This window comes from Pristiophorus japonicus, chromosome 1, assembly GCF_044704955.1.
Source record: "Pristiophorus japonicus isolate sPriJap1 chromosome 1, sPriJap1.hap1, whole genome shotgun sequence".
Classification (NCBI taxonomy): domain Eukaryota; kingdom Metazoa; phylum Chordata; class Chondrichthyes; family Pristiophoridae; genus Pristiophorus; species Pristiophorus japonicus.
The window spans coordinates 223,546,854-223,691,032 of NC_091977.1; the positions used below are offsets into that span (position 1 = coordinate 223,546,854).

At 44.1% G+C, this 144,179-nt stretch overlaps 1 protein-coding gene across 12 annotated transcripts; it reads right to left on the bottom strand.

Annotated features, from left to right (window-relative positions):
• Positions 1-5,080: 5,080 nt before the first annotated feature.
• znf462 (zinc finger protein 462) lies at positions 5,081-105,518 on the bottom strand. Of its 12 annotated transcripts, none has more exons than XM_070886769.1 (15): positions 104,716-105,518; positions 66,357-66,494; positions 63,384-63,632; positions 55,173-60,850; positions 41,919-42,092; positions 36,580-36,857; positions 30,711-30,829; positions 21,862-22,056; positions 21,406-21,444; positions 20,517-20,778; positions 15,725-15,861; positions 14,924-15,147; positions 9,747-9,873; positions 7,679-7,802; positions 5,081-7,556 (listed from the first exon to the last, which is right to left on the bottom strand). In XM_070886769.1, exons 3-15 carry the CDS (start codon positions 63,601-63,603, stop codon positions 7,319-7,321), a joined length of 7,815 nt encoding a protein of 2,604 aa, XP_070742870.1. In that variant the 5' UTR covers positions 63,604-63,632; positions 66,357-66,494; positions 104,716-105,518; the 3' UTR covers positions 5,081-7,318. The 12 variants fall into 12 exon arrangements, with proteins under 12 accessions (XP_070742870.1, XP_070742862.1, XP_070742853.1 ...); XM_070886761.1 differs by lacking the exon at positions 66,357-66,494 and adding an exon at positions 71,495-71,546; XM_070886752.1 differs by lacking the exon at positions 66,357-66,494.
• Between the last annotated feature and the right edge of the window lie 38,661 nt (positions 105,519-144,179).

Genomic DNA, 144,179 nt, shown 5'->3' on the forward strand with positions numbered 1-144,179 from the left:
TCGGCTTCGTGGTCAACCATGATGTCAGTTGCCACTTGTGTGTGTGTTGGAGGGTCAAAGTTGGAGGTGGCTTCTTCGGGTTGTTCATGCTATTGGTGAACCGCAATTTGATTTGGTCCAAATGTTTTCTGCACATTAGTCCATTGGCCAATTTGACCTGAAACACCCTACTCCCCTCTTTGGCTATGACCGTGCCAGCGAGCCATTTGGGACCATGTCCATATCCATAATTGAGTAAAAAACAGGTTCATTGACCTCAATATCACGTGACAAATTTGCGCGGTCATGGTACACACTTTGTTGATACCGCCTGCCCTCCACGTGATCATGGAGTTCAGGGTGGACAAGAGAGAGCCTTGTTTTGAGCGCCCTTTTCATGAGCAGCTCAGCTGGGGGACCTCCGGTGAGTGAGTAGGGTCTGGTGCAGTAGCTGAGCAGCACACGGGATAGTTGGGTCTGCAGGGAGCCTTCCGACAGGTGTTTCAGGCTTTGCTTGATGGTTTGAACTGCCCGTTCTGTCTGGCCGTTGGATGCGGGCTTGACTGGGGCAGATGTGACGTGCTTAATCCCATTGCGGGTCGTGACTTCCTTGAATTCAGCACTGGTGAAACATGGCCCATTGTCGCTGACTAAGACATCAGGCAGGCCGTGCGTGGCAAACATGGCTCGTAGGCTGTCAATAGTGGCCGTGGACGTGCTTACAGACATTATTGCACATTCAATCCATTTTGAGTAAGCGTCCACGACAACCAAAAACATTTTGCCTAGAAATGGGCCCGCATAGTCCATGTCGATCCTCGACCACGGTTTGAAGGGCCACGACCACAAACTTAATGGCGCCTCTCTGGGTGCATTGCTCAGCTGAGAGCAAGTGTTGCGCTGGAGCACGCATGACTAAATCTGAGTCGATGCCGGGCCACCACATCTGGGATCTGGCTATGGCTTTCATCATTACAATGCCTGGATGGGTGGTGTGCAGTTCACAAGTGAACCTATTGCTGCCTTTCTTGGGCAAGACCATGTGATTGCCCCACAACAGTCTACCTGCAGGGACATTTCATCTTTGCGCCTGTGGAATGGCTTAATTGCCTCCTGCATCTCCGCTGGGACGCTGGACCAGCTCCCATGGAGGACAGCTTTTTTTTTTACTAAGGACAGTAAATGATCCTGGCTGGTCTAGATCCTGATCTGGCGGGCCGTAACAGGGGAATTTTCGTTTTCGAATGCATCCATTACCATGAGCAAGTCCGCTGGCTGTGCCATTTCTACCCCGGTGGTGGGCAATGGCAGCTAACTGAGAGCATCTGCGCAGTTCTCTGTGCTCGGTCTATGGTGGATTACATAGCTGTATGCCGACAGCGTGAGCGCCCATCTTTGGATGTGGGCAGAGGTATTGATGTTAATCCCTTTGCTCTCAGAGGACAGCGATACGAGTGACTTGTGGTCAGTTTCAAGCTCAAACTTGAGGCCAAATAAGTACTGGTGTATTTTCTTTACCCCATAAACACACGCCAGAGCCTCTTTTTCAATCATGCTGTAGGCCCTTTCGGCCTTGGACAAATTCCTGGATGCATAAGCGACCGGTTGCAAAATCCCCGATTCGTTAGCCTATTGTAACACACAACCGACCCCGTATGACGCATCGCAAGCTAGCACTAATCATTTATAAGGGTCATATAGGACAAGCAGTTTGTTTGAACACAACAGATTTCTGGCTTTCTTAAAGGCAGCTTCTTGTGAATTCCCCCATACCCAGTCGTCTCCCTTGCACAGTAGCGCATGTAGGGGTTCTAGCAGAATGCTTAACCCAGGTAGGAAATTACCAAAATTGTTAAGGAGTCCAAGGAACGACTGCAGCTCCGTCACGTTCTGTGGTCTCGCCTGTTCTTGATGGCCTCCGTCTTGGCGTCGGTGGGTCTGATGCCATCTGCTGCGATTCTTCTTCCCAAGAACTCTACCTCCTGCTCCAGGAAAACACACTTTGAGGGTTTCAACCTGAGCCCCACGCGATCCAACCGACTAAGAACCTCTTCCAGATTCTTCAAGTGCTCAATGGTGTCCCGACCTATAACCAGTATGTCGTCCTGGAAAACCATGGTGCGAGGAACCAGCTTTAGCAGGCTCTCCATGTTCCATTGGAAGATTGCCACGGCCGACCGAATCCCGAGCGGGCATCTGTTATAGATGAACAGACCTTTGTGTGCGTTGATGCAGGTGAGGCATTTCGAAGACTCCTCCAGCTCGAGGTCGGGTCCAGCTTGATGAACGTCTTCCCTCCAGCCAGGGTCGCAAATGGGTCATCTGCCTTGGGTAGCGGGTACTGGTCCTGTAGCGAAAAACGGTTAATCGTTACTTTATAGTCCCCACAAATTCTGACCGCGCCGTCCTCTGATTACCAGGACAATCTGACTAGCCCAGTTGTTGAATTTAACCGGCGCGATGATGCCTTCTCGCTGCAGCCTGTCAAGCTCAATTTTCACTTTCTCACGCATCATATATGGTACCGCCCGTGCCTTGTGGTGGATGGATCGTGTACCGGGAGCCAAATGGATCTGCACTTTCACCCCAGAGAAGCTTCCAATGCCTGGCTCAAACAATGATGGAAACCTGCTCATAACCTGGGCACGAGGCATCGTCGACAGATGAAAGCGCTCAGATGTCTTCCCAGTTCCAGCAGATTTTTCCCAGCCAGCTTCTGCCAAACAATGTGGGGCCATCCCCTGGCACAATCCACAGCGGGAGTTTGTGTACTGCTCCATCATAGGAGACTTTGACTTCTGCACTGCCAATTACAGGGATTAGTTAATTGGTGTAAGTTCTTAGTTTGGAGTGAATGGGGCTGAGCTTGGGCCTGTGTGCCTTTTTGACCCCCAGCCTGTCGAAGGCATTTTTACTCATTATGGACTGACTCGCACCCATGTCCAGATCCATAGATAGTGGAATTCCATTCAGTTCATCGTTGTGAATGTGTGTACCCCATACACTTCTGCCTCCTCGGTACGAGTCTCCAATTCAGCCTAATCCACAGTGGATCGATCTTCCTCTGCAACATGTGGTTTGCAGGGTTTGCAGCTCGCCTGCACATTTGTTGAAGGTGTCCCATTGTTCTGCAACCGTTGCATGCATAGTGCTTGAAGCGGCATTGATGAGGCCGATGATCACCTCCACAGCGCCAACAGGGTGTTAACTGCCTCGCATTAACAATTGATGGCGGACTCTGGGTTATCTGAGGTCGGGCCACAGCAGCTGGCGTGTATGTTCTGCCATGTATATTCCTGCTCGAAAACGACGTTACTTTGTGCACAGTACTGGCCAAAACTTCTTTACTCTTCGAAATCTGTTTGGTGTTGTTGCTGGTGGATATAAATGCCTGGGCTATCGTTATGGCTTTACTTAGATTCAGTTTCAACAGTCAAGTTTGCGAAGGATTACCTCATGGCCAATGCCCAGTACAAAAAAAGTCTCTAAGCATTTGTTCGAGGAATCCCTCAAATTCACAATGTCCTGCGAGGCGCCTTAGTTCGGCGACATAGCTCGCCACTTCCTGGCCCTCCAACCGTCGACACGTGTAGAACCGATATCTCACCACCAAAACGCTTTCCTTAGGACTTAGGTGCTCAGCATACACAATTCTTCATAGGATTTAGCTGTTGGTTTTGCCTGAGCTAGGAGATTCTTCATGAGGCTATAGATGGTTACCCCACTTAGGGTCGCCCTTCGTTTGGCAGCTTTCTCGTCCCCTTCCAGCTCGTTGGCCATGAAGTATTGGTCGAGTCACTCCACGAAGGCCTCCCAATCGTCCCCTTCTGAGAACTTCTCCAGGATACCAACTGTTCTTTGCATTTTCACGTGGTTGTTCGTTACCTCATTGCCAATTGATACGTTCATAATAAAAGGATGAAACGGAGTATTGCGTACAATGAGCAAGTGTAACCTTAGCTCCTTTAATAAGACTCGAGAGAGTGCAGGCAACTCGTGGGTGGCCTGCTTATATACTGTGCTCCCAAGGGATGCTGGGACTCCATCAGGTAGGCCCCCTAGTGGTAGTGCAATACAGGTTACAAGGGGTTAAATACATATCAGAAGGGACTTGACATAGATGCAGAGAGCATGTTTCCCCTCGTGGGGGAATCTAGAACTAGGGGGCATAGTTTCAGAATAAGGGGTCGCCCATTTAGAACTGAGATGAGGAATTTCTTCTCACAGAGGGTCATGAATCTTTGGAATTCTCTACCTCAGAGAGCTGTGGAGGTTGGAAGGTGGAAATATAGACAGATTTTTGAGTCAAGGGTTAAGGTAATCAGGCAGGGAACAGGAGTTGAGGCCAAGATCAGATCAGCCATGACCTTATTGAATGGCTCAAGCAGCCAATGGCCTACTCCTGCTCCTATTTCTTATGTCAAACGCAGATTTGGTGACCGCTTTGTGGGACACTTCCATTCAGTCCACAAGCGTGACCGAGCTTCTGGTTGCATCACTTTAGTCTCCACCCCACTCTGACCTCGGCCTCCTGTACTGTTCTAATGAAGCACAACAGGAATAGCAGCTAATCCTTCGATTCGATACTTACAACCTTCTGAACTCGGCATTGAGCTCAGTTTCAGATCATAATCTCTACCCCCATTTTTTCAGATAGCAGCTGTTGATGATTCTGCCATTCCCATTTACACCTCTTCTCGACCCATCTTTTGTTTATTTGTCCCATTACCATCTCCTTATGTCTTGCAGTATCATCCCTTTTGTCATTTACTCTCTCCTTCCTTCTACCCTATCACAGACCGTTCCCTTTTGTTGATTCCTCCCCTCCCACCTTTCCCTGCCCCTACACTTGCTTAAAACCGGTCTAAATTTTTCTAGTTCTGACGAAAGGTCATTGACCTGAAACATTAACTCTGTTTTTCTCTCTCCACAGATGCTGCCTGACCTGCTGAGTGTTTCCAGCATTTTATTTTTATTTCAGATTTCCAGCATTTGCAGTATTCTGCTTTTGTGCTGAAGTACTACAATTAGTTGGTTGGCTCGTTAGTTTAAAACTTAATAATAGGAAAAACAAATCTCCCAAGAAAGTTACAAAATTAAAAAGGAGTCATCACTTTTTATTTATCAAGTCAGCAAAACAAAATACCAGGAAGTACAGTATTTACAGATCATTCTAGAAACTACAGCAGCATCATTTAGAAGCCGCACTATCAAAATACAGAGGAAGGCCAATCAATTTTGGTAATGTTTACAGATTTCATTTCCCCAACCCTTACAGTTGGTTTAGAATTACAACAGACTTCCAACGCATGTCCTAAACAGTCAACTTTAAAAGTATTTTAGATAACAAAAATATTTAAAAGGAGCATCCTAAACTACAATGTAGACAAAAGAAAGAACACAATATACATGGTAATCTGCAGTATCCCTGTCTCTTTCACAGAAACTGCTCCCATTTTGCCCCCTGTTTTCAACATGAAAATAGGTGATGTTAATGAATTGCTTCAAGGAACAGGTATTTGTTGCTGTTCTTTGAAAGCATCATTTCAAAAATACCTTGATCACAATAATATTTCATTTGATAATGCAAACATCTGGATCCAAACTGAGACCTAACAAGTGTGCTAAATAAAAAGTCATTTAACGAGCAACGGATTTTGACAACCCATATAGTGATTTAATTAAAGTGTTTATATAAAACAAGAGTACAATAAACTGTAAACTTGGCAAACAAAACCTAATCTATGGAATTTTTTATTCGTGTAAAGTAGTCTCACTACAACATTGTAACGCACATCTCAATACAGATGTGCAAGGGAAAAAAAAGGAAATCTACACAGTTTTTGAACAGGTATGACTGGTACAGAATGAACATTCAGTAAAGATTAATGCTGAGGTACTGCAAATTATGATCACCTTTTGCACCATCTTATCCTACATTAACAGTAATCGTTAGGACCATATCTGCTATACAAACAAGTTTTTTTTAAATAATAGATGATAAAAACCATTTTACCAGATGCATTAGTGCAAGAAAACAAAGTACTCTCTTTAGTATGGTAAGCTTTGTTCAGTACTGTATTACACACAAAAAAAAACAATCAACGTTGGTGCTACAAGTGACCTGGGCTCAATGTCTGCCAATTATAGCAACTGGGTCCAATCTGGTCCTTCATTTAAGATTCAGAAATGCTTCTAACAGACACCTGCAGATCTGTTCCTATTTTTTTTTTTTAGGTGAACGGAAAGAGTAGACTATACAGGTGATGTTTCCACTTCCTTTAACTCCTCCGGAAGTACATGTTATAAACTATAACTGGGTGGGTGGGAGGGGCCTTGAGCAGTTACAGCCTGCAACATAGAACCAATCGAGAGTTAAACTAACCGGTTAAAAATGGTGCTTTGGGTGTAAACCAACCAAGTGCCTTGAACCCAACCAGTTGTAGGCTACAATATAGCAGCTTGCAAAAAATGTCCCATCATAACATAACATTCACTGAATCAGAGGTGCCTGATCGATTCCCAGGATCCATTGGATATGCATCAATGGATTGACAGCTGGATCAAAGTAAAAATTTGGGGTTTTTTTGGTTTTCAATGTACATGTTCAATATTTTGTTTTATTTAATAGAAAAGAGCAATATGAAACATTACTTCAATGAATGTCACAATCGCTACAGTGAAGTAATGACATTCCCACAAGACCATACTAAGTTTAAAAAAAAACACAACTCACTAGATTAATGAGGCAGTCCCCAGTATTCTTACACAATTCATTTGAACACAGGAAACAATAGAGGGGGAGAGAATGGAGGGGTAGGAGAGAAAAGTGGGGAAAAGAGAGGAGACGAGGACGGCAAGAGGGCAGGGAGCGGGGAGAAGAGTGGGGCGAGGAGAGGGAGAGAAAGAGGGGTGGTGGGAAAGAGAGAGCAAAGTAGAGGGGAGAGGAGAGTGGGGACAGGGCTCCCCAGATGGCTCAGTAGGTAAACACACCACATGGTACATGACCCAGAGCTACACAGCCCAGAAGTGTCCAAAAGGTTTAATCCCTTCTGAGTTAGCTGATCTCACCTAGGTGGCAGTAGGAGGTTCTACTATTAGCCTCAGACCAGGGAGAGGTAAAAATTGGCATAGATTCCGGCTCTCGATCACGTTCCAGTGCCCTTGCATGTGGAGATATTGATGACAGGTCTGGGCTCAGCTGTCTGTCCAATACTTACCGCTCAGCCTCACACATGAAGAACAGACACTTGGATGAGGTACTGAAGGGTTAGACAAGGAGTGGAGAACATGGGGGGGTTGGGAGGGGAGAAGGAACTTGTACAATGCTTCAAGTATACTAACATAGCTCAGACTCTTTATTTTTGGTCTCAGTATCTAGATCCTGGGAGTTTTCCTTTATTAATGCTACAGGGATTGGACATGATGGCATGTCATGGTAAGAGACTTCTGTCTCCAAGTTGTCAGCATAATCTAGTTGCTCTCCCACTCTTGAAGGTGTAGTGTTATTCTCTTCACTGACATTTCCTGTTGTTGGACTGTTTTCACATTTTTGATGGTTGCTCTCACTTAGAGCCCTGTTTTAAAAAAATTTTTTAAAAAACACCGTGAAACATTACAGGAAAAGTCGATGACTGTTCAATGTTTGTGTGTATTTAAACCAATCATTCCGCGAGTATTTTGTTAAAAACGTTCTTACATGCCATGCCTCTGAATGTGACGTTCCCAATCAAAACCACGGGCAAATGTGCGGCCACAGAACTCGCAAGGGAATCTTTTCTCGTTGTAAATACGAGTCCCGCTTCCTGGGCACGCTTCGATACCTGCAATATAGTTTGTTTCAAAACTAATAACTCAATCTGGTTTAAAAAGAATTGGAATGTTACACATATAGCACTGAGATGGTAACACGGTTAAAGCGAGGAGTTATATACTGGAGACAAAACAATGTTAATAAAGAAGCTGGACCGGTTTCTGGCTGGGCTGGACACCACCTCTTTCAAAAGGAAGGTACTTCAGGGAATTCAGGGCTTGTGATCTCCTGGACTAGTTTCAATCGCCTTGATGGGTCGGAGAGGAATTTCCCAGATTTTTCCTCCCTCCCCCAACCTCCAAATTGGCCTGGGTTTTAGCCTTTCCCAGGGGATTACATGGTTTTTGGGGTGGGGTGGGGTGGGGTGGGGTGGGGAGTGTATATATTTTGATACACAAGGTATCACAATTGTGGGACAGGCTGGATGTACCAGAGGGCCTTTACCTGTCCGTCATTGTTCGGATGTTCGTATTGTTTGCACATAACCCATTTGTTTTTTTGTTTACGGCCAAAGACAGATTAACAAATCTTTCTCAAACCATAAAATATACTTTGTTGCTACTGACTGGGATGTGGGTTTGAAGCTCTGCTCAGTTCTTGATCCAAGTCATGTTCCACAAGATAATGTTAACAAAAGTACAAGGAAAGAAAGTAAAAATGAGAGAGAGAGAGAGAGAGAGAGAGTGCGAGAGAGAAAAAAAATGAAAGACAGAAAGAGAAAATAATAAAGAAAGACGCATTTATTTAGCGCATTTTACAACCTCAAGGCATCCTAAAGCCCTTTACAGCCAATGACGTACTTTTTGAAGTGTTGTAATGTAGAAAATTCAGCAGCCAATTTGCGCACAGATAATCTGTTTTCTTGATGTTGGTTGAGCGATAAATACTGGCCAGGACATGGGAAGAACTCCCCTGCTCTTCTTCAAAATAGTGGCCATTGGATCTTTTAACGTCCACCCGAGAGAGCAGACGACACCTCGATTTAACATCTCATCTTAAAGAGTGTCAGCCTGGATTATGTGGTTTAGTCCCTGGAGTGGGACTTGAACCCAAGACTTTCTGACTCACAGGCAAGACTGCTACCCACTGAACCATAGCTGACACTTAAAGAACTCGCTTGCTAAGATAGGGCCTGCTGTTATGTGCTCCCTAGCAATTTGATAAAAGAGCTAGCATTAACCTGATCTGATATCAAACCTGTACCCTTCAATACTCTCAGGGGAAAAAATACATGAAAACTGGTTATCGAATGCTCATTCAGAAATTAAACCATGCCCCAATATTTCAAAATTAGTAATTGAAAGTTTGTAGCAAGATCCACTTACATTTTGCAGCTTTGGGAGTGAAAAATGCAATTAGCTACACAGATTAATGTACAATTTAGTTTAGAATTTCTGTCAACCCGAGCAAAAATTCCAAATTGTAACCAAAACAGTCCAGCTCTCATATCCAATATGGTGGTGCACAGACTTTTGAACAGTGCTGAACTTTGAGCGCACAAACAGAATCTTATTCACCACAATCTGGCTACATACAGTGACGCCACAAATCCTGGGCAGAATGGAGATGATTGGCTAACTCCCTCGTCAATCGCTGCTGGAAGTGACTGGGGCTTACTTTACGCACACGAGTTGTGTTTGAAGCAGTTCATAGAGATTCTGTAAATAGACTTTGTTCGCTTTGCTTTCTTTGCCGAGTAATTATACTGTCTGCTGCGAGACCTGCCACAAGTCCCACCCCCTCTCCAACTCATTGGCTGACAGTGGTGTCAATAGACACTCCGCCCAAAAACACACACCTTCTATTGATAGTCTAAGAAATGTCCAAATCTCCTATGCATTTACAACCCCTCTTGAGGCAATGTGTTTAAAAAAAAAATGAACAAAACACAAGACAAGAATAAAGGAATAATAATTTTTTTTAAAAAAGGAAACACATTTTTCAAAATACGAACCTCTTTGCTCAACAATATTGCCCTTTTCTTCCTCTCTGGCCTCCTCTTCACTGCTGAACCATTCTTTGTCTTTAGAGTCCAACTGGTCCAAGTTGACACGACCAACCAATTCAAAATTGCGAACCACCTGAAATTGAAGGTGGGTGATGGGAAAAGAGGAGAGAATTTTGAACATTCAATTAATTACATAGAATTTACACCACAAAAATAGACCATTTGGCTCAACTGGTCCATGCTGGTGTTTGTGCTCCACACGAGCCTCCTCCCACTCTACTTCATTTCACCCTATCTGGCAAACTATTTAAGCTTTTTAAAACTCAAACTTTCTTCAACAATCAGTAGTCATCAGAATTACAGATACAAGAATGAAATCACTTGCATTTATACAGCGCCTATCACGACCTCGATGTCCCAAAGCCCTTTACAGCCAATGAAGTAATTTTGAAATGTAGTCACTGTTGTAATATAGGAAACGCGGCAGCCAATTTGCGCACAGCAAGCTCCCACAGCAGCAATGTGATATTGACCAGGTCATTTGTTTTAGTAATGTTGGTTGAGGGATAAATATTGGCCAGCACACCGGGAAGAACTCCCCTGCTCTTCTTCGAAATAATGAACATGGGATCTATTACATCAGTGGCTCTGGTGGAACCACAGCTGGAGTATTGTGTACAGTTTTGGTCTCTTGACTCAAGGAAGGATATACTTACCATAGAGGGAGTGCAATGAAGGTTCACCAGACTGATTTCTGGGATGGGGGGGAATTGTCCCATGAGGAGAGATTAAGTAGAATAAGCCTATAATCTTTAGAGTTTAGAAGAATGAGAGGTGATCTCATTGAAACATACAAAATTCTTGCAGGGCTCGACAGGGTAGATGCAGGGAGGATGCTTCTCTTGGCTGGGGTGTCTAGAACCATGGGTCAGAGGGCTCAGAATAAGGGGTCGGCATTTAGGACTGAGATGAGGAGCAATTTCTTCACTCAGAGGGCAGTGAATCTTTAGAATTCTCGATTCCACAGGGCTGTGAAGGCTCAGTGGTTAAGTATATTCAAGACAGAGATTTTTGGATATTAAGGGAATCAAGGGATATGGGGATAGTGCAGGAAAGTGGAGTTGAGGTACAAGATCAGCCATGATCTTACTGAATGGCGGAGCAGGATTGAGGGACCAAATAGCCTACTTCTGCTCCTATTTCTTATGTTCTTATTCAAGTGAGTGTTTTCTTGAAGGTTTGAATTTAGAGAATCCTTAATATTTTGTTTCAAATAGAAATATTGGCAACATAAAATAAACAAAAAATATTGTCTCTGTATTCATTCATCAAAATAAATATAACAAAATGAAACTACATATGCAAGGAAGTTATGCTAAACCTTTATAAATTACTAGTTAGGCCCTAGCTGGAGTATTGTGTCCAATTCTAGGCCCCACACTTTAGGAAGGATGTCAAGGCCATGGAGAGGGTGCAGAGAAGATTTACTGGAATGGTATCAGTGATGAGGGTCTTAAATTATGTGGAGAGATTGGAGAATGCTGGGGTTGTTGGAGCAGAGAAGGTAAAGATAAGATTTAATATAATTGTTCAAAACAATGAAAGGTTTTGATCGAGTAAATCCGGAGAAACGGTTTCCAGTGGCAGGAGGGTCGGTAACCAGAGGACACAGATTTAAGGTAATTGACAAAAGAACCAGAGGAGACACAGAGAATAATTTTTTTACACAGCGAGTTGTTGGGAGCTGGAATGCACTGTCTGAAAGGGTGGTGGAAACAGATTAAATAACTTTCAAAAGGGAATTGGATATATACTTGAAAAGGAAATATTCGCAGGCCTTAAGGGTGATCTAATTGAAGTGTTTAAAGAATTATAGTTAAAGAATGAGAAAGACTGCAGCTCTGCCAGATCATCGAATAGATCTTCCTATTTCAATTAGCCTTCATCATAGAATTATACATCACAGAAGGAGGCCACTCGGCCCATCATGTCTGTGCAGCCTCTTTGGAAGAGCTCATCAATTAGTCCCACTCCCCCTGGTCTTTCCCATAGCCTTGCAATTATTTTCCTTTTCAAGTATTTATACAATTCCCTTTGAAAGTGACTATTGAATCGGCTTTCGCCATTCGGACAGTGCATCCCAGATTCAAACAACTTGCTGCGTAAAAAAAAATCTAATTTCCCCTCTGGTTCTTTACATTTTTGAAATCTTTTAATGGTTCATGTATAATTGAATTCTACCAATGTACTGTGATCAGGCAGAAATCTCTGACTCAAGATCGAGCCTAGCAGTGCCAAAATGCTCATCATCCTGAGCCACTGAATCAAGAGTACGCTGTTTTGTAAAGGTAGGCAAATTAGACCCCATGGCTGTGGATATTAGATCATGTTATGGCAACAGCGTGAGCAGTATGAGCTTCAACCTGTCCTGCTGGGCTTTGACCCCAGGTGCATGATACACATTCCACTACCCATTTTGCTGAAGGCTGCTTAACAATGGAATTTCCAAGATTTAGTTATCAGACAAAATAAAACAGATGCCGAGGTCAGTGAATGATCTTGATTTGATTTACACAGAACAGATTTAAAATAATTGGCAAAAGAACCAGAGGGGGAGATGAGGAGAAATTTACAGAGTGAGTTGTGATGATCGGGAAAGCACTGCCTGAAAGGCTGGTGGAAGCAGATTCAATAGTAGCTTCAAGAGGGAATTGGATACATATTTGAAAAGGAGAAATATGCAGGGCTCTATGTCAATATGCACAGAAGCTGGGATTGTTCTCCTTCAAGCAGAGCAGTTTATGGGAGGATTTAACAGAGGTGTTGAAAATGTTCTTTTGCCAATTATTTTAAATCTGTTCTGTGTTTTGATAGAATTAGTAGGGAGGAGGGTCGGTAACCAAAGGACACAGATTTAAGGTAATTGGTAAAAAATAATCCAGGGCGGAAATAGAGAATTATTTTTTATGCAACACGCGGTTGTGATCTGAAATCCACTACCTGAAAGTATAGTGGAAGCAGTTTCAATAGTAACTTTCAAAAGGGAATATTTGAAAGGGAGAAATTTGCAGAGCTATAGGGAAAAGACAAGGGAGTGGGACTAATTGGATAGCTCCTTCAAACAGCCAGCACAGGCTAGACGAGCCGATTGGCCAACTTCTGTGCTGTAAGACTCTACGACACCAAAGACTGAGCAACAAAATTATGCTTCTCTTCTCAAGAAAAAGCATGGAGCAGCAGCTAAAATGTTGTCCCTATTTACCTGGTGTATATTTTAGCTGAAGTCTTCTGACTTCACTACCTGATCATCAGAGCATGGAACGCACTAAACTCTTGAACTGGTTCTAAGCTGCTGTGGCCATTCACAAGGTCTTTGTAGTTGCTTGTAAATTTTAGGCTCCAGGGGAACGATTGGCATTGTATCCCCCCAAAAAATGTTTTGCATCATTAATGCAGTCCATCGGACGGACACTACTAGACAGGCAGTTAGCTACATCTAAACCTGATCTTTACCCTGAAACTATTAACTTTGGATCACTTATGGGCAAGTTATGTCTTTATCTGTAAATTGTCAGTTTGATTTTTTTTTAAAGCCCCAAGTCCCTCTACATCGAGTCATTATGGCACAGAAGGAGGCCACTTGGCCCATCGAATCCATGCCGGCTCTCTGTAGAGCAATCCAGTCAGTCCCATTTCCCCTCTCTATCCCCGTAGCCTGCAAGTTTATTTCCCTCAAGTGCCTATCCAATTTCCTTTTGAAATCATTGATTGTCTCCGCTTCCACCACTCTCGTTGTCAGCGAGTTCCAGGTTATTACCACTCTCTGCATAAAAAAAGTTTTTCCTCACATCCCCCTGTATCTCTTGCCCGAAACCTTAAATCTGTGTCCCCGTGTCCTTGTACCATCAGCTAATGGGAACATCCTTTCTCTGTCTACCTTATCCAAATGCGTCATAATCTTGTACACCTCTATTAAATCTCCCCTCAACCTCCTTTGCTCCAAGGAGAACAACCCCAGCTTCTCCAACCTAACCTTGTAGCTAAAATTCCTCATCCCAGGAACCATTCTGGTAAATCCCCTTTGCACCCTCTCAAGGATTTCAGACATCCTTCCTAAGTGTGGTGACCAGAACGGGACGCAATACTCCAGTTGTGGCTAAACCAGAGCATAACTTCCTTGCTTTTGTACTGAATACCTCTATTTATGAAGCCCAAGGTCCCATATGCTTTGCTAACCACTCTCTCAAAGAGCATATAAAAAACACACACAAAAAGGTATAACTTGTTCACAATAACTACGTCATCATGGCATAGTTTGAATGAAAAAGCTGTTAAAAGTTACATGTGATTAATGTTCCTTAAGCCGTGCAGTCATCTGCAAGATCCCATACAGGCCGCTCAACAGCTTTTGCACTGTAGGTACTGCACATGCGCAAAGGTTTGGATGGGCTGCGAATTGGGGGAGGAAGCTGCGCAGGAAGCAGTGCGTCTTATGGGGCACAGTGCACATGATGTTTCTATAAAAGGCCCTATAAGTTTAGGGGCCATAAATAAAAGATTGTCAGTAATAAATCCAATAGGGAATTCAGGAGAAACTTTTTTAACCCAGAGAGTGGTTAGAATGTGGAACTGGCTACCACAGGGAGTGGCTGAGGCAAATAGCACAGATGCATTTAAGGGGAAGCTAGATAAGTACATGAGGGAGAAAGGAATAGAAGGATGTGCTGATAGGGTGAGATGAAGAAGGGTAGGAGAAGGTTCGTGTGGAGCATAAACACTGGCATAGACCAGTTTCTGTGCTGTATAATCTATGTAATTCTAAGTAAAGTTGGATGGTCATCATTCACCGGCTAATTTACATCTACCCAATGAATTGCGTCAACAATTAACCTGAATTAATCTGTGCATAAATGGCTGCCACTTTTCCCACATTACAAAAGTGACTACACTCCAAAATAATTTCATTGGCTGTAAAGCGCTTTGAGACGTCCGATGGTTGTGAAAGGCACTATATAAATGCAAGTCTTTCTTTCTTTGAATTAGTAGGGTGGAGACAGAATGAAGAGCCCAATACTATGCTTAATGGTAGAAATACACTTAATGTTAGAGCATTGATGGCATGGTTTATTCACTAAATTACACGCCAGGAGGAAGATATATTCCAGAATAATCATCAAAATTACTTTGTGCTCTTCCTGAAGGTGGTTCTCCAAATCATCTTTTATTCTGCTCTCATAATAACATAGTTGGCACTTGTACGGTTTCAATTCTTTGTGTTTTTCCATGTGTTGCTGCAGAGTCTCATCGCTGGAGCAGGTAAAGGTGCACTTATCACAACGAAACACGATTCCTTGCAAGTGTCTGGAGAGCTTCGAGCGACGGACTTCAATGGGGACAACTCTCTCTTCTGTGGAAGGAAAGATTAAAGAATGTTTGTCATTATAGACCCCCCCACCAATGGCCATCTTTAAACTCACACGAGTGAAATGCTGCTCATAAATGGATACAGAAGCAGCCATTAATATTTCAATAAGATTAGGGTTATTATGCTCTGGAGCCAAGCACTTAATGAAGATTGAGATCTGCAATTAATTTGAGGGCAGCGATTGGACACACTTATTGAAATCAATGGAATGAGAATCGGGCGGACAATCCGCCTCTCAGTTTACCCAAATCGAGAATCTACCTCCATATTTTAATGTCACAGGATGTACGCTCTGGTGTGACCAGCTGTGATGTGTCTGTTGCTGATATAGACCCACCGTTTTAATGAAAGACTTAACATTATCTGACTTTACAACCACAAAGCTACGGCAAGAATGACGCAGAGAGCACCAGTCTGAAAATATTTAAAGGGTTCAAGAAAGAAAGAAAAGGTTGTTACAGATGCTCGGGAAACACCAGCACACAATGGCCCACTCCAGTATACGTCTTCGATTGACTACTTTCAAGTCCCAAGTGCCCTTGCACAAAATGAACCTCACCTCTGTGAAGGACGATATGGTCAATCATGCTGCTTTTGTATTTGGTGTGGTACAGGCAGAGAGGACAACGCAGGTCCTTAGGACCCTCGATAGGAGGAGCTGTGTGGCTCCCCTCAACATGCATAGAAAATGTCGACCTGCAATATAAACATACAAAATATCACCGCTGACTAAAAACCTTCAAATAGGAGAGACACACCTCGATTTCACACTTAGAATCTTATTAACATAGAATCATACAACACAAAAGGAGGCCAGTCAGCCCATTGTCCCTGTGCTGGCTCTAGCCCTGCACTTTTTTTTTCTTTTTCAAGTATATACCCAATTTCCTCTGAAAGTTACTATTGAATCTGCTTCCACCACCCTTTCAGGCAGTACATTCCAGATCACAACTCACTGCGAAAAAATAATTTCTCATCTCACCTCGGGTCTACACAAGAACATAATAGGAGCAGGAGTAGATCATAAGGGCTTCAATACCATGGCTGATCTTCTGCCTCAACTCGGATTCCTGTCCGATCCCAATATTGTTTTTTTTCACCAATTCTTAAATCTGTGTCCTCTGGTTACTGAGCCACCTACCAGTGGAAACAGTTTCTCCCCATCTTCACTATTAAAACCTTTCATAACTGTGAACACCTCTATTAAATCTCCCCTTAAACTTCCTCGCTCTTTAAGGCATTGCCTCTTGCTGGGGAGATATGGTCCCACAGGCACCTTTCACCCTCCAGAGCCTCCTAATAGTTGAATGATATTGCTCGAGTGTGTGTCACGTTGGTTGATAACACAACACATTTAGAAAATTGGCACAGAAGTATTCAATGATCAGCAGTGAAGGTACCCAACTCGAGTCTACAAATATAAAACAGTATCGTCTCAATGGCTTGGAACAGAAAGGACAGATTTGGATGCTGGACGAGACAAAACTGGCTTTAGTATGAATAAATGTAGGTAGAGTTACAACTGGGTCCAGCATCCTGGATATCTTGAGATGTTCGAATTCAATTAGATGGTCAAAATAAATGTGTGTGTGTCTGAAGGATGCACCCATTTTCTATGTTTTTCCATCCTTCTCCCCAATAGGACGATGTGATTTTGGATAACATTGCTACATAGAAAACTCTCTGAGCTCTTATGAAAATCTCCAGAAACTAGAGTCTGTCAGCTTTTTCAGCAACATCTTAGGAAGATTAAGAGAGAGATGAGTAAAAGTGGAGGGCAGAGAAACCAAGGCAAAAAACAAAAAGGGCAACTGAATATAAAGGGGCTGCAGGAGGGGTCAAAACTAAAAATCATGGTTTAAAAACTAGGATTAAAACACTCTACCTAAATGCACGCAGCATTCGAAATAAAGTAAATGAGTTGACGGCACAAATCATTACAAATGGGTATGATTTGGTGGCCATTACAGAAACGTGGTTGCAGGGTGGCCAAGACTGGGAATTAAACATACAGGGGTATCTGACGATTCGGAAAGATAGACAAGAAGGGAAAGGAGGTGGGGTAGCTCTGTTAATAAAGGATGATATCAGGGCAGTTGTGAGAGACGATATTGGCTCTAATGAACAAAATGTTGAATCATTGTGGGTGGAGATTAGAGATAGTAAGATGAAAAAGTCACTGGTGGGCGTAGTTTATAGGCCCCCAAATAATAACTTCACGGTGGGGCGGGCAATAATCAAGGGAATAATGGAAGCATGTGAAAAAGGAACGGCAGTAGTCATGGGGGATTTTAACCTACATATCGATTGGTCAACTCAAATCGCACGGGGTAGCCTGGAGGAGGAATTCATAGAATGCATATGGAATTGTTTCTTAGAACAGTATGTTACAGAACCTACAAGGGAGAAAGCTATCTTAGATCTGATCCTGTGTAATGAGACAGGAAAAATAAACGATCTCCTAGTAAAAGATCCTCTCGGAATGAGTGATCACAGTATGGTTGAATTTGTAATACAAATTGAGGGTGAGGAAGTAGTGTCAGAAACGAGCGTACTATGCTTAAACAAAGGGCACAACAGTGAGATGAGGGCAAAGTTGGCTAAAGTAGACTGGGAACACAGACTAAACGGTGGCACAATTGAGGAACAGTGGAGGACTTTTAAGGAGCTCTTTCATAGTGCTCAACAAAAATATATTCCAGTGAAAAAGAAGGGTGGTAAGAGAAGGGATAACCAGCCGTGGATAACCAAGGAAATAAAGGAGAGTATCAAATCAAAGACCAATGCATATAAGGTGGCCAAGGTTAGTGGGAAACTAGAAGATTGGGAAAATTTTAAACAACAGCAAAGAATGACTAAAATAGCAATAAAGAAAGGAAAGATAGATTTCGAAGGTAAACTTGCGCAAAACATAAAAACAGATAGTAAAAGCTTTTACCGATATATAAAATGGAAAAGATTGACTAAAATAAATGTTGGTCCCTTAGAAGATGAGAAGGGGGATTTAATAATGGAAAATGTGGAAATGGCTGAGATCTTAAACAATTATTTTGCTTCGGTCTTCACAGTGGAAGACACAAAAACCATACCAAAAATTGCTGGTCACGGGAATGTGGGAAGGGAGGACCTTGAGACAATCACTATCACTCGGGGGTAGTGCTGGACAGGCTAATGGGACTCAAGGTAGACAAGTCCCCTGGTCCTGATGAAATGCATCCCAGGGTATCAAAAGAGATGGCAGAAGTTATAGCAGATGCATTCGTTATAATCTACCAAAATTCTCTCGACTCTGGGGAGGTACCAGCGGATTGGAAAGCAGCTAATGTAACGCCTCTGTTTAAATAAGGGGGCAGACAAAAGGCAGGTAACTATAGGCTGGTTAGTTTAACATCTGTAGTGGGGAAGATGCTTGAAACTATCATTAAGGAAGAAATAGCGGGACATCTAGATAGGAATAGTGCAATCAAGCAGACGCAGCATGGATTCATGAAGGGGAAATCATGTTGAACTAATTTACTGGAATTCTTTGAGGATATAACGAGCATGGTGGATAGAGGTGTACCGATGGATGTGGTGTATTTAGATTTCCAAAAGGCATTCGATAAGGTGCCACACAAAAGGTTGCTGCAGAAGATAGAGGTACGCGGAGTCAGAGGAAATGTATTAGCATGGATAGAGAATTGGGTGGCGAACAGAAAGCAGAGAGTCGTGATAAATGGGTCCTTTTCGGGGTGGAAATCAATGGTTAGTGGTGTGCCACAGGGATCGGTGCTGGGACCACAACTGTTTACAATATACATAGATGACCTGGAAGAGGGGACAGAGTGTAGTGTAACAAAATTTGCAGATGACACTAAGATTAGTGGAAAGCGGATTGTGTAGAGGACACAGAGAGGCTGCAAAGAGATTTGGATAGGTTAAGCGAATGGGCGAAGGTTTGGCAGATGGAATACAATGTCGGAAAGTGTGAGGTCATCCACCTTGGGGGAAAAAAAATAGTAAAAGGGAATATTATTTGAATGGGGAGAAATTACAACATGCTGAGATGCAGAGGGACCTGGGAGTCCTTGTGCATGAAACTCTTTTTGGATCCTTGTGCATGAATCCCAAAAGGTTAGTTTGCAGGTGCAGCAGGTAATCAGGAAGGCAAATGGAATGTTGGCCTTCATTGCGAGAGGGATGGAGTACAAAAGCAGGGAGGTCCTGCTGCAACTGTATAGGGTATTGGTAAGGTCGCACCTGGAGTACTGCGTGCAGTTTTGGTCACCTTACTTAAGGAAGGATATACTGGCTTTGGAGGGGATACAGGGACGATTCACTAGGCTGATTCCAGAGATGAGGGGGTTACCTTATGATGATAGATTGAGTAGACTGGGTCTTCACTCGTTGGAGTTCAGAAGGATGACGGGTGATCTTATAGAAACATTTAAAATCATGAAAGGGATAGACAAGATAGAGGCAGAGAGGTTGTTTCCACTGGTCAGGGAGACTAGAACTAGGGGGCACAACCTCAAAATACGGGGGAGCCAATTTAAAACCCAGTTGAGAAGGAATTTCTTCTCCCAGAGGGTTGTGAATCTGTGGAATTCTCTGCCCAAGGAAGCAGTTGAGGCTAGCTCATTGAATGTATTCAAATCACAGATAGATAGATTTTTAATCAATAAGGGAATTAAGGGAATTAAGGGTTACGGGGAGAGGGCAGGTAAGTGGAGCTGAGTCCACGGCCAGATCAGCCATGATCTTTATTGAATGGCGGAGCAGGCTCGAGGGGCTAGATGGCCTACTCCTGTTCCTAATTCTTATGTTTTTATGTTATCACTGCACTGGAAATACAGAGCTGGTAAAACAGATCTTTTGTTTCAGGGTTTTTATTACATGGGGTTTGCACCGGTGCGTTAGGGGATCGCATTCCATAATTCCGTCTGTAAGTGGGATAATCAGCGGATAATATGAAGGAACAGCCCGCCCTATTATGTCACAACCAATGGCTCAACAACGAGAATATAAGCTTCTGAGGCCCAACTTTCTCAAATCCCATTTCAATGGCACTTGGAACGATTTAGATGCATCTCCCGAGGGTTTTAATTTCCCCCCCTTTCACGTCGAATCTGTCCAGCCAGGCTAGCAACACCACTTCCAAGACAGCAGCCAGAACTTGCTGATCATGTTTGTTGTGTAAGGGCATTAAAGGTTATGGAACCAGGACAGGTAAATGGAGTTGAGGTACAGATCAGCCATAATCTCATTGAATGGTGGGACAGGCTCGAGAAGCCTCCTCCTGGTTCTACATCATCGCTCAAAGTTTAACATTTGCATTGACCTTTTTTGCTACGCTCCATTTTTGTTCTTACCTGAACCCCGTGAAGAATGGGCAATCCTTACATTTGTAGAGTTTCTTCCCGCAATGCCGGTCTCGATAGTGGCGCCTCATGCTTTGAATATATTCAGAGTTAAACTGGCAGAACTCACAGCTGAAATATCCCTTGGTTAATTGCTCAGTGGAAGCAGTTGGCGATGGTACTGGGATGGGGCTGGATCGGTTTCTCGCCATTGCAGCTGTCTGGTAATGGTTAAGCTGCTGCTGAACATCTGGTGGTTCAGAGTATGAAGAATCTGTACGTGAAGAGTTGTTGAACACAAACTGTATGAAATCCAAGGCTTTTCTTCATTAATTCCCACCCCTCCCACCGCCTTCAGATTGTAAAACAACTTTGCAAAAAGCTCGAGATACACCAAACAAGACCCCAAATTTCCCCATTATAAAAACCATCACGGACCAGTTCGAAACCCATGCGACAGAAAGCCTTGGGAAAGCAAGTACAGCATCTGAAACCCCTTGGAAATTGCAGGAGAAGCAAGGGAGAGCAAGAAAGCGGTTTAAAATTAAAATGGGAAGAATTTCTCCGGCTCTATGACTCAGCATCAGATGTCGGGGAAATTCCAGCCATTACTCAGGTGAACAGTGTTCAAGATGGAAGTACCTTTTGCCTAGTGTCAGGTAACAAGCCAATTCTTGGGGAGGGTTACCAAATTAAACCTGAAATCGCTTACAGGACATTGTAGTGCATCCAGCTATTTTGGTAATCAGTTAAGGTTGTAGAAGGAATTTGGAAGAGCAGTTTCTACTTTCATTATTTTATTAATAAATAATAATGAATGTTGTGTGCTATTGTACATGGCCAATCAGTACAGTGTTCACGGATAAAGAAAGTGCGAAACAGAACGTTGACCATCTCCTACCTTTGTTTCTGACGAAGGGGAATTTTAAGAAGGTGGGGTCTGGAATAAGGACAGAGTAACAACTGGGTCTTATAAAATTTCCGAGTATGCTCTTACAAAAAATGAGCTATTAACAATTCTTAACAAAAAAGAAATAAACAAAAAAAAAACATTTAGGCTCAATGCATCGACAGCAGTAATTGCTTTCCCCATCAGTCTCAAATCATACAGATTTCATTGACAGTGCCCTACTTTTTTTTCAGTAAGTTAATTTTTTTTAAACCAAGACAGCTACATTATTTTTTTTGGTGATCATCGCAGAATTTGAACACAAATTCATGCATTAGTTATATTATATAAACTGGATTAAAAAAAAACTATAAATGCATCTTGTCTCGATTAATTAACAGTTTGAAGGCATTTAAAATAACTTCAAGTAAGACTTGCATACATCAGAGATAGCCATGAGCAGCTTACCATCTGATTCTGCTACTCCCTCAGCCTGGGACTGTGTCAGCGGTGGGCTGTCGGCAGAAGTGAAGGCTGCTGGAAGGTCAGTGTGGAGTTTGGACACTGTCAGAACATGCCCATGCACTTTCAGAGCATGTTGTTTCAGCTGGCTTACCATCAGTGTGGAAAAGGAGCAGTAGGAACAGCTGTAGGTGCACTCCACTGGCAAGACACAACACAACGCTTTTTTTGAGAGAAGAAATGCTGCTTAGGGTTCCCACAACCATTCAAATTTTTTTTTAAGAATTGTGAGCAAATTGTGTGTAAAATTGCTAGTTGGCTCTCGATTGGTACAATACAGCCCAGGTCACTTTAAATGCCTTCATGTCATAAGAAATTCATCGCCTAATTAGATTTTAGAATATAATAGCGATACCTATAAACACACACGCACACAAAGATATACAATGTATTTTAATCTAATTAATTAGAATGGGCTCTCTGCACCCAGAACACATTTTCAGTTAAACAATTCACTCAGGAAAGCAAAATTGCCCATGCCAAGAGCAAACAGTTACAGCAGTTATTGAATACTTGTGTCAACTGGTTAAGCTCCTTTACCTTCCACTTTGCATCCTGCATTAATAGTTTAACTGTTATGGGAGATGTCTCCCCATATACATAGTGTAATATACTGCTTTTTATGCATTAGATAACTGCCTGATGAGCTCATCCAAAACTCTGCTGCCTGTGTCCTAACTCACCCCTGTGCTCGCTGATCTACATTGGCTCCCGGATGAGCAATGTCTCGATTTCAAAATTCTCATTGTTGTTCTTAAATCCTTCCATGGCCTTGTCCCTCCCTATCTCTGAAACCTCCTTCAGCCACATACCACCCCACCCCCCCCCCCTCCCGCGGAGATCTCTGTGCTGCTCCAATTCTGGCCTCTTGCACATCCCCAATTTTCATTGCTCCACCGTTGGTGACCATGTCTTCTGCTGCCGAGGCCGCAAGCTCTGGAATTCCCTCCCTAAACCCCTCTGTCTCTCTCTTCTCCTTGAAGACGCTCCTCAAAACTTACCTCTTTCCTGTTCCAATATCACCATATGTGGTTCAGTATCAAATTTTGTTTGATAATTGCTCCTGTGAAGTGCCTTGGGATGTTTTACTCTGTTAAAGGCGCTATATAAATGCAAGTTTATGTTGATTACTAATATGATATAGCACCAGTCTCTCACAAGAGACTACAGGTGGAAGAAAGAAAAACTAAATGTTAAAGGTCTATAGAAAAATGCATAACTCCATCGAAGATATCACTACTTTATCTTTATTCATTGATCATTTCAAGATTCACAAATACATTGAAATAATGCTCCAATTTGTATCTGAATCCAAAGTGATGAGTGGAGGTTAGTTAGTATGTTGTACTTCGTCTTACATAAAAGTCACACAAATAGCATTCCTTCAATTACATAGACTTTACAGCACAGAAACAGGCCATTTGGCCCAACTTATATATGCAGGTGCTTATGCTCCATATGAGCCTCCTCCCACCACTCTTCATCTCACCCCATCAACATATCTTTCTATTCCTTTCTCCCTTAAATGCATCTATGCTCTTTGTCTCAACTAATCCTTGTAGTAACGAGTTCCACACTATGACCACTCTCTGGGTTTCTCCTGAATTCCTTATTGGATTTATTAGTGGATTACCTTATATTTATGGCCCCTAGTTCTGGTCTCCCCCGCAAATGGAAACATCTTCTCCTTGTCTATCCTATCGAACCCCTTCATAATTTAAAATAACTCTTCGGATACCCCTCAGTCTTTTCTTTTCCAGAGGGAATAGCCCCAGCCTGCTCAGTATTTCTTGATAGTTATAATCTCTCAGTTCTAGTATCATTCTTAAGTCATAGAATCGTGGTATGATACAGCATAGTAGGGGCGATTCGTTGGCAGAACTATCCAAGTCGTCCCACTTCCCTGCTCTTTCCTCATAGCCCTGTAATTTTTTTCCCTTCCAAGTATGTATCCAATTCCCTTTTGAATTGGATATATTCAAGAGGGAGTTAGATATGGCCCTGACGGCTAAAGGGATCATAGGATATGGAGAGAAAGCAGGAAAGGGGTACGGAGGTGAATGATCAGCCATGATCTTATTGAATGGTGATGCAGGCTCGAAGGGCAGAATGGCCTACTCCTGCATCTATTTTCTATGTTTCTATGAAAGTTACTATTGAATTTGCCCCCACCAGCCTTTCAGGCAGTGCACTCCAGATCACAACAACCATCCGTGCAACTTTTATTTCTCCCCCTCATCTCTCGTCTTATTCTTTAGTCAATTACCTTAAATCCGTGTCCTCCGGTTACTGACCTTCTGCCAGTGTAAACAGTTTCTCCTTATTTACTCTATCAAAACCATTCATGATTTTGAACCCCTCTATTAAATCTCCCTTTATCTTCTCTGCTCTACGGAGAACAATCTCAGCTTCTCCAGTCTCTCTGGCCCAACATTTCTATTCTCTAGCTGGACTTTTTAAAAAGGTGAAATAATTCACAATGGAGTGGGTTAATGCAAGTCACGAGCTTCTGATTGAATCGGAGATTGCGGATGTGGTTTTAATTAATTAGGACAAGTTTCTGATGTGCTACAATGAAAATTGATTGTTAGGACTGAGAATGAACATTAGTGGTTTGAGAACGAGGTAAAACCATTGACTGGGATGTGGTGGTCTAAATGTGGCTGAACAAAATTACTATTTATATGCAATAGTGTAGACCTATTTATTACTGGTTTGTATGCTTTGAATCAAAAGAGAACCGTAACTGGTTAACTAATCTATTTACACTAACAGAGGCACTGGAGAAGGTGCCGAAAAAGATTGTCAAGATTGTCAATATAAACAAAATGGTACAATTTTAAAGGGGGTGCAGGAACAGAGAGATGTATGTACGCAAACATTTGAAGGTGAGAAATGCTGTTAAAAAAGCATGTAGGTTCCTTGGAGTTATTAATAGAGACAGTGTGTACAAAAGCAAGGAAGTTATGCTAAATCTTTATAAATCACTGGTTAGGCCTCAGCTAGGAGGAGGTCAAGGCCTTAGAGAGGGTACAGAAGTGTCAGCCTAGATTTTGTGCTCATGTCTCTGGAGTGGGACTTCAACCCACAACCTTCTGACACAGAGGCGAGAGTGCTACCCACTGAGCCACGGCTGACACTGTGTAAAGAGCGAAGAACAGTTGAATTCCAATTAGCATCCAAATTTTAAGTGAAATAGAAAATATGTAACTAGTCTTAATTTTGCCAAGTCATCCTGCACAATTCTCCCACCTCCAATCTTGCACTAATTGAAGCAGCTGAAAATGTTCCTGCTCTATATATTATATCGCACACGCGATGGGAAAATGAAATTCACAGCAAAAATCATCACAAAGTGCTTGACTGGACTCCTTTGGCTTCATTTTGGTGCAATTGGTTGTTAAATTTGAACTAGTTTTCCAGCTCTTGGTGAAATGGCCCTTTGACACCTCTGCTCTTACATCATGCTTCCTATTCAAACAGTGCAGAATCATGCTAAACTTGGGCAAATCATACATTCCTTTTGTGCAGTGACCAGACAGAACACCAAACTGATCTGATCTGCCTCAACCGTTAATCACAAACCCTGACCCAGTTGGAAGATTAATGCAGTAAATGGCAGTTGTGAACTTTGTTCTCCAATATCATGCACCTAAAAACATGGCTGCTGTCTCAAGCTCTGGAATTCTCTCCTAAACCTTTCCATCTCTCGCTCCCCTCCTTTAAGAACATAAGAAATAGGTGCAGGAGTAGGCCATACAGCCCCTCGAACCTGCACTGTCATTCAATATTATAGCTGAACTTCTACATCACCTCCATTTTCCCAACCTATCCCCATATCCCTCGATTCCCTTAGTGTCCAAACGTCTATTGATCGCAGCCTTGAATATTCACAACGACTGAGCATCCACAGCACTCTGGGGTACAGAATTACAAAGATCCACTACCAACGTTCCCCGCAAGGTGCGCATCGGTCGGGAGATCCCGTGCAGGCTGCTCACCAGCTGTGACCGCTGGAAAAGATACTGCAAATTTAAAGGGACCGTGCACGAAAAAAAATATTAGAGGAAACATTGTTCACAACCCTCAGTGAAGAAATTTCTTTTCATCGCAGTCTTAAATCACCAACGCCTAATTCTGAGACTATGACCCCTAGTTCTAGACTCCGTAAAACCTACCTCTTTGACCAAGCTTTGGACCACCTGTCCAAATTTCGCTTTATGAGGCTCAGTGTGAAATGTTGTCTGATAATGCTCCTGTGAAGTACCTTGGGTTGTTTTATGACATTAAAGGCGCTATATAAATGCAAGTTGTCGCTGTACCCCTAACCGACGCCCCCCCACCCCACCCTTTCTGTGCAGTGCTGGTCTCTTCCTTTGTCCTCACAAGCAGGAAAACTGACATCAGATTCAGATGCGAATTCAGACTGAATACATACTACACAGCAACGGAGGGATGTCTCAGTCATTCAACCTGATTAAAGAGCCACTAGTTTCTTTTCTTTTTAAACTAATAATTGGTGTCTGTGCATCGCAATGTTAGGTGGGCAGATCTTTCATAATCATCATCGGTATATCGAAAATACCCATTTAAAAAAAAGAACTGTATTGTAATGGTTCAGCTTAGAACTTCAAGGCGAAGTTATATGCACCACAGACTGGGTGATAATAAAAACTTTGAAGTAATGAAAGATCATTTCTTTTTTTTAAGTTTTAAAATTAAGCGAACTTTTAGGGTACACATTTCAGTCTCAGTACATGATGATTTATATCACTGGTGAAAATGTGCATAATTTAAAACCAGTGGTTAATAGATTCACGCAAGTATATGTCAAGCACGTCTAGATAAATACAAAGGAATAATCAAGGACCAAGGTGTACAACTGTGCAAGGTATACACGCTGTGATCATACGTAGATCTAAAAAAAATTTACCCCCAAAAGCTCACCACAAGTATTCAATGGAGAAGGAATTGCAGGGAATCAACATGATGAAATATGAAATAAATCGCAAAGCCTTGCATATTAGTGTTTGTGCTATCTGCTAAGAATTAGTTGGGTAAAGAGGTGATAAAATGATGGGTTTAATGGGCATTATATTCCTCTCTAATGTAGTTCTATTACAGCTGGAGACGGAGTGAGCTCATTAATCCACCGTAGTGTGATGCCCATCTGGAATGTCCATTGTCCGAACAAAAAAAAATTGTTCGAAGAGAAGGTTTAAAAAAAACTTTGCAGCATTTAAAAATGTGGTGTAATCGCTCAGCAATGGGAAATACTAATGGAAATTACCACTCATGCTACAGAATATTACCTGCAAATGTGCTAACATTTTTAGTGAGACGGAGACAATGATCCTCAGCCGCTGCCAAGCAAATTAGACACTCCGCTTTTCGTTTTATTGCTAAACGGAGTCCAATTTCAAAATAAATCACCCAGTTCTAGAATTCCATGAGATATTAGTCTCTAATTTTACTTTAAACTAGCCAGTCAGGATAAATCTGCTTTTTAAACCCTCATTTTGTAGCTACTGAGCCAACTGTACAGTTATGGAAATGTCATTTTCCTTCTCCACTCTCCAAACTCCCCAACACAATCACATCTCCTAATTTGAGATTTACAGTGCCCTGTGTTTATAGCAGGTGGGTTCGTGTGAAAACGATTTGCCCGTTATTTGCGATGGCCGGTATAACTGAACCAGGTTAGTCCCGATTACTATACTGAGGCTTAAGTACAGCAGTATTATTTAATTCTGTGCATGTAGATTCAATTGTTCCGAGGTTTCCTAATGATCTACTCCTGATGGCAGTAAGTGTTAGTGATTATTCACCCACTGCGAGACTTTACTGGATGCACTGCACAAACGTAGTAAAGCAACAGACTGCCCAGAGTGCAATGAAAGGGTGAGCGTGAATAAGCAGCGCTCACTTAATCCCTGGTTATCTTATGAGTAATTGTTAGATTCCACAATTTGAAAGCGCATGATAAGCCAGCTAGATCTCAATTTTTAAGCAAGTAGTTTAACACTGAGCCGGAAGGTGTCCAGCTCATTGAGCCAGTCAGAAAGACTTGCTGCAGTGACAGGAGTTCCATGGGCCACGGAGAGTTCGGAATTAATGTCAGGTAATCGCAAGGTGCGAACAGCTGTTTAAACTGCTCAAAATAAATTGGCGCACTTAATACAGTCAGAGTGGAGCCATTGTAATTGACAACAAACTTGCATTTATATAGCGTCTTTAACACAGTAAAACATTCCAAGGCGCCCCATGGGAGCGTTAAGCAGACAAAATTTGACACCGAGCCTCTTAAGGAGATATTGAGGTAGGTTTTAAGGAGCATCTTAAAAGGAGGAAAGAGAGGTAAAGAGGCAGAGAGGTTAGGGCCCAGGGAATTGAAGGCACGGCTGCTAATGATGGAGTGATGGAAATTGGGGCTATGGTGATGGGGGAAAAGGCCAGTGCCCGATGTAGGTGGCATCCGGCATAAGCGGGAACGGTACAAGTGGTGGGGGCCGTTATCACCAAAAGAATAGATGTCATTGTCATCACATCATTAAACTTAACAACTTTGGTGTCACGAGTGGTTTAGTTACGAGTGGATTCATTTAAGGAAGGTCAATCTGGTGGGGGTCACCTCATTCAGAAGCAGAAGCTGACATTAAGAAAATGTCTGAACAAATAGAAAATTAAAGGTAATTGACAGAAGAACCAGGGGGCTGATGAGATTTTTTGTGTTTTAAAATGCAGTTGAGTTGTTGTGATCTGGAAAGTGCTGCCTGAAAGGGTGGCAGAAGCAGATTCAATAGTAACTTTCAAAAAGGGAACTGGATAAATACTTGAAAAAGGAAAATTTGCAGGGCGATGGGGAAAGAGCAGGGGAATGGGACTAATTGGATAGCTCTTTCAAAGAATCTGCACCATGATTCTTTGAAAAAGAAAACCTTCATCAAAATCACTTTTCAGTCATGAAACAAAAAATGTGTGGCTGTCAACATAAATTAAACTTTTGCTTAAATCCAAAAAAGTGTCTTGATTTCCGTTGTTACAAGTATTTCTAAGCATGCATCTATGTGTACATTTGAAAATGCAGTGCCCCAGGTATATTGGAATTGGGAGTTCCCACAACAGAGCAACAGGATACAAGATCCTGCTGTCTGAAATGTTTTACAGGCAGGCCATCACATCAATAGGGCTAGATCTTGTTGATCCAGAACCAGGGGTCACAGTCTAAGGATGTGGGGTAAGCCATTTAGGACTGAGATGAGGAGAAACTTCTTCACCCAGAGAGTTGTTAACCTGTCGAATTCCCTACCGCAGAGAGTTGTTGGTGATGATCAGCCATGATCTTATTGGATGACGGTGCAGGCTCGAAGGGCCGAATGACCTACTCCTGCACCTATTTTCTATGTTTCTATGAATTCTTTTGAAAATCATTGGCCCAGAAATTACGGTCGGAGGCTTCCCGCAGGCGGATGCCTCCGACCTGAAAAATTTCTACAAACTTACCTGGTGGTCAGAGAGGTTCGGAGACTTGCAGTCCTGGGCCATTATGTGAAGGCCTGTGTAGAGGCCCACATATCCCAGGGACGTAGGCGCTTCGCACGCACCCCTGGGATCACGTGGGCTGGCCCAACCAATCAAAAAGGGGTATCCCCATTCATACTTGTGGTGAGTTCCGTATATACGGAATCACCATAAGTATGAATGGGAATACCCCCAAAAAATGCACAAACACTTAAAATGTTATAAACATCACAATTAAAATGAATCAAAATGGAATTTAATTAAAATAAAAATAATAACAAAAATAAATTTACATATTTTAAAGGGTTTAGAAATAAACTTACCTTATTTCACAGGTTTTTAAGTGTTTAAATTATTGAAATAAATGTTTTTTTCTGTTCTTTAAAAGTCTTACGCTGATAAAAGCAGGGGCCTTACGCCTGCTTTTATCAGTTGTAAGAATTTCAAGGGCATTTGTTGGGCAAATAGCCATAGCCAGCTCTCTACTCACGGAGGCTCTTTATTTCCGGATGCGTGCGATTGACAGATTGCAAACTCCGTGTTTAGGAACAGTGCATGCCTAAACCTGGATCTTGTGGGGCCCTTATGGATGCGTGCACACCTCGTACTCGCCTGTAGGGACCGCAAATTCAGGGCCAATACCTGAACAATGGCTGTGAGCATCATTGATGGGTTCACTGTTGCATGTTCAGCCATGAACTCATTGAATGGCGGTGCAGGCTCGAGGGGCCGAATGGCCTACTCCTGCACCTATTTTCTATGTTTCTATTGCCTTAAAATGTGCACTGTGCACATAATTCAAGACGAGAAACAAAATTTGCTCTCTATTATTATCTGCTTAAGAGACGAAGCGGACGTAGAATGAATCTGCAGTAAATTATGGCGTTCATGCAAGCACACACTAAAATGTGACACAGGTGTAAATTAAATAAATTATACCTCCTGAATTTTTGTCACTATTTAAGCGCAAAAGTAAACAAGAATGTACAAACAAACACACACATTACATGAACGCCACACACATTACACAGACATACATAACATACATACACACCTCACATTACATACATACACATGCATTACATACATACCTAGATACACAAACATACTTACACGGCATTCACAATCCTACGCCAAAGGTATTCTCAGTTTTAATTGGAAGTAAATTATCTGCTTATTTGAATCAGTTACTAATCTCACACTGAGCACATCTCAGCAACACACACACACACATATATATATATATATATATATATATTAAAAAGCAATCCTACCAGCGTGGGCTCTCTGAATGTGGCTCTTGAGGCCACTAATAAAGGCAGTCTTAAATGAGCAAAGTTTGCATCTGAATGGTTTTTGGTGTCCATGTTGATTCTGCATGTGGCGTTCCAAGCTAGGAAATTAAAAAGAAAAAATACAATCTTAAAGAAACAGTAACTGCCAAAGACAGCAACTTGAGATTTCTGGCTTACAGAAACAATCACCCGTTACGTGCAGATCTAATTTTATTTTACAATACTAAAATGGGAGCAAGGAGGCAGAGCTCAGGGTAAAGCAGGACACTGAGGAGTAACATGGAATCAATTCAACAAACTCCCTTGGCTTATGGGGGCAGAGAGGTGAGTGGAGAAGTCTAAATGAGTTCTTGGGTAAGCCGCTCAGCTCCCCCCTGACTGAGAGATGGGTGGAATGAGAAAGGAACAGTGATGACCAGTCCTAGAGCTTGCATCTCACATCAGATGGTTGCAAAGGCTTTTTTCAAAATTTGAGAGAGATCTTTTCCACTCTCTGATCTCCAATCAGATGTCCTACAAGTGGAACTGGCAGAAATCTGAATTTGTGCTAAAGTTCAAGAACCCACTTGTAGTGCACTTCCTTTTCTTAAAAAAAAACCCCAACAGAAGGAGGCCATTCGACCCATCGTGTCTGTGCCAGCTCTTTGAAAGAGCTATCCAATTAGTCCCACTCCCCCACCTCCCCCCTATTGCTCTTTCACCAATTTTTCCTTCATCATAGAATGGTTGCAGAATAGGAGGCCATTTTTAAGTATGTATTTTACGCAAAGTCCCACAAACAGCAATGAGATAATGAATAGATCATCCGTTTTTAGATGTTGGTTGAGGGATAAATGTTGTCCAGGACATCAGAGAAAACTCCCCAGCTCATCTTCGAAATAGTGGCCGTGCGATCTTTTACGTCCACCTTCGAGGGCAGATGTCTCAGATTTAATGTCTCATCTGAAAGACAGTTCCACCGACAGTGTAGCACTGCAGTGGCATGTCGCCCTAGATTTTGTGCTCAAGTCTCTGGAGTGACTGCCACCTGTCGAGAGCATTTGCTTAAATCCGTCCCTGTGCGTTGACACTACATCCAACAATGGGGGCCACTTCAATACATTTTTTCATTGCCCGATACTGCACAACTTGGAAAAATCATCAATAAGCAGTGACAAATACATGGAGTGGGGGGGAGGGGGGGTCAGTGGGCGCGATCGGTGGGAACGTTTTTTTTTGACAGCGGCTCGCCATCACGCGCCTTCATCAAATGTCGGGTCTGCCAGGGTTGAGCAGACCCGATATGCAGTGGCGGGGGAGGCAATTGAAATCATTAGTGGCTTGTTTATAGCCACTTAATGCTTTTTTCCCAGATATTTGAATTTGACAGGCCACCCATCAGTTTCCCGCTGTGCCTAGACCTCATCAATGAAGCTGAGGCGGGAGATCAGTGGCCATTGTTTCAGCTGACGAGTTAACAGCTTCAAATGTCAAGTCAATGTCCCAGCTGATTCAGATATCTTCCCTTAGCCACTAGTTTCTCTAAACTGCAGTTCCACTACTGATTCAGGATGCTTCCAGTCTTTACACAAGTCTTCATCCAGTCTGACCTCATTATCTCTCCCACCATTGACAAATTGCTTCTGTCATCTCTACTTCAGCTGGCATCTATTCCATCAGCATCAGTGCCCTTGAAATCTCAGCCCTAGGTCCTCAGAATCCCACCATAATCAGTCCCAACAACACCACCAACTTTCTCCGCAATCAACCGATGCTGCACAGGGCATCAGCACCCAACCACATTGTTGCCTGGAGGCCAGGGAAGGCCTCACTATGGTCAGATTTACTTCACCTGACTCTGTGCACCCTGACTGCCATATGATGCGCCAAGTTGGCACCACCCTGCACCAGCACTATAAAGCATCCCTACAATGCCTAAGCCATTCCTTTCACACTCATCACCATTGCCGGGGGGGGGGGGGGGGGGATACTGTTGTCTCACCATTCACTGCAACTCACTAAGCCACTTCCAAAGGTGCACACAAATTTGTCCAAGAACACAAAGTGTTGAAAATAAAGGTTTCAATGTTTGTCACCACAATACCAGAAACTTTACATGAACATTGCATAAAACACCCAAGTGCTTACCCTTGTGTATTGTTAGTTGGTATGATTGCACTAGGATGAAGGCGAATGTGAGGGGTGGCTAGTGGGATGGGGAAGTGATAATATAGATAGAGAGGGATAGGTGGAGGTACAAGGTAAGTTGGTGTGAGTAAGGATATGCAGGAGTAGGGTAGGGACGGCAGATAGATGGGGATGTGATGAGTGGCACCGCAGGGCAAGGTTGAGTGTGGCTTTGCAGTAACATCTCATGATCTACTGAGAACATTGAAAGGTTTGCGCCAATGCAACCTGGTCCTGACAACATCCCTGCTTGTGTCCTCCTGTGCAATGTGCAACCAGGCTGCGTTGGATTTCTGGGGAAGTCTCTTCCGCCCATTGGAAGGGAACAGAGCCTCCCTGCGTGCTGTGACTCTCTCCATAAGCATCTGGAGGAAGTCATGGGAGCTTTGGTGTAGCTGTGCCCCTTTGTTCAGTGCTAGTCTGTGTTTGCAGCACCTCAATGCTGTAGAACACTGACCGAACAACTGTCAAAATAAATTTCCTTTTAAGGGAACCGGCTGATGACGCATCATCAAATCCGCTTCCTTCAATTGGCCGGGAAACTCGCTGGGCTTAACAAGCTCAATCGGGGGAAATGATTCTACACAGTGGGCTGGAGCCAGCAGCGAGGCCAGGACACGCCACGGACCCACCGAGGTTGGTAAACATTCAATCCTTGGTCTATATACATGGTGCAGAAAACTTAGCACTAGTTCGCATAGGGGCATAGATTTAAAGTAGTTGTTAGAAGGATTAGAGGAGAGAGGAAGAAACAAAATTTCACCCAGTGGGTGGTGGGGATTGGAACTCATTACCTGAAAGGATGGTAGAGGGAGAAACCTTCATCATATTTAAAAAGTACTTGGACGTGCAGATAAACAGCCGTGTCCTACAAGGCTGCGGACCGAGTGCTGGAAGGTGGGTTGAGGCTGGATAGCTCTTTTTCGACCAGCATGGACACAATGGGCTGAATGGCCTTCTTCTGTGTCGTAATTTTCTATGTTTCTATGATTCGCAAATAGTTAAAGCGCTTCTACAGAGATGCAAACCAACTTTACCATGCTTGGATTAAGTAATAAAGGCCAGCAAAAAAAAACGATAGGAATTGAGTAGAAATGGATTGTTATTGTAATGTTGTAAAACCATTTACTGTTGTCGACTGACACTAATAACAGTCATGTGGCATTGCATGTCATTAAAATGTAAAAGAAAATTCATTGCCAAAATGTCGTTAATCAGTTGACAGGTGCAGTAGTGTGATGCCATTAACCCCTCTCCCTAATATCCCCTCTCCCCCCGCCATCTAACTAGCTAGAATAGTGAATATGTCTATTAAACAGGACCAATAAAAGCTACTGTCCAGAAGTACAGTGAACAGAATGTGAGCTTTAGTACAGAAGCTGTGCTGACAGCTGGAGCCCTATAATAAGGAAGGAAAAGAATAAATCAAATAGGGGAATAAAAAAAATAGATAAACAATTAAATAGTTTAATTAAAATTAATTAAGCTATCCAACTATAGGCTCTGTCACTCAGTCATATAAAACAAATGATCACCTACATTTCTCCTCATTATTATAAAATTAAATTAAAGAACTGTTCTAAAACAGAGGGCAGTTATCTCTTGATAACACACTGGGATCATAACATCGGGAGTTTGGCGAGACCACACATTGAGTACTGTGTGCAGTTTTGGTCTCCTTACCTACGGAAGGATATACTTGTCTTAAAGGGAGTGTAATGTAGGTTCACTAGACTGATTCCAGGGATGAAGGAATTGTCCCATGAGGAGAGATTGAGTACACTAGGCCTATATTCTCTAGAGTTTAAAAGAATGAGAAGTAATCTCATTGAAACCTATAAAATTCTAAAGGAGCTTGACAGGTTAGATGCTGGAGATATGTTTCCCCTGGCTGGGGAGTCTAGAACCAGGGATCACAATGTAGGACTGAGATGAAGAGAAAGTTCTTCACTCAAAGGGTTGTGAATTTTTGGAATTCTCTATCCCCAAGGGCTGTGGATGCCGTCATTGAGTATATTCAAGACAGAGGTTGGTAATTTTTTGGGAACAAAGGGAATTAACAGATATGGGGATATTGCGGAAAGGTGGAATTGAGGTAGAAGATCAGCCATGATCTTACTGACTGATGGAACAGGCTCGAGGGGCCGAATGGCCTACCCCTTCTCCGATTATGTTCTTATACCCTCCACAATAATCAGGGTCAGACTTGGTCTCTCCCATTTTGACTCCAATTAGCTCATCTTGTAGATCAAGGCCACTTAACTTTCATATAAAACTCAGATTGTTCTTTTGCTTAATCTGGGATGAACTGTAGAGCATCAAGGCTCAAGTGGATTATAAATGCCAGCATGGACTGGTTGGGTCAAATGGCTTGTTTCTGAGCTGTATGTTCGATGTAATTCTATGCAACATGCAACTGAGTTGTACATTGGGGCTCCAATACTAATTAGCAGGGAGTGGAGGGGCACCAAATCAATTGCACCCCGCCCGCCCCACGTTCCGCCACTCAGTTTATGCTTTCAACCACACCATTATGAGAAGGTACTGAATAAAGGTCAGGTCTATTATGGAACAAGTGATCTTTGTCTTTTGGGAAGTGTGTAGGCCACTGATGGAGAGAAGATTCGACTCAAGGAGTCATGTCAATGTATTCGCCACTCCTCATCAGAAGGGTATGTGAGAGAAGCACTATGGTGCATCAACGCCAATGACGAGTCTGTGGTGGATATTCCCTTGCAGGCAAAGGCAGACTGGCTGGTTGTATGTTACATCTTAAGGTGAGGACAAGATATAGGGCCCTCAACATGAATGCAAAGACTGAGCCCCAGCCTCATCCAATACCAGCTATTAATGCAATTAACAGAACAGTGCAAGATTCCATTATTGGGATAACTGAATGAGACAAAGGGAACAATAACTACGGAGTTCTGTACACTGCCAGGGTGAAGACGACAACACTTGCATTGACTCGGACACACAAAAAAAATCTTTATGAAGATTGCTTCATGTAATTCTCTGATAATTGATAGCTGTGCCTTCAGTTGCATTGGCCCTAAGCTCTGCAATTCCCTCCCGAAACCTCTCTGCTTCTCTTTCCTCCTTTAAGATGCTCCTTAAAACTTACCTCTTTGATCAAGCCTTTGGTCAGCTGTCCTACTATCTCCTTATGTGGCTCGGTGTGAAATTTTGTCTAATAATGCTCCTGTGAAGCACCTTGGGATGGTTTACTGCATAAAGGTGCTATTTAAATGCAAGTTGTTGTTGTCTTAAGGCACAGGTGAAGCAGGTTAGTGAAGGAATAAAGCCTGGATTGCACGATTGGTCAAGCGGAACGTTTAAAAACTATATTATGGATAAAAGATGAATTACACATCATGGCTGGGATGGTTCAAAGCCAAGATTTACAAGATGAAGTTATAAATTCTCACTCAACTAATCGATTCATAGTGCAAGAGCTAAAAGTAAACACATCGCAGCTTACTACAGTCCAACCGTGTAGCAGCTGTGGTATTTCTGCCTTGCTCGACGAGAGATCATGCTACTGCATTCCATCCTCAGTCCAGTCAGTTTCACTGGTTATGCTGACTCGCAGTGGAAGCATTAACACCTTGGGGGCTCTACGGTCCGCAGCCTTACCATACGCAGTTTTAATAAAATAACCAGAGTTCGACCATTTACTTACTTCTGCCGGAAAGCGGTGACGAACAAACAGTACTGGCAGTGATGTTTGCCTTCACGACTGAACAATGCAGAAGCGGTGTGACTCCTCTCGTGGGAACGCAATCCTTGCAAGGACATTAGAATCCGATCGCACTGACTGCATGGGTAGCCTCCAATGGTAGCATCCACACCGATGGCATCCTCCTCCACCTCCAAATTCTGCGGCTCGTGCAGTCCCACTGGCAACGTCTCTGCCAATTTTTCAGCTGAACATATGGAAGTAGTTTCTCCGTCTTTGTTCTATTGGGAAAAGAGCATAAGAATATAAGAATTCAGAGCAGGAGTAGGCCATACGGCCCTTCAAGCCTGCTCCGCCATTCACCATCATGGCTGAACTTCTACCTCAACTCCACTTTCCCACCCGATTACCATATCCCTTGATTCCCCTAGAGTCCAAAAATCTATCTGTCTCAGTCTTGAATATACTCGTCTGCAGCCCCCTGGGAGTAGCGAATTCCAAAGATTCATAACATAAGAACATAAGAAATAGGAGCAGGGGTAGGCCATTTGACCCCTTGAGCCTGCTCCGCCATTTAATAAGATCACGGCTGATCTGATCATGGACTCAGTTCCACTTCCCTGCCCGCTCCCCATAACCCTCATCATTCAAAAATCTGTCTATCTCTGCCTTAAATATATTCAGTGACCCAGCCTCCACAGCTCTCTGGGGCAGAGAATTCCACAGATTTACAATCCTCGGAGAGACGAAATTCCTCTTCATCTCAGTTTTAAATGGGCGGCCCCTTATTCTGAGACTATGCCCTCTAGTTTTAGTTTCCCCTATGCGCGGAAATATCCTCTCTGCATCCACCTTGTCTTACATGTTTCGATAAGATCACCTCTCATTATTCTGAACTCCAATGATTATAGGCCCAACCTACCCAACCTATCTTCATAAGTCAACCCCCTCATCTCCGGAATCAACCTAGTGAACCTTCTCTGAACTGCCTCCAATGCAAGTATATCCTTCCTTAAATAGAGATCGAAACTGTACGCAGTACTCTAGATGTGGCCTCACCAATACCCTGTACAGTTGTAGCAGGACTTCACTGCTTTTATACTCTATCCTCCTTGCAATAAAGGCCAATATTCCATTTGCCTTCCTGATTATTTGCTATACCTGCATACAAACTTTTTGTGTTTCATGCACAAGGACCCCCAGGTCACTTTGTACTGCAGCACTTTGCAATTGTTCTCCATTTAAATTATAATTTGCTTTTCTAGTTTTTCTGCCATAGTGGATAACCTCACATTTTCCCACATTGTACTCCATCTGCCAAATGTTTGCCTACTCACTTAGCCTGTCTATATCCCTTTGCAGATTTGTGTGTCTTCCTCACAATTTGTTTTCCCACCCATCTTTGTATCAGCAGCAAACTTGGCTACATTCCACTTGGTCCCTTCATCCAAGTCATTAATATAGATTGCAAATAGTTGAGGCCCCAGCACAGATTCCTACGGCACCCCACTAATTACTGTTTGCCAATTGGAATGACCAGTTTAATCCCGACTCCCTGCTTTCTGTTAGTTAGCCAATCCTCTATCCATGCTAATATATTACCCCAACCCAGTGAACTTTTATCGTGTGCAGTAACCTTTTATGTGGCACCTTATCGAATACCTTCTGGAAATCCAAATACATCACATCCACTGGTCCCCCCTTATCCACCCTGCTTGTTATATCCTCAAAAACTCCAGCAAATTTGTCAAACACGATTTCCCTTTCACAAAACCATACTGACTCTGCTTGATTGAATTATGCTTTTCCAAATGTCCTGCTACTGCTTCCTTAATAATGGACTCAAGCATTTTCCCAATGACAGATGTTCGGCTAAGTGGTCTATAGTTTCCTGCTTTCGGTCTGCCTCCTTTTTAAAATAGGGGTGTTACATTTTTGGTTTTCCAATCTGCTGGGATCTCCCCAGAATCCAGGGAATTTTGGTAGATTACAACCAATGCATCCACCATCTCTGCAGCCACTTCTTTTAAGACCCTAGGATGCAAACCATCAGGTCCAGGGAATTTGTCTGCCTTTAATCCTATTATTTTACCAAGTACTACTTCTTTAGTGATAGTGATTGTATTAAGTTCCTCCTTCCCTATAGCCCCTTGATTGTCCACGATTGGGATGTTTTTAGTGTCTTCCACCGTGAAGACCGATACAAAATATTTGTTCAAAGTCTCTTCCATTTCCCTGTTCCCCATTATTAATTCCCCAGTCTCATCCTCTAGGGGACCAACATTTACTTTAGCCATTCTTTTCCTTTTTATGTACCTGTAGAAACTCTTATTATCTGTTTTTATATTTTGTGCTAGTTTACTTTCATAATCTATCTTCCCGCTATTATTTTTTTTAAGTTGTTCTTTGGGGGCTTTAAAAAATTTCTCAATCCTCTGGCCTCCCACTGGACTTGGCCACATTATATGCCCTTGTTTTCAATTTGATTCCATCCCTTATTTCCTTAGTTAGCCACGGGTGGTTATCCCTTCTCTTACAGTCTTTCCTTCTCATTGGGATATATTTTTGTTGAGTTACGAAATTTCTCCTTAAATGTCTGCCACTGCTCATCAACCGTCCCACACTTTAATCTATTTTCCCAGTCCATTTTAGCCAACTCTGCCTTCATACTTTTGTAGTCTCCTTTATTTAAGTTTAGGACACTGGTTTGGAGATCCAACTTTCTCAACCTCCAACTGAATTTGAAATTCAACCATGTTATGGTCACTCATCCAGAGAGGATCCTTTACTAGGAGATTGTTTATTAATCCTGTCTCATTACACAGTGCCAGCCTAAGATAGTCTGCTTCCTAGTTGGTTCCACAATATACTGTTCAAGGAAACTATCCCGGATACACTCTATGAACTCTTCCTCAAGGCTACCCTGGCCAATTTGCTTTGTGCAATCAATATGAAGGTTAAAATCATCCATGATTATTGCCACAACGTACTGAGTGAAGAAATTTCTTCTCATCTCAGCACTAAATGGCTGACCCGAGTGCAAACGCATATTATTATGTGAACGGTACCAGGGATGAGGGAAATTCAGTTACGTAGAAAGATCAGAGAAGCTTGGGCTATTCTCTTTAGAGCAGAGAAGGTTAAGGGGAGATTTAATAGAGGTGTTCAAATCGTGAGGGGATTTGATAAGGAGTAAATAAGGAGAAACTGTTTTCGCTGGCAGAAGGGTCGGTAACCAGAGGAAATAGATTTAAGGTAATTGGCAAAAGTACCAGAGGGGAGCCGAGGAGAATTATTATTTTTTTTAAAAAACGTAGCGAGTTGTGATCTGGAATGCACTACCTGAAAGGATGGTGGAAGCTGATTTGGCTAGCTGGAGTAATGTAATAGATAGATATAGGAATATGTGGCTATTGGAAAACAAACTCAGGTCACCAACCTGAAAAATTAACTCTGTTGCTGCCTTGCCTGCAGAATATTTCCTGAAGGCCAGTTCGAAGTGTGTAGCAGCATGTCTGGCTAATGGCCAAAGCCATAGAGACACTAAAAGCCACACTCGACCCTGACACCCCTAGGTGTGTCGAGGAGGCCTGAGCATGTGGAGCAATCCGGTCTGAGCTGACCCCCTGTTTGGATGGAAATTCTCAGCGGCGCCAGGCCCTGAATCATCCCTCGGGAGCCGGTGCCTCACACTTTCTGCAGTCTTTCGGAAATCTGTACCCGTGGTATTGAACTCTGCGGGGAAGGAGGGGTTTTATGTACGGGCTGCTCCTGCACACTCTTCACTCCACTGCCCTCGTCTCTCATCTGGACACGTTCCAATGTTCCGTTTCACTGACTGAACATGCCCTGACATTCCATTTCCCGTCCAGACACGCCCTAGCTTCCTTCTTGCCGTCTGGTGGAGAGCCCAGGTGAAGGTTTCTCTATGCAGGAGTCCTCCCCTGTTCCATGGGGGAATTGGTGTTGGGAATTGATGTGGAGAGTGTTGCAGGAAGTGGTTCCATCCAATAGGATTCTAAGTCAATTCACGGACTCCCAGGCTGCCTGTAACTTCTGCGGCCTGGATGCGCGATGTTTCACATGTACATGGAAGGCGAGAGGTTGCGGCCCCTCTTCCACTATTTGACGAGGCTGCTCCTCAATTGCTGGCTGCACTTCTGCCCCACGCTCCTGATCTTTGGGCACCCGGTGCGGAGTAGAGTGTGCAAGAGGGAGGATCTCCTCATAGGTCTGCTCCTTGGCCAGGCCAAGGTGGCCATCAACAGGTTCAGGCAGCGGGTGGTCGTTCGACCTGATTACCTGCCTCTCTTCCGCGATTACGTTCGAGTCAGGGTGTCCCTGGAGATGGAGCATGCGATGTCCACCGGTACGCTCGCGGCCTTCCGCGAGAGGTGGGCGCCGGAAGAACTGGAGCGCATCATCACCCCCGGCAACCAAATTTTAATTTGATCCTTTAATGTTAAAAGTTTAATTTATTTAATGTGTCAGTTTTAGTGCCCCTTTAAAGGGGGCACTTGATTTATAGTTTCAACTAAAATAATTGTACAAGAGTTAGAAGGGCGCAGCTGTCGTCTCTCAATGCAAATTATTCACGCAACCTACTTGTGGGACATCAGAGGGTATAGGCTGGGACAATGACATCTCAAATCTCAAAATACAATACGGCAACCAGTGCATGCCTGAAGTCAGCAATATTAGTGCTAATTTGATTTGTAGCCTCAAACTGCACCAGCAAGCAAGTTACTCCAGGGTATACAGAGTTTAAATACATCTCTTCCACAGGTCTTTTATTCACAGGTGTTACAGAACTCCATGCAAAGCAAACCCCTTTTATTCACCATCTTCCTGGCTGTGGGATAATTTAAACAGCACAGCGTATCAAGCAGACAGACAGCTGCTTATTGACAAACGTGTTCCATGTGCATTCCGCTTCCTAACGTAAAGGATGTCTTATTTCTGCAGTCCATTACAGCACCGAGTTGATGCGGAATCGCCCAATTCTCCAGAGATTAATCACATCCTTGAACAATTAACCCTATGTGCGTGTTACTGCACTGTATAATGGTACAATTTAAGAGCTGGACCATACAGTTAAGTAATAAACAAGTCACACCCACCTCTCTGGCACGTTCATCTAGATAGAATCAGTGCAACAAAAATCAACAACAGCAAAAAATTCAAAAGCAAAATACTGCGGATGCTGGAATCTGGAATAAAAACAGAAAATGCTGGAAATCTCAGCAGATCAGGCAGCATCTGTGGAGAGGAAGCAGAGTTAACATTTTGGGTCGATGACCCATTTGAAAAGCTGGTAACAAGTGTACGACACTAAAGCTCACCTCTTCACGAGTGCGAACGGCATCTAACGACTCGCCAAAGGCAACATGCTTGCGAAGGTGGTTCGATATAGCTCTGGGTGTTGGATGGACTTCGAAACAGAAACTGCACTTGTACCCCACGACATTCCGCTCCTTAAACAATGAAACCGAGCTGGTTGCCTGAACAACAACTTGCTGCAATAATGAGGAACATGAATATTCAATAGTTACAGATTACATTCGCAGAAAAAAAAACTGTATTAAATGGATTTCATTTTCTTGCTTTTGGTGTCATCCGTGGCTCAATGGGTAGCACTCTCGCCCTTTGAGTCAGAAGGTTATGGGTTCAAGTCCCACCCTTGAGCACAAAATCTAGGCTGACCCTCCCAGTGCAGTACTCGGGGAGTCTTGCATGGTCAGAGATGTTGTATTTCAGATGAGACGTTGAAAGGGCAGGCAGGGCCTCGGTTTAAATGGATCCCAAGACCATTATTTCAAAAAAGAGCAGGGAAGTTCTCCCCAGCATCCTGGCCAATATTTATCCTTCAACCAACGTAATTAAAACAGATTATCTGGTCATTATCACATTGCTGTTAGTGGGACCAAAACTGGTTGCAGTGTTTCCTACACATCAAGAGTACTTAACTGGCTGTAAAGCATTTTGGGAAGTCCCAAGGTCATGAAAGGCGTTATATAAATGCAAGTCTTTCTTTATGAAACTTATGCATGCATCACAAAGCAGAAAGAAGAGGAGCCAAGTTGATGTGGATCAGTTCCATACAACCAGTGATAGATAAATGCTTGGTTTCTTGAATTACACATTTAGTTTTGGCTTCCCTGTTTAAACCCATCCAAATATCAATTCACAAAGTGACTACTTTTGTTTTGAAGAAGACTTCACCTTTCAAACAACTGTTTTTAAAAGTACAACAGGAGACTGCCCGTTTGAAGAGCCAATGTTTGAATTTCCCTGCTACCAGCAACTTGCCTTTATACAGCATCTTAACATAGTAAAATGTCCCAAGGTGTTTTACAGGAGCAGTCAGAGAAGATCTGACACCGAGCCACAAAGAAATATTTGGACGGGTGAGGTAGCTTTTAAGGAGCTTCTTAAAGGAGGAGAGAGAGAGAGAGAGAGAGAGTGAGAGAGTGAGAGAGAGAGAGAGAGAGAGAGAGAGAGAGTGAGAGAGAGAGAGAGTGAGAGAGAGGGAGGGGTTCGGGGAGGGAATTCCAGAGTTTAAGGCCTAGATCCGCCAATGGTGGAGTGACTGAAATTGGGGATGTGCAAGAGTCCAGAATGGAGGAGCGCAGAGATCTGAGGGTTGCAGGGCTGGAGGAGGTTAATCAAGTTACATAATGCTGACAGAGTTCAAAAAAGGTGAAGCTTCAAGGTATCTCATTTATTCAGTGAAGGGAGTCGAATTTACTTATTTGTAAAATATATATAATTTTTTTTTTAAAGTTACATCTTAGGAACACAATTAGCTTAAAAAAAGAAGCAAAATCCGTATCCTGTTCATTTCTTTAGGATTCACAACTCGATCAAATGTTGTTGGTAGTTATTTCTAACTTCTAATTAACATGGACTTTCTATTTCTGTTCCAGTCCAGGAGGTTCAATCTGCTCAGCAGCCACTTGTATCCAAAAATAAACTTGCAAATTCATTAACATTCAAAAATAGGCATTTTCACTTAGTAGCAGAATCACAGCATGAGAAACAATGCTACTAACAATGCTCATAAAAAACTGTGATCGCATCTCTCAAAGATTAATCACAATTCCCTCAGTCCATTCTCCTAAGATATTCACCCAAGTTTCGGAATCCTCCCTATTATCACTTCCCGATTTCTACACCTTTCCCAGTGGGTTCAGAGCCTATGTTGAGAGCACCAATTCAAAATGGGATTCAATGATGTACGTGTGGTTCAACAAATGCCTTTAAGTGTAAGCGCTGCATGACTAGAATTATAGTCCATGCACCTAAATATACACCAATGTGTTGTACTCATTAGCTACTTACACTGGGGCAATAGTTTAACACTCCAATCTTTGAACTGTTATTAACTCTTTTAAGGATACATCTAGTTATGTTGCTATAGGGATCTTTGGCACCAATATCCATTACCTTACATTTAATCTGCATTAAATATGTCATTCATCTCTGCTCAAGTATAAATTCCTTTGGTTAAGCTTTGCCTCAACACAATCTGCCATCCCACACAACTTTATTATTTAAAGAAAGAACTTGCATTTCTATCACGCCTTTCACAACCTCAGGACATCCCAAACGCTTTACAACCAATTAAGTATTAAGTGTAGACACTGTTGTAATGTAGGAAATGCAACAGTCAGTTTTAAAACAGCAAGGTCCCACAAAAGCAATGCAATAATGACCAGATCATCTGTTTTAGGTATAATAAAAACAGAAAATGCTGGAAATACTCAGCAGGTCAGGCAGCTTTTTTGGAACGAAAAACAGAGTTAACGTTTTAGATCGATTACTTTTCGTCAGAGGTTCTGAGTATTTCCAGCATTTTCTGTTTTTATTTCAGATTTCCAGGCTCTGTAGTATTTTGCTTTTGTAGTCTGTTTTCGGTGTTGATTGAGGGATATATATTGGCCTCAGGACACCGGGGAAAACTTCCTTGCTCTTGGGATCTTTTACGTCCACCAGGAGGGCAGACGGGGCCTCAGTTTAACATCTCATCCGAAAGACGGCATCTCCAACAGTGCAGCACTCCCTCAGCACTGCACTGGGAGTGTCCACCTAGATTGTGTGCTCCAGTCTGTGGAGTGGGACTTGAACTCACAACCCTCTGACTCAGGCAAGTGTGCTACTCACTGACCCACAGCTGACACTTATTTCATCCAGGTGACTGAAGCCTAAAAGCCAATCACAGAGAGCATTACAAGTCACTCCTCCACAATCTAAAAAACTGTTCCTTGTTAACTATCTTCTACTTTCTATTGGCTAAAACTGTTTTTTAAAAACCCAACTCAGCATGTTGTAATTTCCCCTCAAAATTGGCTGAATTTCTTTTTTGCAAACCCACCTCTATTTCTTCCCATTTTCCCCAAGTCATATGTCAACTGCAGCTTAGAGGTCTGTTGTGGCGATGGCTGGGGAGACCAAATCTTCGGCTTGTAGGAGTACTTGTGCCCGCTGACAAGACGCTTCTCTTTCCGATATTCCTTCACCTCCAACCTCTGGCCTCACACGCCAGTATTTTGGAAATTAAGAATCCAGTTATTGCAAGGCCCAGACCAATATATCCCACCGTTGTCATAACACTCAATTCTGATGATCCATACAGTACAACACCTCTCAGTTACTTTTCTACAAGCTATTGGTATTCACCCTGAAACCCGAGTGCCTAAACATTATCCACGAAGGTTTACTCTTCTTATTACTTTTAAAATGATGTGGAATATTCATTTCCTTTTAACAAACCATGTGGGTTTATCAAACTAAGTTATCTTGTAATGCATCTCACATCGTTGTCAGATCGCACCTGGAGCATGCGCCCAGTTTTGCCCCCCCGCACCCCCCCACAACATGGTAGGTGATAGAGTTGCCTTAGAAAAGAGCTCGGAGAATGATTCCGAGCTTGAAGAACCTCAACTACTCAAAGGCTCAAGGATCTGGGTCTATTAACTTTAGAGCAGCGTAGAGTTAGAGGTGACCTGACAGAGGTCTATAAAGTATTAAAAGGGCTAGATAGCATGACTATTGATAGATTATTCCAGTTTAACAGACAGGGGAGGACTAGGAGACACACATTTATACTATGTAAGAATAGGAATAGACTGGATTCTGGGAGGTTTTTCTTTTCCCAGAGCAGCAAGCCTCTGGAATGTGTTGCAGGTTGGTGTGGTGGGTGTTGACTCTCTGCCTTCAAGAGGGAGCTGGACCGGACTGGGGCAGAGATTGCATCATATAGAAGGCAAGTGTCTTTATAGGTTGATCCGTGTGATCTCCTGAACTGGTTTTGATTGCCTGAGGGGATCGGAGCGGAATTTTCTAGACTACTTTTTCCCTTATTGGCCCGGAGATTTTTTTCGCCTCTTCCAGGAGATTACATGGTACATGGTTGTGGGGGGGGGGGGGGGGGGGGGGAGGAGGAGGAGGAGTTTAGTCAGCATATGTAGAGGCAAGCCTGGTTATGTTGATGTGCTTTCTTGTCTTGTTGTCGAGTCCTGTGTTGACAAATGATGTATCATTTGCTATTATCTGGTCCTCCAGGATCTCTGCATCTTCCTCCCTCCCATTTCCAATGTTCTCATTTCATCCTGTACTTCCTTTACGATTTTGCCACACCTGCCATTGGGACCCAGTGCTTTATTCATTTTGGAAGCTCTTGTCTCCAACTAACCACTTTCTTAGTTTCCTTGACTTTCAATAGATGCTACTGGAGGTTGATGCCTCAGAGACCACATTACAAGGTCTGGCATATTGCCACATATATTTTTTGTGTGAATAATGGAGAGAAAAAAATTCAAAAAGCTCTACCCTGATCTTCTTACCACTATACTCTCCACCACACTATATTATCTGGTCATTATCACATTGCTGTTTGTGGGAGTATCCTGTGTGCAAATTTGCTGCCACGTTTCCCAATTACAACAGTGACTACATCCCAAAAGTACTTTATTGACTGTAAAGCACTGAGACGTCTGGTGGTCATGAAAGATGCTATGCAAAAATGCATGTCTTTCTTTTACATCCTCCAATTAACATGATTGTTCTGCAGTTTTGCATCTAATAGAATCATAAACTCATTTGCATTTTCTTCACTGTTCATAATGAGTAATTTTCCAAATTTTGCTCAATTTTCATTTTAACTTACAGCCTCATAGAAAGATTCAGCACATCGTGCCTGTGCTGGCTCTTTGAAAGAACTACACAATTAGTCCCTGCTCTTTCCCCATAGCCCTGAAAAATGTTCCCCTTCAAATATTTGTCCAATTCCCTTTGCAAGTTATTACTGAATCTGCTTCCACTCATCCTCCTTTTGCTTAGATCAGCTCCCTGATTAATCAGTTAATCTTATTTTAAGATGCAGCATTCACAGATTTACTAGAAACAAGCAGACAGCAACAAGATGCAATTTGCATTACAGAAAAAGGAAAGCAAGAATGGAAGGAAACAAATATACATCACTCTGACAAAGTACAGAATAAAAGAGGAATGGCACAGGTTATAAAATGTGTACACTGTAATTCCTGTATTGGACTGTTCAGTCACCCGAGAACTTACTTTTGGAGTGGAAGCAAGTCTTCCTCGATTTCGAGGGACTGCCTATGATGATGATGATGACACTACACCTCAGGAAGGATATATTGGCCTTGGAGGGGGTGCAGTGCAGATTCACCAGAATGAGACGGGGATTAAAGGGTTAATTTATGAGGACAGCTTGCACAGACTAGGCTCGAGTACAAAAGATTAAGGGGTGATCTAACTGAGGTGCTAAAGATAATTAAAGAAGTTGATAGGGTAGAGAAAGAGAAACTATTTCCCCGTGGGGAGAGAGAGCCCAGAACAAGGGGACATAACCTTAAAATTAGAGCTACACCATTCAGGGATGACGTTGGGAAGCATTTCTTCACACAAAAGGGTAGTGGAAATCTGAAATGACCTCCCCCCAAAAAACTGTTGAGGCTCGGGGTCAATTGAAAATGACCATGATTAGCCATAAGTGGATTAAGCGCAAGAGACTGAAAAAATAATATAGGTCAGGGCCGGGGTAAGTTTGGAGGCACATATCTTGAGGCCGACAAATGGGCTAGTAAAGAGCTCTAAAGCTCTTACTGGAATCCAGAGAGAATGGAATATCTAACCTATGTGGCAGAAATAGAATTGATGTTGGTCAAAAAGAAAATTCTTCAGCAAGGTCAATGACGTCACAATTATGAGGAAAAATTGAGCCAAAAAAAGTCAGGCTTCTCTGTAGAAAAGTTAGCAACTGCAAGATAAAAAGGAAGGTTGAGGAAAGCTAGCTTCAGAATGACAGTTTTGGCAAAAGGCCCAGAAGGAACAGCTGCTTAAAAGGGCCAGGAACTGAAGCATCTTTTCGCTAAAAGTTACGTTTACGAGCGTTAATAAGCACATTTACAGAGGCTGCATGCGGAAATAAATCTGTCGAAGGAAACTTCAAGCCAATCAGCTGCAAAAAAAAAAGGGCCGAACCTGTTGTGAAGTAGAAAGAAGGGCGATAGTTATGGCACACAAAATGTAGTTTCAGATCTGACTGAAGGGGATGGGGGGATGGCGAAGAGCGATGCAAGACTCCTGTCATGCCAGCTAGAGTATCAGGAGTGCCAGAAGAGTGAAAGCAGCAACTGGACTCAGGGAAACAGCAAAGGATTCTTGAGGATCAGTCCAGTTCGCAGATTTATTGTGCCAAGCGAGACATGGCTGGTTTAGAGAGGGTTGCGAGGTGCTCTGTAGGTGGTAGATATAAAATTGTGGTCAGAAGAGACCAGCAGCGAGGAGACAAACACAGAGCAGGAGTTAGAACTTTCTCCTTGCTTCCAAATTCTAAGCGGTTGTCTGGATGATCAGGGAATATGAATAGGCAGACTCAAGGTCATTCAGGGTAAGAAAGCGCTTTGTAATAGTTAACTTAATAGAGAAACAAAGCTAATCCTGTTGATGATTTTGGCAAAGGAAAACATAATAGCTCTTGGATCTAATTTTGCTGGATAAAATGTTTTAAAAGTGCTGGAAGGTCGATCATAGGCAGAAAGTGATAGAACCAACACATGAATTAATAAATAGGTGAGGGAAAAAAAGTGTATTTTTTTCCACAGGAGATTGAAGCCAGGTGATTTACAGGAATCGTGGTGAGCAGTTAGGAAGTCACGACTGACACAAACATGTGGCATTCACTTGGATTGGAAGGTGCAGTCGAAAGCCTGAGGGGGAAAGTGAAAAGGGGAAAGAGTCTGAAAGACAAATGTGAGATGACAGCTGATGGAAATGGAAAGAATTAAGGATCAGGAGGAGGTCATTCAGCCCCTTAAGCCTGATCCGCAATTCAATTGGATCATGGCTGATCTGTATCTCAACTCCATCCACTCGCCTTGGTGCCGTAACCCTCAATACCCTTGCCAAACACAAATTTGAAGACAAGGCACAAATGCTGCAGACTATAGCATCAGTCGTGTCTCAGTGGGTAGCACTCTCGCCTCTGAATCAAAACATTGTGGCTTTAAGTCCCATGCCAAAGACTTGAGCACAAAAATCTACAGTACAGTACTGAGGGAGTGTTACACTGTCGGAGGTGCCATGTTTTGGATGAGACACAAGAAATAGGAGCTGGAGTAGGCCATTTGTCCCTTTGAGCAATGGCTGATCTTCAGCCTCAACACCAGCTTCTCACACTACCCCTATATCCCTTAATTTCCTTTGTTCCCAAAAATGTATTGACCTTTGGCTGAACATGCTCAACAACGGAGCAGCCACAGCTCACTGGGGCAGAGAATTCCAAAAATTCACAACCCTTTGAGTGAAGAAATCTTACTTCATCTCAGTCCTAAATGGCCAACCCCTTATTCTGTGACCCTGTGTTCTAGATTCCCCAGCCAGGTGAAACATTTTCCCAGCATTAACCCGGTCAAGCCCCTTAAGAATTTTAGGTTTCATTTAGATCACCTCTCATTCTTTTAAACTCTAAGGGCCCGAACTTGGTGGCCTTACTGCCCACTGCCGCCGAGTGTTTTGGGCAGTCTCCCCTTGGTGAGTTTCCTCTAAGCCTCACGCCGGCGGGAGGGGGGGGGGGGACCGCTGGGAACCGCCCGCTGAAGGCTGCTAGCGCGCAAGGTGCAGAAGTGACCTCCTGCCCGCCGAGCTGACATTTTGGTGTGGGTGGGAGCCGGCAGCAGCAAGGGAAAGGACTGCTGTGTGAAGGCAGGTCTAACTCCAACGGTAAGCAAGAAGACCTTCAAAAAAAGGATAGTGAACTTCTTTTAGTTTTCTTTCAGCGATTTATGTGGATATGGTCCCCTGAAGGTGTGCCAGTGGTGTTTTTTTGTGTAAATTTTTATTTTTAACTGTTTCTCCCCCCCCCCCCCGCCCCCGACCCTGACTCAATCCTCGGCGGCACTTTGCCAAGGATCGCATTTGCTGCCAAAATTGGGAGCTCTCGCCCGCTGCCACCCAGATTTACGGCGTAAGTCGTTTTTTTGCCGCTGGGCAGTACATAAGAACATAAGAATATAAGAACTTGGAACAGGAGTAGGCCATCTAGCCCCTCGAGCCTGCTCCGCCATTCAATAAGATCATGGCTGATCTGGCCGTGGACTCAGCTCCACTTACCCGCCCGCTCCCCATAACCCTTAATTCCCTTATTGGTTAAAAATCGATCTATCTCTGATCAGAATACATTCAATGAGCTAGCCTCAACTGCTTCCTTGGGCAGAGAATTCCACAGATTCACAACCCTCTGGGAGAAGAAATTCCTTCTCAACTCAGTTTTAAATTGGCTCCTCCGTATTTTGAGGCTGTGCCCCCTAGTTCTAGTCTCCCCGACCAGTCGAAACAACCTCTCCGCCTCTATCTTGTCTATTCCTTTCATTATTTCAAATGTTTCTATAAGATCACCCCTCATCCTTCTGAACTCCAACGAGTAAAGACGCAGTCTACTCAATCTATCATCATAAGGTAACCCCCTCAGCTCCAGAATCAGCCTAGTGAATCGTCTCTGTACCCCCTCCAAAGCTAGTATATCCTTCCTTAAGTAAGGTGACCAAAACTGCACGCAGTACTCCAGGTGCGGCCTCACCAATATCCTGTACAGTTGCAGCAGGACCTCCCTGCTTTTGTACTCCATCCCTCTCGCAATGAAGGCCAACATTCCATTCGCCTTCCTGATTACCTGCTGCACCTGCAAACTAACTTTTTGGGATTCATGCTCCAAAAGAGTTTCATGCACAAGGACCCTCAGGTCATCTGCAAATTTTGTTACACTACACTCTGTCCCCTCTTCCAGGCCATCTATGTACATTGTAAACAGTTGTGGTCCCAGCACCGATCCCTGTGGCACACCACTAACCACCGATTTCCAACCCGAAAAGGACCCATTTATCCCAACTCTCTGCTTTCTGTTAGCCAGCCAATTCGCGATCCATGCTAATACATTTCCTCTGACTCCACGTAACTTTATGTTCTGCAGTAACCTTTTGTGTGGCACCTTATCGAATGCCTTTTGGAAATCTAAATACACCACATCCATATGTACACATCTAGCCACCATGCTCGTTATATCCTCAAAGAATTCCAGTAAATTAGTTAAACATGATTTCCCATTCATGAATTCATGTTGCGTCTGCTTGATTGCACTATTCCTATCTAGATGTCCCGCTATTTCTTCCTTAATGATAGCTTCAAGCATTTTCCCCACTACAGATGTTAAACTAACCGGCCTATAATTACCTGCCTTTTGTCTGCCCCCTTTTTTAATTGGAGAGCTGCTTTCCAATCCGCTGGTACCTCCCCAGAGTCCAGAGAATTTTGGTAGATTATAACGAATGCATCTGCTATATCTTCCGCCATCTCTTTTAATACCCTGGGATGCATTTCATCAGGACCAGGGGACTTGTCTACCTTGAGTCCCATTAGTCTGTCCAGCACTACCCCCCTAGTGATAGTAATTATCTTAAGGTCCTCCCTTCCCACATTCCCGTGACCAGCAATTTTTGGCATGGTTTTTGTGTCTTCCACTGTGAAGACCAAAGCAAAATAATTGTTTAAGGTCTCAGCCATTTCCACATTTCCCATTATTAAATCTCCCTTCTCATCTTCTAAGGGACCAACATTTACTTTAGTCACTCTTTTCTGTTTTATATATCGGTAAAAGCTTTTACTATCTGTTTTTATGTTTTGCGCAAGTTTACTTTCGTAATCTAGCTTTCCTTTCTTTATTGCTTTCTTAGTCATTCTTTGCTGTCGTTTAAAATTTTCCCAATCTTCTAGTTTCCCACTAACCTTGGCCACCTTATACGCATTGGTTTTTAATTTGATACTCTCCTTTATTTCCTTGGTTATCCACGGCTGGTTATCCCTTCTTTTACTGCCCTTCTTTTTCACTGGAATATATTTTTGTTGAGCACTATGAAAGAGCTCCTTAAAAGTCCTCCACTGTTCCTCAATTGTGCCACTGTTTAGTCTGTGTTTCCAGTCTACTTTAGCCAACTCTGCCCTCATCCCACTGTAGACCCCTTTGTTTAAGCATAGTACGCTCGTCTGAGACACTACTTCCTCACCCTCAATTTGCATTACAAATTCAACCATACTGTGATCACTCATTCCGAGAGGATCTTTTACTAGGAGATCGTTTATTATTCCTGTCTCATTACACAGGACCAGATCTAAGATAGCTTGCTCCCTTGTAGGTTCTGTAACATACTGTTCTAAGAAACAATCCTGTATGCATTCTATGAATTCCTCCTCAAGGCTACCCAGTGCGATTTGATTTGACCAATCGATATGTAGGTTAAAATCCCCCATGATTACTGCCGTTCCTTTTTCACATGCCTTGATTATTGCCCGCCCCACCGTGAAGTTATTATTTGGGGGCCTATAAACTACGCCCACCAGTGACTTTTTCCCCTTACTATCTCTAATCTCCACCCACAATGATTCAACATTTTGTTCATTAGAGCCAATATCGTCTCTCACAACTGCCCTGATATCATCCTTTATTAACAGAGCTACCCTACCACCTTTCCCTTCTTGTCTATCTTTCTGAATTGTCAGATACCCCTGTATGTTTAATTCCCAGTCTTGGCCACTCTGCAACCACGTTTCTGTAATGGCCACCAAATCATACCCATGTGTAATGATTTGTGCCGTCAACTCATTAACTTTATTTCGAATGCTGCATGCATTTAGGTAAAGTGTTTTAATCCTAGTTTTTAAACCATGATTTTTAGTTTTGACCCTTCCTGCAGCCCCTTTATATTCATACATATTGTCCCTTCCTATCACCTTGTGGATTACACTGATCCCAGTGCTACTCTGCTCTGTTGCCTCCTGCCTTTCGCATTCTTTCTTGGGGTCTTGTTCATCTGAGCCTTCGCCCACTCTAACTAGCTCAGAGCCCTCTCCTGGGTTCCGAACACTCCTTGCATTGAGGCACCTAGCTTTCATGCTTGCTTTTCTATTACACTTTGACCCTTTAGAATTTTGCTGTACAGTGGCCCTTTTTGTTTTTTGCCTTGGGTTTCTCTGCCCTCCACTTTTACTCATCTCCTTTCTGTCTTTTGCTTTTGCCTCCATTTTGTTTCCCTCTGTCTCCCTGCGTTGGTTCCCATCCCCCCGCCATATTAGTTTAACTCCTCCCCAACAGCACTAGCAAACACTCCCCCTAGGATATTGGTTCCGGTCCTGCCCAGGTGCAGACCGTCCAGTTTGTACTGGTCCCACCTCCCCCAGAACCGGTCCCAATGCCCCAGGAATTTGAATCCCTCCCTACTGCACCACTGCTCATATTCATATTCATCTGAGCTATCCTGCGATTCCTACTCTGACTAGCACGTGGCACTGGTAGCAATCCAGAGATTACTACTTTTGAGGTCCAACGTTTTAATTTAGCTCCTAGCTCCTTAAATTCGTCTCGTAGGACCTCATCCCTTTTTTACCTATATCGTTGGTACCAATGTGCACTACGACAACTGGCTGTTCACCCTCCCTTTGCAGAATGTCCTGCACCCGCTCCGAGACAACCTTGACCCTTGCACCAGGGAGGCAACATACCATCCTGGAGTCTCGGTTGCGGCCACAGAAACGCCTATCTATTCCCCTTACAATTGAATCCCCGATCACTATTGCTCTCCCACTCTTTTTCCTGCCCTCCTGTGCAGCAGAGCCAGCCATGGTGCCATGAACTTGGCTGCTGCTGTCCTCCCCTGATGAGTCATCCCTCTCAACAGTACTCAAAGCGGTGTATCTGTTTTGCAGGGGACCCCTGCACTACCTTCCTTGCACTGCTCTTCCTGCTGGTCTTCCATTCCATACCTGGCTGTGGACCTTTCATCTGCGGTAAGACCAACTCGCTACACGTGCCACTCACGTCATTCTCACCATCGTGGATGCTCCAGGGTGAATCCACCCTCAGCTCCAATTCCGCAACGCGGACCGTCAGGAGCTGGAGGCGGATACACTTCCCACACACTGGTATATCTTTTAGAGGAATCTTCCTGGCAAAGTACCGCCAGGTCTCTCGGCGATCCTTTGGGCGGGCCTTAGCTTTCACCAAGTTCGGGCCCCAAGGAATATTGGCCTAGTTTACACAATCTCTCTGCACAGAGCAATCCCCTCATCCCAGGAACCAATCTCGTGAACCTTTGCTGCACTCCCTCGAAGGCAAGTATGTCTTTCCTTCGGAAAGGAGATCAGAACTGTACACGGTACTCCAGGTGTGGCCTCATAAATGCCCTGTATAATTGTAGTAAGACTTCTTTGCTCTTATACTCTAATCCCTTTGTTACAAAAGCTAACATAGTTGTTTTCCTAATTGCTTGCTGTACCTGCAGGTTAACATTCTGTGATTCATATACAAGGCCACCCAGGGCCCTCTGAATGCAAACATTTCCCAGTCTCTCACCATTCTAGGCAGAGAGAAAACGGAAAGTTCAAGAATGCGATTGTACAAAAGAAATGTCGGGGTGTGGGGGGAGAAGAGCAGGAAGGAGACACTCTTTTAAAACAAGAATTGGGAAGAGGCCTGTGGTGCAGATAGCAGAACTGCAAGAGTGAAGATTTAGTGATTTACAAGTTAGCGAAATAGCCTTGGGAAAAAAAGCTTGACTGTGTACAGGGTAGGTGTGAAACATGCTCATTTATCTGCAGTGATTTTATATCAACAGTGGCCATTAGTGGAGAGGACAGTAAACTCCATCATTGATATCCAACATGCACACAGGATTACAATGTAATCCACACAGGTAATCTTGACGCTGGTAAATTCTAGGACCAGCATACATTAAATGCACATCAGAGATCTCTCAGTCCTATCCCTATTACAGGTTGAACTGCCATAGCTCGATAGAATACATTTCCCTTTCTAACGTGGCCCCATTTCTTAATAATATTTTGGTTGCTTGCAAGTTGCAAAGACCATTTATGTTGCTGTCTTGATTTTCTAATACAAATCTATGCATTAAAAAATCCCAAACCCGTTATCTTCTGGAACCATTCATATGAAAGGTACCACTAGTGTCATGGTGTGCAGTATTGTACAAGTATAGCATGCAACAGTTTTGTGTCCAACATACCTGGTTTTTATTGCTGCCCTCTACTTCTGTGGACTCCGGATTCTCCTCTTTTAGTTTCTCCTCCTCATTCAGTTTCTCCTCTTCTTTAAGTGTCACTTCCTCTTTCAGATTCGCCTCCTCTTTAAGATTCGCGGCCCCCGTTTCAGTCTGGGTCTCCGTTTCAGTCTGGGTCTCCATTTCAGTCTGGGTCTCCGTTTCAGTCTGGGTCTCCGCTTCAGGCTGGTCCTCCTCAAGCACCACCTTTTTGCGATGCAGCTTTGCCCGTCTACTGAAACGCTCATTGTGCTGGGTGAGATGAACACTCAGTTCCATCGTGCTGAGAATCTTGTTGGAGCAGTGGTTGCACTCGTAGGTGGGACTGTGAGAGCGGGTGCTGCCGGGCAGCAATGTGAAGTCTAGCTTCAGGTCCCGACTGTGATGGTCCGTATAATGCATGCAAAGGAGCTCTGCCGTGTTGAACGAGAGCTTGAAGCACTTCACACATTTGAAGGGCAGCCATCTACTCTCTTTCCCTTCAATCACAGCAGTCGTTTCAAAACCACTGGCCTCATCAGTTACATTGGGTTCTTCCTTGTCGTCAGAGTACACAACGGTGAAGTAGCCATTATACTTGCTCACGTACTGTTTTCTGGGGTAGACCCCAGGGTGCCGCTTCATGTAATGGGACACAAGACCCTTTTTTGTGTAGGTTTGGAATGAGCACAGCGAACATTTTTTCTTCTCTACCGCCCTCCTGAGCTCCTCGCTCAGGGGTGGAGATTCTGGTTTGGACTCGACGGGAAGGATGAGTTTCTCGGGTTTCTTACTGACCATTGTTTTGGAGGCGGCCAAACAATGCGTGTAGTACGAATCAATATCGTGACGTTTTTGGTAGTGGGCAGCCAGTCCTTTGCGGAGCGGGTGAGTGTACGCACACAAGGCACATCTGAAGATATTGTTCCTGCCCTCTGGTTGGGCTCGGACATTGTTGTGCTTATTACGGTAGTGTCTCGCTATGCCCTTTCTGGAGGAGCAGAAGTATTTGCACAGTTGACATTTAAATAAGGTACTGAGGTCGGAACTGCCACTTACAAAGGGAGAAGGCGCTGGAGGAGGGTCACTTGGTTTCATTTCGGTGACTGTTTTGACATTAACTTCATATTCTACAGAGGTATTTGGTTCCTCGGGTTCCACCGTCTCTGTCACGGATTCAGTGAACATATCGATAGCTGGCTGCCTATGGTACTTTTCATAGTGGACCTTTAGCTTCTCCAAGGAGCCATGCGCATATGGACACAACTTGCACCTGTAGGCACCAAACCCTTGTTTTGGGACTTTAGTCATCTCTTCCAGATCGTTGGTCTGCCCATCTGGGAGTTTCTCAGCCTCGTTCATGAAGTCATCGGCGGTGACTTTTATAGAAGGGTGTCGTTTCTGGTAGTGTGTTAGGACACCGTGGATACGCGTATTAACATAAGGGCAATGTCTACACTTATACAGAGTGCTAGGCTTTTCATCTTTTTCCAGGGCAAACTCAGCCGCCTTTACTTTGATGCCCGGGTGCTTTTTCCCGTAGTGGGTTAAGAGGCCGTGTAAATTGTTGTACTCGGATTTGCAAATCTTACACTGGTACGGGGACCCACTGGCTAAAGAATTGGTGGGGGCGGGGGGAGAAGCTTTGACCGGAGAAGGAAACGAGATTGTCGGGGGCATCTCATCCTCGACCGGATTGGATTCTGGAATGCTCAAAGAATCCAGAGCGGTGTAATCGTGAGCGGTTGGGTTGTTTTGCTCCGACGCGTCTTTTCCCAAGATGATGTCGAGCAGCACAGACTCATCGCCGCTCACAGCCCACGGATGCAAGGCTTGATAGTGGTTTGTAATATCCCAGATCGAGGCAGCTTCAAACTCGCAATCTCGGCATTTGTAGTGCTTGAGGTCAATGAGTGCTATTTGTGACGGGTTTGCTGAAGGATCAGGACCTGCCCACAGCTTACTGGAGATGTAGGTGTAATCTACAGGATGTTCTGGGTGCCTCTTTTGGTAGTGTATTAATAACCCACTGGGCTCCTGATGCGAGTATATACACCATTCACAGTGATACCCAGCGGTCACCACTCCATCTTGAAAGGCCCACCGTAAAATAGTTGTGACTGTCGCTTTCACGCTCGGGTGCTGTTTCCTCAGGTGTTTTCTCACAGCGTACAGGTAATGCGCCGTATAGGAGCAATGTCGACACTTGAAGAATCGTAACTGCTCGCCATCAGTCTCCGGTTGCGTATTGGCCATTGGGGCACTAACAGCACCCTGGTTGTTTGTTGCCCTCTCGCGTTGACTTCTCACGGCTGCCGTGTGCTGTCGGACCAACTCAGCTGTCGCTTTGATGTCGCGATGCTTCTTCCGGTAGTGAATAACCACCCCCTTAACCGTTCGATTCCCATAGTTACAATGCTGGCAAAAGAACATCATTTCTCCCTCTCCCTTGTCGGCCAATCTTTGCTGAGGTCCTAGGTCTCCAATATCGAAAACGTTCTTGTTAATCTGGCTCATTTGCTTTGTTATTAGTGGTCTTGCTGGTGTAATCTGCAGCTCTTCCATCGTCTTCTTCAGAGCTGGAGTTGGAGGTGCCTGTTTAATGTATTTCGCCGTTACCTTAACTTCTGGATGTCTTTTCTGATAATGGACAAGCACACCAACAACCGAACGGTTACTATAAACACAGTGCTTGCAATAATACAACTGCTCAAATTCAACTGGCTGAGGGGTGATTGGAGGGTCGTTAGTTGATGACACTGAACTCATCTCAGCAACATTATGAGCAAGAATTGCAGGATTCTGGACAGAAACCACACGCATTGTCTTCTGAATTCTAAAATAGGATGCCTTTTCCTCAGGGTGCTTTCTCTGATAATGGACCAGGACTGAATGCATGTTCGGACTTGAAAATGAACAAACATCGCAACTGTACACCACAGCACTGATCATCGAAGCCTCTCCTCGCTGAGGGCTCATGCTCTTGGGTGAATTCATATCCGAAGGGCTTGATGGAGCAGCACGCTGAGACAGAGGGGTGGATGTTCCAATATTTTTCACACCGGAATTGAGAATTTCCCGCAGAGTCTGGGACTCGGCACTGATCTCATTGGTTTGCTGGACCACGTAACTAGAGAAGATCATTGAATTGTTGATCTTCACAGTGGGATGCATCCTTTGGTAGTGAGGCATGAGGCTGCGGACGTTCGGGCTCGTGTAAGAGCAGAAGCGACACCTGTAGATCAGGTTAGCTTGGTGGAAGTTTAGGATATTCTGAGCTTCGGGATGGAACTGAGCGTAATGCTGCCGCAAGTCTTCGAATTCCGCATATTCTACAAAACATTCGAGGCAGCGGTACACAGCGCTGTGATCACTTGGATCCTCGATGTATCTGAAGCTGTATTTAATGTAAGGATGCATTCGCTGGTAATGGGTGCTCACACTGCGAGCCACTTTGTTGCTGAAGTTGCAGTGCTTGCAATAGTAAGTCTTCCCAGAGTCTTCACCCGCTTCAGAGTTTTCCTGAAAGGTGTCCCGATTTTCCAAGTTGCCCTTTTTGTAAACCGCATTCCCACCCTGCTTATGCGATGCGCCGTCACAATGCCCCATTGAATTGGAACTACCGTAAAAGTCCTCATCGTCAGAAAGTGTCAGTTCGATCTCTGCACTGTTGCTAACAGAATAATCTTGCTCCATTGTTCCATAACCTGTCTCCTCATGCATTCCATCAGTTCCTTCAATCCACATCTGGTGACCACCATAAGTATAATTCTGCATCTCCATTAGATGATTGACCTTCCCTTCCTCTTCATCTAGATCACCGTCTACATCCAACTCCACTTCCACGTCCTCCTCCTCCACCTCCTCCTCGTCTTCCTCTTCCTCCTCCTCCTCGGCATCCTCGACGGCAATCACCGATTCCACCTCGTTAATTTGCTGGTTGGCCTGGCTGATTTTACTCTGCAAGTTGTTTGCTATTTCGTCTATCCTGGTGCGTTTCTTTGCCGGAGACAAGTCCAACGGACTGTCCGTCACCATCCTTTTACCTTTCTTAAATAAAAAAGAATTCTTGGATGTCGATCCGAGTATTGAGGTCTGAGTTTTCACAATACCTGGCGACGGAAGAGCTTCAAATGGCGACGCAGTGTCCTGTAGCGCATCGTTCGCCTCCTCGCTAGCTGCCAGCAACGCATTGTCACAGAACGAATGTTTATGCTGCTGGTGTACACGGAGCCCCTTTAGGGTAACTGTAGAGTAGCTGCACATGGTACATTTGTAAGGGTATTGTTGTTTAGAGTCCCCTACTATTGCAGGCTTTTCCCCATTGACCACCTGGCTGGGAGTCGTATCTATAGTCACTAAGCTGTCATTCAAGGGAGCAATGCTGCTGTTCTGCGAGCTCACTGTGTCCCATTCCGAGGAATGGGACTGCTTGTGGGCTACCAATTTCTGAGCCGTGGTGCAGGTGAAAGGGCAAAGGTTACACTTGTGAACAATGGTCCGGCCTGACAAATGGATGTTCTCAATGTGACGTGAGATACTGCGTCGGTGCATTGTAAGGAACGAGCAGAAGGGGCACTGGAACCTGTTCATGTACTTCCGGAAGGGAATTCCCTTGGTTTCGAGCAACTTTGTGTTCCCAATTGTCAACAACTTTTTCCCAGATCCTTCTGAACCTTGGGATGCCAATGAGTCCATCTCATCAATGTCCTGATGCTCTTCCTCGTCAGAACTACTTCTGTCATCGCTCAACAAACTACTGGTTTCCAAACCAGAATTGGGCACATTCAGGTCAGCCATTCCATAGGAAGATCTCCCAGTTATTCCAGCTTCACCGGGATCAGGAGTAGGTTTAGGCTTCATCTTTTGAAAAGGAAACTTGATTTTAATGGGAGCAAACCGGGAAACGGCAGCAGGAGCCTGCTTCAATGCATTACCTCCCAAAGAGCCTTTCAGAGCTGAATACGGAGGTGATGGCATTTCCCTCCTAGTCATCTTCATCGGCAGATAATTTGAATTTGGAGAAGTCTTCTGTACTTCCTTTTGTTGGGGCTTCGACGGACTAACGTTTGAGCCAGACTGCTGCTGCCGCAGGGACGAAATGATCTTGACCAGACCCTGAGCTAAAAGATTCCGATGTTTCTTCATTAAATGATCGCACCAGCGTTCTCTCCTGGAGGTGTGGTACCCACACCATTCGCAGCAGAAGCTGCCCCGCGACTTTGTCAAGGGCTTCACCTGTGCTTCCAGGATGCTGCGCTCTACTGCATCCACTGGCACGTCGCCCAGCGTTTCCTGCACCTTGGACGCAGACCTGTGGCACAGCTTCTGGTGTTTGATAATCCGCGCCCGTCGGGGACTTTTGTAGGTGCAAAAGCGACAGGCGAAGACTTTGCCAAACCCTTCATGCAAGAGGACGTGGTAACTGGAAGGTGCCGGAGGTGGGGCCATATCCGAGGTCTCGCCGCCAAACAACGACCCTTCAACCTGACCGTGGAGCTTTCTGGTGTGTTCACTGAGAAGATTCCTGGATCGAAAGTACCGGACACAGTACTTGCACTGGAAAAACTTATTGGCAGGTTTTGGATGCTGGTTAACATGATGACTGTAGAGAACTGGGCTGTTACTGGCGAAACTGGAGGAACCAGGTTGAAAGGAATTTTGTGCTTTAAAAAGAAAAAGATGAGTCATCAAATTTCTCTCGCGCTATGTTACATAGTAAACTTGAGATCACCAATAAATACTACTTTCATGTCATTGTTTTATTATCCTGTGTTAAATCACGATACAAAGATGGTGGTATCAGCAACTGGTCATCAGGTCTGAATTTAGCCAAATGAGAAGTTTTAGGTCTTTACTTGCAACAACTTTTCAAACAAAGCAATCATACAGCACAAAAGGAGGCCATTCGGCCCTTCCTGTCTGTGCCGACTCTGTGAAAGAGCTATCCAATTAGTCCCGCTTTTCAAGTATTTATCCAATTCCCTTTTGAAAGTTATTATTGAATTTGTTTCCACCGTCCTTTCAGGCAGTGCATTCCCGATCATAACACATCACTTCAATTTAAATACTACAACCAGTGATTTTAACTAGTCAAATCTTGTAATTGTAAAAATGTGGAAAATAAAATCTGTCTTACTGAAATAAGATCTCATGTCCTAACTAATAATCCCCCCCCCCAATTTATTTTTGGCCCACGCGGCCCTTTAACGGGCTGCGTGGGCCCTTCAAAAAGTCAGCTCGCCAGCTGCACAGTCCCCGGAGCACTCCGCGCAGCTAATAGTGAACATTTGTAAAAAATATAAGGTCAGGACCAAAGACTATTTTATATGCTAAAAAGGTTAGATGTAAGGGGGTGGGAGGAGGCTCTGAAGTTAAACACCAGCATGGGCCAGTTGGGCCGAATGGCCCGTTTCTGTGCTGTAGACTCAGCACAACTCTACTTTTCACCCAGTATTTTAAGTTGTTGTCCACATCAGGCACTTCAAGTAAGTGTAATAACCTTTAGTTTTGCAATTAGCCACAAGAGATCACAAATTGCGGGCAAATAATTCCGAGGGACACATTCTGCCTGGATTCTCCTTCTATCAGTAGGGGGTGTGTCTAAATGGCCACCATTAGGAAACTGCCTCGATGTCTTCCCACATCTCTTGTTAGCCAAGCAGGGTGGTTTTGTCTGTCAGCCTTGGCTCAGTGACAGCATTTTTGCCTCTTTGCCATAATTAATTAACTATAAAAATGAATTCTGATTGAAGACAAGAATTCAATGATAGCACTACACTGCTGTAGTACAACTTGTGCAGTTAGGTAGATCACTTGGCAAAGAGCAAATTATTTCTGAATGCAATATAAGGGACAGCAACGTTCCCGCTCAGCCACGGGGCTGTCGGGAGATCGTGTGCAGACCCGGTATGGCTTTTCAAATGGGAGATTTGCTGCATGCGCTAAATTTTGAATGGGCCCGCAATCCATTAACGGGACCGTGCAACCCCCAAAAAAATTGGGGTTGAGGGTGGGGGGGGGGGGGGAGGGGAGGCGGCAGGATATTGAGAAACAGTATCTTGTTTGTCCGGGTACACACAAGCCACCCTGGTAAATAGATTACAGTAAGTTCTGAGCCAAGCCCACAGTCCAAATAAAAGAGTTTAATACTCCCTTTTAAATTACAATTTTGGAATTAGATACTGTTCAGGCCATTGCTGCAATACCTGCTTTGATTACATTTCATTAAACGTAGACAACTAGCAAGTATCTCTTCTTCTTCTTCTAAGGCGGTCCCTCGGAGTCGAGAATGACTTAAGGGTGGAAGATGCCTGTGCGTGAATTCTTTTAACGTGGGGTGGTCCTGGTCTCTGTGGGTGTGGTGCTAGCAATTGGTCGAGACGTGCCTCTGGAGAGGGTTGGGTTTTAGAGGACGTCTCAACAGGAATGTGCTTTATAAAACACTGTTTCAGCCTCAACTAGAGTATGGTGTCCAATTCTGGGCAGCGCACTTTAGCAAGTATCTGGGATGACTACACAGCTACGCGTACTGAATTACTACAGCTTCAAAGATGTACGTAACACATCTTTTACTAACACCAAAGACGCATGTCTTTTATGTATCAGCTGGGAGTGTGTGCACATAAAAAGAGCACATCTAACGTCAAGTTCCTCAAATCACATTCAAGGCAAAGTTACTGAGGGCCTATTAAGCAACATCATAGAATATAGTTTGCTATAGGACTTGAAGTTTCAGATAAGTCTGATACATAGCAGGGCATGGCAGATGTGTCGATACAATAATAATAATTTTTTTTTTAAATGCTCAAACTTATATTGTTCACACCAATCGCATACTCTAGGGTCTTTCTGTAGTTTAATGAAAAGAAATTCAAGTCAGCAAGCCTTCTAAATGATATGACAATCCCAGGCAACCATGCTGGATTTCCAGTTGGTTCTTCAAAAAGATTACTATCCAAATTTAAAACTGAAAAATGTAATGGAAACAGAGAAATCCCAACACTAACTGGCAAAATCCAACCATTTTGTCTGCCAACTTTGCAAGTCTAAAGTACACTAAATGTAAACAATGCAAGGCACCTGTTGAGTGCGTCATCACGGCTGTGACTTGAACAATGCACCACTGATACTACAATGAACAGAGCTACTGTTTGGTGTGTCTTTGTGCTTCTAATTTAAAAAGAAAATCAAACCTACCTGCTGTTTCCACCAGAGAACCAAGTTCAGTCTTCACAGTAGGAAGGCTCACATCAGTTTCAGGATCTTGGGTTGGTGTAACAGATCGAGGTTGACCTGTATCCTCCTCAGCAGCTTCCATGTGGGGCAAAAAGACAGTGTGAACATCTTGGATGTGAGCTTTAAGATCATCGTAAGTTTCTGCTCGGTAATCGCATCCATCGCATTGCAGGGCCTCCATTACTTTGAATGTCTTTCAATTCAAGGGATCTGGAATAAACAATCAAATTAGCAACTCGGTTATAGATTGAAACCAGTGCAAAAGGACACAAATGTACTACTGGTCAGAATAAACAAACTCATTTATTTATATAGCACCTTGAGCGCAGAGGAATGTCCAAAGAGCTTCACAGATGCACAATCAATAAAAAATGGATCAATGTTGTCCAGTGTGCCACAACATCTCTTGCATTACAACAATAACTTCAAAAGTACTTCATTGGCTGTAAAGCACTTTGGGACATCTGGAGGTCATGAAAGGCACTATATAAATTCAAATCTTTATTTTTACAACATATGTATGTGACACAAAGCACAAAGAAGCAGAGCCAGGTTGATGTGGATCAGTTCTATTCAACCAGTGATAGACATATGCTGGATTTCTTTAATTACACATTTAGTTTTGGCTTCCCTGCTTAAAACCAACCAAATTTCAATTCACAAGTGACCACCTTTTTTTTTAATAAAAGGAGACTTTATCTTTCACACAACTGCTTTTAAAAGTACAACACGAGACTGCTCGTTTGAAGAGCCAGTGTTTGAATTTTCATGTTACCAACAACATGCATTTATACAGCGCCTATAATGTAGTCAAACGCTCTAAGGCGCTTCACAGGAGTGATTATGAAACAAACTTTGGCACCGAGCCACACAAGGAGAGGTTAGGATAGGTGAGGTAGGTTTTAAGGAGCGTCTTAAGAGGAGAAGAGAGAGGTAGCGACGTTTAGGAAGGGAATTCCAGAGCTTAGTGCCTAGGCAGCAGAAGGCAGGGCTGCCAATGGTGGGACGAAGGAAATAAGGGATGAATTTATCACCTCAAATTGCTTCCACCACTTGTGACCTCCTCTACTTCATTCTAGTGTTTAGAAGGTCACAAATGTATAATTTATTGATTTCCCCCCTCAGTTCAAATGGATGCAGTAATGGAAATTGCACACATACACACTTTACTACATTCTTAGTTCTTCATAATTTTCAACACCTCCTTGAAATCTCCTCTTAACCTCCTCTGCTCTAAGAACAACCCCGGCTATTCTACCAAATAAACATTTTGCGTGCCACCTATGTCTCAATTTCGGAGCAGCAATTCTGATCAACAAAAGGTTCCAAGACTACAAGAAATGGAGTGTACCCACAAATGGTCATCAGTCAGCCAATCACAACTCTGCTTTACCCATGCCTACAATGTACTATATAATACAGATTTATCTGTAATATATTAAAATTGGTATGCCCTGCCATCGTTGCATTGAAAAGTCCTTTGGCTGTGATGGTTCCCAATAGGGTTTTCCAAACTAAGGGACACCATGAGGTGGTGTGGCATGTACAGTTGCAGCTTCTGGCCACTGGGTGGCAATGCAAGCACTTGTCCATCTTGAAGACGAACTCTTGTTGGCCATCTTGGTTTTCCCAATTTCCAGGCCAGTATTTAAGTTTTAATCATATTGCGATATCTTTGATTTTTTTTTTTAAATGTCCTTTTATGTTGCCCCCTTACTGATTGATTGACACCTGGCCTCTCTGCCCCCTCACCTGGATGGGAGTGTCCAAGTTCTCCCCCTCCCCCGATGCACATTCGAATTCACTTAGTTCCCCTGACAGCCAATCCCAAATCTTCAATCCACTGCTATCTTCCACCTTTTCACATGCCTCATACTGCCACTATCTTGTCTCTTCTCAAATTTGCTTCATCCACTCTTACCTCCTGTAATGATAGAGTGTATAGCGCCCTCGATCTGTATGGGGAGACCTCGGGTGTGTACGAGGATCGCCATTTTAACTGCACATTGCTGACTTGAGTTCCAGAATAAAGAAAGTTACATTGAACGTAGAGTTATTCAAGAGACTATAAATACATGGTATCAGAAGTGGAGATTTCCAATCTTTCTTCCATAATCATATTCAATGCCACAGGTAATTTACTAGTTTCCTAAAATATTCCTCATTCCACTTGTGATTTTTAAATTATATATCGGGATGTGGACGTCACTGATTGCACTGTTTTTCTCTAGCTAGGCCATTCCAGAGAGCAGTTAAGAGTCAACCACATTGCTGTGGGTCTGGAGTGACATATAGGCCTAGACTGGGTAAGGACAGCAGGTTTCCTTCCTTAAAAGGACATTAGTAAACAATCTAATAGCTTCATGGTGACTTTTATGGATACCAGTTTTTTTTATTTCCAGATGCAAGCTGAATTCAAGTTCTGACTGCCCTGATGGGATGTGATCTCACTTTCTCTGATTAGTCCAGGGCTTCTGGATTATTAGCGCAGTAACATAAATCGCTACACTACCATAACATGAACACATACCATGAACTTGCAAAGGAACATCTTGTTCCCAAAGTTACGATACACAACGTGAAATAACAGTTATAAGAATTTTCTTGTTCCAATGATCAAACTAGATGAGATATAAATGATAAAGGCTTTACTTGTATATGTACTTCCTGTCCATCATGTGTCACACAATGTCTAATGTAAATCTGTCACACGGAGCAGAGAAATATAAACAGAGATAATCACATGAGCATGAACTCACCCAGCATTTACTGATCAATTACATTTTGTAGCCTTACACACTTGCACTGCAGCAGCACAATATTACAGTGGGGCCGGGTTTCCGCTAAGTTATCTGGGCAGAAACAGGTGATCCAGTGTAAAAGATCGGGGAATTTAAAAAAAACTGCAAGTGAGTTACGCCCAAATCCACTTACGCCAGTGTTTTCCACGATCTGTTACGCTGGTTCAAGGTTCCATTTGCCTGGATCAGGTCCCGCCTACAAAGCTGGCATCGCCTCCCCCAGGTTGAGATTGCACTGGTTCAGGATGGCTCTTCAAATTGCTTTAAGCTCCTTAGGGACACAGGCAGTAGAAGGCACGTTTTAAAAGTTTCTTCGTACCAAAAAATATTTCATTTACTAAGAAACTGACTAGTGTACACCGATTAAACTATTAAATGGTTCAGTATAGTTTTTTTTTTTTAAAAGTAATTTTCAGGAGATTTTAAATCCGGCTTCTCACAGGTGGAGGATTGGACACCCTTATTAAAAATGCTTATTTTTTGGTGATAAACCCATTTTTAGCTACATTAATAAAACCGCGCCAAGTTACCACTCATCAACACGTCCCGGAATACATTTTAATGGAAGAAGAAAAAAAGAAACGATTACGTTCTATGACGCGGCCTGATTGTGCTGGTTCAGGGAAGATTTTATTTTTGCGATTATGCCAATTAATTTTAGCGGAAACCGGAACTCTAACTAACCAGTGCAATATCAAGCGCATTTTGGGCGCAATTTCCCGATTGCCTGCCTCCAGAGTGTGCTTTACACCAGTGCCTCCTCTGACTGATCACGAGCAGTGCCACGGGCGGTTGGCATACATCAGGTTGAGACGCATCTGGTCACAAATACAAACTTCAGTCACACTTTAAAAAAAAAGTAATTTAAAAGAGGAGAATGCTGCATAATTTCCAACTTAGAAAGTTCCCCCTCCCCACCCCCAGCAACAGAAAATACTTTGAATTGTCTTCGAACCTCATAAATATACATGTCAAAAAAAAGAAAGCCAGCCTGACCTCCAATTGACCTGAATATCTGCCAAGAACAATTAGCCTCTAATTGAGGCAGGAAGGCATAGTAATTACACCTTGTAGACTAAAGGGACACAACTTGTGTTACACACAGCTGCATGGCAGCAGAATAATACATTGATGAGCAATATGGTGTGCGCGTACCGCTGTATAAAACAACTTGCATTGGACGCCAAGGTTGCGAACAGTCTGGTTCAGCCTCAGACGGTGGCTAGGGAACTGAGTTTGTGATGGGGACCGAAGACAATGGCTTTGGTCTTCCCATTGTTTAAATGGAAGACATTTCTGCTCATCCAGTGCTGGATGATGTGCAAGCAGTCTGACAAATCAGAGGCGGTGGAGGGGTCGAGTGAGGCGGTGCTTAGGTAGTCAGCGTACATGTGGAACCCGACATTGTGACACTGACAGCGCATCCTCCCACCTACCCAGTGCCATAGGAGAGCTGCTAGTTCAGTTTGAACTGATTTCATGCAAGTTTAATAGGTGAGGACAGCAATGATGCATTGTGCTTTTACAGAATCAATGGAATGATAATTGCAGAATTTAATAAAAAGCGAGCACCTTGGATTTTAGCAAAAGCAAAAAAAAAACCATAATGGTCTCTTAGCGTCATCTGTGGCTCAGTTGGTAGCACTCTTGCCTCTGAGACAGAAGGTTGTAGGTTTAAGTACCACTCCAGAAATCTGAGCCCATTAGTCCAGGCTGACACTCCCAGTGCAGTACTGAGGGAGGACTGCATTGTCGGAAGGGCCGTCTTTTGGATGAGACATTAAACAGAGGCCCCATCTGCCCTCTCAGATAGGCACAAAAGATCCCACGGCACTATTTCAAAGAAGAGCAGGCAGAGTTGTCCCTAGTATCCTGACCAATATTTATCCTTCAACCAACATCACTTTAAAAAAAAAAGACAGATTATCTGGTCATTTTATCTGATTGATGTTTGAGAGAGCTTGCTGTGTGCAAAATGGTTATTTTGGCAAACTTTAGAAGCAGAAGGCATCCAAATACAAGGCCGACAAATTAATACAGCGGGGGAAAGATGACTACTTCTCTACAGATCTTCAAAAGATCGTGTAGTTAAAAGACACTTGAAACTTTGAGATTTATACAGATCTTGCCCAAGAGGCAACAGCAATATCTGGAGGAAAATCAACGTTCCAATGTGTACAGATTTAGTTTTCACTCAGCTTTCTTTGTGCCCCACCCTCATGTTAAAATAAAACTGAAATTAATAGAAATTTATAAGTTTAGCCAAATCAACAATTGGATAGGGGGGAAAGATAGGTCTGGATCGTGAGCGTTCTGCTGTTGATAAATATTTGCTGAAACCTTCACATTAATAATCAAGAAGCCTGAAAGTCAGGTCATAAATCACAGAAATAAAAAAATATTGGTCGGTGTCCAAGTTCATTTGAGAAATCTCCAGGATGCCCATCTCAAAATCAGAATCGGTAGCAACAGTACTTTGTGAGCTGCACGGTCATGAGCAGTTCTGTAAATACCACTGAAGTGTTCAGTCATATGATCTATTGGCCAATCAGCTGAGGCAAGTTAAAGTAATCAGTAACTCCCATAAACTATCTCCCACCACCCACCCACCCCCCCAACAACTCTCCAAAAAACCTGAATCGTGACTACAATATTCTATATCTGTGGATAGAAAATTTGATGGGCTATTTTAGGTATAGGAAGATTAGAACACAAGAATTAGGAGCAGGAATAGGCCATATGGCCCCTCGGGCCTGCTCCGCCATTCAATATCATGGCTTATCTTTGACTTCAACTCCATTTTCCTGCCCGATCCTCATATCCTTTGATTCCATTAGAGTCCAAACACATCGAACTCAGCCTTAAATATACTCAACGATACAGTATTAACAGCCCTCTGGGGTGAACAGAATTCCAAGGATTCACAACTGTTTCAGTGAAGAAATAGCTCCTCATCTCACTCCTCTGGCCGCCCCCTTATCCTGACACTATGCCCACTAGTACTAGACTCTCCAGCCAGGGGAAACAACCTCTCAGCATCGACCCTGTCAAGCCCTCTCAGAATCTTATACATTTCAATGAGATCACCTCTCATGCTTCTAAACTCGAGAGTATAGGCCCACACTATTTAAAGTGTTTTTTTTTTCAATCCTTGAATGCATATTTCTCTCCAGAAATGGCTATACATTTGATGAGTTTTGATTTTCCAGACAGTTTGTGTGTGTAGAGTATTTCAGGCTTCAAATGTCACAGCACTCATGCACGAGCCATCTATGCTAGGCCCCAATTCAGATTCATTGACCTAGTTGGTAGCACTCTCGGCCCCGAGTCAGAAGGTTGTGGGTTCAAGTCCCACCCCAGAAACTTGAACACGAAAATCTAGGCTGACAGTGCAGTATTAAGTGAGTGCTGCACTGTCTGAGATGCTATCTTTCGGATGAGAAGTTAAACTGGGGCCCTATCTGCTCTCTCAGGTGGATGTAAAAGATCCCATGGCCACTATTTCGAAGAAGAGCAGGGATGTTCTCCCCATTTTCCTAGCCAATATTTATCCCTCAATCAACATCACTAAAACAGATTATCTGGTCATTATCACATTGCTGGTTGTGGGAGCTTGCTGTGCACAAATTGACTGCCACGTTTTCTACATTACAACAGTGACTACGCTTCAAAAATATTTCATTGACTGTAAAGTGCTTTGGGATGTCCTGAAAGGCATTATATAAAAGCAAGTCTTTCTTTTTACAAGGCAGAGGAGAGAAATGCATGAAAGTGTACTTATTTTTCCACTCATACGCAAGGTTTTGAGCTATGGCAGTAACCTACTATTCTGGGGCATTATCAGCAGTTAAGCAATGAACCAATATTCTTCTTTGAAAAGCATTCATCTCTAATGGCCTTGGCTAATGAGCAAGATAGTCGGCCAATACTTCATGGATCGACTCTCCATTAATCTATTTTTGCAGTACAATCCAACACCAAAGGAACAAGTTTTTGCAGTCCTTCTAGAATAAATCTGGAGATAGTTTCTCCTCCCAACAATTGTTAAAACTTTGTTACAAATGAGCGAACATTTAGAATTAAAACAGTAAGTGGGTTTGGGCACTGCCCCTTCACCTCTGGATCTTGGATTTAGATACATTACTCTCTGCCCAAGGTGCAGGGGTCTATGCATTGAGCTTGTAGAGCCTTCCACAAGTAGTGAACATCCAAATGTATCAAACTCCCACAAGGACAAAACTGGCAGTCTCACACGGTTGCCTGATGTGGAAAATGGAAACATCAAGCTGTTAAGGAGTAAGAGATGGTTCAAAATAGTAAATATGATGAAGTGGAGATTTGGGGGAGGGGGTGCGGGGGGGAAAGAGCGGGGGATTTTTTTTTCTGACTTTGGAGCCAAAGACATGTTATTAGGGCAAAACCTGGCCTGGGAACATTTGTTAAAGATATTGGAGTCCACCCAAAATAAAAATGGAAACCACTTCAACTTCCTTAGCGCAGATGTCACAAGTAGAAAATGCATCCGGCCAAAGTTATAAATTAAATATCTACACGTTGATCACCCGTTCAACTGCTTCCTCACTTTTCGGTACAAGTCTCACTCAGCCACACAACCCCTCAGAAAAATAAGCCATGCCTTTCAGAAGAAAACAGCGTGATGTGCTTAAACATCAGCATGCATAAACATTCAAATCCCTGCGGTTAACAGTTGTGTTCAAGCTGCTGATGGACTTTACATAATTGCAATAAAATACTAGATTTTAAAAAAAAGGCAATTTATATAGGTGCATGTTTTTTCTTTAAATCATCACGAGGATGTGAGGGTGAGGGATTGGGTAGACTAAGAAGAGAGAAACTTCTCCCTTTAGTCCAGTATATTTCTTTCAGGAGAAGAATTTTTATTTATTAAGTCCATCTCAAAGAAGTAACTGTGGCTAAAGGTTGCAGTTATCCGCCACCACCTCACTCATGGACAAAAATAATCCATAGGGGTCATGGTGTGAAGAGAGCTGCCAGTGGAACGTACATAACCTGACTGTAATAGAATGCATGGAAGCACATCCAGACACACAGTGTCATCCTACATGTTCTCAACCCCCTGCTTCTGCAAGACAGCACTAGAAAGGCTAAAAGGCAAGATACTTTCCTGCTTCAGATCATCTGTACAATTTCACTTCTATGATCCTGCACATTAAAATCCAACGGCACAGCAGGGCTTTGTCAAAGAACAGCAATTCCTGCGAATTTGCAGCCACATTATCTTTTACTTACTGGTGAAATTCAGCTCCATTCCCCTGCATCTTCACTCACTCTCCTCCATCTTCTGCATGGTGTTAAAACAAGGAGGTTATAATCTACTGTAGCTCCACTACAGAGCATGTACAATGTATCATTTTATCGATGAAGACCTAGCATTGCGGTGTTTATAACAAAAAAAATGCAGAAAACTACAGACATACACCTACAGAGCTAAGGTTTACTTCTAGTCCTGTATCTACAAAAGAAATAGAAACTGGAGAAAGAGCGAGAGAGAGAAAGCTGTTTCCAACTGAGATCTGGATCAAATTACAGCACAAAAAGAGAGAGGCCCCACCCCATTCTTCTTCAGGGCAGGCCAGCACATCACTGAACAAATCTCAAGGCTGTCTCTCTCTCGCTCTGTGTGGCTCCTGCATTTACAGAGAATTAGCAGATCATTCAAGTCTTCAATTCCCACCCCTTGTGCTCTCCTGCTCAAATGAGACCAGCTTGCTACAACCATCAGATGTTGAGAGAGAGAGAGAGAGAGAGAGACACACACACGCTATCTGCTGGCTTGTCGATGCAGCTTTAAGACACACACACACACACACACAATAAAGCTGCCTAGTCCTACGAGATCCAGGAGCAGCCATTTTACCTCCAGACGCTCCACCAGCTCTCAGTAGTTCACAGCCTCCAGCCAGAAGCACAACATGGCCCCACTTATCTGACACTCATCTCAAGCAGCTGAGGCACTGTAAAAATGCTGCTGAAATTCCAAACTAGCTGCTCTTGCCAATACCTTGTTGAAAGGGATGTGAAGCAGTGCTCTTGTCTGGGGAGGGGGCATATCTTCCCCCCTCCCACTCTCTAGTTATTAGATTTTGTGTCACATACTGCAAAATCACCCTCTCCCCTTGAAATGAGCAATTTACCTAAACAGGGGCAATGAAATAACGCTGCTTACATGAGACAAGGTGGAGAAACCTTTGTTTTAACAATACATGACTGAACCCCCTTTGTTCTTCTCCACTCCCCCTAAACCAGGCTGCTACTGTGCATCGTGGCTCAGCTTTGTTGCCAGCAGTGAGTGGAAACAAGCATACCACAATGCCTGTACCACCCTGGACACCTTTGATGGCTTTCGCATGGAGAGAGAGAAAGAAAGCCCATCTGATCTGCTCGGCAGATTCCAAAGTTCACTGACCTTTTGTTAATCACTAGCCAGCCTGTCTGCAATCAGCAAACTCTCCCAGTGCTCACACCCTCCCTCCCCACACACACACACACACATTGCTGAAGCTGCACTGGTGAAATGAGGTCCTCTGGACTAGACTGCAGCAGACACATATAAAAAGACATTGAGTTTCACTCCAGTGCTGGTGACCCATCTGACTGGCTTTGCTTTTAGGTCTTCATTGCTCCAGAACAGAAGCACTAAAAGTTGCCACTAATTCTGATCCGTCACAAATGTGAGAATTAAAACAATCTGTACCGTGCCCCCCACCTGCGCCCCCTCCTCACCAAACGCAGCACTGGTGTGCACAATGGGTTAAAGCCCAGCATCTAGGAATTGCCTTCAAGAGATCACTCAACAGTGTGGATAAAAAGCTCACTGTTCAAGGAGGATTGCTGATCAGCAAGGATGGAAACACAAGAGGTCAGCAGATCCACTTCCAGCCTTTTGTCACATTAACCAGCCTTTTCTTGTGGAATACTTTCCCATTTTTCTTTTCTTCTTTTGGGAAACATTTTCTTTCCATCCACAGATGAAACTGCTTTGATGTTTATCGGGCAGACGAGCCAACAATAAATACACAGCTTGCGTTAATGCACTACATTCATTAATATGCTGCCATTCACCGAAAGCCTAAAGGACATCAACCATCTCCAACGCCGTCAATACAATTTCTAGTGACTTAGGTAGAGCGAAATTTAAAACAAAGCATAGTTGACTTGGGTAAGCAATATTTCTTCAAACAAGGGAGGCAATCAATCGAAGTAGGTTTATTAATAACTTGCAAAGATCTAGCACTAGCTCGGCAGTTTTTGGACAAGGATTCTGAATGTATGTATATTACCAGGACCCCTTGCTGTTACATTTTAAAACATGCCATGGTGCAGACCCTCTAAACAATAATTCTACGTGTAATAAATATAATAAGTGTGTGTGTGTGTCTGTGTGTGTGAGATGGCAGGGGGGGGGGTCAAGGATATTAATAGAAAAAAAAAATAGCGTTTACAGATGTAGCCAAGGCTCTCGGAAAATCTGCACGTGGGATTACTGGGATTATGAGGTTTAAAAAGATCAGAATGCTGTAGCAATGCACAGAATGGAACAATGTAAAGTCACAAGAACCCTGATTAAAGTCAGGGGGGTGGAAATTTGGTTGGAGGCTACTTAGGGCGCTAATGGCAACGGGACGGTAAATTTTGCGCCAGGAGAATGGTTTGCGACGGCAGCCATAAAATTTGGCTGCTGTGCCGAGAGTGGAGTGGAGCGCTAAGGGAGGCGTTCCACGCCTTTCTTAGGGCGCTAGGCCGGCTGAGCAACTGAAAATCCCGAGTTAAAGAGCCGGCTTCGTAGTGCCCTAAGAGAGGCCTCCATGGGAAAAACAAATCGGGACAAAAAACATTCCCGATACATTACTCTCCTCAAGCACCCCAGGACAGCTCTGCACACCAGCTTTCACAAGCGCAGTCACCATGGGCGCATCGAGTGCCACGACAACCCAATTTCAAAACGCTGTCCAAACTGGAGGCGTGTACACCGGCTCGGCGCTCCCGGGTGACACTGGTCAGCGCCGCCGTCACCGGCGCACTGAATGTGCCAAGCTGTGCGAATATCAGCGCTCACGGCTCCAGCCCCTTTAGCGCCCCTGTTCAGATTCTTTCCAGGGGCACTAAGCAACCATATTTCTACCCCATGGTCTTAAACTTGGTTCCGATACAATGTTCTAGGTCGGAACATTCTGGTTATTATATAATAAAAATAAATGCATGCTGTGTGAAACACTGGCAATGGAGATGTACTTTTGAAGTGCAGAATGGACTTGTGTAATCTAGCAGCAATTTACACCAGTCGCAATTGTTCAGTACAGAAGAGAATCAGTTGGGTTTAAATAACCTGCTCTGTAGTAGAATATTTAATTGCAAAAATCAAACCTCCAAATCCAAATTTTTAAGGGAGCCTGCACAAAATACAGTGGCTCCATGTGGTTTTTATTATAACCACATACTGAAATGTTTTGTACAATTGGTCAAACATCTATCATTTTTCAGAAAATAGATTTTTGTTGTTGTCCCTGATGTCCAACAGGAAATAGTCTTCAAATGTACGTGAAGTCACGAGGCTTCAGCAAAGACCAAGAATGTCACAAAAAGTGTTACAGCCCATGCAAGGTAGAAAAACTTTCCTTTTTGTTGCTAAAGAAACAATACCCCAATATGTTCTGCAGTTTTTCAGGCTAGAGGGCAGTAGACCACATCCATAGTATCATCAACGCACATTGATAATATTTGATCTCTGTCATTAGAAACAATATACACTCCCGGTACAAACACTGCATAAATGTGTAAAGAACAGACACCTAACAAATGATATATGGCACACCTCTCTCAAATCCTCAAAAGTTGTATAATAAAACCACCATTAACAAACTGTGAAAACCTCAACATTCAGGTAGCAGTCTAAATGACACACTGCATTCAGTCAGGATATTTTCAGTTCTGGCCCAGAGGCTCCTCCTTGTCTACACCCCATGCCACTGAAACCAGGGCCTCTATAAAACATGGAGCCAAAACCAGCCTTGCCAGGATTCGATTGAAAGCCCTCCAAAAAGATTCTTCAGATCTGCAGCCCAAGTTTTCACAGACACAATTTTGTGCAGCGCACAACAGTCCCAATCAGTGTTAGGCTTTTTATTTCCTCTCTCCTCTGGTATCATTTCATGAAAGCCTTTGCTGCCTACAGACTGTGGTCTCCCTCACCATTCTATGGGCACGCCAAAGCCCAAGCAGGCTTTAAACATTCAACCACACAAACAGGGCACAGTTGCCTAGCTTCATGAAGTGGAGTTACCTTTAGTATATAATTCGAAGTATCTTCATCTACTCTCGCTCATACATATTAATCTCTCTAGTTTATCAATATTAATATGGTCAGCGCTGTTCCAAAATGTCCTTTCTCATTCTTTCAAAACTGCAAATATGCAATTCTACACATTTCATAGAATTACATAGAATGTACAGCACAGAAACAGACCATTCAGCCCAACAGGTCTATGCCGGTGTCTATGCTCCACATGAGCCTCCTCCCACCCCTCTTCAACTCACCCCATCAGCATATCCTTCCATTTCTTTCTCCCTCATGTGTTTATCTAGCTTCCCCTTAAATGCACCTATGCTATTCACCTCAACTATTTAAATGATATTGTGAGAGCTCACCACTCTCTGGGTGAAGAAGTTTCTCCTGAATTCCCTATTGGATTTACTAATGACTCTCTTATATTTATGGCCCTTTCTTCTTCCTCACTTGAAATCAAGACTCGTGAACATTATTTCCAACTGCTGCTCATTCTTTTTCACCACTGTAAAACTGTGGGACTTCTTACCTCACACTTTACATTCTTCTATTCAGGTTTTTAAAAACCAAAGCGTGGTATCACAACTTACCAAACGCTCTATTCTTTTTAACCTTGTTCACTACCTGCAACATGGGCCTTGCTTAGCCCTTCATTTTCAACATAGATCCTCAAAAAGTAGGCCCAGAGAATTGCAGCAATGTTACATGACCGTCCAACACTACCAAGTTTACAGGAAATGCCTCGATTTTAAAATTCACATCCTCGTTTTCAAACACCTCCCTATCTCTAACCTCTACAACCCTCCAGCATTCCACTGTTCCTCCAATTCTGTCATCTTGCGCATCCCTAATTTCCATCGCTTCGACATTGGCGGCCGTGCCTTCGGCTGCCTAGGCCCTAAACTCTGGAATTCTCTTGCTCAACCTTTCCACCACTCTCCTCCTTTAAGATTCTCCTTAAAACATACCCACCTATCCTAATATCTCATGTGGCTCGGTGTCAAATTTTGTTTGATAATTGTTCCTGTGAAGCGCATCGGGACATTTTACTACATTAAGGGCGTTATATAAATGCAAGTTGTTGTTGTTTAACTATCCTGCATTACACTGATGTCATGCACCTTTTTTCTTCCTGCTAATTCCACTCCCCTCCCGGCGCCTCCTCGCTTCTTTCCTGAAGGTCAATTCTTGGGGTGCAAGCTTTAACAGCATGTTTGTAGAATTATGACCAGTGAACGCAAGCCCAAATCAGATCCTGTCCTCCCAATGTCTAACCTTCCCAGAAAGGAGCCATTTGGGAACAATTGGGAGTGGAAGTTCTTCTGGCTGATTTCTTCTCTCTCCCACCCAAATCTAGGTGCACGGTGCAAGGAGAACAATTGTAACCCCCTTTCTGCCACAATTACCCAAGGTGAGTAAACCCAGCATATGTCAGTGATCAAATCAAGAAACTTCTTGATCTTTGTAACTCGGCTAACCCACTCCTGGAGCCATTGTGGGGAAACTCTTGATGGTATCATTTTGGATTTTGCAACGAATCCAGGGAGAGGCGTCAACATTCAAATTGGTCATTTTGCATCAGAGCAAAATGCGGCACTTTATTTACAATGCAATGTATGGTGCAGGCTTAGCACCACTTTACAACCCCAAAAAATGTTTTAATCAGAAAGTACATTTTATTGCCATTAAAATGGGTAAATAGTCAAGATACTATGGCAGATACTTCAACGGGGCAGTTTGTGGAACTTTTAAAATGTTCTATGAAGAGTTAAATTGGGAGATAGACTTGTACGGACATGATTCATGGTAGCAGTGATACTTGTTTTAAGAAGTGCACAGGCTGGAACTTACTTTATAAAATTAACTTGTAAAATGCCACAGTAAATCCAGTACATGACACTTGTACTATTTATAATGAAGCTTTGCCATAGAATAATAATCTCCCAAAGCTGCACTCAAGACATACACAGAGATAGCGTGGAATCAGTTGGATTAACGAGGAGTTTTAACAGGGCATCCCAATTTCACAATGGAATCTTTCTGTAATACAGGTACTTTCACACATGATGCCTATTGCGCATAAAGACTTGTTTTATGACACGGTCAGCCTTGTCCAAAGTCCAGTGATAATGCAGCCTTTTTCCTCCGATCCATTTTCTCCTTCTTAAAACACTCGGCTTATTTCTATATTATTTCAGCACTTGAAATCCAGTGTGAACTGAGCAGGGAAAAAGTAAAAAAATAAACACCAGGCAGATTCTGTGGCAATATTGAAGGAAAATGCGGAATCATGTTCCAGATGGTACCACAGCAAACTGACCAAGAGACAGACTAGCAATTGTCGTCACCAACAGATGTACCTACTTGTCGGAATCCAAAACTAGGGGCTATAAATACAAGATAGTCGCTAATAAATCCAATAGGGAATTCAGTAGAAACTTCTTTACTCAAAGTGGTTAAAATGTGGAACTCGCTACTACATGGAGTGATTGAGGTGACTAGCATAGATGCATTTAAGGGGGAAGCTAGATAAGCACAGGAGGGAGAAAGGAATAGAAGGATATGCTGATAGGGTGAGAAGAAGAGGGGTGGGAGGAGGCTCGTGTGGAGCATATATACGGTATGGACCTGTTGGGCCAAACAGCATGTTTCGGTCCTGTAAATGCTATGTAGACTGGTCTATTTTAGCTCAAAACAAAAAAGGTTGTCTACAGTGACAGCCCATGTGCCACAAAACATCTAAAAGGAATAAGTATGGATAAAGTTTCTATTTTATTGAGGTTTTTCTGAAACTTTTCCACAGAAAATACAATGAATGAATGGAGACAAATCATAATTCGGCGTCTCCCAAAATAAGGGAACCTCGCCTCAGTAATATCAAGAAAAACAGACTGGAACATCCAAAGCATTGAGAATGATCAGAAGTATAATTTTTTATCTAATTGAGGTGTTTACAATGAATAAGGGTGTTGATAGGGTAGATAGAAACAGAAACAGTTTCCTCTGGTCTGGTGGGGAATCCAGAACAAGGTGACACAACCTTAAAATTAGAGCTAGGCCTTTCAGGAGTGATGTCAGGAAGCACTTCTTCACACAAAGGGTAGTGGAAATCTGGATCGCACCCCGCCCCCCTCCCCTATACCCACACATACACAAAAGCTGTTGAGGCTGACAGTCAATTAAAAATTTCAAACGGAGATTGATAGATTTTTATTAGGCCAGAGTATTAAGGGTATTGGAACCAAGGCAGCTAGATGAAGTTAAGGTACAGATCAGCCATGATCTAACTGAATGGTAGAACAGACTCGAAGGGCTGAATGGTCTTATGTTGCTAGGTCATTAAGAAATGCATTACATAAATTAAACTAGGAAATGAAACAGGGAATTCTATACTGCCATATGGGTATTGGCCAAATAGAATTTTTACATGCGTTATGCAAAATATTTGGAAAGATGCACATTATCTGCGCACACCTGTCGATTAGTTGTACTGTATTCTATTTTCAGTTGGCAAATGCAGTTAGAAAACTTATGGGGCATTACAATTGGCACCAGCATTTCTGGTTTAGGCAGGGAATAACCAGTCATGATTCTTGTTCCTGATCATTGACCAGCAACCCCTCCTGAATGGACTTGGCTGAAGTCAAAGAGCTCACTGTCAACAATCGCATGCAATTAGACTACAGACAAGAAACTGGAGGGTGACCAACACTCAATTAACCATAGATTTACAGAAGATGATACCAGAACTAAGAGGTTATAACCATCAGGAAAAATTGAACAGGCTGGGGCTCTTTCCTCTAGAATAGAGAAGGCCATGGGGTGACCTAATAGAGGTCTTTAAAATTACGAAAGGGTTTGATAGGTTAGACGTAGAGAAGATGCTTCCAGTTGCAGGGGAAACCAAAACTAGGGGTCATAAATACAAGATAGTCACTAATAAATCCATTAGGGAATTCAGGAGAAACATCTGAGAGGGTTGTAAATCTGTGGAATTCGCTGCCTCAGAGAGCTGTGGAAGCCGGGACATTGAATAAATTTAAGACCGAGATAGACAGTTTCTTAACCGATAAGGGATTAAGGGGTTATGGGGAGCAGGCCCGAGTCCATGATCGGATCAGCCATGATCGTATTAAATGGTGGAGCAGGCTCGAATGGCCTATTCCTGCTCCTATTTCTTATGTTCTTATGACCCTGAGAGTGGTGAAAATATGAAACTTCCTACCACATGGAGTGATTGAGGTGAATAGCGTGGATGCATTTAAGGGGAGGCTAGACAAGTACATGATGGAGAAAGAAATAGAAGCATATGTTGATGAGGTTAGATGAAGAGGTGTGGGAGGAGGCTCATGTGGAGCATAAACACCAGCATGAACCAGTTAGGGCCAAATGGCCTGTTTCTGTGCTGTAAATTCTAGTAATATCACAGCAATGCCTTCAGGAGCAGAGGATGGAAGAAGATGGCAATAAATAGGGAGGAAATAAATTCTGGAGGCGTAAAGAAAATGGATAATTTAGAGTCCAATCCTCGTATCCTTCACGACTCTGGTCTCTGCTGTGCAGTTCCACCCTAGAAACACACGAGCAATGAAAATCCAACCTCAAAAAGGCTTTACGTTCTGACTGAAACGGTGTTAAGTCTAGAATGGCATAAGAAATGTTTCTACTGACAGTACGTTGCCACCACACCCTTAGTAAGCAAATTTATCCAATTGTTTCAAATTAAGCAAATAGTAGAATGTATGGGAAGTGGGACGAATGCCCAGACAAACATTCCCATTAACAGCGTGCTAGTGTTAAAACAGTTACACACTATGCCACAGTTTGATGACCTGCAAAACACCTCAAGAAGTTTTTCTGAAGTTACCCAACATAAAGCTGGAAAGTTTGCATGTTAAAAATATAATAAACTTTATAAAACTTGTACAAAGAGAAACGGTATGGCAAATTGAGGCACGGTGCCAATGCAGTGCAGAATGGGTTAATTTAGTATCCTCCTTGATAGGAATGTTTCATCTCAAGATTTGCTCTTAACCCCATACTGTTCTCATTTTGGAATGCTACTTCGCCCGAATATATTTTCCTACTCTTAAATTCAGCACAGCTATTGAAACAAAGTGCTGCAGGAAGCATATGGTAACAGAACTAGGTCAACCATTAACCAAGCAAGAGGAAGTCCAACTGCATACACCCTACACAAGGATTTTAATCTCCTCAGTACATGACCTTCACCAAAGTCATGCAGTATGCTACGAGAATGCCAGGCTGAAATCCTACTGTAGCGTATACATGCAGAAGGTTCGACGCATGAACATCCAACAGAAAAGCAACTCGGTAAATGGGATCCTGCAAATACTAATCCTTACAAAGCAAGTACACAGCCACATCCCTTTGAAAGAAAGATTTTTTTTTTTAAAAAGCCCATTCATTTTTAGGAACAAAAAAACCGTGAGAAGTTTCCCCATAAATGGAAATAAGAGTGAATCCTCACATCAGTTTCCTTGTGCTGCACAGTTGATTTACTTTAATCATCTAAAATACGGTCACAGCTACAACAGTTATGAACTTTAAAAAAAATAGAATTTGTCACTATCTCCGTAACCGTCTCCAGACCAACAACCCTCCAAGATCTCTGCGCTCCTCCAATTCTGGCCTCTTGCACATTCCCGATTTTCATCGCTCCTCCATTGGAGGCCGTGCTTTCAGTTGACTGAGCCCCAAGCTCTGGAATTTTCTCCCTAAACCTCTTCGCCTCTCCTCCTTTAAGATGCTCCTTAAAACCTACCTCTTTTGTTCCAATATCTCCTTATGTGGCTCAGTGTCAAATTGTGTCTGATAAATCGCTCCTGTGAAGCATCTTGGGATGTTTTACTATATTAAAAGGTGCTATATAAATACAAGTTGTTGTGTCATTGAGGATTGGTATTTGCGGGGCAGGTGTATTCTCTGAATGTCTCGATCGATATGTTGGGAAACTAGGGGGAACATAAAACCCTTCCCATATATGTAACCAGTTCCATTGAGGAATCAATTTCTTTGTAGATTTATCACCCGTGAGGATGTAATTGACATTGAGAATTAAGACTAGCAAATGGAATGATTCCTGATTCAAATTAATTTTGAGCATCAGAAATTTAAGTAAAGATTGAAAAGTTGGGTGTGATGTTTTTGGACATTGTGCTAGGAATTAAATATAGCTGATTTTTGTCTTGGCAGTGATCAATTTGTTAATAGGCAATGATATGAGATCTACCAAAGCTAATCATTATTACCAAATGTTTTTGGACATTGTGCTAGGAATTAAATATAGCTGATTTTTGTCTTGGCAGTGATCAATTTGTTAATAGGCAATGATATGAGATCTACCAAAGCTAATCATTATTACCAAAACCTACAGCGCAGTAAAGATTCCTTATAGCTGGTTGGAGTGATGATTTGAAAATGGTATTTTCCGTAGCCTAGGAAACTGTTAAGATTTTTTTTCCCTACAGTGTGTTAGGGTTTTGGCAGCTCTCTTACACAAGGTTCTTCAACAGAATTGTTGATTTAATAATTGTGCTAGGAATTAAATATAGGTAAGTTTTGTCTTAGCATAGTGATCAATGTGTTAAGACAATTCTAAAACGGCCAACAGAAAATATAGATGGAATTGTGATTTGGATAGAGACCTGATAATTTGAAGAGCAAACTATTGTGCTTCCAAGGCCTTCAAACCCACCTGAGTGAAATGGAACCTCATGGAAGGGGCAACTAAAACAAATTATTGATTCTATGTTTGGACTGATCCATTCTCAGTGTGACTTTGTCCCCCCTCTCATTCCAAAGTAAGGTCTCTTCTTGGTTCCTACCTCATGTGCTGCTCAAGAGCACAGTAAAAAGGTCCCTTGTAACTGGCTGGAGTGATGATTTGAAAGTGGTATTTTGTCTAGCCTACGAAAGGGTTTGTTTGTTTGTTTGTTTGTTTGTTTGTTTGAATTTATTTTTTTCCCGCTACAGTATGTTCGGGTTTTGGTAGATCTTGTATAATTTTGGAGTTCTTCAATCCCACGATTATCTAATCTTTCATTTTACTATACATTTTATTGCATTTCTTAATTGATGCCCATTTTAAAAAGCTGCTTTTTATCCGTCTCATTGGAATTGGTAGCTGGGGGAGGTATTAGTAGATTATCCCTCCATCTACTTGTCGGGTGAAAGAACTGAAGAATGGCCATTCAGATATAACAACAAACAGTTGCAAAAGTGGGACACATCAGCAGGAAAGCTTGATCAGAGCGTCAGAACCCTGGGACAAGAGAAGGCATCCACATTTCAATGAACAATTCCGTATGAGAATAATTCTACTTGTACATGTGTCACTTTGTTACTGAAACCAAACGAGGCGACGGAGGAACTTGTCCATTCTACACAGCACTTAGTGATGGGTTTTTTTCCCCCAAAAGAATTCCGTCTGTAGGTTTTCCCTCCCTATCCAGATGTATTTTGGTTCCTCTGGGAGGAACATGAATTTATTTTCTCCCAGTACAAATTGCATGTTGTCTTTAGGAATCTATCTAGTATGATCCAGTTCCTTCGGATTTTATGGGTGTAATCTCAAACTGCTGACATTTTCACTTTGTAAGCCTGCATTCAGAGAAATTTAGAGTCAGGCTTACCTGCTTTTGAAACAGAGAATTACAGTTAAACTCCTAGGTAGTCACAGGATGTAATAAATATCCTCAGCGCATGATGTTGCTTTTTTTTTTAAATCCATTTGTTCACAGGATGTGGGTGTCACCGGCAAGGCTGGCATTTATTGCCCATCCCCTTGTCACCCCTTAAGGTGCTGGTAGTGGGCTTTTTTCTTGAACCACTGCAGTCCGTGTGGAGAAGGTGCTCACACACTACTGTTAGTGAGGGAGTTCCAGGATTTTGAGCCAGCAAACATATTTCCAAGTCAGGATGGTGTGTGACTAAGAGGGTAACTTGGAGGTGATGGTGTTCCCATGCTCCTGCTGCCCTTGTTCTTTTAGGCAGTAGAAGTTTTTTAAAAATTCATTCATGGGTTGTGGGTGTCGCTGGCAAGGCCAGCATTTATTGCTCATCCCTAATTGCCCTTGAGAAGGTGGTGGCGAGCGCCTTCTTGAACTCCTGCAGTCCTTGTAGTGAAGTTACTCCCACCACAGTGCTGTTAGGTAGGGAGTTCCAGGATTTTGAGCCAGCGACAATGATATATTTCCAAGTCAGGATGGTGTGTGACTTGGAGGTGATGGTGTTCCCATGCGCCTGCTGCCCTTGGTGGTAGAGGTTGCAGGTTTGAGAGGTGCTGTCAAAGAAGCCTTGGTGCATTGCTGCAGTGCATCTTGTAGATGGTACACACTGCAGCCACAGTTTGCCGGCGGTGAAGGGAGTGGGCATTGTATTGGTCCTGGTGTCTAGTCACTGTTGGATAGTCTGCAGCACGGTTAATGGTTGAATTGGTACAACGTTAGCCATTGGGAGACCTTAGAAATTGTTGAGTACATCATTTGGTTATGGTGGGTTGGAGAACTTCAAGCTGAAAGTCCAATAGCCAAGAGGTCCTGTCATGTTGTGCTCTACTGCAATCCTGTTTGTTCACTGGCAGCATGACTGGAGACTCAGACAGTGTGTTCCACGGGTGCAGGGATAGGTTGTAATAGACTCAAGGCAACCATCCAAGAGTGGCTACTGTTGTCGAGTTCCTCTTGTGTGGTCTGCACAGAATTTCAGATGCAAGATCCAAGAGACAACACTCGGTAACATTTCCCACATTTTATTTTTGCTGATCAATTTGGGAAGTGGGAGAAGGGGTGGAGTCTTAGCAGGCTGCTTCGAGACAACAGCGAGAGGTAAATAGCACAACGCAGGCAAATTGCAGGCAGTTACTTACCCCCCCCCCCCTCCGGTGTAAAACCCCTGGAACTGTTAGCTGCAAATCAGGATGTTGTTGAAACAGGTGCCAAACGTGCAAAATAACCACGAGAACCCACCAAGGAATAATGAGCCAAAGAGCAGACAACAAGACACGCATTGCCAACCTGGGAGAATGAGAGGTAGGCAAATTGAGAAGTGCCTGCAGCTAACTGGATCATTGCAAGAAGAGAGGTTTGTTTTAAAGGGAGAATGAGCGAATTGGGAAAATATTATCCCTAAATAAATCTGGAGGTGGAACCTAGGTTTTAAAACTCTCAATAAAAAACATTCTGTCTGTACCATCCAAGAATGCAAGTGGCCCACAACACCTTTAATCAAAGAATCCCATTTTGATTTTATTCAACAACAACTACTTGCATTTATAAAGCACCTTTAATGTAGGAAAACGTCCCAAGGTGCTTCACAAGATTATCAAACCAAACAGCCACATATTGAGATATTAGGACAGGTAGGTTTTAAGGAGTGTCTTAAAAAGGAGAGAAAGAGACAGAGAGGTTTAGGGAAGGAATTCCAGAGCTTAGGGCGTAGGTAGCTGAAGGCACAACCACCAATGGTGGAGTGATTAAAATTGGGAACGCGCAAGAGGCCAGAATTGGAGGGTTGCAGGGCTGGAGGAGGTTAGGTGAGGGATTTGAAAACAAGGATGAGAATTTTCAAATCAAGCCAATGCTGGACTGGGAGCCAATGTAGGTCAGTGAACACAGGGGGTGATGGGTGAATGGGACTTGGTGTGCGTTTGGATAAGGGCAGCAAAGCTTTGGATGAGCTCAAATTGATGGAAGGTGGGAGGCCAGCCAAGAGAGCATTGGAATTCAATGCTGAATCTGCTGCACACAACCTCTGTCTCACCACAATTCCTCAGCAAGAGAGTCAAACCTTTCTTTTACATAAAGGACAGTTGTTTTTCATCTTTTAAATGTATTCTATATATAGTAGGCCATGATGGTAACTGAAACTAAGGACTGGTTTCATGCTGGTCTAACACCTCCTCTGCCAACCACTAAATTATGCAATTCTCACTGTGGGAAATCTGATAATGGTGTCGGTTTTTAATCAATCTAGACAATCACGGTTTCTTCTACAAACCTAGATATTGTACTAACAAGTTTGGTGTAAACCAATTTTCTCCCAGCATCCCCCCCCCCCCCCCCCCTGCCCCCGCACCCCGACCACTCAATTACCATTTGTATATTGCAGGTGGTAACTAGGGCCTATCATCTAACAGCTACATTCTTCAATGAACATGCATCATTTTGCTTTGATAACTGACCCAGTTTTCTCAAACAGTATTTACTTGGATGTTTCAGGAACAGACTATGAATCTTTCGGAATGCACCATGGCAGAACATATTTCAAGCAAACAGTGAAAAGCATCCACTGACAAAGCAAGATGATTTTTCTTTACTTCCCTGACCTGACAACAGATTTCTCTTCAGTGCCGATTATAAAACGTATGTTCACATCTCAACAGTGTTTTGGTGGGGGCAGGGGGAAGGGAAAAACCAGATCACAATAAGCTACCTTCTGTACACCTCAGCATTTGTACAGGAGCTGCGTGTAAAATGATGGTAAGTTTCAGTTTTAGAACTCCCACTTTGCCAAGCTGATCATTCCCTCATCAATCCAGATGCTCAGTCCCTCCACAATCTTGATGTTTGAACGGTCCATTTCTGCTAATCAGTTGTTAAAGGAATTATTTCTCACTTGTTATATGCTCACTGTTCTTGGGCTCGACAACTACATACTCTTCCAGCCTAGCAAAGGCTTTCAACGGCTCAAGCATCAGATTTTACTAGTAATTTCCATAAGTTTCTTGCTCCCAGTTAACAAGCATGACATTTCTGCAGTTTTGCATTTCAAACTGGAGATTTCGATAACACTGTGCTGTACTGCGCAGCATGAAGAATTAGTGAGATACAACTAACAATCTTTGGAAGAAGTCTCATAATACAGCACAGTAAGTTCTGGCAAAATACTGCCCTTCGTGTTGGCACAGGCCTGACACCTTCACGCTAAATACCTCAAGTGGCAGTACAAGTCTGGCATGTGCAGGGAAACGGTCCACTAGTTTGCCACAGTGTGTTTCATATTCTAGAGGACATGACGACTGCCAGAGGGACATCATGCAAAGATCCCTTCTCATAGAAACTGATGGTACAAAGCATCAGTGCTGTTTGCGAGGTGCGGAGTCAGCTGGCACAGCACAACAATGGACCTTCACATGCATTCAGGGTTTAGAGAGCTTCAAATGGCACAAAGAGATGGCGCATTGTCTGTGTTCACAAGCTTGAGATGTTGTGCGACAGGAGCAGCATACAGATGAGTGGCAGTGAGACACCGCACTATGTGGAATGCAAATAACTACCATTACTTGGGAGCACTCCCGCAATACAATGTCTTTGTTTGCAGTGCACTTCCTTACCAGAGTGCTCTCATTCCTGCCATATACAGTGCCTCCCTCAAATATCACACGGAATCCTGGGTACAGACTGCACTAATGCAGACTTCTCAATCCAAATGACCTCCACAGAACATTGGAAAGGAGCCATTTTGTACCCCAGTGCCAATTTCTCATCACGGAGGTGAAATACCCTACCCACATTTAACAGATTAGCATTTGCAAGACACAGTGCCACTTAGGGATGGGTCAAATTATTATTGCCAAGCCACAAAATCAAATCACACTTCTGACCACGGCAAGATGGAAAAGATTACCTCATTGCGAGATAGTTTGCAGGCATTTTCACAAATGGTCAGAATCTACGAGGCTTACATTTATATAGCACCTTTCACAACCTCAGGACGTCCCAAAGCACTTCACAGCCAATTAAGTACTTTTTGAAGTGCAGTCACTGTTGTAATGTAGGAAACGCGGCAGCCAATTAGTGCACAGCAAGCTCCCACAAACAGTGATGTTGGTTGAAGGACAAATATTGACCAGGACACCGGTGACAACTCCCTCAGTACTGCACTGGGAGTGTCGGCTTGCAATTTGTGCTCAAGTCTCTCCAATGGGACTTGAAGCCACAATCTTCTGACTCAGAGGCAAGAGCGCTACCCAAGTTTATGCAGGAGAATCATACAGTCCATATTTCAAAAACAATGTGGATAAAGGGATAGTGAAGATGAGCCATCACGAGAAATGCAGTACATGGAATGAATGCTGACTCCATCCCCAGAAAAATTAATCTCAGCCGTGGTTCAGTTGGTAGCACTCTCACCTCAGAGTCAGAAGTTTGTGGGTTCAAGTACAACTCCAGAGATTAAGCACAAAATCTAGGCTGACATTCCAGTGCAGTGCTGAGGAAATGCTGCACTGTCTGAGGTGCTATCTTTTAGATGAGACTTTAAACCGAGGCCCTATCTGTTCTCAGGTGGATGTAGCAGATCCAATGGCCAGGTTCTCCCCAGTGTCCTGGGCAATGTTTATCCCTCAACCTAATCATTAAAACAGATTGTGTGTGTTATGTATGCAACCCTATGTAACCAGCATATCACCGCCACCAGAGGGCTCATCTGTTGGAGTCCCAAGGGATCCCAGCATCCCTTGGGAGCACTGAATATAAGCAGGCCTCCCATGCTATACCAACACTCTGGAGTTAGAATAAAGAGATTAAGGTCACACTTACTCACATCTACAGTACTCAATCACACTACTTTATTCTGGACATAACAACCAGCAACGAGATAACGAACCATCACGCGAAAATGCAGAGAACTGTTGACATCCTGGAGAAATTCTCAGAAGGGTACGATTGGGAGGCCTTCGTGGAGCAACTCGACCAATAATTTGTTGCCAATGAGCTGGAAGGGAGTGCGAACACTGCCAAACAAAGGGCGATCCTCCTCACCGTCTGCAGGGCAAGAATCTATGACCCCATGAAGAATCATCTTGCTCTGGTGAAACCAACAGCCAAATCGTATGAAGAACTGTGTACGATGGACCGGGAGCACCTAAATCCGAAGGAGAGCATTTTGATGGCAAGGTATCGACTTTACACATGTCAACGGTCTGTAGGCCAGGAAGTGGCGAGCTATGTTGCCGAACTAAGGTGCCTTGCAGGACATTGCGAATTCAATGGATTCCTGGAGCAAATGCTAAGAGACTTCTTTGTGCTTGGCATTAGCCATGAGGTTATCCTTCGTAAACTATTGACTGTTGAAACACCGAACCTAAGCAAAGCCATAACAACAGCGATAACACCAAACAAATTTTGCAGCATAAAGATGTTTCGGCGAGTACTGTACACAAAGTAACGTTGTTTTCAGGAAGGAATGCATATGGCAGAACGTAGATGCCTGCAGCTGCATGACCGCAGAGGACCCAAAGTCCACCATCAAGCGTTAATGCGAGGCAATTAACACATTGTCGGCGCTGCGGAGGTGATCATCGAGCCCATCAATGCCGCTTCAAACGCTATGTGTGCAAAGGCTGTGGAACAATGGGACACCTCCAGCGAATGTGCAGACGAGCTGCAAACCTTGCAAACCACCGTGTTGCAAACTGAACTAGAAACTCAAGCCGAGGAGGCAGAAGTGTACGGGGTACGCACCGTCACCATGAAATGTCCACCGATCATGTTAAAAGTTGAACTGAACGCAATTTCAGTATCCATGGAACTGGACACGGGTGCGAGTCAGTCTACCATGAGCAAAAAGGCCTTCGACAGGCTGTGGTGCAACAAGGCACACAGGCCCAAAGCTGAGCCCTATTCATACCAAGCTGAGAACTTACACTAAAGAGCTGATCCCTGTTACTGGCAGTGCAGCAGTAAAAGTCTCCTATGATGGAGCAGTGCACGAACTACCACTATGCTTTGAAACATAGAAACAAAGAAAACAGGTGCAGGAGTAGGCCATTCGGCCCTTCGACCATTCAATAAGGTCATGGCTGATCATTCACCTCAGTACCCCTTTCCTGCTTTCTCTCCATACCCCTTGATCCCTTTAGTCGTAAGGGCCATATTTAACTCACTCTTGAATATATCCAATGAACTGGCATCAACAACTCTCTGCGGTAGGGAATTCCACAGGTTAACAACTCTGAGTAAAGAAGTTTCTCCTCATCTCAGTCCTAAATGGCTTACCCCTTATCCTTAGACGGTGTCCCCTGGTTCTGGACTTCCCCAATATCGGGAACATTCTTCCTGCATCTAACCTGTCCAGTTCCGTCAGAATTTTATATGCTTCTATGAGATCCCCTCTCATCCTTCTAAACTCCAGTGAATAAAGGCCCAGTCGATCGAGTCTCTCCTCATATGTCAGTCCAGCCATTCCGGGAATCAGTCTGGTGAACCTTCGCTGCACTCCCTCAATAGCAAGAACAAGAACGTCCTTCCTTAGGTTAGGAGAGCAAAACTGAACACAATATTCCAGGTGAGGCCTCACCAAGGTCCTGTACCAACTGCAGTAAAATCTCCCTGCTCCTATACTCAAATCCCTTTGCTATGAAGGCAAACAAACCATTTGCCTTCTTCACCGCCCGCTGTACCTGCATGCCAACTTTCAATGACTGATGTACCATGACATCCTGGTCTCGTTGCACCTCCCCTTTTCCTAACCTGCCGCCATTCAGATAATATTCTGCCTTCGTGTCTTTGCCCCCAAAGTGGATAACCTCACATTTATCCACATTATACTGTATCTGCCATGCATTTGCCCACTCACCTAACCTGTCCAAGTCACCCTGCAGCCTCTTAGCGTCCTCCTCACAGCTCACACCGCCACCCAGTTTAGTGTCATCTGCAAACTTGGAGATATTACACTCAATTCCTTCATCTAAATCATTAATGTACATTGTAAATAACTGGGGTCCCAGCACTGAGCCCTGCGGCACCCCACTAGTCACTGCCTGCCATTCTGAAAAGGACCCGTTTATCCCGAGACTCTGCTTCCTGTCTGCCAACCAGTTCTCTATCCACGTCAGTCTATTACCCCCAATAGCATGTGCTTTGATTTTGCACACCAATCTCTTGTGTGGGACCTTGTCAAAAGCCTTTTGAAAGTCCAAATACACCACATCCACTGGTTCTCCCTTGTCCACTCTACTAGTTACATCCTCAAAAAATTCCAGAAGATTTGTCAAGCATGATTTCCCTTTCATAAATCCATGTTGATTTGGACCAATCCTATCACTGCTTTCCAAATGCGCTGTTATTTCATCTTTAATAATTGATTCCAACATTTTCCCCACTACCGATGTCAGGCTAACCGGTCTATAGTTACCGGTTTTCTCTCTCCCTCCATTTTTTTTTAAAGTGGCGTTACATTAACTACCCTCCAGTCCATAGGAACTGATCTAGAGTCGATGGAAAATGATCACCAATGCATCCACTATTTCTAGGGCCATTTCCTTAAGTACTCTGGGATGCAGACTATCAGGCCCCGGGGATTTATCGGCCTTCAATCCCATCAATTTCCCTAACATAATTTCCTGCCTAATAAAGGATATCCTTCAGGTCCTCCTTCTCACTAGACCCTCGGTCCCTCGTACTTTCGGAAGGTTATTTGTTTCTTCCTTCGCACTGTACCAGAAGATGGCCCCACACTGTTCGGCAGTGTCCGATTGTTCAGGTTCTCAAGGGCGATGGCACGGTCAGAATTTGTGGGGACTATAAAGTAACGATTAACCGTTTTTCGCTGCAGGACCAGTAGCCGCTACCCAAGGCAAACAACCTATTTGCGACGCTGGCAGGAGGAAAGATGTTCACCAAGTTGCACGTGACCTCGGCCTACATGATGCAAGAGCTGGCGGAATCTTCGAAAGGCTTCACCTGCATCAACACACACAAAGGTCTGTTCATCTACAATAGATGCCCATTTGGGATTCGATCGGCCGCGGCTATTTTTCAAAGGAACATGGAGAGTCTGCTAAAGTCGGTTCCACGCACCGTGGTTTTCCAGGATGACACATTGATCACAGGTCGGGACACCATCAAACACTTGCAGAACCTCAAAGAGGTTCTAAGTCGGCTAGATCGTGTGGGACTCAGGTTGAAACGCTCGAAGTGTGTTTTCCTGGCGCCAGAGGTCGAGTTCTTTGGGAGAAGAATCGAGGCAGACGGCATCAGACCCACCGACGCCAAGACGGAGGCCATCAAGAACACGGCGAGACCAACTTGCTAGAACCTCTACATGTGTTGCTACACAAGGGAGATGACTGGGTATGGGGAAAATCACAAGAGACTGCTTTTGAGAAAGCCAGAAATCTGTTATATTCCAACAAACTGCTTGTTCTGTATGACCCATGTAAACGTTTAGTGCTAGCTTGCGATGTGTCTTCGTACAGAGTCGGTTGTGTGTTACAACCAGAAAACTAATCGGGAACATTGCAACCGGTCGCTTATGCGTCCAGGAGTTTGTCCAAGGCCGAAAGGGCCTACAGCATGATTGAAAAAGAAGCTCTGGCATGCGTTTACGGGGTTAAAAAAAAATGCACCAGTATCTGTTTGGGCTTAAGTTAGAGTTAGAAACTGAACATAAGCCGCTCATATCGCTATTCTCAGAGAGCAATGGTATTAATACCAATGTCTCTGCTCGCATCCAAAGATGGGTGCTCACGCTGTCTGCATATAACTATGTAATGCGTCGCAGGTATGGGCAGTCCAAATCATCAAGCAAAGCTTGAAACGCGTGTCGAAAGGCTCCCTGCAGACCCGTCTGACCCGTGTCCTGCTCAGCTACCGCACCAGACCCCACTCGCTCACCAGGGTTCCACCAGCTGAGCTGCTCATGAAAAGGGCACTCAAAACAAGGCTCTCTCTAGTCCACCCTGATCTCCATGATCATGTCGAGGGCAGATGGCATCAATAAAGCATGTACCATGATCGCGCAAATGTGTCACGCGATATTTGAGTCAATGACCCTGTATTTGTGCTCAACTATGAACATGGTCCCAAATGGCTAGCTGGCACCGTCGTAGCCAAAGAAGGGAGTGTTTCAGGTCAAACTCACAAATGGACTAACTTGCAGAAAGCATTTGGACCAAACCAAACTGCGATTCACAGACAGCCATGAGCAACCTGAAGAGGACACCACCACCTGCGACCCTCCAACACACACACACACGTGGCAACCGACATCACGGTTGACCACGAAGCTGAACTCACCATTCCCAGCAGCCCAGCAAGGCCAGCTGCACAGCAGCCCAGCGAAGGCCCAACCAACAACCTGCATTTGTACAGAGACGATCGACTAGGGAGCGGAAAGCCCCAGATCATCTCACCCTGTAAATAAGTGTACTATTGACTTTGGGAGGGAGTGATGTTATATATGCAACCCTATGTAACCAGCATATCACTGCCACCAGAAGGCGCATCTGTTGGGAGTCCCAAGGGATCCCTTGGTAGCACTGTACAGAAGCAGGCCTCCAATGCTGTACTAACACTCTGGAGTTAGAATAAAGAGACTAAGGTCACACTTACTCACGTCTACAGTACTCAATCACACTTCTTTATTCTGGACATAACAATCTGGTCATTATCACATTGCTCTTTGTGGGATCCTGCTGTGCAAAAATTGGTTGCTGTGTTTCTTACATTACAACAGCAAGTACACTTCAAAAGTACTTCATTGACTGTAAAGTGCTTTGGGACGTCCCGAGGACATGAAATGCACTATATAAATGCAAGTTATTCTTCTTCTATGTTATCGGATCACCCGATAGTGTCCCTAATCACAGTGTAAAAACAATGACAGACATTTCTAAAGTACGCTAATTGAGAACTATAGATGTGGCACTATCTGTAGACAAATGACAATCATCTTACTCACACAGATATTTATATATTCTCAGAATCCATACAGAAGAAGGCCATTCGGCCCATCGTGCCTGTGCCGGCTCTTTGAAAGAGCTATCCAATTAGTCCCACTCCATAGCCCTGCAAATTTATCCTTTTCAAGTATTTATCCAATTCCCTTTTCAAAGTTACTACTGAATTTGCTTCCACCACCCTTTCAGGCAGTGCATGCCCTTTCCTCTCTGCGCAAAAAAAATTCTCATCTCCCAGTTCTTTTGCCGATTATCTTAAATCTGTGTATTCTGGTTACTAACTCTTCTGCCACTAGAAACCGTTTCTTCATGATTTTGAACCCCTCTAATAAATCTCCCCTTAACCTTCTCTGCTCTCAGGAGAACAATCCCAGCTTCTGTGCATTTTGACGGTAAAATGTAAAAAGATTTAAGAAAACAAAAGAAAAGATCTTTTCAAACCATTTATATACCGTGTTACCCAAACCGATCTGAAACTTACATGAAGCTATGTATTCCGCAAACCAAGTGTCCATTTATCAAGCTCAATATTACCTTCAGGCTAAGAATGAGAACTCTTGAGAGGCAGGTCCTGACAATATAGTTCAGAAATGATGCCAAACTTTCGGAGTACAAAAGCAGATACATCAGTATGCCTTAAATCATCTTGAAACAGCCCATTTGAAAGGGGAGCAAGTTTCATACTTTCCTCTCCCCATCCTCACTCCACAAACAAAAATTAAAAAGGAGAAAAGTAGCTCTTCAGCAACAAGCACTTCGTCTTTAAACAATGTACATAAGGATATTTTAAAGCAGAAACCGTTTCAAATCAATTCCATTTACCCATCTTCTCACCATATCCCTCAATCCCATCTACCCATTTGCTCACCATATCCCTAAATCTACCCACTTCCTCACAATATCCCTCAATCCCCCTCAAACCCACCTTCTCACTATTATTGCTCAATCCCCTTCTCTAGAAACATACATGTTATATAGGTGGACTTGTATTTACTCTGTACAGCCACCAGAGGGCTCATTCCCCGGAGTCCCAAGGGATCCCATAATCCATTGGAAGCACAGGTATTTAAAAAGGCTTCTCAGGTTGGAGAGGCACTCTGGAGACCTGCAATAAAAGACCAAGGTCACACTTTACTTTGAGCTCGCAATGTTCAGTCTGACTCTTTCTCCATACACTACAATACAGTTGCCTCAAAAACATTTTTTTTTCTTTCAAAAGGTCAGCCCTGGTAACTCACTCTGCAACAATCGTGGTACGAGTGCAAAACTTCCACTCGACTTCCCTTTTTACTAATGCCCATCATTTTAAACCATGTACCCATATATTTGAACCCTTCAATATAGTGAACCATTCACCACATGACAATTTTTTTCATTGTATGCATTAGCAATTCACAATAGTCTCCCTTTGTCTACCATTTGAGATGGAATTTGTTGCTATGTTTCACATTACAAGTAACAGCATGAATACTGCTTGTGCATACGTCATACTGACGAGTTAATAAGCGATATCCTGAGCTAGCGGGCATCCTATGGACCTTTGTTTCATGGCATGTCTGACAGGTGTTATTAATCTAAATTCTTAACACTAGAATTCGAAGGGTGCTGTTCTTCAATGATGCTACAACAATCATTTTGGTATAACAAAAGTGCGCATGGAATATGGTGACCAGAGATATTTGAAATAAATGAGAATTAAGATAATTAGTTTGAAGACAAGTGCAAGTAATGCAACAAAACAAGAGATAGAAAAGACTTCATTACTGAGATAAGCTTCTTCTTCAGAAATGGTCTATGAATGCAGAGACAGACAGGAATCCATTGAATAGTTCAAATCTGTGCTTTAAACTCTGGATATTAGGATTTGATCTGTATTTTTATTTTTAGACTGATGTACAGTATATACTTTAAACTCCAAGCAAGCCGATGTTACAAAATTTCATTTTATAGAGAAATTTTGTGATAACACACTCCCACGTTTTGCTTAATATGTCAGCATTTAACGTTCGAATGTTCTATTACACATGCACTATAAACAGAATGTTCAACGTGGAGCCCTGGAACACAGAATTGCCCTTACTTACTCCAAAAGGATCTTAACAACAACCAACACTTGCACAGAAAACCCCTCACCAAAGAGTAGTTCCATAACCATCTTTCTGGTTTTTTTTAAAAATAGGTTCTCTTTCCTTTGGAAACTTTGGCAGATGGCATTGTGTGAAAATTGCTTTTAACTTCAATGTGTTTTCCATAAAAATTCAAAAAGTTTTAAAAATTGAACAAATTTATATATTGGATATAAAATATTTCTTACTATAAATACTTGAAGGGTTGCAGGGCTAATGGGGAAATGGGACCAAATAGATAACTCTTTCAAAGAGCTGGCACAGGCACGATGGGCGAAATGGCCTCCATCTGTGCTGTCTGATTTCCTTAGGTAGCAGTAGCCAATTTGAAAATGGCCAGGGAAGGAGAAGGAATAATACTTGCTTGCCCTGTCAGACATACCATAAAACAAAAGGTCCCGAGGCAAGAATTGGGTTTCCAAGATTTCAGGCAAGTGGAATGTCAATTCCTGAATCTTGCAATTGTCCTCAGAGAGACCTGTCCTGTTCTTTAGGTACAAAATCTTCCAAACATACCATAACTAAGCACAATGCATCCACGGTTCTGAAAATCGAGTGTTTGTATCAAAGATTAAAAAATACATTTCGACATCTGTCTAGTTGAGGATTCCTACTTCTCAGGAAACGAGTTCCTCTTAGCATCAATTGTAGAAATTTCTGAGTGATCTGTTGCAGGTTTTTTTTAATCCCTATGGAGGAAAAGGCTTCCCAAATGTGTATCACTTTAGTTTAGTCTGATATATAAACATCCACAGGTACAGGTCTTGTATCATCTATCAGAGGCTGGGGAGAGTGCGGGAGTTGGAGCAAGATTTGCTGTGGCACACAACTTGTGCCGACAGTGCAGTCCAATTTCAACCTAAAGGCCCACATCGTATTCTCAAATAATATACGGTGTCAGCCATGACTCAGTGGGTAGCATGCCCACTTCTGAGTCACAAAGTTGCGGATTCTAGTCCCACTCCAGAGACTTAAACACAAATATCTAGGCTGACACGCAGTGCAGTGCTGAGGGAGTGCTGCACTGTCAGAGGTGCCGTCTTTCAGATGAGATGTTAAAGAGAGATGTGATGTTAAACACCTGTTCTCTCAGGGGGATGTAAAAGATTACATGGTGCTATTCCAAAGAAGAGCAACAGAGTTCTCCTCAGTGTTCTGTCCTGGCCAATATTTAGCCCTCAATCAACATCGCTAAAATGACAATCTGGTAGTTTTCGGATTGCTCTTTGTGGGATCTTGCAGTTTGCAGATTGGCTGCTGTGTTTCCTACATTACAACAGTGACTACACTTCAAAAGTACTTCATTGGCTGTAAAGCGCTTTGGGTCATCCTGAGGTCGCGAAAGGCACTGTATAAATGCAAATCTTTCTTTCAAATGGTCCAGTGTGCTTAACTGAGTGACAATTTTTACACCCACAGAGCAGTATTTAGTATTCCACCAGTTAATGCTAATTGCATTAATGGTTGTGTCAGATTTTGTGCCTCTGGGCCACTAATCTGTCACCTTTGACAATGTGCGTTAAGATCCTACCGTTAAATAACACAAAACCCAAAATGACAGAAATCGCCCACACTCCCCAAGTTAGGCACCCTAAGCATTTACAGTTCCAAATAATGACAATTAAAGCCAATGTAAACAAAGACTGCTGCTTCTATCAGTGTTGGTTTGACTGTATCATCCAGTTTCTTTTCACGGAACAGATAAAACATCCTGCCCAGCGCTCCATCTATTAGCTGCAAGCGGTGTGACTCAATACCTAGTCCACATGCACTATGCATTTCAAACAGGTTTGTGAAGCTGAGCACATCACTATGCTGCATGTAAATTACCAACCAGCATCTGAACTTTGAACAATTCCACCAGCATGCTCGCTAGATAAAATATGGGATCTGAAGATAAGAACTTTAATTATTCTTCCTCAATTGTTTGCCAATTCTGTCCTACTCCCTACTGCTTCAGGAACTTCCTCAAATTAACAGTTAAACCACATCTCACACAAACTGCTCATCAGTTTTTCATTCCAATTTTTTTTTTAAATTGACCCAAGGGATGCTGCCCATATCTGCCTCAATACTATAGAAGGGTTCCACCAGGATTCTACTTTGTTGTCTAGATTTTATTTATGTTTAGGAAATTGGAGAAATGTACCAAGAGATACTAGACAATTATGTACCAATAGTTCAGCAGGTCTCACAAAAAAACATGATTGCTACAGTGACTACCACCTGTGTGTTTTTTATTAAAACTGTGTGCAGCAGTTTTATAAATCTCAAGTCAATGCAAAGAAAAGGAAATGGTTCATAGAGAGCAGGAGGAAACGGGTAACTAAATGAAATGGTCCTTTCATGAGTTGAATTTTTTTTTCAGAAACCAAAATTTGAACAGTTTTGCCAGGCGCTTAAAAGAAATGATTCTTGAAGGTTCAAAACCTAACATCAAAACCAGTGAAATGTTCTACAGTTTTTTTTTGGTGCTGGTTTGAACTCCCCTTTGCAACCAGAACTATAATCTACTGAGATGAAATGGCTGCCTGCTTTCTGCCAAGCCAAGTTCTTCATGTAGACACTACATCCTTCTATGTGGACCCACCCCCCAGCTGCTGCTGCCCAACAGTTTTATCTCCTGCGTCACAACTCTGGCAGCAGGCTTGCTAGCTTTGCAGATCAGAGGCCCCATTTTGCAACTCTCCAGATGCAGATCTCTTTTCTTTTAAAAAAAGCATTGAACACGACCACACTTCACGGGTTAGATCCCCATGAGCTCTTTGTCAAAATCTCAGCATGCTTAACCACCTTGGAAAGTCAAAATGTAAAACAATTTTTTTTGCAACCTTGGATAAAATGTAGGACAGTGTAGATTACCCAAACACTGTATCTTATTTCTCAGGCAATAATCACTGGGTGCTTTCTCAGCCAGGGACATCAATCACCAATTCCATTCTTTCCTTTAAAGGGGCAGGTCATGCAAAGCTCATTGTGTGGAGCTGCAGGATCAGTTTAATCCAAACGATGAGAGTTACAGCAGATTACTTCACACTTTCCTATCTTCTGCTGCACAAATAAGGACAATTGAAGATCTAAAATATAGCCAGTTTCATACTTAAGAGACTCAACCCTTCCATGGAGAGTGCAGTTTTATAGTCACATCTCAATTGCCATTTTCTGTTTGTATGAAACAAAACAGATTCCTATTGGCAATTGTCCAAATGCTAGGAATCCAGTTTGACAAGGTTTGGTGGCTCCTCATTTTTTTGCTCCTGCACTTCAGAAGTTTGCACACTACTATACATACATCAGGCTACAGTCTGCACAGCCTTTATGCAATTTAGCAGAAATATTAACTCCACATTTGCACCAGCTCCAACCAGATTCTTGAAGAGAAGCTCTACTTCAAGGATCAATCACACTCATTGATATTTGAGATGTTTACCATGGATAAATATACTCTCTCGGATCAAGACAATTTAACCCATGGATGATGTTACTGTAAGACTCCAATCCTTTATTTTAAAATGATACAACTTCCAGTTACTAGAACATTCTTTGAACATCTAGACCACATGGAGGTCATTTTTTTTTTAAAGCAAATAATGTCATGTTTACCTGGCATTCATCTCTACAATGCAAGTCTTTATAAGCTTGAGCTACACCATTATTTAGCCTTTTGCTGCAAGTCTCTCTAATCAATAGTCTTTATCTAAAGAACAGTACCCTCTCAGATTAATGCAAACATATAATATGGAAAAGCAGCCATACACAATCATGGATTTCCCTAATGACTCTTTCCACTTTTTAATCTCCTTCCTTTTAACCCTTTCCAATCACTATCCTTTGTGTAACTGATGCGTGCAATGTCAATGAAAAAAAAAATGTAGATCAAATGTGGGAAAAGGGTTAAGCACCAAGAGGAATCCATGCCTCGCCTTCAGACTGCAATCTAAAATCTTAAACAGAACCAGGCATATGCAAAAAAAAAACCATCTGGTCACCTGGAAATTCTCTCAATATGCTTTTTGGTTGGGGGGTGGGGGGCGGTCACGAGGGTGAAGGGATGAATAGGAGATGGAATTAAAATTCCATGCACTTTCTAGTACAGAATGACTACGAGCTCCACTCTATAAACTGCTCTGTTTGGTTCTGGGTTTAAATTAGGAAGGAAAGAACCTCAAAATGTATGAATGAAGCAAAGCAAGCTTTCTGAAGACGGGATAAAGAAAAAATGAAATTCTTTGAGGTCAGACAGCATGAAAGACAAACTTCTCAAAGTGCAGTACCAAAAAAAGTTATGAAATATAATTTGCATTGTGCCGGTAAAATAAGACACAAAAGGATCTGTCAGTATTGACTGCACAAATATTTTTAATACAAATGACAAATTCAAAAGCAATTGCATAATATATGCATGACATTCTGTGACTCCCACAACAGGCATTAACCATCAAAACTTTGACCACATTGGGCGATTCGCTATTCATTAACATCCATGATGTTGACTGAAACAGTATTCATCTCCAGGTAGAACCTAAATCTGATGCCCTACAAACATAAAATCTCTAGATCCATAAAATGATCCCATTTCCATTATTTGAGGAGAAAAATCTTGAAACCCCTTTCACAAAACCTGAAGACACATCATCTTTATTTACAATGATTTCACCCGTCATTCCATTAGTCTACCATGAGAGACTTTATAACGACTGAAACAGTTCTAGCAGGCATGATAAGACCACTGTCTATACACGCATTGAAATTCAGGAATCGCAATTAGGTTACAGCCATTACAGATCTCAACAGGCTACATTCTTGGAGAGTCTTAACCACCATCTTGTGCTAAGCTCATTGGAAAGCACCCAAAAAATAATTCATGGAACTGAGAGCAACTCATCGTTAAGCAGTTTAAGTCATGGACAGAACAATCAATCATATGACTCAAGTGCCCACTGGGGACCTACATATTGCATCCCTGTTTCACCAGATTCTCCTGATGCAGAAGGAAGAAAGTCTCTAATACCTCATTCAGGAAAACAACTTCTACATTTTTCTTGCCAAGTCTTTCCACCACTGCATTGTTAGAATTCCCAATCAAGTGAGAGCCCATTGAAGATATTAAAGGGAACTGATAGTTTCTCTCTGTCTACCCTATTTCCGCTGGTTGGGGAATCTCGGACTAGGGGACATAGTCTAAAAATTAGAGCTAGGCCTTTCAGGAGTGAAGTTAGGAAACACTTCTACATGCAAAGGATGGTTGAAGTTTGGAACTCTCTTCCACAAATGGCAATTGATGCTAGGTTTTTGTTAACTAAAGCTATTAAGGGATATGGGGCAAAGACAGGTATATGGAGTTAGATCACAGATCAGCCATGATCTCACTAAATGGTAGAACAGGCCTCAGGGGCTAAATGGCCTCCTCCTGCTCCAATGTTCTTAAGCTGGGTGCAGAGTAAAGTCTGAAAGCTCAGCTCTTCCAAGAGTGATATCCATGCCTGTAGAGAAAAACTTGAGAAACTGCAGAAAGATGGCATATATATAATAAGAGTTGGCTTCAGACTAATATCATTTGGACTTGAAAATATGCATTTTTGCACAATGCACTGAGCATTTCAAGTAGGTGCAGAGCAGGTATTGTGAATAGAAAATAAAATAACCCAGAAGGGTCTGCAAGGGATGCAAAAAGGCTACGAATAATGCAGCTTCCAAAATCAACATAGTTTTATAATAGAAGTTGGCATCACTGATAACATGGTCAATTACTTTTTGTTTTATTTATTCGGGAGGATTTTTTTTTCAGGCCTAAGTTACCTCACGTAAGAGTTAGAGGAGGCCCCTTAAGAGCCGTTGCTTTTAACGTCAATTTTAACCCGCGTATACATGTTTGCAAACTGGAAACAATGCAATGGCCATGACCAAAGAGCAAGATGTGGAAAATCCTAATAACTCTCAAGAGGAAATGACTACTGTACTTCAGAAGCTAGCCAGCAATACAATACTGCAGAAGGATCTAGCAACTGCCTTTGTTCACAAGACAAAGCATTAGTTTCAGATAAAAAAGGGTTTGAAAGAAGATTTACAAAATTGAAACCCGACTTAAATATCTCACACAGTGCTTGTCCAACATTTTTACAAGTTAATTTCTTGCCTCAAATGGATGAACTATGTGCTCTATCAACCGTCTCTCAAAATAAAGTCCATCCTGTGACCTAGCTTAGTTTTATTTCCAGTCACAAGGTGCTTCCAGATCTCAAGTTGCCATGCAGAGACTAAAATTCCATAGATGTTGCAAAAGTACATCAGAAATCTTCAGCAAGTATTCTACCGTTACCAATATTACTTGTGTATTTTTAAATTACGAGGATATAGAATACAGAACAGCAGCACCTGTAATGTTCTGGAAGTTTCCATGCACTCCCATCACCCTTCAAATGAAACACTGCATTTGTTTCATCTGAAGTTTTGAAAAAATAATACAAACTTCTGAAGCCCAGATCCCCAGTCCTTCGAGAACATATCCTAAAAACTATCCAGCATTTCCAAAACAATCCTGGCTCCCAATCAAAAATCTATATTTTCCCCATAGAAATCAGGTACATAATTTACTATCTTGGATTTTCTATACTTTGTTTAGATTAACATTTTTTTTTAAATGTATGAACATACATTTCTACCCAGTAAAGTCAACATAATTCCAGGAATCACAAGAATTCCAGAAGGTAGAAAAGGCCCACAGTGAATGTGATAGTTCCCTCCTCCATTCCAAAAATTGTTTTGCTTTTGGGCATAAATGGACCACCAAGTCACAAAAAGCCAACATCAGTTTTTATTTCAGGTTTAAATTAATTCCACTCCAGGATCAGGAATTAAGAAACTCCTACAAAATCAACACATCCATGTGTGTCAGATATTCTAATAAATAAAACTGTTACCAAATAATTAATCAAATTCTTCAAGATAATTTGCACAATCCTGCAAAATTTTGGGTTCTCTTTAAATAAACCAGGCCTTCCCTTTTGAATGGCACCAACACAAAACTCTTTCACACTTCTATTGAAGATTTGGTAGTTCTCCAATGCAACATTCAATAAGTCCTGGTCATCACATTAAAACTGGAGAAACTGCCTACCTTTGAAGATAATCCACTGAGGAAAAACTAACATGGATTCATAATATGGCATTTGAATTTCAAACCAGAAGCTACTATGAGCAATTAAGCCCAGTTTCCTCTGGGAAATTGCCCACAGTATTTTCTCCAACCAACAGATGAGTAGGAAATGCCAGAAGTTTACAACTATTCCGGTACGTACACTGCAGTTTCAAGATCTATGCAACCAAAGTTGTACTTCAAAAAGGAACTGAACAAATACAAGACCAGAGCAGATACAAGACCAGAGCAGATCTCCCAGTTCCCCATTCTACAACCAACAGATCTCCCCTCCACCCAGGAAGCAAGCAAGCTATTTACAAACAAACAAACTTCCAGTCCAGAAGCAACTTCTCTACATTTACGCAAAAAACACCACCACAATATGACAGGTAATATATGTGTTTAAACATCCTCTTCATTGTTCCTTGGTACCTTTTTCTTCCAGTGATCGATAATCTTCATATATGAAGTAAATTTTCTCTTCAGCATATTTTGAAATACAACGCACTTATTTTGTTTTTTTGCTGATTCAATGTCCAAGATCTTATATTTAATGGTCATCTTATAGTCATGATCCAGTTCATTTTAATTTCTGACACACATAATAATGCCTAGTGGATGTATAGATAAAATAAAAATCTCAATCAATGCTGATTTTTGTACTTTTAAAAATTGTTGACTTTAAATTCAACCAACCCCTGGAAGCAGTACCACAATGCTCTCAAATTTCTGTAGACCTCAGCTTAATTGCAGCCGAACTACAGCAGGAACAGATCTCAAAAATAATTAAGCTCAACAAATGAGGTTCTCAGAATGCAGCATGTCTAATCCTAGAGATCCTTCAATACTTCTCTGTCCTTGAGGTTTCATAAGATACATCAAAAGACTACCACATTCTGAATTGTCCCTTTTAAGTCCATCCTTCCATATTACTGACAGGATCTACCTTCAGAGAAGACAGAATTTCACATTCCCAGCAAATGTCAAATGCTTCTGAAATCATCCAACACAATGCTTAAAAGATTTAGCCTGGCCACAGAAACAGATCACCAGAACCTAGTGTCACAACTAAATCAAATTAGAAAGGAGTTTAAAAAAAAATCTCTCCCTTACCAAGGAATCTCATTCTCCTCCAGAATTCAGGGCTGAGGCAGTTTTATTCTCCACCATTTTCTGTTTTTTTTGAAGGACAATGACATGGGCCTACCTGAATGCAAGAGCTCACAAGAGGGATCTCTGGCGCTTCCAGTGGCAGAAACATCTAAAGACTAAGCAGTCGTTCTTCCTTCACACAACTCACTCCCTAGAGCGGGCTTTAAAAAAAATGGCTTCACACCAGGCTGAAGGAGGAGTCATTCCTCTGGACCCTCATGGGGAGGGGGGGGGGTTCTTCTCAACACACTCAACAACAAAAAACCTGGCGTTTCAAGCCAAAGTGAGGTAGACCTTCAAGGGGAGAGGGAAGCCACGCGGGTCTGGGGCAGATTTAGGAGAGGAAAGAAACTAAGAGAAGGGGGGAGGTGGCCTATGAGGAAGTGCAATGGTTCCCAGCGCTGGCCGCTGTTGCCGCTGCCTTTGTGTCTAGACTTGGACCAGCTGCACAGCAACTAGGGAGCTTTAATAGAGAGAGAGACGGAACTGTTCCTCCTGACCCTCAAAATAAAAGCCAACATTGAAAAAAAGCCCACCCCCCCGTTACAATGGCTTCTCCGCCAGCTTAAAGAGAGAGAGAGAGAGAGAAGCACTTTCCTTTCTCAACTCAAAGAGAGAGAAAGCCCCGAGAAACATTCAAAAAAACAAAGAAACAAAGAGAATAATCACCTCTTGCACCAGCACAATGTCTTGAGAGAGCCTCCCTCTTCCTGGAAACCACAAGATCCATGCAAGGAGAAGAGGAAATAATGACAATGTAGGTGCTTGAAGAGGTCTGGCTATGGCTCCGCGCCTGCCAGCAACGCTCCTACTCCTGTCCTAGTCCTCCAGAGCTGCCTTCCTTCCTTCCTTCCTTCCCTCTCTCTCCATGCACAAGCCACCCCCACCACCACCAAAGAAGGGAAGAAATGGAGAGAGGCAGAGAGCGAGAGAAAGAGACACATTTATATCTATATATTTATTTATATATCTATGCAAGCCCGGCTCTAAGTAATTAATCAACGAGAACTTTGAGGAGCGGTATTATCCCCGACGGGATTCACTTACACACAAGGAGGAGGATGTCCTCTCTTCCCCCCGTTGCGAGCTCAACGCTTCTCGCCTTTCTTTCTCTCGCTCGCTCGCTGGCTCAGTTGAAAGTTCCTCCTCATGTGTTGTTGTGTGCAAGGGATCTAGAGAATCGCCATCTTCCCGCTCCTTTACTGCTAAACTGCAGATGACCTGATCTGTGACGGGCACTACCAGAAGAAGGAGAAAGGGAGAAGGGAAGGAGAACGAGAGAGGGAAAAAAAAAGTTGATGACAAAGCGCCAGTGGGTGGGAGGGGGGTTAAAGAGTTGAGCAGACCAGCCACAGGGGGGACAAGGACAAGGGTTCCTCAGGCAATGTGCCAATCTAACAGGTGCCAGGGACAATCACTTTAACCCAATTTGGGAGGGAAGGGGGAGGGGGTTGAACATGACACACATAACTAATAACTAGGGAGAATAATAAAAGTTTGCATCTCCTCCACTGATAATTGTTTCATGCCAGTAAGCAGAAAACTCAGGGATTGTTGAATCTTTGGAAGATCCTCGTGTCACCTCTTTTAAAAAAAAAAAGAAAATGAACAAAAAATAGTATCTGGGCAATCTGAAAAGTTCTTTGCAGGTCTAAATGTGACTTTTTCTTTTTAAAATAAAACTTCTGCTGAGACACTGTTTTTTTATCCCTTCCCTTCTGGTGAAGTGAACTAGTCTGTGACGTAAGTCGCTGCCCAAAGAGATAAATTGAGGAGGTCCTGTCCAACTCTGGTATTTTTCTCGCGAAAAGTGCCGTGGACATGTAGCTTCACCCCAGCACCACCCCCAGCCTGTGTGGATCGCGCGGTAAAAGGCTGCGTGTGGGGAAGTGGCTTGAAAGCATTAATCACAAGGACGGGTAAACAAGGGGAGAGTTGCATTGTGCGCAGCAGCACTCGGGCTTGACGTTGCTGATATCTAGCTATCTGCTGCGGGTGGTGAGTTGCAAAGCAACAGACCTTAAGCCTGTGATCTAAAAACTGGGGTGGAGAAAATGCAGAAAGATTCCAGAGCTCGGAAGCTATGCAGATCAGATGGATCTGAAATTACTGGCGGCAAACTCAGAATTTTTTTTTCAAATGGTGCATCACACAAAATTCCATCGGACAATGCTTTCCCGTTACGTTTCATCTTTTTCTTTCACCTTGCCTACGAAATGCGTTAAGTCTTCATTTTTTTCGAATTTAGATTTGATGTGTCTGAGGTAGGAAACCATACTATGCACAACATAATCTACATTGTTTCCCCTCAAAAATGAAAAAAAATCGAGATAAATCACCACAAATACACGTACACACACACATATACATGCACACATATATACACACACTTGTACACACAGACATACATACATGTACACATGCATGCACACATACACACACTTGTACACAGACATACACAAAGATGCACACATGTGCACACACTTGTACACATACATATATACACATACAGGCACATACATATATACAAACACAGATTTTCACACGTACACACACTTGTACACAGACATGCACATATATATACACATGTGCACATATGCACACACATATACACATGTACACACATACATATACACATACATACAAACATACACATGTACACACATTTGCATTTACACACATGTACACATGCATACACAAACACATGCATACACACACTATACACATGTGCAAACACATACAAACATGTGCACACATACACACATACATATATACACATATATATAAAACACATACTTGCACACATACACGTATACATAGACACACATATATACAAACACACACACTTACAAACATACACACAAGTACACACATATGCAAACACAATAAGGGAATCACTTTGAATGATAAGGGAGTCAAGGGTTATGGGAGTGGGCAGGGAAGTGGAGTTGAGGCCAAGATCAGATCAGCCATGATCTTATTGCATGGCGGAGCAGGCTCGAGGGACCAAATGGCCTACTCCTGCTCCTATTTCTTATGTTCTTATGTTAACACACACATATACACATATGCATACACACACATATATGCACACATAAATACACATATATATGTGTGTGTATGCACATATACACATATACAAACACACACATACAAATATATATAAACACGTGCACACATACGCATATGTACACATATACAAATACACATCAGCATCATCATAGGCAGTCCCTCGGAATCGAGGAAGACTTGCTTCCACTCCTGAAGTGAGTTCTTTGGTGCCTGAACAGTTCAATACGAGAGCCACAGACTCTATCACAGGTGGGACAGATAGTCGTTGAGGGAAAGGGAGGGTGTCTGCGCTTGATTTCTGCATGCTCTCGGCGTTGAGACTCGAGGTGCTCAGCGCCCTCTCGGATGCACTTCCTCCACTTAGGGCGGTCTTGGGCTAGGGACTGCCAGGTGTCAGTGGGGATATTGCATTTTATCAGGGAGGCTTTGAGGGTGTCCTTGTAACGTTTCTGCTGCCCACCTTTGGCTCGTTTGCCGTGAAGGAGCTCCGAATAGAGCACTTGCTTTGGGCATCTCGTGTCTGGCATGCGGACTATGTGGCCTGCCCAGCGGAGCCGATCGAGTGTGGTCAGTGCTTCAATGCTGGGGATGTTAGGCTGAGGAAAAGAGTGTTTGAAAACCAGGCCCTCCAAACTGCCACCAAGCTCATGGTATACAGGGCTGTAGTAATACCTGTCCTCCTGTATGGCTCAGAGACATGGACCATGTACAGTAGACACCTCAAGTTGCTGGAGAAATATCACCAACGATGTCTCCGCAAGATCCTACAAATCCCCTGGGAGGACAGACACACATATACACACATATATCCACTCACATGTGCACACACTTATACAGACACACACATAGATACACACATAGATACAATCATATGTACACACGTGGACACACATATATACACATGTACACACACAGATATACAAACGCACACATATACAAACACATATACATGCACACATACATATACACACATGTACACACACCTGTACAAATACACACACACTTGTACACATATACATATATACACATTTACAAATACAAACATATATACACACATGTACACATATATACACAACAACAACTTGTATTTATATTGCACCTTTAACGTTGTAAAGTGTCGCAAGTTGTTTCACAGGAGTATTATAAGACAAAAAATTTGACACATCTATGCATATACACACGTACACACACAAACCCGTGACCTCCACCACCTAGAAGGACGAGGGCAGCAAGTGCATTGGAACACCATCACCTGCAAGTTCCCCTCCAAGTTTATCACAATCCTGACTTGGAAGTAAATTGCTGTTCCTTCATCATTGCTGAGTCAAATGCCTAGAACTCCCTCCCTAACAGCACTATGGGAGTAGCTTCACCACACAAACTGCAGTGGTTCAAGGAGGCGACTCACCACCACCTTCTCAAGGGCAATTAGGAATGGGCAACAAATTCTGGCCTTGCCAGCGACACCCACATCCCATAGAAAAATATTTTAAAATACACACACGTGCACACATACATATGAATATGTACACACACACATATACACACATATATATACTACACACGTACACACACATATACAAACATGTATACACACACTTGTACACACAGACACATATACAAACACACATATACATGCACACATACATATACACATAAATACACACACTTGTACACACATACACACACTTGTACACATGCACGCACATATACATAAAGATACAGCGTCGAGAATCCGGAGTTCCAGAATCCATACTGTTCTGAATCCACACACCGGGACGATCCATGGTGGGGTCGTCCCAAATCTGGAAAATGTATTTTGGGCAGCCGCCAACCTCTTCCCCTGCTGACCTTTTACCTGCCGCCACCGATCCCCTCTCCCCACCCACTGCTTGGCCGCCCACTTGTCCACATACACATACACACACTTGTACACATATACACATAAATACATATATACAAATGTACACACAGATGTACACACACACATATACAAACACACACATATACACATATATACACGCACATATACACACGTGAACATACACACATGTGCACATATACACACACACATACACATAAATACACACATGCCTGCACACTGCTATACACAAACCCACATATACACACATGTATACACACACATACATGTACACAAATATACACACCACAACAACTTGTATTTCTATAGTGCCTTTAACGTAGTAAGGTGTCCCAAGGCACTTCACAGGAGTATTATAAGACAAAAACTTTGACACATATATGCATATACACACACAGACACATACGCAAAGCCGCAACTTCTGCCACCTAGAAGGATGAGGGCAAAAGGTGCATGGGAACACTATCACCTGCAATTGCCTCTCCAAGTTACATACAATCCTGACTTGGAAGTACATTGCTGTTCCTTCATCATTTCTGGATCAAAATCCTGGTACTCCCTCCCAAACAGCACTATGGGAGTAGCTTCACCACATGAACTACAGCAGTTCAAGAAGGTGGCTCACCACCACCTTCTCAAGGGCAATTAGGGATGGGTAACAAATGCTGGCCTTGCCAGTGACACCCACATCCCATGAACAAATAAAAAAATACACACATGTGCACACATGTGCACACACATGCACACATACCTTTGTATAGGCACACACACATATACACATACATGCATGTACACACACATGTTCACACACACACACATGTATACATATGCACACACATGTACACACATGTACACACATACACACAATGTGCATACATACAACAGATGTGCACACATACACACACACACACATACACATACATGTACACACGTGCACACACATGTATTCATATACATACATGCATACATACATGTACACATATATACACGCATGTACACACGTACACACATGTGCACACATATATACACACCTGTACACATATACACACACGCACATACCCACATATACACACACATGTATGCACACACATATAAACACACATATTAAATATACATATATACAAACGGATATACACACATGCACACACACACATGTACACAGGTGCACACACACACACATATATATATATACACACACACATATATACACATGCATATACACAGATACATATATACATACTCACAAACATATACACATTTACAAACAGATACACACACATATACACACATATATATAAAAAGACACACACGTACAATCACATATACACACATATATACACAAATGTACACATACATATACAAACACATATACACACACACATACATATATATGCACATATATATAGACACATGCACACACACACATATACAAACACACCTATACACATGCATATATACACACATGAACACATATATAAACACACATGTACAAATATACACACGTATACACACATACACTCACATGTACACAAATATATACACACACACATGTCTTCTCTTCTTAGGCAGTCCCTTGGAGTTGAGGATGACTTGCATCCACACTAAAGATGAGTCTTCAGGTGACTGAAGAGTCCTATGAGGGACCTACAGTCTCTGTCACAGGTAGAGCAGATGATGGTTGGAGAAATGGGAAGTTGTTGGGGTGCCTGGGTTGCCGCGTGCTCCTTCCGCTGTCGACGCTTGGCTTCAGCTTGCTCTCGGCGAAGAGACTCGAGGTGTTCAGCGCCTTCCCGGATGCTTTTCCTCTACTTTGGGTGGTCTTGGGCCTGGGATTCCAAGTGTCGATGGGGATGTTGCACTTTTTCAAGGAGGTTTTGAGGGTGTCCTTGAAGCATTTCGTCTACCCACCTGGGGTTCGTTTGCTGTATCGGAGCTCCGAGCAGAGCACTTGTTTTGGGAATGTAATATTGGGCACGTGGACGATGTGGCCCATCCAGCGGAGCTGATCGAGCGTGGTCAATGCTTCGATGCTGGAGATGTTGGCCTGAGCGAGAACACTGACATTGGTGCGCCTATCCTGCCAATGGATTTTGAGGAGGCAATGTTGGTGGTAGTTCTCCAGTGTTTTGAGGTGCCTGACGTACATAGTCTACGCCTCTGAGCCATATAGATGATTGAGGAGGATTCTTGCGATGACTTTCCCTGTGGTCGACAGCAGGGAGACTCCTCTGTAGTTACCGCAGTCGGACTTGTCACCTTTCTTGAAGATGGTCACGATTACAGCATCTCTGAGATCTCCTGGCATGATCTCCTCCTTCCAGATAAGAGAGATGAGGTCATTGATCCACGCCATAGTGTTTCTCCCCCATGTTTTAGTGCTTCGGCGGGGATTCCCTCTGCTCCTGATGCTTTGTTGTTCTTCAATTGTCGGATGGCCTTTTCAAACTCATACCGGGCTGGGGTTGTGCTGAGATGGTGGTGAGTGGCATGCTGCAGGATGGAGTCGAGGACACTCATGTTGAAGATGGAGTCTTGGTTAACGAGATCCTTGAGTTGCTCCTTCCAGCGGGCACTGACTAGCTCTCTGTCCTTGATGGGTACCTCTCTGTTCTTGGCCAGCAGTGGGGTAGGGCCTTGGGTGCTTGGGCCGTAGGTCGTCTTGACTGCGCTAAAGAATCCTCGCACATCGTGGTTGTCGGCTAGTTGCTGGATTTCTTGAGCTTTCTCCACCCACGATCTGTTCTTTAGGTCACGGGTTTTCTGTTGGACCTCAGCCTTCAGACGTCTGTAGAGCTGCTTTCTTGCCCTCGAGTTGTGTTGCTGTTTCTAGTCCAAGAATGCCTTGCGCTTGTGGCATATTAGCTCCTGGATCTCCTGGTCGCTCTTGTTGAACCAGTCTTGGGACTAGACTTTCCACTTTTTTTGCATCGATACCGCCCACTTACTGTTCATTTTAACGCTGAGATGAGGTATAACGCCCAGATATCACCCATTTAGGCACAAAAAGGAAACTAACACCCATGTATCGTTCACTTATCGTCCAGTGTAACTTTCGGCATGTACTTAACACCGAGAAATAATAATACCGCCTGCCCACTTTTTTTTGGCGTAAAGCTCAGAATGGGCGAAACTAACGCCCAAAATATTGATGAGCGTTACTTTTGGCATGTACTTAAAGCCGAGAAATAATAATAACGCCCACCCACTTTTTTTTGTCGTGAAGTCAGATTTGCAGAAAAATAATTATTGCCAAAAAAAACGCTGTGAAAAAGTTGGTCTCGCCTGAACTAAACACAGCAGTATGGACGCCATTTTATAAATCGCAGGTCGCTTCATTTAAAAGGCTGCTTCAACTTCTGGGGAGTTTTGAGGTACTGTGGAGTTCTTTTAAGGTGATTTGAACATCTGAACAAAAATCTCATCATACTGCGGATGATTGGAATTTAGTTTAGGTGTCTTAGTGGGAAAAATTATTATTTGTGAACAATAGGTATAATACTGATAGTTATTGGAATGGAGCCTGTCATTTCTCAGCCTGTCTTGATGACCACGCACATGCTGTAGACTAGAAATGGCAGAAGGTATATTCGACAGCATTATGTGCCCAATCTAAGATGTGCCAGACTGCTGAAGAGGACGAGACCTTACACCCCACAAACTTACAGGGAGAAGCGGTCTTACTTGAACTTGTCCGATAACACGTGGCTTAGGAGACTGCGCTTCCACAAAGAGGTTATCAGTGAGATATGCCAGCTCATCTGGGGAGATGTGCAGGCTGCCAGCACCATCAGGACCGCACTGTCCATCAAGGTCAAGGTCACCGCGGCACTTTTGTTCTATGCATCGGGTTCCTTTCAGGTCTCAGCTGGCAACATTTGCGGTATATCTTAGCATGCCACACATTGCTGCATTTGACAGGTCACTGAAGCCCTTTACGCACGCAGAATGGACTTTATCAGCTTTCCTATGACCAAGGAGGCTCAGACTGAGAGGGCTCTAGGATTCTACCGAATTGCTAAATTCCCCAAGGTGCAGGGAGCAATAGACTGTACGCACATCACGATGCAGGCAACTTTTCAGGATGCAGAGGTTTTTTGGAACCGAAAGAGATTTCACTTCCTGAATATGCAACTCGTTGTCGACCACCAGCAAATTATAATGGCAGTGAATACAAAATTTCCGGGAGCATCCATGATGCTGCGTGAGAGCGCTGTATCTGACATGTTTGCCAGTCAGCCACAAGGTCAATACTGGATGCTTGTTGACAAAGGATATGGCCTGGCCACCTGGCTGATGACCCCCCTGCTTAACACCCAGATGTAAGCCGAGAAGCGATACAATGAGAGCCACAGAACCATACGCAATAATGTCGAGAAAACCAATGGAGTGCTTAAGCAGCGCTTTAGATGCTTGGTCCACTCAGAGGCGAGTTACAATACCACCCTCAGTAGGTAGCTCAATTCGTGGTGGTGTGCTCCATACTGCACAACTTGGCTATCAGGAGGGGATAAGAATTGCCAGAAGGGACTGGTGGTCCACCTCAGGAGAGAGAGGAAGAGGAGGACAAGGAGGTGGATGCTGACCTCAGGCCAGAAAATCAGGCTGATGCTGAAACTATGCCCTCACACCCCTCTGGACTGCAGGAAAGGGTTCGTGGTGGCTACATAGCTGAAAGACTCTTACGTCAGCAGCTCATAAATGAATGCTTTGCTTGAAATAACGTTGCTGGTATTTACAAAGCTGCAACACTGCTGTGTGTGCAGCTCATACATCAATGGTGTGCATCACCTTGGTGACAGTTAAAGTTTAAGTTGATTCATGTTAAGTTTAATTATCCACTTTCACGTTAAGGAATCACCAGTGTGTAATGGTGCAGCTATCTGAGACAATGCACAACAAGGTTATGTTAAATAAAAAACATTTAATGAGAAGATTTGTATGAAATTATAATTATAACTGTAAAAAACACCCCACACCACCCCCATCCCACCCCACAATTAAATGGTCAACATTTCCAACAACACAGAACACAAATGCAAACCAACAAGGTAGCCCCCTCCCCCCAAACCTCCCAACAAAATAGCACCAACAACATAAAAATATGCCCAAGACAACACCTGCGGCCATGCACCTCACTTTCCTTTCTCTCCCCGCTTCTCCTCCCCACCTCTACCCCTTCCCCTTTCCCCCCTGACTCCAAGCCGCCTGGCCGAGGAGCTCCTCAGGTGCCGCTTCATTAGGGGAATGACGGCAGAACCACTGGTTGGACGGATACGGGAGAGGACGGTCCCGAGGTGGGAACGTGCTCCGAGCCAGAAGCAAGATCTTCCTCCTGGCTCTCGTGTCATTGGCAATGGGGATGTGGCAACTTGGGGTGCAGTGCCATGCTCCGGGACCACTGGGAAGCCTTTGCCACCAGTGTTCCTGACTATCAGCTCCAGGGCCTCCGCCATCCATGGCACGTACTCCATCATGGTGGCGGACATGCTGGCCAGCTGGAGGGATATGCTCCCCATCGTCTGTTGGATCTGCTGACCTATATCAACACTCCTCCTGGACAAGTGCACCATGTACCCACTCAGATCTGCCGCTCATGGAGCAGACCTGCCACGTTGAACCAACCTCTGCTTGGTCGGCACCATCCTGGAGACACCTGGGGTGCCCTGTGGCAAGGTGCTTGGGCCCGGTACCTCCACGGTGGAGGTGGGAATGACTGCAGGAGCACTAGATGTTATCGGTGTCGAATGGATTATGGAGCTTGGCGATGCAGGCTCCTCAAAGTCGGCACTGTCATCCGTGGAGAAGGGACCCAGCAGATCCACGGGCGAGAATCAGTGCTCCGCAACACCAGATGGAGGATCGTCCGGCGAGTCTGTCCCCGCGCCCCCACCTTCTGAGCTCGGTGGTCATGCACGGGGCCGCGCTGCTGGCTGAGCTGCAAAACATAAATGAGGTTATTAGAGGAGAAGGGGGTGCTCGGGTCACACGGTGATTCCAGTGCTACACACAGCAAATGCACGACAAAAGCACCACCACCATCAAAATCATCACAGACATCACATTTCATGACCATCACCAAATTTTGCATTGCAAGGATTCTCATGAGGCCATCATTATTTAGAGAACACTTTTATCATTCATCTATCATATATTATTGGTCGGATATGAGTGGGTGTGGCATCTATTGACGTTACATCACACAATGGTGTATACTTTACTCACGTGGCATCACATCAGGTTCTGCTGCTGCTTGCGTGGCCGACTAGGGGTGGTTCCCCACTAGTGCCAGCACCCGCTCCTCAATGTCGGAGAGGTCACTGATGACTGGTGGCCCACCACCTGTTCGTCTTTGCTCGGCCCTATTCCTCGAAAGCTTCTTCTGTAAAAGGTAACACCAGCACGACATGGCATGAGATCATTGCGTGATATCATTGCTAGTTACTGTCACAGAGACTGATTCAACACATAACCGACAGATGTAATCATGATTATTATGAAAATTAGCATTCTTTACCTAAAGATGCACACCCTGAACGCAGGCTTTGAGTAAAACATTCCTGGCATAAGTGCAAGACGTTACATCTGATTTTAATCTATCATTACACAAACAATTCAAATTATATAAATATATAAGTAAATGTAAATAAATGTAATACTTACTCTGGCGAATCCGACAAGGTCGTTCCATCGCTTGTGGCACTGGTTGCCCTCACGTACCTCATTGGTCGCCGACGAGACTAACTCAGCTATGTTGGCCCAAACCCTCTGGTAGATCTTTGGAGTGGGCTTCCCACGCCCACCCTGGGTCAATTGACACCTGCGTGACTCTATCACCTGCAGGAGGGAGGCATTTGCCTCGTCCGAGAATTTCCTCGCTTTTTTCGTCCTCCCAATTGTTCCTTTCCCACCTCACTGCTTTCGGCAGCATTAGTCTCCACAGTATGCTGTGTCGCCTCCTCCATTCCTTCCATTGTAACAATAAATTTTCTGCAAAATACTCGGTGGGAACAACGTTATTTGTCCTCGGAATTCTTTTTGGTGCTGGAAAATCTCCCTCCTACCTCCCAAAACAGCCAAATAAGCACACACCACACCCACACACACTTTCAGGTCCTTTTTACTCCCTCACTCTCTCTCCTCTTCTGCGCATGTAATGATGACCCCTGACCTGCTGAAACGCGGGAAACGACCTTTGCCATGCCGTTGCTATGGATGCTGACACTTTACAGAAAAAGGTCAAAAAAATGTAACGCTAAAGCCCATTTCAGATCGCTCGTGGCAACACCCATTTTATAAAATGGAAAGTTGGGGTTTTGAAAATGGGTGAAAATCCAGCGATCTCAAAACCCATTTTTACCACCCACGCTGGAAATAACGCCCATTTTTGGCCAATCTGCACAAAAGTGGAAAGTCTAGCCCTTGGTGTTTCCTGGTCGAGTGACCGAGCGTCTCTTCGCAGGTGCTGATTATAGAAGCCTTGAGAGTTGACCAGGCACTGTGCACACTCTGCGACCTTGGGTCACCGGGAATCATCAGGTTGGTAGCGAGGCATTGGCCGAATAGGGCTTTCTTAGCAGGATCTTGGAGTGCTCCGGCATTGATTTTCCTGCAACATTGTTTCTGTTGCCGTCGCTGTTTTGCGGCAATTTTGATGGTAATGACAGAGCGAATTAGGCGGATGATAACGTATTAACATTGTTGTCGCCAAATTAAGTGTATCTAAGGGTTAAGTCATGGCAGGAGAGCTCGGTCACGTGATATGCTCCTCCTGTACCATGTGGGAACTCAGGGACACTTCCGGTGTCCCTGATGACTACATGTGCGGGAAGTGTATCTGCCTCCAGCTCCTGATGAACCGCGTTACGGAATTGGAGCTGAGGGTGGATTCACTTTGGAGCATCCACGATGCTGAGAATGACGTGAGTAGCACGTGTAGTGAGTTGGTCTTACCGCAGCTAGGGAATGGAAGACCAGCAGGAAGAGCAGTGCAAGGAAGGTAGTGCAGGGGTCCCCTGCGGTCATCCCCCTGTAAAACAGATACACTGCTTTGAGTGCTGTTGAGGGTGATGACTCATCAGGGGAGGGCAGCAGCAGCCAAGTTCATGGCACCGTGGCTGGCTCTGTTGCACAGGAGGGCAGGAAAAAGAGTGGGAGAGCGATAGTGATAGGGGATTCAATTGTAAGGGGAATAGATAGGCGTTTCTGTGGCCACAACGGAGACTCCAGGATGGTATGTTGCCTCCTTGGTGCAAGGGTCAAGGATGTCTCGGAGCGGGTGCAGGACATCCTGAAAAGGGAGGGAGAACAGCCAGTTGTTGTGGTGCACATTGGCACCAACGACATAGGTAAAAAAAGGGATGAGGTCCTACGAGGCGAATTTAAGGAGCTAAGAGCTAAATTAAAACGTAGGACCTCAAAAGTAGTAATCTCGGGATTGCTCCAAGTGCCACGTGCTAGTCAGAGTAGGAATCGCAGGATAGCGCAGATGAATACGTGGCTTGAGCAGTGGTGCAGCAGGGAGGGATTCAAATTCCTGGGGCATTGGAACTGGTTCTGGGGGAGGTGGGACCAGTACAAACCAGACGGTCTACAGCGAGGCAGGACCGGAACCAATGTCCTAGGGGGAGTGTTTGCTCGTGCTGTTGGGGAGGAGTTAAACTAATATGGCAGGGGGATGGGAACCAATGCAGGGAGACAGAGGGAAACAAAATGGAGACAGAAGCAAAAGACAGAAATGAGATGAGTAAAAGTGGAGGGCAGAGAAACCCAAGGCAAAAAACAAAAAGGGCCACTGTACAGCAAAATTCTAAAGGGTCAAAGTGTAATAAAAAGGCAAGCCTGAAAGCTCGGTGCCTCAATGCGAGGAGTATTCGGAACCCAGGAGACGGCTCTGAGCTAGTTAGAGTAGGTGAGAGTGCAGATGAACAGGACCGCAAGAAAGAATGCAAAAGGCAGGAGGCATCAGAGCAGAGTAGCATTGGGGTAAGTGTAAACCACAAGGTGATAGGAAGGGACAATATGTATGAATATAAAGGGGCTGCTGGAGGGGTCAAAACTAAAAATCATGGTTTAAAAACTAGTATTAAAACACTCTACCTAAACGCACGCAGCATTTGAAATAAAGTAAATGAGTTGATGGCACAAATCATTACAAATGGGTATGATTTGGTGGCCATTACAGAAACGTGGTTGCAGGGTAGCCAAGACTGGGAATTAAACATACAGGGGTATCTGACAATTCGGAAGGATAGACAAGAAGGGAAAGGAGGTGAGGTAGCTTTGTTAATAAAGGATGATATCAGGGCAGTTGTGAGAGAAGATATTGGCTCTAATGAACAAAATGTTGAATCATTGTGGGTGGAGATTAGAGATAGTAAGATGAAAAAGTCACTGGTGGGCATAGTTTATAGGCCCCCAAATAATAACTTCACGGTGGGGCAGGCAATAATCAAGGGAATAATGGAGGCATGTGGAGGCAGTAATCATGGGGGATTTTAACCTACATATCGATTGGTCAAATCAAATTGCACGGGGTAGCCTGAAGGAGGAATTCATGGAATGCATACGGGATTGTTTCTTAGAACAGTATATTACAGAACCTACAAGGGAGCAAGCTATCTTAGATCTGGTCCTGTGTAATGAGACAGGAATAATAAACGATTTCCTAGTAAAAGATCTTCTCGGAATGAGTGATCACAGTATGGTTGAATTTGTAATACAGATTGAGGGTGAGGAAGTAGTGTCTCAAACGAGCGTACTATGCTTAAACAAAGGGGACTACAGTGGGATGAGGGCAGAGTTAGCTAAAGTAGACTGGAAACACAGACTAAACAGTGGCACAATTGAGGAACAGTGGAGGACTTTTAAGGAGCTCTTTCATAGTGCTCAACAAAAATATATTCCAGTGAAAAAGAAGGGCGGTAAGAGAAGGGATAACCAGCCGTGGATAACCAAGGAAATAAAGGATAGTATCAAATTCAAAACCAATGCTTATAAGATGGCCAGGGTTAGTGGGAAACTAGAAGATTGGGAAAATTTTAAACGACAGCAAAGAATGACTAAGAAAGCAATAAAGAAAGGAAAGATAGATTATGAAAGTAAACTTGCGCAAAACATAAAAACAGATAGTAAAAGCTTTTACCAATATATAAAACGGAAGAGAGTGACTAAAGTAAATGTTGGTCCCTTAGAAGATGAAAAGGGGGATTTAATAATGGGAAATGTGGAAATGGCTGAGACCTTAAACAATTATTTTGCTTCGGTCTTCACTGTGAAACACACAAAAACCATGCGAAAAATTGCTGGTCACAGGAATGTGGGAAGGGAGGACCTTGAGACAATCACGAGGGAGGTAGCCCCAGAGGCTTGTGAATCTGTGGAATTCTCTGCCCAAAGAAGCAGTTGAGGCTAGCTCATTGAATGTATTCAAATCACAGATCGATAGATTTTTAACCAATAAGGGAATTAAGGGTTATGGGGAGCGGGCGGGTAAGTGCAGCTGAATCCACGGCCAGATCAGCCATGATCTTGTTGAATGGCGGAGCAGACTCGAGGGGCTAGATGGCCTACTTCTGTTCCTAATTCTTATGTTCTTATGTTAATGGGATTCAAGGTAGACAAGTCCCCTGGTCTTGATGAAATGCATCCCAGGGTATTAAAAGAGATGGTGAAAGTTATAGCAGATGCATTCGTTATAATCTACCAAAATTCTCTGGACTCTGGGGAGGTACCAGCGGATTGGAAAGCAGCTAATGTAACACCTCTGTTAAAAAAAGTGGACAGACAAAAGGCAGGTGACTTTAGGCCGGTTAGTTTAACATCTGTAGTGGGGAAAATGCTTGAAGCTATCATTAAGGAAGAAATAGCGGGACATCTAGATAGGAATAGTGCAATCAAGCAGACGCAACATGCATTCATGAAGGGGAAATCATGTTTAACTAATTTACTGGAATTCTTTGAGGATATAACGAGCATGGTGGATAGACGTGTACCGATGGATGTGGTGTATTTAGATTTCCAAAAGGCATTCGATAAGGTGCCACATAAAAGGTTACTGCAGAAGATAAACGTACGCGGAGTCAGAGGAAATGTATTAGCATGGATAGAGAATTGGCTGGCTGACAGAAATCAGAGAGTCGGGATAAATGGGTCCTTTTCGGGTTGGAAATCAGTGGTTAGTGGTGTGCCACAGGGATCGGTGCTGGGACCACAACTGTTTACAATATACATAGATGACCTGGAAGAGGGAACAGAGTGTAGTGTAACAAAATTTGCAGATGACACAAAGTTTAGTGGGAAAGCGGGTTGTGTAGAGGACACAGAGAGGCTGCAAAGAGATTTAGATAGGTTAAGCGAATGGGCTAAGGTTTGGCAGATGGAATACAATGTCGGAAAATGTGAGGTCATCCACTTTGGAAAAAAAAAACAGGAAAAGGGAATATTATTTGAATGGGGAGAAATTATAACATGCTGCGGTGCAGAGGGACCTGGGGGTCCTTGTGCATGAATCCCAAAAAGTTAGTTTGCAGGTGCAGCAGGTAATCAGGAAGGCGAATGAAATGTTGGCCTTCATTGCGAGAGGGATGGAGTACAAAAGCAGGGAGGTCCTGCTGCAACTGTACAGGGTATTGGTGAGGCCGCACCTGGAGTACTGCGTGCAGTTTTGGTCACCTTACTTAAGGAAGGATATACTAGCTTTGGAGGGGGTACAGAGATGATTCACTAGCCTGATTCCGGTGATGAGGGGGTTACCTTATGATGATAGATTGAGTAGACTGGGTCTTTACTCGTTGGAGTTCAGAAGGATGAGGGGTGATCTTATAGAAACATTTAAAATCATGAAAGGGATAGACAAGATAGAGGCAGAGAGGTTGTTTCCACAGGTCGGGGAGACTAGAACTAAGGGCACAGCCTCAAAATACGGCGGAGCCAATTTAAAACCAAGTTGAGAAGGAATTTCTTCTCCCAGAGGGTTGTGAATCTATGGAATTCTCTGCCCAAGGAAGCAGTTGAGGCTAGCTCATTGAATGTATTCAAATCACAGATCGCTAGATTTTTAACCAATAAGGGAATTAAGGGTTATTGGGAGTGGGCGGGTAAGTGGAGCTGAGTCCACGGCCAGATCAGCCATGATCTTGTTGAATGGCGGAGCAGGCTCGAGGGGCTAGATGGCCTACTCCTGTTCCTAATTATAATGTTCTTATGTTCTAGCAGATGCCAGTGCTTGGAGCGAGAGTATTGCTAAGAGGCTTTGTATTTGTCCTTCTGACGGAACAGGGTATTGATTATGACGAGGCCGTGTTCTAAGCATTTCGTCAGGAGAAGGGTGCCATTGGAGTTGGCTTTTCCTACCCCCTCTCTACCGATCACACCTCCCCAGAGGTCAGTGTCCTTTCCAACTCTGGTGTTGAAGTCACCAAGGAGGATCAGCTTGTCGCCCGTTGGGACTTGGGACTTGGATTGTTCGAGGCTGGAATAGAATTACTCTTTGGTCTCATCTGTAGCTTCTGCTGTTGTGATGTACGCGTTGAAGGCCGTAGCGCACTGGTTCCGGGCTATGGTGAGCCGAAGAGTCATGAGGCGTTCATTTATCCCGCAAGGGGAGTCTCTGAGATGGCTCACTAGCTCGTTTTTTATGGTGAAGCCTACCCCAAGGAGGCGGCGTTCTGCTTCTGGTTTGCCTTTCCAGAAGAAGGTGTAACCACCACCTTGTTCTTTGAGTTGGACTTCCCCTGCCCGCTGGGTGTCACCTAGGGCGGCGATGTCTATATCGAAGCGCCTGAGTTCCCAGGCAACTATGGCGGTGCGGCATTCCGGTCTGTCATTGCTGGGGTTGTCCATGAGAGTCCTGAAGTTCCAGGTCCCGAATTTCATCTTAAAGTGTGGAAGATGCCTGTGCGTGAATTCTTTTAACGTGGGGTGGTCGTTGCACACCGGCTACCATACGGGCTTAGCAGGGCAAGGTCTTGGTCCAGTGGCAAGGGGGTCCAAGATGACTGGAGACCAGGCACTGCTGTATGGGTCTAGTTCATACACACACGCGTACTCCTACTGTCCTCCTTCCTCCTTTCTCTCCTTGAGATTCACAGTTTAGTCCTCGCGGTACCTCGCTGTTGGCCCATGCTGTTCCTTTCCTGGGCCACTCCTTGGCCTCGACCTCCGCGCTCCTGGGCTTCCAACCTCCACTCTGAGTCCCGACCTCTTCTCCTCCCATTCTCGGCCCCGACCTCTGACTCCTCGTGGGCCTCGACCTCCATCTCCTTCTGGACCTTAACCTCCGACTCCTCCTGGGCCCCGACCTCCAACCTCCGACTCCTCCTGGGCCCCGACTACCGACCTCTGTCTCCTCCATGGGCCCCGACCTCCGACCCCTCCTGGGCCCCAACTTCAGACCTCCGACTCCTCCTGGGTCCTGACCTCCAATTCTTCCTGGGCCCCGACCTCCAACTCCTCCTGTGGCGGTGCGACATTCTGGTCTGTCGCTGTTGGGGTTGTCCATGAGGGTTCTAATGTTCCAGGTCCCGAATTTCATCTTAAAGTGTGGAAGATGCCTGTGCGTGAATTCTTTTAATGTGGGGTGGCCGTTGCACACCAGCTACTACAAAGGCTTCGCAGAGCAAGGTCTTGGTCCAGTGACAAGGAGATCCGAGATGACTGGAGACACGCATGTACACATACACACACACACATACACACATATACACACACATATACAAACATACACATTTACATAGGTACAGACATATATACACACACATATATATATATACACATGCATATGCACACACATGTATAGACACATATATATACACATATATACACACACATATATATACACACACAACAACAACAACTTGTACTTATATAACACCTTTAACGTAGTGAAATGTTCCAAGGTGCTTCACAGGAGTATTATGAGACAAAATTTTGACGCGCATACACACATGTACAAACACATATGCACACATGTTTACACACATGTACACACACATACAAACACACTTATACACACACATATACACACACACAAATAAACATGCATATACACACATGTACACACAAATATACACACACACACATGCACACACATACAAAACACACATATACATACACATATATACACATATCCACACACACATGTACACACATGTACACACACATACACACATATATGCAAACATTTACACACATCACACATACACACACACATGTACACACACACATACACACATGTACACACACACAGATGTGCATACACACAGACATACGCACACACACGTACACACACATAGACATAGATGTGCACAAACACATATATACACATACACGCACATATACACCATGCACACACATATACATATACACACACACACCTATAAAATATTGGTACCACTGCTAATTTTAGCACCAGTTTCAATAAAGTAATCAAATAGGCTAATGAAATATTGCCATTTATCTCAAGGGGGTTGGAATTGAAAAGTTTTGTTTAAGTTCCACAGAGACTTGAGTAGACCCCATGAGTAGTAATGTGTTCAGTTCTGGGCCAAACCTTAGGAAAGATATATTGGCGCGCAGCGCAGATTCAGCAGAATGATACCAGGGCTCAAAGGGATACATTCTGAGGACAGGTTGCATAGACTAGGCTTATTTTCTCTTGAGTTTAGAAGGTTGGCGGGTGATCTGATTTTAAAATGATAACGGGATTTGATAGGGTAGCTACAGATAAACTATTTCCTCCGATGGCAGAGTCCAGAACAAAGGGGCATAATTTGAAAAATTAGAGCTTATATGATCTAATAGAATGGCTTTCATGACCCTATGATCCTATCTGCTTTGCCATTTTGAACTAATCTTTTCTGAAGGCTGCTCGAGCAAAGTTATTACAGAAATCTAGTGCCTGCTTTAACTTTAATCAAGCATTGGAATGTCTCAACTCTACAACAACAACAACAGCTTGCACTTATATAGCGCCTTTCACATACTAAAACATCCCAAGGCACTTCACAGGAGCTTTATCAGACAAAATTTGATACCGAGCCACAAAAGGTGACCAAAAGCTTTGGCAAAGAGGTAGGTTTTAAGGAACGTCTTAAAGGAGGAGAGAGAGTGGAGAGGTGGAGATGTTTGAGGGATTCCAGAGCTAGGGACCCAGGCAGCTGAAGATATGGCCGCCAATGGTGGAGCGATTAAAATCGGGGATGCACAAGAGGCCAGAATTGAAGGAGTGCAGAGATCGCGGACGGTTGTAAAGCTGGAGGAGGTTACAGAGATAGAGAGGGGCCAGATACCAGAAGGATATGAACACACGGATGATAATTTAAAAACTCTAGCAATCTACTATGGACCAATAGTTAATGTTATGCAATAATAATATTTTCCTCCATTATCTTTCACCCCATTCAAAACATTTATTAAGCGGTGAGAATCTTTATGTATGCCATTCATTTTTATTAAAGAGATGCACTTGACCTTCTAAGAGTTATGACAAAGATGAATAATGGACTTGATTTACCAGTTACAAAATCTCATTTGTTTTTAATCAATCGTGAACCCAGCCAAAACAAAGAAAAAACATAGATGCGGGAAATGTGAAATAAGAGCAAAAGATGTTGGGGAACACATCGGTCATCCATCATGTGCCAGTGTTCAGGTGCTTCCTTTCATTAGAACAGCCAAGTATAGGCAGGGGAAACCCAACTCAAGCCTTGACTCTATCACAGGCTTTCCCTTTTCATAGAATCTTACAGCACAGAAGGAGGCCATTCGGCCCATCGTGCTTCTGCCAGCTCTTTGAGGGGGCGGGGAGGGAGTGGAGGAGGTGGAGGGGATGGGGAAGGGAGCGGCGAACAAGCGGGGAATGAGCGGGGAGGGGGAGTGCATGGGGCGGGGAAGGGGTAGGGAAGGGGCGGGGTGGGAGCGGGGGTGGATGGGGTGGGAGCAGGGTTGCGAGCAAGGTGACGACAGGCTGCGGATTGGGGCTGGAGAAGGGGGTTGGCGATTGTGGCAGGGGTCAGGCCAAAGGCTTCGCTGAAGGGCCGGGGAGAGTGGGTAAGGAACACTCCTGCTGCTTCTGTCCCACAAGGAGTGCTGAAAAAAGCCCTTACCTTCTGGAGCCAGCAATTCCCTCTCCCTTTCACTGCTGGATTTCCCGAATCCTGGGAAACCCGGGCGGCAACTGTTAAATTTAAATTACTCTCCTAACTGTACTGCGGGAGCTTGATATGTAAATTAAGTCTCCCCTCCCATGACGGGACACTCGCACGACTCGCTACCCACCATTGTAGAAATGGCAGCATGCACGTACACAGTGGGTTGGGGGATGCATTTTGTGTATTTTTGAGGGTTTCACCTTCCAGCACCCGACCTCCTCCCACCTGACATGGTGGGGTGGGGCCAGTGAAATGGGTTAATATGAAAGGCCTTAATCTCTGTTTTTCTCTCTCCACAGATGCTGCCTGACCTGCTGAGTGTGTTTCCAGCATTTTCTGCATTTATTTCAAATTTCCAGCGCCCACAGCTTTTGACATAGATTCGCAGAACCTCTGGACTGCTGAGAACATTTCTGAGTTTAGTGTCAGAAGTTGTGTTCGTTTCAGATAGATAAAGTTGGACACAAGACTTGAAAGTTTTGCCAACAAAGTGAGCAAAATTGCACCTTGTCCTCACTCAGTTGCAGCTGATCTCCGGAACACAAGAAAAACTTTCTACACTAATTTCCTTTGCAGTGTGCATCTAATCACTATTTCTTTGCAGAACTCATCCTATATATTGATGCTACTAATATGACTAAGCATATGTTCTCTCGTTTCTTTTCAGAACATATAGTACTGTTAATTCTGAAGCTTTTCTACTCTTCCAGCAGTAATAAGGATCTGAAGATATGATTGTTTCTGCTAAGTGACTGCTTGTATCTGCATTAAATCCCAATTACATCCGAAACATTTAATCATCCTTATCTTCGACTAGTAGTTATCTCCCCTATATTTATCCTAACTACATATCTGAATCACAAGAATGGCACCTGCTACATGAATATATTAGTAAGATAAAGCTTTCTGAGTAGTTTGCCTCGTTAGATGCTAAATTTAAAGCTGTTGTGGCTCACGTTGATGGTCCATTTAGTTAAGATCAATGCAATTCGACTCAATATTTACCATATAGAGCTGTGAATGAAACAAACAACCCATTCCCCCAGGCTGGACTTAAACCAGGGCTTAAATGTCATCAAAAACAATTTTATCTTAGCCACTAAATTGGCCTAGTTTTATCTTATCTATTTGGATGTTTGAGTTTTGACAATAGACAACCCATGTTTAGTTTGTCAAAGACTTTAATTGAAATAGCTCTCTTCCTTCAAAGAATTTTCATTCAGATCAAGAGTAATTGGTGTTCTCAGTTACGAAGGATGCTTTTTGTTCCAGATTTATGTTTCTGTCGGTCAGTTTACTCCCCTTACAAAAGGAGGATGATACCAGAACTGAGAGGTTATAACTATCAGGAAAGGCTGAACAGGCTGGGGTGCTTTTCTCTCGAAAAGAGAAGGTTGGGGTTTGACCTAATAGAGGTCTTTAAGATTATGAAAGTATTTAGTAAGGTACACATAAAGAAGAGGTTTCCACTTGTGGGGCAGTCCAAAACCAGAGGTCATAGAAGAATATGCTGATTGGGTGAGATGAAGAGGGGTGGGAGGAGGCTCGTGTGGGGCATAAACACCGACATGGACCTGTTGGGCTGAACGGCCTGTTTCTGTGCTGTAGACTCTATGTAATTCTATGTAAAACACATCTCCTCCAGCTGGGACAGGAAGACAATGGACCAATGGAATTCACCATAATAACAGTCTCTGGTGCTTGTGATCAACTGGCGGGAAGGCTTATTTGAGTCTGTGTTAAACACAAAAGGCGAGAAATTGGACTTCAGCCCAAAATAAGCGGCATGCCAACAAAGTGCTGGCTTCCTGCGCTGGGTCCCTGCACTGGACCCGAGCACTGGCTCCCAGCACTGGCTCCCTGCACGCTGGCTCCCAGGACTGGCTCCCTGCACTGCGTCTGAGGGCTGGCTCCCAGTACTGGCTACCTGCACTGCGTCTGAGCGCTGGCTCCCAGTACTGGCTACCTGCACTGCATCCCTACACTGGGTCTGTGCACTGCTCCCAGCACTGGCTACCTGCACTGCAACCCTGCACTATTTTTGTGCACTGTTCTCAGCACTGGGTTCCTGCGCTGGCTCCCTGTACTGCATCCCTGCACTGGCTCCCTGCACTTGGTCCCTGTCATGTATCTCACACCATTGTATATAACTGTATCTTACCATGCTATACATGACTATAACTAGATATGACCTGTAACCACAAGCATACTTTACCACCAGGGGTGCACTTGCAGGAGACACTGCATACCTGTTCCACACAGGTATATAAAGGCAGGTCTCAGGCAAGTGTGGCACTCGAGAGCTGTGAAATAAAGGTGCAGGTCCAGAGTGACCTTGACTTCAGCATGTGCCTCATGTAAGTCTGTACTGCAGGGTCAGGACTTTACAGTCCTTGCACTGGCTCCTGCACTTGGTCCCTGCACTGGCTTCTTGCAATTGGTCCCTGCTCTGTGTCCCTGCACTGGCTCCCTGCACTGGCTCCCTGGAATGGCTCTGTGGACTGGCTCCCTGGAATGGCTCTGTGGACTGACTCCCTGCATTGGCTCCCTGTCCTGGGTCTGTGCCGGTGGGGCAACAAGGCTCATCCCCACAGAAACGGCAAGTTGCGGACCCCAGTTGGGCATCAGGAAGCAAGTTGGTGGGTTTCACCTGCAGTAATTTGTCTCGGATGCGACACTGACAGGGGTCCTTCTGTAGGTGCTGGTAGAGGGGGTGAGGGATAGGAAATGATCTTGAGAGGGGCAAGCCTGGGCTGGCTGTGGCCCTTCAGTAGGTTCTGGGAGGGAGGATGGAGTTGATCCCACGACGGGGTGAGCCCAGGCAGTCAGCGGCCCACAGTCCTTTTGGGGAACCAGGAAGAACACTCTGGATTTAGGGGTCTATGTACAAAAATCACTAAAAGCTAGTAGACAGGTAGAAAAAGATTTGAAAAGGGCTAATGGAATGTTGGCTTTATCTCAAGGGGACTGGAAGACAAAGGAGTGGAAGTTATGCTACAGTTGTATAACGCTCTGGTCACTCACACCCCGTTTGGAATAATACATTCAGTTCTGGGCACCACACCGCATGAAGGATATATAGGCCTTGGAGGGGGTGCAGCGCAGATTCACCAGAATGAGACCGGGGCTTAGTGAGTTAAATTATGAGGGCAAGTTGCATAAACTTGGCTTGTCTTCCCTTGAATCGCAGTCAATCACAGATGAGGCCATCTCTGACCACTTCCTCGTATCGCTCTCCACCAACAGTCCTTCCCCTCTGCCCCCGCCCCCCCCCCACTTCCAACCCTACTTCCTTTTGTGTCTGCCCTTGGAAAAAACTCTCTCGCAACTCTCGTACAACTGCACTTATGAAATCTCAACTGTCCAACCTCTCCATTCACCATGACATTTCTGCAGCCACCAATCTACTCAACCACACCCTCACCACCACATTCGATGCCGTAGTCCCTATTAAAACCATTACTCTTTCTCACCCTAGCCATTCCACTGGTATGGCCCTCACCTTCACTCCCTTGAGTCCAAGGGACACATGGATATGGTGAACACCTGGTTTAGCCATTCACCGTCTGATCTGGCTGGACCACATAAAGCATTATTGGGTCCTGCTCTCGTCTGCCAAAACTGCTCGCTATTCCAGAATCATTCTGGAATGCAAAGATAAACCCCGGCTTAAATTCTCCACTGCTAACCGTCTTCTTAAACCCCTCTCCCCTGTCTCCTTCACCCTGACCTCCGACAACAAGTGAGGAGTTCATAGACTTCTTTGTCTCTAAGATTGAGACCATCCATTCAGCTGCCTCTGACTCTTCCCTTCCTTCCCCTAGCTCACCTGGCCAAACTTCCTTTACCTTTCCCTCTGCCCTAGCAGCTTTCTCCAGTTTCCCTCTGATCTCCCCTCATGACCTCTCCGCACTCATTTTGTCCATGAGACCCACTTCCTGCTCCCTTGACCCTATTCCCACCAAACTGCTGACCACCCAACTTCCTTTTCTGGCTCCCATGCTAGCCGACACTGTTCGCTCTCCTCAGGTACTGTCCCCCTCTCCATCAAATCTGCCATCATCACCCCTCTCCTCAAAAAACAACCCTTGACCCCTCCGTCCTTGCAAACTACCACCCCATCTCCAACCTCCCTTTCCTCTCCAAAGTCTTTGAACGTGTTGTTGCCTCCCAAATCCGTGACTATCTTTGCCGCAGCTCCATGTTTGAATCCCTCCAATCAGGTTTCTGTCCTGCCACAGTACCAAAACGACTCTCATCAAAGTCACAAATGACATCCTTTGTGACCTGTCTGCAGCCTTTGACACTATTGACCACTCCATCCTTCACTAATGCCTCTCCACCGTCGTCCAGTTGTGTGGGACTGCACTCGCCTGGTTCCATTCTTATCTATCTAATTGTAGCCAGGGAATCACCTGCAATGGCTTCTGTGCCTGCTCCTGCATCATTACCTCTGGTGTCCCCAAGGATCTATCCCTGGCCCCCTCCTATTTCTCATCTACATGCTGCTCCTTGATGACATCATCTGAAAACACAGTGTCAGTTCCACATGTACGTTGATGACATCCAGCTTTACCTCGCCACCATTTCTCTTGACCCGCCACAGTCTCTAAAGTGTCAGCCGACTTGTCCAACATCTCGTTCTGCATGAGCAGAAATTTTGTCCAATTAAATATTGGGAAGACCGAAGCCATTGTTTTCAGTCCCTGCCACAAACTGCGTTCCTGAGCCACTGACTCCATCCTTCTCCCGAACATCTGTCAGAGCCTAAACCACACTGTTCATAAGAACATAAGAACATAAGAACATAAGAATTAGGAACAGGAGTAGGCCATCTAGTCCCTCGAGCCTGCTCCACCATTCAACAAGATCATGGCTGATCTGGCCGTGGACTCAGCTCCACTTACCTGCCCGCTCCCCGTAACCCTTAATTTCCTTATTGGTTAAAAATCTATCTATCTGTGACTTGAATATATTCAATGAGCTAGCCTCAACTGCTTCCTTGGGCAGAGAATTCCACAGATTCACAACCCTCTTGGAGAAGAAATTCCTTCTCAACTCGGTTTTAAATTGGCTCCCCTGTATTTTGAGGCTGTGCCCCCTAGTTCTAGTCTTCCCGACCAGTGGAAACAACCTCTCTGCCTCTATCTTGTCTATCCCTTTCATTATTTTAAATGTTTCTATAAGATCACCCCTCATCCTTCTGAACTCCAACGAGTAAAGACCCAGTCTACTCAATCTATCATCATAAGGTAACCCCCTCATCACCGGAATCAGCCTAGTGAATCGTCTCTGTACCCCTCCAAAGCTAGTATATCCTTCCTTAAGTAAGGTGACCAAAACTGCACGCAGTACTCCAGGTGCGGCCTCACCAATACCCTGTACAGTTGCAGCAGGACCTCCCTGCTTTTGTACTCCATCCCTCTCGCAATGAAGGCCAACATTTCATTCGCCTTCCTGATTACCTGCTGCACCTGCAAACTAACTTTTTGGGATTCATGCACAAGGACCCCCAGGTCCCTCTGCAACGCAGCATGTTGTAATTTCTCCCCATTCAAATAATATTCCCTTTTACTGTTTTTTTTCCCCAAGGTGGATGACCTCACATTTTCCGACATTGTATTCCATCTGCCAAACCTTAGCCCATTCGCTTAACCTATCTAAATCTCTTTGTAGCCTCTCTGTGTCCTCTACACAACCCACTTTCCCACGAATCTTTGTGTCATCTGCAAATTTTGTTACACTACACTCTGTCCCCTCTTCCAGGTCATCTATGTATATTATAAACAGTTGTGGTCCCAGCACCGATCCCTGTGGCACACCACTAACCACCGATTTCCAACCCGAAAAGGACCCATTTATCCCGACTCTCTGCTTTCTGTTAGCCAGCCAATTCTCTATCCATGCTAATACATTTCTTCTGACTCCGCGTACCTTTATCTTCTGCAGTAACCTTTTGTGTGGCACCTTATCGAATGCCTTTTGGAAATCTAAATACACCACATCCATCGGTACACCTCTATCCACCATGCTCGTTATATCCTCAAAGAATTCCAGTAAATTAGTTAAACATGATTTCCCCTTCATGAATCCATGTTGCGTCTGCTTGATTGCACTATTCCTAAATAGATGTCCCACTATTTCTTCCTTAATGATAGTTTCAAGCATTTTCACCACTACAGATGTTAAACTAACCACCTATCGTTACCTGCCTTTTGTCTGCCCCCTTTTTTAAACAGAGGCGTTACATTAGCTGCTTTCCAATCCGCTGGTACCTCCCCAGAGTCCAGAGAATTTTGGTAGATTATAACGAATGCATCTGCTATAACTTCCACCATCTCTTTTAATACCCTGGGATGCATTTCATCAGGACCAAGGGACTTATCTACCTTGAGTCCCATTAGCCTGTCCAGCACTACCCCGCTAGTGATAGTGATTGTCTCAAGGTCCTCCCTTCCCACATTCCTGTGACCAGCAATTTTTGGCATGGTTTTTGTGTCTTCCACTGTGAAGACCGAAGCAAAATAATTGTTTAAGGTATCAGCCATTTCCACATTTCCCATTATTAAATCCCCCTTCTCATCTTCTAAGGGACCAACATTTACTTTAGTCACTCTTTTCCGTTTTATATATCTATAAAGCTTTTACTATCTGTTTTTATGTTTTGTGCAAGTTTACCTTCGTAATCTACCTTTCCTTTCTTTATTGCTTTCTTAGTCATTCTTTGCTGTTGTTTAAAATTTTCCCAATCTTCTAGTTTCCCACTTTCCTTGGCCACCTTATACGCATTGGTTTTTAATTTGATACTCTCCTTTATTTCCTTGGTTATCTACGGCTGGTTATCCCTTCTCTTACCGCCCTTCTTTTTCACTGGAATATATTTTTGTTGAGCACTATGAAAGAGCTCCTTAAAAGTCCTCCACTGTTCCTCAATTGTGCCACCGTTTAGTCTGTGTTTCCAATCTACTTTAGCCAACTCTGCCCTCATCCCACTGTAGTCCCCTTTGTTTAATCATAGTACACTTGCTTGAGACACTACTTCCTCACCCTCAATCTGTATTACAAATTCAACCATAATGTGATCACTCATTCCGAGAAGATCTTTTACTAGGAGATCGTTTATTTTTCCTGTCTCATTACACAGGACCAGATCTAAGATAGCTTGCTCCCTTGTAGGTCCTGTAACATAGTGTTCTAAGAAACAATCCCGGATGCATTCTATGAATTCCTCTTCCAGGCTACCCCTTGCGATTTCATTTGACCAATCGATATGTAGGTTAAAATTCCCCATGATTACTGCCGTTCCTTTTCCACATGCCTCCGTTATTCCCTTGATTATTGCCCGCCCCACCATGAAGTTATTATTTGTGGGCCTATAAACTACGCCTACCAGTGACTTTTTCCCCTTACTATCTCTAATCTCCACCCACAATGATTCAACATTTTGTTCATTAGAGCCAATATCGTCTCTCACATCTGCCATGATATCATCCTTTATTAACAGAGCTACCCCACCTCCTTTCCCTTCTTGTCTACCTTTCCGAATCATCAGATACCCCTGTATGTTTAATTCCCAGTCTTGGCCACCCTGCAACCACGTTTCTGTAATGGCCACCAAATCATACCCATTTGTAATGATTTGTGCCGTCAACTCATTTACTTTATTTCTAATGCTGCGTGCGTTTAGGTAGAGTGTTTTAATACTAGTTTTTAAACCATGATTTTTAGTTTTGACCCCTCCTGCAGCCCTTGTATATTCAGTGGCCCTTTTTGCTTTTTGCCTTGGGTTTCTTTGTCCTCCACTTTTATTCATCTCCTTTCTGTCTTTTGCTTTTGTCTCCTTTTTGTTTCCCTCTGTCTCTCTGCATTGGTTCCCATCCCCCTGCCATATTAGTTTAACTCCTCCCCAACAGCACTAGCAAACACTCTCCCTAGGACATTGGTTCTGGTCCTGCCCAGGTGCAGACCGTCCGGTTTGTACTGGTCCCACCTCCCCCAGAATCGGTTCCAATGCCCCAGGAATTTGAATCCCTCCCTGCTGCACCACTGCTCAAGCCACGCATTCATCTGAGCTATCCTGCAATTCCTACTCTGACTAGCACGTGGCATTGGTAGCAATCCCGAGATTACTACTTTTGAGGTTCACAATCTTGATGTCATAGTTGATCCTGAAATTAGTTTCTTACCACATATCGGTAGTATAACAATGACCGCCTAGTTCCACTTCCGTAACATCGCCCATCTCTGCCCTTCCCTCAGTTCATCCATTGCTGAAATCTTCACCCATGCTAGCTGGATGGACCACCGCCTAATCCACTCCGACATTAACATCAATATAGCCCCAAAGCAGCGACGGCAATAGAAACAATGTTGCAGAAAAATCAACGCCGGGGCACTCAACGACACAGTTAAGAAAGCCCTATACAGCCAGTGCCTCACTACCAACCTGGTGACCCTCGATGACCCCGAGACGCAGAGTGCCCACAGCGCCTGGTCTGCCCTCAAAGCCTCAATAACCAGCGCCTGCAAAGAGATGCTCGGTCATTCAACCAGGAAATATCAAGACTGGTTTGACGAGAACGACAAAGAGATCCAGGAGCTAACAAGCTGCAAGCACAAGGCATTTCTGTGCTTAAAACAGCACAGCAACCCAATTCGGGAGCAGCAAAGCAGCTCTACAAGTGGCTGAAGGCCGAAGTCCAACAAAAAACCCACGACCTAAAGAATAGATGGTGGGTGGAGAAAGCACAGGAGATCCAGCAGCTGGCCAACAACCATGACATGTGAGGATTCTTCAGCGCAGTCAAGGCCACCTACTGCCTAGCACCCAAGGCCCCACCTCACTACTGGCCAAGAACGGAGAGGCAATCATTAAGGACACCGAGGCAGTCAGGGCCCACTGGAAGGAGCACTTTGAAGATCTCCTTAACCGAGACTCTGCCTTTGACATGAGTGTCCTCGACTCCATCCCGCAGCATACTACCCACCACCATCTCAGCGAAACCCCAGCCCTGCATGAGGTAGAAAAGGCAATACGTCAGTTCAAGAAAAACAGGGCATCAAAAGCAGATGGAATCCCAGCTGAGGCACTAAAGTATGGTGGAGAAGCACGATTGGCACGAGTGCATGACCTCATCATTCCTATTTGGAAGGAGGAGAGCTTGCCAGGAGATCTCAGAGATGCCGTAATCGTGACCATCTTCAAAAAAGGGGACAAGTCCGACTACAGCAACTAGAGAGGAATCTCCATGCTGTCGGCCACTGAGAAAGTCATTGCTAGAATCCTCCTCAACTGTCTTCTCCCTGTGGCTGAGGAGCTCCTCTCGGAGTCACAGTGCGGATTCCGTCCATTAAGGGGTATAACGGACATGATCTTCACCACGCGATAACTACAAGAGAAATGCAGGGTGACATGTATGTAAAGCTGTAATTACCATGTCTAACCACCAGAGGGCTTATCTCCTGCAGTCCCAAGCGATCCTACAATCCCTTGGGAGCACCTGTATATAAGGAGGCCTCACAGGCTGGAGAGGCACTCTGAGGTTTGCAATAAAGGACTTTGGTCACACTTACTTTGAGCTTGCAGTATCTAGTCTGACTCTTTGTTCAAGACATAACAACTGACAATGAGATACATATGATGAACCCCAACGCAACAATGCAGAGAACTGTGGGCATCCTGGAGAAATTTTCGGAGGGAGATGATTGGGAAACCTTCGTGGAGTGATTTGACCAATACTTCGTGGCCAATGAGCTGGAAGGAGAAGGGAATGCTGCCAAACAAAGGGTGATCCTCCTCACCATTTGCGGGGCACCAAAGTTTGCCTCATGAAAAACCTGCTCGCTCCAGCAAAACCCATAGACAAGTTGTACGATCAGTTGTGCACCACTCGTCCGGGAGCATCTAAACCCGAAGGAAAGCATTCTGATGGCGAGGTATCGGTTCTACATGTACAAGAGTTCTGAAGGCCAGGAAGTGGCGCATTATGTCACTAAGCTAAGGCGCCTTGCAGGACATTGTGAATTTGAAGGACACTTGGAGCATATGCTCAGGGACTATGTTGTACTTGGCATTGGCCATGAAGTAATACTTCACAAACTTTTGACTGTAGAGAACCTAACCTTGAGTAAAGCCATTGCGATTGCCCAGGCGTTCATCTCCACCAGTGACAATACCAAACAAATTTCCCAGCAAACTAATGCTGCCGCAAGTACTGTGAAAAAAGTAACGTTGTTTTCGAATCAAAGTGCACATGGCAGGGCTTACACGTCTGTAGCTGCACGTGCGCAGATGACTCAGTGTCCGCCATCAAGGGTGGTGAACACAAGGCAATTAACACCTTGTTGGCGCTGCGGGGGTGATCAGTGATCATTCAAGGCACTTCAAAGGATATGTTTGCAAGGGCTGTGGAACAATGGGACACCTCCAACATATGTGCAGGCGAGCTGCAAACCCTGCTAATCCTGCAACCCACCATGTTGCAGAGGAGGACAGATCCACGGTGGATCATGACGAATCGCACTGAGGAGGCAGATGTATATGGGGTGCACACATTTACCACAAAGTGTCCTCCGATAATGTTGGAGGTTGAATTAAATGGACTCCCAGTGTCCATGGAGCTGGACACGGGCGCAAGCCAGTCCATAATGTGTAAAAAGACTTTTGATAAGTTGTGGTGCAACAAGGCTTCATGGCCAGCCCTGACTACCATTCGCACCAAACTTAGAATGTACACAAAGGAACTGATTACCGTAATTGGCAGTGCTACCGTAAAGGTCTCCTACCATGGAGCGGTGCACGATTTACCACTCTGGGTGGTACCGGGCGATAGTCCCGCGCTGTTTGGCAGGAGCTGGTTGGGAAAGATACGCTGGAACTGGGACGACCTCCGAACGCTTTCATCCGTCGACGACACCTCATGTGCCCAGGGCCTAAGCAAGTTCCCCGCGCTGTTTGACCCAGGCATCGGGAAGTTCCTAGGAGAAAAGGTGCAGATCCATTTGATTCCGGGGGCACGACCCATCCATCACAAGGCGAAAGCGGTACCTTACATGATGAGAGAGAGGGTGGAGATCGAGCTGGACAGGTTGCAATGAGAGGGCATTATTTCACCGATCAAATTCAATGAGTGGGCCAGTCCGATTGTTTCAGTCCTCAAGGGAGATGGCACTGTCAGAATCTGTGGTGATTACAAAGTAACTATCAATCGTTTCTCACTGCAGGATCAATACCCGCTACCAAAGGCAGACGACCTATTTGTGATGCTGGCGGGAAGAAAGACGTTCATGAAGCTGGACTTGACCTCGACCTACATGACGCAGGAGTTGGAGGAATCTTCAAAAGGCCTCATCTGCATCAACACGCACAAAGCTCTCTTCATTTACAACAGATGCCAGTTTGGGATTCGATCGGCCGCGGCGATATTTTCCAGAGGAACATGGAAATACTTGCTGAAGTCAGTCACACGCACCATGGTCTCCCAGGACAACATCTTGGTTACAGGTCGGGACACCGTCGAGCACCTGCAGAACCTGGAGGAGGTTCTTAGTCGGCTTAATCATGTGAGGCTCAGGCTAAAACACTCGAAGTACGTTTTCCTGGCACCTGAAGTGGAGTTGCTGGGGAGAAGAATCGCGGCGGACAGCATCAGGCCCACTGATTCAAAGATGGAGGCAATCAAAAAGGCACCAAGACCACAGAACGTGATGGAGCTGCAGTCGTTTCTAGGACTCCTGAACTACTTTGGTAACTTCTTACCGGGTCTTAGCACATTGTTAGAACCCCTGCATTCTTTACTGCATAAAGGAGATGAATGGATATGGGGTAAAAGCCAAGAAAATGCCTTTGAGAAAACTAGGAAGCTGTTATGTTCAAACAAATTGCTTTTGTTGTACAATCCATGTAAACGTTTGGTACTAGCATGTGATGCGTCGTCATAGGGGGTCGGGTGTGTATTGCAACAAGCTAATGAATTTGGGAAATTGCAACGGGTTGCTTATGCATCCAGAAGTCTGTCTAAGGCCGAGAGGGCCTACAGCATGATCGAAAAAGAAGCGTTAGCGTGTGTTTACTGGGTAAAGAAAATGCATCAATATCTGTTCGGGCTCAAATTTGAATTGGAAACCAACCATAAGCCGCTTATATCCCTCTTTTCTGAAAATAAGCGGATAAATACGAATGCATCGGCCCGCATCCAGAGATGGGCGCTCACATTGTCCGCATACAACTATGCCATCTGCCACAGGCCAGGCACAGAAAACTGAGCCGATGCTCTCAGTAGGCTACCATTGCCCACCATCGGAGTGGAGATGGCACAGCCCGCAGATTTAGTTATGGTAATGGAAGCATTCGAGAGTGAGCAATCACTTGTTACCGCCCGACAGATTAGAACCTGGACGAACCAGGAACCCTTACTGTCCTTAGTAAAAAACTGTGTGCTCCACGGGAGTTGGTCTAATGTCCCGTTCGAGATGCAGGAAGAAGTAAAGCGATACCAGCGGCGCAAAGATTAAATGTCTATACAGGCAGACTGCCTCCTATGGGGTAATTGGGTAGTTGTGCCAAAAAAGGGCAGGGACACTTTCATTAGTGATCTCCACAATACCCACGCAGGCATTGTAATGATGAAAGCGATAGCCAGATCCCACGTGTGCACAAATGTAATACATGTTCCCAGTTAAGCAATGCACCCAGGGAGGTGCCACTAAGTTTATGGTCTTGGCCCTCCAAACCGTGGTCTAGGGTTCATGTTGGCTATGCAGGTCCATTCTTAGGAAAAATGTTTTTAGTGGTTGTCGATGCGTACTCCAAATGGATTGAATGTGTGATAATGTCGGCAAGCACGTCCGCTGCCACCATTGAAAACCTACGGGCCATGTTTGCCATGCATGGCTTGCTTGATGTCCTTGTAAGTGACAATGGGCCATGCTTTACCAATGGCGAATTCAAGGAATTCAGTACCCGCAATGGGGTCAAACATGTCACGTCTGCCCCGATTAAGCCAGCATCCAATGGTCAGGCAGAACGAGCAGTTCAAACAATCAAGCAGAGCTTGAAAAGGGTAACTGAAGGCTCACTGCAGACTCGCTTATCCTGAGTATCCTGCTTAGTTACCGCACAAGACCCCACTCGCTCACCGGGGTCCCTCCCGCTGAACTGCTCATGAAAAGGGCACTTAAGTCAAGGCTCTCGTTAGTCCACCCTGATTTACACGAACAGGTAGAGAGCAGGCGGCTTCAACAGAATACATATCATGATCGCGCAAATGTGTCACGAGAAATTGAAGAAAATGATCCTGTATTTGTGTTAAACTATGGACAAGGTCCCAAGTGGATTGCTGGCACTGTTTTGGCCAAAGAGGAGAGTAGGGCATTTGTGGTCAAACTCTCAAATGGACTCACCTGCAGAAAACACTTGGACCAAACCAAACTCAGATTTACAGACTATCCAGAACAACCCACAATAGACTCTACCTTTTTCGACCCTCCAACACACACACAATTAGCAACCGACCCAGCGGTTGACCACAAAGCAGAACCCATCACCCCTAGTAGTCCAGCAAGGCCAGCTGCGCAGCAGCCCAGCAAAGGTCCAACAAACGACTCACCAACACCAGCATTTGCACCAAGACGATCAACCAGGGAAAGGAAGGCCCCAGGTCGACTCACATTGTAAATAGTTACACTACTGACTTTGGTGGGGGAGTGTTGTCATGTATGTAAAACTGTAATTACCATGTCTCACCCCCAGAGGGCTTATCCCCTGGAGTCCCAAGGGATTTCACAATCCCTTGGAGCACCTGTATATAAGGAGGCCTCACAGGCTGGAGAGGCACTCTGAGATCTGTAATAAAGGACTACGGCCACACTTACTTTGAGCTTGCAGTATTTAGTCTGACGCTTTATTCAAGACATAACACAGGGAACAGCACCAACCCTTGTACATGGACTTCTTTGACCTCACAAAGGCCTTTGACACTGTCAACCATGAGAGAGTATGGAGCGTCCTCCTCCGTTTTGGCTGCCCCACAACGATATGCAAGCTGTGATCCTGACCAACGGATCCACCACAGATCCAATCCACGTCCAAACTGGAGTCAAGCAGGATTGCGTCATCGCACCAATGCTCTTCTCAATCTTCCTTGCTGCAATGCTCCATCTCACTATCAACAAGCTCCCCGCTGGAGTGGAACTAAACTATAGAACCAATGGGAACCTGTACATTAATGATTTAGACGAGGGGATTAAATGCAGTATCTCCAAATTTGCGGATGATACTAAGTTGGGTGGCAGTGTGAGCTGCGAGGAGGATGCTATTAGGCTGCAGAGTGACTTGGATAGGTTAGGTGAGTGGGCAAATGCATGGCAGATGAAGTATAATGTGGATAAATGTGAGGTTATCCACTTTGGTGGTAAAAACAGAGAGACAGACTATTATCTGAATGGTGACAGATTAGGAAAAGGGAAGGTGCAACGAGACCTGGGTGTCATGGTACATCAGTCATTGAAGGTTGGCATGCAGGTACAGCAGGCGGTTAAGAAAGCAAATGGCATGTTGGCCTTCATAGCGAGGGGATTTGAATACAGGGGCAGGGAGGTGTTGCTACAGTTGTACAGGGCCTTGGTGAGGCCACACCTGGAGTATTGTGTACAGTTTTGGTCTCCTAACTTGAGGAAGGACATTCTTGCTATTGAGGGAGTGCAGCGAAGGTTCACCAGACTGATTCCCGGGATGGCGGGACTGACCTATCAAGAAAGATTGGATCAATTGGGATTGTATTCACTGGAGTTCAGAAGAATGAGAGGGGACCTCATAGAAACGTTTAAAATTCTGACGGGTTTAGACAGGTTAGATGCAGAAAGAATGTTCCCAATGTTGGGGAAGTCCAGAACCAGGGGTCACAGTCTGAGGATAAGGGGTAAGCCATTTAGGACCGAGATGAGGAGAAACTTCTTCACCCAGAGAGTGGTGAACCTGTGGAATTCTCTACCACAGAAAGTAGTTGAGGCCAATTCACTAAATATATTCAAAAGGGAGTTAGATGAAGTCCTTACTACTCGGGGGATCAAGGGTTATGGCGAGAAAGCAGGAAGGGGGTACTGAAGTTTCATGTTCAGCCATGAACTCATTGAATGGCGGTGCAGGCTAGAAGGGCTGAATGGCCTGCTCCTGCACCTATTTTCTATGTTTCTATGTTTCTATGTTACCGACGACACCTCCAGGCTAGATCCATGGTCGTCCCATCCTCTGTCATCGAACTACAGTACGCGGATGACGCTTGCGTCTGCGCACACTCATAGGCCAAACTCCAAGCCATCGTAAACACCTTCACCGAGGCATATGAAAGCATGAGCCTTATTCTAAACATACGCAAGACAAAGGTCCTCCAACCTGACCCCGCCACACAGCACTGTCCCCTGGTCATGTCTCGGCCTTGGACAACGTGGACCATTTTCCATCCCTCAGGAGTCTACTATCAGCAAGGGCAGATATCGATGACAAGGTCCAACTCTGCCTCCAATGTGCCAGCGCTGCCTTCGGTCGCCTGAGAAAGAGAGTGTTTGAAGTCCAGGAACTCAAATCTGGCACCAAGCTTATGGTCTACAGGGCAGTAGTGATACCCACCCTCCTTAATGGCTCAGAAACGTGGACCATATACAGTAGACACCTCAAAGCGCTGGAGAAGTACCTCCAGCGCTGCCTCCGCAAGATCCTGCAAATTCACTGGGAGGATAGACACCAACATCAGTGTTCTCACTCAGGCCAATATTCCCAGCATCAAAGCACTGACCACACTCGATGAGCTCCAATGGACGGGCCACATTGTCCGCATGCCCGACACAAGACTCCCTAAGCAAGTGCTCTACTCAGAACTCCTACATGGCAAGCGAGCCCCAGGTGGGCAGAGGAAACGCTTCAAGGACACCCTCAAAGCCACCTTGATAAAGTGTAACATCCTCACCGGCACCTGGGATTCCCTGGCGCAAGACTGCACAAAGGGAAGGAAGAGCATCCAGGAGGGCGCTGAGCACCTCGAGTCTCGTCGCCATGCAGAAATCAAGCGCAGACAGTGGAAGGAGCATGCGGCAAACCAGGCTCCCCACCCACCCTTTCCTTCAACCACTGCCTTCCCCACCTGTTACAGAGGAGGTAACCAAGAGGGTCGATGAGAGTAGTGCGTACGCTGTAGTGTATGTGGACTTTAGCAAAGCTTTTGATAAGATGGACTCATCAAGAAGGTTAAAGCCCATGGAATCCAGGGCAAATTGGATCCAAAATTGGCTTGGAGGTAGGAAGCAAAGGGTAATGGTTGATGGATGTTTTTGTGACTGGAAGGATATTTTCAGTGGGGTTCCACAGGGCTCAGTCCTAGGTCCCTTGTCTTCAGATGCTCTGATAATGACTCCACGAGGCAATGTGTTATACTTGAACTGTAGTGACCTTAGTCCTTTATTGATAACTCCAGAGTGAGGAGCACACCTGGTGGCCTGCCTTTTATATTAGGCTTGGCACACCTGTACAGGTAACCTACAAGTCTCCCACTGCGGTGCCCTCTGGTGGCACATCTTGTAATAGTACACGCTGTAACCATGTAGGATACATGACATCACTCTCCCCCAAGTCTTTAGTGCAAATTGCCTCTGCATTGACTGTGCTCTGGGCTTAGCTCTATCTGGTTAACCCTTGACGGGTCATTTCTATCTTGGATGAGTGGGTGGTGTTTCATTAGCAGTAGAGTGCTGATGGTTTCTGCTTGTGTGTCCATGACCACTCCAGTCTCTCCCCCCCACACATAGAGATTATGCCGGTGGCTCATTACATTCATATACATTCAAGTCCATTAAAAAAAAATTGCATTTACATCATTACATTTGTGGTATAGTTGTGAGGCAAGTACATTCGACTGGTGAGATATATTCTTGATATGTACTTGGAATCAGTACAGGTTTCAGCACCGGTGCGTGAGGACAAACTAGTGCCAGGACTGCTGGATGGTGTCCAGGTAGTCTGGTGGCGGTGCGGTGCCCAGTGCTGGCAGTGGGAACCTGGTTGGCTCAAGTTGCCTGCTCTTGAGGCCTTTGCCGTTGCTTCTAGCATCGGACAGGTTCACAGATGCTTGTGACCTCCCTGTCCTCTCCTTGCGCCCTGGGTCGCTGCTGCTTCCTGAGGAGCAGTCGTCTAGCAGTGTACAGGGAACTGCTGACTTGCTTGCCTGGGTGTTATTTGGTTTGGGATCCTGGCTGTCCCGGTCCCATTTGGGAGAACTGTTGCGGGTGACCCTTCGTTCCCGGGTATGGCCTTGGTGGCGATAGGGTCTGGGGGCTGCGCCTTAGCACAGTTTGCTCTTTCAGGCTCGTGGCGGTTGGTGCCACCGGGTTACTGAGAGGTGGAGCCGATCAAGGGAAGGATAACAATACCTGTGCCTTTGCCCTCCTGCGATTGCTTGCTCTGCAGCTTGTATGTAATGGCTGCTTGTGGCCACACTCCATGGTGCATAACTCTGGTCCCAGGGATGCAGGCTACTTCATTGGGTAGCTCGCTGGACCTGTGTGCTCCTGATGGGTGTCTGCCCGCTGCATTGACTGAATGCAGTTGAAATCCTACATCGCTCAACATTTCACTACTCATTGTAAATAACCTGTAGCTCCGATCGCGATCGTGCGACCTTTCTTTGCTTATTGCATGTACACAACTCTGATCATCAATTGCACATTTTACATCTAACTCACAGTTGCTCTTACATTGATTGAGAATGTGGAACTGTCCTTTTAAGTGTGGTGGGTTGCAGGCCTCCTTTAAGAGAGCCTTGATATCTTTACCCCAATCCTCTTCTCCGTTTGGTGCCATGTGTTGCTCCATCAGCGCCTCACCTCGTGGTTTGGGCGCCATCTTTTTTCCATCCACGATGTCGACTGCGGTGATCCTCTTCTCCCCAGGTTCTGCCACCGAAGCTGGGAAGTCGCCTTTGGATCCGATTTTCTTCCTCTGGAGTCCTGCCACTGGAGTCTGGAAGGTGCGTTTGGGTCGTCTCAGCTGGATCACCTCCACGCAGTCGTGCTGGGCGGTCTGTACCTCGGGTGCTATGCTGGTCTGCTCTCTGGTGCCGGGTCCACCCTCAGGTGAGGGTTTGTTTTGCCTCTGAGCGTGGAGGATGTCGATCGATGGAGGGGTGAAATCTTCCCAACTCCAATGGATCTTCTCCATCCACCTTCTTCCGAGGAACATTGGTCCATCACCTGCAACAATCCACAGAGGTAACTTGTGCACCGCGCCATCATGGAGTACCTTTACATCCGCACTATCAATGACTGGGATAAGTTCATTGGTGTAGGTGCGCAGCTTTGCCTGAACCGGGACCAACTTGGGTCGTTCAGTTTGCATGTCCCATAGCCTCTCAAAGGCTCCTTGATTCATTACTGACTGGCTCGCCCCCGTGTCCACTTCCATGAAGACTGGAACGCCATTCATCTCGACTTCCATCCTCAATGGAGAACATTCGGTGGTGCAGGTAAACATGCCATATACCTCATCGTGGGGCTGAGCTGCCTCTCTGACTATCGTTTCATAATCCGCACTGGATTCATGGCCATCTGCAGACCCTTCATCAACACAGTGAGTCATATTTCTTTTACACATTCGCTGGAGGTGGCCCTTTGTGCTGTAGCCTTTACACACATAGTCTTTAAAGCGGTGAGCCCTATGATTCCCTCCGCAACCCCAGCATGGAGCTACTCAGTTAGCCTCCCTCGGCAGACTCTGAGTTAAGGGACTCGGGAGCCTGTTCTTTCTTCACGCTCTACAGTCCAGCCTCTAAAAGGCATCACTCTATGCATAGTACTTGCCGCATTTGAGTCCTGAGGATGAGCCATCTGCCTAGAGCCATAGGTCGAGGTCATGAATGCCTGGCTCACAGAGATGGCCTTCTGTGCGACTGTGCAGATAGTAGCTTATGAAGAAGGCCCTCATGGCCAATTCCAATTACAAAAATATCTCACAGCGTTTCGTTGAGGTGGTCGTCGAAATCATACGGTGTTGCCAGCCTCCTGAGGTCTGCAACATATTTCACGATTTCCTGGCCTTCGGGCCGTCGGTCGGTGTAAAACTGGTGTCTGGCTGTGAGGATGCTCTCTTTGGGCTTGACTTGTTCTTGGATCAGCGTTATAAGCTCCTCGTACGTCTTGGTCGTTGTCTTCGCTGGTGCCAGCAAGTCCCTGACGAGGCCATAGACAGTGGGCCCACAACTGGTTAGCAGGATAGCTCTGCGCTTATCAGCCAGTGTGGCTGGATTGTCGCCTGCCAGGTCATTTGTTGTGAAGAAATGGTCGAGCCTCTCCACAAAGGCGTCTCAATCATCACCATTGGCGAACTGCTGCAACGTACCAAGGGTAGTTGGAATGGTTGGTTGGTC

Excerpts from the sequence above, each read along its gene's own strand:
- znf462 (XM_070886752.1), bottom strand. The coding sequence starts at position 63,603 with ATGGAGGCCCTGCAATGCGATGGATGCGATTACCGAGCAGAAACTTAC. Across the intron at positions 15,862-20,516 it reads CCATTCTTCACGGGGTTCAG|GTCGACATTTTCTATGCATG; the intron begins GTAAGAACAAAA and ends TTTATATTGCAG. Across the intron at positions 9,874-14,923 it reads ACCTTCAGGAAGAGCACAAA|GTGGTTCGCAATTTTGAATT; the intron begins GTAATTTTGATG and ends CTTCAATTTCAG.